Raw genomic sequence first — 143,099 nt, forward strand, 5'->3', positions numbered from 1 at the left:
ACTCACACCTGTTGTAGGGGATATACGTAAAAATAATTAACCCCAGTTCCATTTGAAAAAATATACTCCTTCTGTGGAAGATATTTCTTAAATCTTCCACAGGGGGATGGCAGATTTTAAATGAAATATCCCATTATCTGTATTTGGCATATACTCATTTTCTTCCATGACACCCGATCTTCATGACACCAACCACCAATAAAATCAATAATATAATATCATTTATAATCAAATAATTTGATTTATTATTACACTAACAAAACATACATGTTGATATATATATTACAAGCGAAACAAACAAAGATTCAATCAAAACTGGACTTACTGTTCCCATGATATGGCAATTTTAGTGTTGCTTAGAACAAGCAAATACAAAGGAAGTCAAATGCTTTAATAATCACATCACAGGCTAAGTGCAATGGGCTATTCCAGTTGAAATCCATACACCCATATGGAAGACATGACCTTAATCTTCCATACAGGGGGTGTAGATTTCAAACAGTCTTCCATTCAGAGAATCCATCTGAAATTCACACTCCCTGAGCGAAATTAAAGTATGATATATGTCATCCACAGGGGGTATGTGGATTTCAAATGGAATAGCCCATTAATCTGCCACATCTCCTGTATTGAATATGAGATACAGGTATTGGAAAAATGGCGCAAATGGTCTCAGTAACCAATAAACACCAATAAATCCAAACACCCAAACCAGCGATAATACTACCTTTGATTCTATTCATCTATACATCCAGTAAAAGTATCCAGTTTGAAGTTACATCTTAAATGCAACAAATAAAATATATGCATCAAGTTATATTGCGGTGTAAAAATATCAAGAAAAGCGTTTTTGAAAAATGCCTGTAATACAATTAATGAACAGAGTCAACCACAATGCAGCTGTTTTTACCAAAGTTTGAAACTTTATAAATGTTTTTGAAATTAATTATAATAAATTCAATTTTTTTTTTCATGCCTTGGTTTAATATGTACATGGAATATTTACACGCCAAATAATTTTTTTTTATGAACCAATTCATAAAAGCATGAAATTGCAAGTGACAAGCACCTATTCAGACATGCCAACTTTGAAATCCAGATTTCCGTATTCAGAAGAACAAAAATCCGTATTTTGCACCCTAAAACCGTATTTTTAAAAAATGTACCTTTTGCATACCTGCCTACCCCAGAAACCCCAAAAGTAGAACACATAATTGCGAGGGAGCACTTGTGCGACCAAGCATCGTAATGGCCGGGTCCAGGGGCCCACCTTACAATTTGCAATCAAATTTGGCAATACCAAAGAACCATTCCATCAAAGTAATAAATCAATACAGAAAGATGCTTCCTTTACGAGTTATCACTCATTGAAAGTGCTACTTTGCTATACTTTACATGGAAAGCGGCCATCTTAAAGTCGTCATATTTCCTTAATTACATGATTGATCAAGCTGATTGTCGGATATGTGATGCACAATTAAAAATTAATTATTAAAAGATTTGGTGACCTCAGTCAACCTTTGACCTTGTATGTGACCTTTGACCTCACGAAATTGGGTAAAGTATGTAAACCAAACAAATTGACATATTTCTTGAAACATTGGGTTTTGTTACTTCTAATATTGTTAGAAGTATGCTTTGTTAAATCTTTCAAGTTCAGAAAATCATTGATCATCATCTGAATCATCATCATAGTATCAGTTGGTAGGCCTAACATCTAGGCCTAACATCGGGTTTTGTTCATGTTTCAAAAAAAAATTAAACAGTTTAATGCCAATGTCAATTAGAAGACTGTACTGGGTATAGCAGTTATCTATGCATGGTTAAAGAAAAATATTAAAAATATTAAAAATATTAATGTGCCACTGGGTGCACCATTGAGAAAACAAAGTCGGAAAGCATCTTGCAGGCTTATTCTTTTGCAGACCTAAATAGTTAACTAAATACTTCCAGAAGACATAGCATGATGTGTAGCAGTTAGATGAAGATGCTTAATAAAAAATATTAATGTGCATGAAAAATCCGCAAGTCGGGAGAAAATTCTTTCGGAAACCATCTTGTACATATAGGCCTATAAATATTTCTTTAATGTGCATGCATTGTGCGTAAGTCGGAAGTAAAAGGAGGTCGGAAACCTTCTTGTAGGCTTATTCTTTTGCACCAATAGAGCTAAATAGTTAAATAAATACCTTCAGAAGACATAGCATTAGGTGGCTAATAAAAAATATTAATGTGCATGAAAAATCTGCAAGTCAGAAGAAAATTATTTCGTAAAACATCTTGTAGACCTATTAAATATTTCTTTAATGTGCATGCATGATGCGAAAGTCGGAAGTAAAAGGAGGTCGGAAACCTTCTTGTAGGCTTATTCTTTTGCACCAATAGAGCTAAATAGTTAACTAAATACCTTCAGAAGACATAGCATTAGGTGGCTAATAAAAATATTAATGTGCATGAAAAATCTGCAAGTCAGAAGAAAATTATTTCGGAAACCATCTTGTAGGCCTATTAAATATTTCTTTAATGTGCATGCATGGTGCGAAAGTCGGAAGTAAAAGGAGGTCGGAAACCTTCTTGTGGGCTTATTCATTTGCACCAATAGAGCTAAATAGTTAAATAAATACCTTCAGAAGACATAGCATTAGGTGGCTAATAAAAAATATTAATGTGCATGAAAAATCTGCAATTCAAAAGAAAATTATTTCGGAAACCATCTTGAGGCCTATTAAATATTTCTTTAATGTGCATGCATGGTGCGAAAGTCGGAAGTAAAATGAGGTCGGAAACCTTCTTGTAGGCTTATTCTTTTGCACCAAAAGAGCTAAATAGTTAACTAAATACCTTCAGAAGACATAGCATTAGGTGGTTAATAAAAAATATTAATGTGCATGAAAAAGCTGCAAGTCAGAAGAAAATTATTTCGGAAAGCATCTTCGTAGGCCAATTATATAATATTTTTTTAATGTGCATGCATGATCGAGAGTTGAGAGAAAAACGATGTAGTCAACCACTTTAACAGACCAAGAAAGTGGTCAAATGATACCAGTAATTCAGTCGGTAGTCTAATCTTGCAACTGTTTATCTTTTTAAGACACAACATTTTATTATTTTGGTCAAAATTCTGGAATTCCGTATTTTTTTGGAGGTGACCGTACTACCGTATTTTTCACGTTTTACCGTACAAAATACGGTGAAACCGTACTAGTTGGCATGTCTGCCTATTGTTTGGTCTTTGTTGTTTCCCTATACTTTGCAATTATGTAATGTGATCAAACAACATCAGTCGGAAATCCCCAGAGCGTACCAAGGCCACTGAGCCAAAGGGGTAGAATTTCCAAATAATCCTGTTGACCCGCTACCAAAATGATTTTACTGGGACAAATCGTCGGTCACATCACATACAGAGCTATAAGTTTAATACCATTTAAGCAAAATTGTTTCACATACAGAGCTATAACTTTAATACCATGTTGCACAATGTTACTAGAATTCACCAAAATTGAAACTCAGTATCTTCTTCATAAAAATACCCTCTGACAATTAATTTAGCAATAAGTTTGAGCTAAATTCAAACAGTATTGTATGTATAGCCCTGTATGTGAAACACTTTTATCCATTTTCGTATAGAACATTATGTGATGTGACCGATGAAATGCGCACAAAAGCCAGGAGGGACGACTTGCCACCTCTAGCTGCATGCCCCCACCAGGTTACAATTTACTTTCAGATGTAGACCAAACAGGCAAGTAGCCATTGTAGGGAAAACTAAAGCTGTTTGTATCTCACATCAAAACCCTTGATTCTAATCTGATTTTGTTTTCAGAAAAAAATTGAGTATTTACCAATTTTATATACATGACTCCTATTCATATTGCTTGATAACATACAAATGTATATTGATTTACAGCACAAATAGAGGGGACTCCACACGTGAATGGAGATCTGCATCAATGTGTACCTGCACTTCACACCAAACAGGTAATGCAATACTCTCATGCGTAGTAAATGCATAAAAGCTAAACTCTTACTACGTCTTGTAGTTCATTGCATAATGCGTGCTTCAGCTACGTGTAGCATAATGTGCATGTATACGATATGACTGCTTCTAAATATCGCAACAAACATACTGTTGCAGCGTGAAATGTATATCCAATGACTATGCATCAAATTTCAGAAGTCCACATTGATGCGAATCTAGCGTCTTGTGTGGAGTTGCCCACAATCAAAACTTCCAAAAGGAACAATATTGATAATTAGTATTAACAAAGAATTCATGGAAAAATATATTAGTAATGTTTATGATGATGGGTGATTGAGTTTCAAAGAGTTGATCAACTTATTCTGTCATGCTCCTTTCAAAACAGGCCTTAGTTGACAGAAAAGCCCAACAATGTTCTACACATGCCTGACCGACCCAGATTGTGAGTTATGGGGATTTATTTCTTATTATTTGCTACATGCATGTAGAATTGTCCTTAAGAGCAAAGCAACTGAAAATAAAACCCAAAAAACCCAACTTGAAAGGTCCGTCCGTCGTAGAGCAGGGCATTTTTCCCATCACTTTATCCCGAAGTGGTAAAATCATCGGCTTTTACAATACGGTATGCCACCGACAAGCTTTATCCTGTGAGTATGCACCATTCTCAACATAATCAGAGTGCGAATGACAGGAGTAGCTTATTAGATTCAGAGATGTCACTCATTTTCACTCAAAAAACCTGAAACTGGTGAGAAAAACCTGAATTCAGGCTAAAACCTGAAAAGTGGCATCTCTGGAGATGTAGATTCTAAAGTTGCACTGTCAAATCCATTTTTGACAAATCAAAACAATTTATGGTAACTTTTGTCGTCTTTTTCCTTGAAACTCTTTAAGATGTTTTTGCATGCACATGAAATGACTGAACTGACATTTATCATTCAATCAACAAGCTACCTCCATTGCCATGACAACACCTTCCATGACTGTTCTTGGTTGCTATGGTAATAACTCTAGTAGAAGTCCTCTTCGTCTGCAGTAGATTTTTGATTGGCTTTCTGGTTTTTGATTTGGTCTTGATTGTTGTACATATCAGCAACCTGTATGGAAGAAATGGGCAAAATGGGTTCAATTTAATGCTGTGTGCTAGCCATTGGATTCAACATACAAAGTCCCAAGTTTTGAGGTATTTTCTCAAAATATCAAGAGCTATCTTAAGAACCACTGAACCAATACTAGGCTTGTTTGTACTAATTTTTAATGCATTTTCATGCCGATTCCAAAAATTAGAATTTTAAAGAAAATTTGGAACTTGTTGTCCACAGTGGACACCTGTGTGAATAGAGTTACTACCAATTTCAGAAAAATACAGCACTATTTCTTTGGAATTAAAAAAAATATCATGTTTTGCAAAATGAAGGTTAGCTATATCCTAATCCTTTAATTAGTTCTAACTGCCAATGAAAGTCAAATTTTAATATTTTTGCAATTTGAGGGAAAATGGGCCCAAAACAATTTTGCATGTTTCCGTACAATTGTAGTCAAAAAAATCTAAGACTTGGCACAATAAGTCAAGAGTTTTTAAGAGTTTTTAAAAAATCTTGAGAACAGGCTAAGAGTTAAAAAGTTAAATAGTCAGGGTGGGGGTAACTCACAATATTTTGCAAGGACCTGTCACACTGCCAGATTAAATGCTGTTTACAGCGCAATGCAAGCATGACTGTTCTTTTCCCGCGATGATCAGCACAAGTGGTTGACCAGTATGAAAGGTCTTTGCAAAATATTGTAGACAGGGTTTGCCCTAAATTGCAGCCAATCAAAACTGGTACATTTACCTGCCAACATGCACATTTCTGGAAAAAAACTTTGCAACTAGTCTGTTGTTGATCGAAACTGCCTGAAAAAGACCAAAGAAACTGGCATTTTGCTTACCTGTGAACCAGATGTTGCTTCTTCTGGCTTTTTGTCATCACGGATACGAAGGAATCTTGGGAACCTAAGCGAGATGCCTTTCTCTCTATCAACCTGGAGACAGAAAAATATTTTGTAATTTGATTGTAAATATGTACTGTATTTACTAAATCAACATTCCATGTTACAATTACAACATGATTTGCTATTTTTAGTGTAATTTATCAACATGTCATACTAGCAATTACTAAGCACCTGTGAAACAGAGAAATCTGCAGCCTTCACATTCCACACCTGCTAAGCGTGAAAGCAATGATCAGGTTTAGGGGTAGGGTTATAATATAAATCAGGGATGTGACTGCACTTTCCTAAAAAACTGAAAATGCATGTGAAATTGGGGAAAAAATACCAAAAATTTAATAAAGTTGTGAAAATTTTGACAAAAAAACCCCCTAAATTCAGTTTTAAAACTGAAAATTCTCACACCTGATAAATCTACAAAGTGTTTATACTTACTAAGCCCATAGCTGCCTTATGCACAGGTGACACAGATAAATCCGCTGCCTTCACCTCCCAAACCTGCACAGCATCAAACCAATGATCAGGCTCATGGCTGGAATCATATCGGTAATACGCCCTTGGTTTCGCTATGATGTGTTCCTTGAAGAACTTTGTGTGCTGTTCTAACTCGTCATCTTTGAGACCTGTACCAATCTGATGATATAGAGACAATTATTTGTCAGTAATACTGAATTTGTCAAGTTGGTATACTTTCAATGTGTAAATATACCTTGAATATTGATTGTTAAAATACAGAGTACTTTAAAATCCCCTGTTGACCCAAAGAAGATACCTTACCCTTCCCAGAATCCTTTGCAACATGCTGCATCACCTCACAAGATCACATGGCACTTCTATTGTACAGGTTCCCTTTGTTTTCTTGTTGAGAATAGACTGGCTAAAGATGGGTCGATAGTCACATAAATTATTGCACATCTGAATTATGCTCTGTTCATTGAGGTACTTTTTGTCTCTATATCGACACATGTTACACTCCAAATTAAAGACATGACCTTTATTTTTAACACAGGATGTGAATTCCATACAGGATTACCTGTGGGTGACTCCATCTGGAAACCCTGTGTGGGAGATTAAGATTATGTTTTCCATTGGGGTGAATGGACTTCAACTGGAATAGCCCAGTTTGTGACTTTATTACCACACATAGTAACAAAAACCAAATAACTTTTGCTACTTATATGATTGAATAAATTATAATTTGGACTTCCTTGAAAATGCATGCAATCAGTGCTGCCAACCTAATGCAACACATCAATGACCTTTGACCTACCTTGCATATTGATTGGAATTCTTCACTCTTATCATCATAGCATGCCAATAGGAATCCTCCATATGTCCCTGCTCTCTTGCCCCTGCCATGGTAACCATCAATGACCTTTGACCTACCTTGCATATTGATTGGAAGTCTTCACTCTCTTCATCATAGCATGCCAATAGGAATCCTCCATATGTCCCTGCTCTCTTGCCCCTCCCATGGTAACCATCAATGACCTTTGACCTACCTTGCATATTGATTGGAAGTCTTCACTCTCTTCATCATAGCATGCCAATAGGAATCCTCCATATGTCCCTGCTCTCTTGCCCCTGCCATGGTAACCACCAATGACGACCAAATCTAATGTGTCACCTACGCCCTCTAAGTAGTCTTTCTTGAGCTGAAAGCAAACAAATTCAATTCAAAAGTCAGCAGCATGTAGTTTTAATACATTTACCAATTCTAGTGTAAAATATACTACTGTCAACAATAACCTGACTGGCTGTCATTGTGTTTTCCTGTCATTATTTGCGCCATGTACTGTCTCTTAGACTCACAGATATAATGACGGGTTTTGAATTACTTGATGTTGTGCTGACAAAGGAGTATAAAATGTTCCTTAAAAGTTATAGAATTTATTTAGGAGCGATACAAAACAAAACTGTCTTAAATTTGTGTTTACTAAATGGAAAAAAGCCAAAACATTGTGGGACAGTTTTTGTACATGTTGAACTCTGACCTATAGGGAAAATTGTTTTTTGTGCATAAAAAATATTGTATATAATGAGGTTTTAGAAAAAAAAAACCAACATGTTTATCTCACAAATTATTTAATATATTTAAATAATGATAACATTATAACAATAACAAATGAATGAATAATCATTAAAGAAATTCCCTGATAGGTCAGAGTTCAACTTGTCCCAAAGCAGTCCCACAATGCAATAGGAATTTGTAATGCCGATGTTGCTTATGCAAAGGAATATAGTTGATCTTACCTTGAGCCAATTATGAGACCTCCTGGCAATTTCATATGTGGCATCAACATCTAATGTCTTCACCATCAACCCTTCACAGTTACCTGCACACAAGAAAACAATATATCAAATATGAAATGCCTGTTCTGTGATGGTGGCAAATGACATACATGTGCATTATTAGTTATTTATTTATTTATTTTTATTTATTTATTTATTACACTTTATCACTGGCACAGAATTACAAGAAATATATAATATTGCACATAAGTTACATCAAAATTACACAATATTATGAAAGGAACATTTGTTTTAAAAGTCCAGTGAATGGCTGGAGCGAACAGGTGCCAGGCACCTCTAAGACCGCCCACCAAAACCAAAAAAGAAGGGAAGGGAAAAATAAATTAGAGGGGAAAATGCAGGTAAGTTACATTTGCCTGCAATTTGGACAATTACAAAAAGAGGTCCAAGTGCAAACAGAAGTTGCATCAAAGGTGCGAGCAAATTTGGACTGGTAAAACTCCAAAACTTGGTGCTTAAATGAAGCAACAGAATTTGTAGATCTGATAATACTAGGGAGCTGGTTCCAAATGGGCACCATACGCTGAAAAAAGCCCATCTTGTGGCACTCAGTTTTAGAAAGCTGATTTACCAGCAACAAAGGATCATATTAGGTGAGGTTGGGTGTGTTGTTCCGTATTTGCACATAGTGTGACTTTGCTACTTGGTTAGCCTGTTCAATTTTTTTTGAAAGGCAAAATATAGGTGGTGCTGTTCACTCAAGTAACTGGCAAGTACAAATTTTGAATAATTTTCTTCTAACAAATCAATGAACAAAGAATATATTTATGAAGTATACAAAACAAATTTGAGGGTCTGGTTAAAACTATGGATAAGTACTGATCAAAAGTGCTATGTACAATTGATCTCACCTCGCACCTATAGTTTTAACCAGAAACTCTTATGGCAGTACAATATATTATTCACTGACTTACCCTTGATTGATTCATCTAAGAATTCTGCAATATCTTCTGTGTTAGATGATGTCATAGATTTAGCAAATACAAATTCTCCTTCTATTTCTTTGAAGTTAGCATGAAGCAGTTCTCTCCTTTCCCTCAATGGTTTCCTCACTAATGACTGCAAGAGTAAAGAAAATATGATCCAGATTAATACTATCGTGCTGGCAAAAGGCTTCAACATAAAAAGTTTTGAGATATCTTCTCAAATTATCAAGAGTTATCTTAAGAACCACTGAACCAATACTATCTTGTGATTGGTTAGCATTGTATCCAAGGTCATGCTTTCGCGTTGTAGTTTGAAATACGATCGCGGTTGTATCGAGTACAGCCGTTGAAAGCTGCGTTCATTCAATTGGATTTCTTACTATAGACTCGTTTGTACTCATTTTAATCCATTTTTCATACTGACTCCAAATATGGTCATGAAAATTTACAATTGACCTTTTCGGTAAATCCCATAACCCTTTGCGAGTACACCTGAGAACTCGTCATTTGACGTCACGCCGACTTGCAATGCGCAGTAACGATGTTCGATAAACGATGTGCGCATCGGCGCGGAGCGGCGTGATGCAGAATGACGAGTTCTTAGGTGTACTCAAAAGGCTTATGGGATTTACCGAAAAATCAATTCTGATTTTTTTAATTACTTGAAATGTTTATGAAGTAATTTTGTAGTATGTGTTCCCTTTACCTGCAAATCCAAGATGGCCGCTATCATCCAACTCGCAATATTGCAACTTGCACTGGGAGTGTGATTTTTTTAATTCGCAATACTGCAAATTGTAGGATGATGTGTTAAACACAAATTCACAAATGTGAGAAAATTTGTGAATGTGTCCAACACCATGAACCAGGACATATGGAGGTTTTTTTTCTCCAGATCACATAATCCTGCTACAATAATTGCCAAGGTCATTTGTGTAATTTTGAGAACAAAGTACAAAATCATGTATTGAGCCAATTAGAGTAATGGTAGAGTCAGCAGCATTGAAAAACTTAAAATTGCTAAGAGATCTAAAGGCTCTATTTTGATTGGTTACTCAGATGATTATATCACATGATTAACCAATCAGGAGCATTGTAAGTAAGTCAGAAGTACCCAAGGAGTTAAATATCCTCACCTCACCATTCAAGTAGAGCAAATCAAATGCAAACACACAAACTTGGACCTTGATATCAGCCTCATTAGCGTCCTTCCTCTTCCTTGTACTCAACACCTGGAATGGTTGGATCTGTTTCTTCTCCAGATCATACGCTACGGACTCCGAGTCGATGACGCAGGATTTGACGTTGTCTCCCAGACTCTTGGGGATTCTTTTGATGATGTCAGGGTACTTTGTAGTGTTGTTCTCCTGATTACGACTGTAGATTCTGACGTCTCCTGAATCAAGTATATGGATCTGTTGGAAAGTAAGAACAGGAACATATTATTCATGTAAAGTATAAACAGTTAGAGGTCCCAATATTGAACCTTGAGGGACACCCAATTACAACTGTAGATTCTAAAATCTCCTGAATCAAGTATGAGGATCTGTTATGAAAATAAGAACAAGGAGCATGACAAGGCTTCTTTATTCAAGGTATTTACAATGCATTTTATGTTGTTGGCAAATCTAAAAAATAATATGTTCATGCAAACTCATTTTAAAGACTACAGGTCACGACTAAACCAAGGGTCAAGACCCTATTTCAAAGTACATGGGTACTGACCCAGTAGTACTTTTGGCTCAATCGCTTCAAGGATAAATCTCACTAACATATGCCTATCAATACTACAGTAAAGTAAGAGGTAAGCAGGGTTGTCAACAACCCAAGTTGTGTGCCAGCTAATTTACTTAAAACAAACCTACCTGTGCCCTCTCTCCATCATACTTGTATTCACTAGTGAAGGCAATATCTTGGAATCTATTGAGTACTTCACTGACTCCCTTGGTTGGTTTAGCTAACATGGGTTTCAATGGTATGCCTGGTGTCAGCTTACAATGGTTGGGTAAATCTTTGAAGCCATGTTTTAGTATTGCTGGGATGATCTTACCATAATCTGGCATTTCACTGTAGGAATAACAAAAGATATTTAACTAGAATTACATGGTTTGTAATTAAGGTGGCCCACACCTTTTTCACATATGCAAATAAGCTCATTAACATTCATAAATATGCAAATAACATGACACAAAACTATGCAGCACATCAGGCCACCATATCCTATCACCATACCAAGTTTTAAGTTGATTGGTTATTGCATTTAAGCTGCACAGCGGATTAATGGTTTTACTTCCACCCGGACAGCCAAACAACCAGGCATCCATCTGGGTGATAACATAAGCCCCACATATGTGTGGGGCCAAAAAGCAGAAGACAGGCTCCAAACAGTTCCATACATAATGGTACGGGAAATTCACTGTTCTGGATTATCATGGATACGGACATGACTTAACTCAAACAATATAATTGTCATCTTTGAAAGCAATAATGTGGTACAAAATATCAAAATTGACTCAACCCTAACGCACTGAAGATGGATTAGTCGGAGGCACCCTATTGAGTTGTGTGCCCATGCCTGTTGAAGGGAGGAGGGGGGGGGGGGTACCCAGTCCCAGCCTGTATTATTTTCTAGCATTCAGGGTGAGTTGAGCTATAATCTTGGAAATACTTCCATAAATAAATTCCAAGCAGAATTTGTTATGATCATGTCCAACTAAAGGGTTAGGAGTGGTAAAACAGGAGAATAATTTTTTAAATCCTAACTTACTCTGGAGTTAATTAACAAAAGTGCAGTTTACCCCAAACACACTTGGCACAGGGGTTGTGCACTGCTAGCTGTGTGTACCATAAATAAAGTACATATAGAACTTTTTGGTTCATTTACAAAACTATTTCATATTCCTTTGAAACTAAGATGCAGGATTATATGTGCAATTGAATGAACACAGCATGACGAAACATGCCATAACATAAACAAGGCAGTTCTCGAACCACATCTCTTGTGTTTTTTTTAAGTGAGTTCTTCAAATACCCACCAGTATGTGGTCTTCACAATCAGAGCCGCTTCATCCAATGTCTTCTTCCATGAGTCTGACAAGGCTTTACGCTTTGACACAATGTCTTCCTCCTCTGTGTACAACAAATAAACAAACAAAAATAATTGTGAGTTAATGCTCTGCATGCTAGTCATAGGCTTCAACATAAAAAGAGATATTTACTTGAGCTATCTTGAACCAGCCACAGAACCAATACTAGGCTTGTTTGTACTCATTTGTATGTGTTTGTCATGCTGTTTCCAAATATGGTCATGAAATATCATAATTCTTTAATTTTGATTTAAAAAAAAAAAATTGAAACTTGTCTGCAGTCAACACCTGTGTGGAGAGAGTTTAAAGGTGTTGTGAGTAACTAATCAATCCAAGTTAGGTCAACCGGCTACTCTAGCTGAAATCCAAACACCCCCTATGGAAGACATGATCTTAATCTGCAACACATTGGGTGGAGATTTCAAACAGAATCACCCATTCAGGTAACCCCATTTGAAATTCGCACTCCCTGTGTGGAAGATTAAGGCCATTTCTTCCATAGGGGTGTATGGATTTCAACTGCAATATCCCATTCTAACATTTACTAGGTGTTAACTACATACAGGACTGAAATTTTGTGACAACGCCTTTCAACAAGACACAAATTGTGCCTGTACTAAAAAGTTTTGTTACAAGATATCACATTCTACAACCCTCTGAAGCTATAATCTAAGTGATGTCACTGTCATTCAAATGCCCTACAACCCTTGACCTTTGACTCTCAACCATCACGGCAACTCGTAAAGTTCTCAATTTGATTGACAGGTGATATCAGACACAAACTAGTCTTTTTAATTCTACGGACTGCTCAGATAAACCAAATTATAGCAAACCTAACTCTGGTTAAGTGTTCTGAGTGGTATTTTATATCCAAGGTAACTCAGTGCTTACCTTGATTAGGTGTTGTGAGTGCCACTGCATGACCTAGTTATACTAACACAGACTGCTCAGCTAAACCAAGTTATAGCAAGCCTAACTCTGGTTAAGTGTTCTGAGTTGTAGTTTGATATCTATGTTAGCTCGGTGCTTACCTTGATTAGGTGTTGTGAGTGCCACTGCATGACCTAGTGATACTAACACAGACTGCTCAGCTAAACCAAGTTATAGCAAGCCTAACGCTGGTTAAGTGTTCTGAGTTGTAGTTTGATATCTAAGTTAGCTCGGTGCTTACCTTGATTAGGTGTTGTGAGTGCCACTGCATGACCTAGTGATACTAACACAGACTGCTCAGCTAAACCAAGTTATAGGAAGCCTAACTCTGGTTAAGTGGTCTTAGTGGTATTTTATATCTAAGTTAGCTTAATGCTTACCTTGATTAGGTGTTGTGAGTGCCACTGCATGACCTAGTGATACTAACACAGACTGCTCAGCTAAACCAAAATATAGCAAGCCTAACTCTGGCTAAGTGTTCTGAGTTGTAGTTTGATATCTAAGTTAGCTCGGTGCTTACCTTGATTAGGTGTTGTGAGTGCCACTGCATGACCTAGTGATACTAACACAGACTGCTCAGCTAAACCAAGTTATAGGAAGCCTAACTCTGGTTAAGTGGTCTTAGTGGTATTTTATATCTAAGTTAGCTTAATGCTTACCTTGATTAGGTGTTGTGAGTGCCACTGCATGACCTAGTGATACTAACACAGACTGCTCAGCTAAACCAAGTTATAGCAAGCCTAACTCTGGTTAAGTGTTCTGAGTTGTAGTTTGATATCTAAGTTAGCTTGGTGCTTACCTTGATTAGGTGTTGTGAGTGCCACTGCATGACCTAGTGATACTAACACAGACTGCTCAGCTAAACCAAGTTATAGCAAGCCTAACTCTGGTTAAGTGTTCTGAGTTGTAGTTTGATATCTAAGTTAGCTTGGTGCTTACCTTGATTAGGTGTTGTGAGTGCCACTGCATGACCTAGTGATACTAACACAGACTGCTCAGCTAAACCAAGTTATAGCAAGCCTAACTCTGGTTAAGTGTTCTGAGTTGTAGTTTGATATCTAAGTTAGCTCGGTGCTTACCTTGATTAGGTGTTGTGAGTGCCACTGCATGACCTAGTGATACTAACACAGACTGCTCAGCTAAACCAAGTTATAGCAAGCCTAACTCTGGTTAAGTGTTCTGAGTGGTATTTTGATATCCAAGTTAACTCAATGCTTACCTTGATTAGGTGTTGTGAGTGCCACTGCATGACCTAGTGATACTAACACAGACTGCTCAGCTAAACCAATGCGTAGCTTGCCACTTAGTGACCTGCAATTGACAATAAAGGCAAATCAGAACAACTTGAATAGTAATTGCCACCCCAACCTTAATCCAAACCAGGGGTTTAGCCAAGATCCAAAAACTGCCCGTCCTGACCACAGACCTAATGGCTTTTCCAGGAAAAAAAATAGAAAATAAAGACAAATTGGACTTTTCCATTTAATCTCCACACTCCCCCTGTGGAAGATTTTTTACATATCTTCCACAGGGGGAGTGTGAATTTGAAATTTATTTAGCACATTAAACAACTCTATTTGAAACTCACCCTCCCTCTGTGGAAAATTCAGGTTGAATCTGTCTCAGAGAGTGTATGACATTCAAATGGAGCTGCCTAATGTGTTTGTTCCATTTATAATTCATAGTCCCCCTGTGGAAGATATTTCCAAAATCTTCCACAGGGGTAGTCGGCAAAAGCTAAGAATTGTGAGTAAATTTTAAACTGGATTTGGCTAACATAATTCATTCCTGCATTCATTTTTAATTACACTATAAATGGCAGCCTGAGTATTTTGGGGCTTCCAAGTCTGCGATTATCTGTGCAAAAGACCGGTAGACTTGGGTTGAAAGGTTTCATCTTTCTATTCTTGTTTGTAAATCTTATGGAATAAGAGCATTACTTGGGTTCAAAAAGTGGTAAGAAGAGAGTTGTGGTCATCATCAATTGTGTCACAGCATTTTGGACCAAATTGTCATCTGCTATTAACAATGGGCTATTCCAGCTGAAATCCATACACCCTCTAAGTAAGACATGACCTTAATCTCCCTCAGAGTGAGTGTGAATTTCACATGGTGTTACCTGAATGGGTGACTCCTTTTGAAATCTATGCCCCCTTTGTGAAAGATTCATAACCTCATTAATATACGCAGCAAGTGCGATCCAATCAAAAGTGATTGATTGCCTGACCACACACTTATTGCAGGGTCATTAATAACGCACAATGATTCCTGGAACACTGTGTTCGTCACAGATACGCGCTACAATGACTTCTGCGTGCGCTTGCATGTATACGCTAAGCGTTACAGCAACACACATGCGATGCCGTTGCGCTTCTGTGATTGGTAGATCTTGTTGTCGGCGCTAATGTCAAGTTCAAGCTCACAGAGCCTGGTTTTCCAAAATTTTGCGATCTTGATTTGAAATGGTCTAGTGAATTTGAGTTAATCCTACACCTAACCCTAAAACCTACCTGACAATAAATTTGGGTTCACATCCTCTGCATGCAACCAACATGGCTTTCACTTTGTCTATTTTCTTAGATTGACACTGCAAAAACAAACAGGCAAAAACATTTACAGATAGTGCAAGCTTTCGTTGTTTTAGGTACTACATAAATGCCAGGGATGTAAGTAGGCCTGAAGAAATAATGCTGAAAATCTGAAAAAAAACAGCATGTGAAAAAAAGCATGTGAATTAAATGCAGAAATTTGGACAAAATAATCTGGAATTCCAGATTAATCCTGCAAACTGACATCCCTGTTGATTGATTGATATCACATTTACATTTGATGATTGATGTACATGTTTATGTGAAATCATTTGGCAATCAACAACAAAATTGGAACAAACAACAAAATTGAGGTCAGCTGTTGAGCTGCTGGGGAGCACTGAAAGGACACAAGAGCGCTGCCACCACATAGTGCAGTGTTCCCAACTTATCAGAACTCTACACACACAAAGCATAAAATAACAAAAACGTATCAACTTGAGACCAGGCCTGTAGCCAAGATTCATTTGGGGTAGGGTGCACCGAGCTAAAAAAAAAGGATATTTTGTGATTTTTTCCTTCAAAAAAGGGCTGATTTTCAATATTTTTTAACAGAGAAGAGTCAACTTTTTTTTATTGGCATTGGGCATTGCACGCCGCTAGCTGTGCAGTAAAAATTTACCCTCAGCTTTGGATGAGATTTACAAGGAAAAAGTGAGATAAGAGTCTCTGATATCCGATGAAAGTGCAGTCCATAATGCTGGGAACAAAGACAGTTTTAGGAGTGTCAGATTATTTGAAAGTTTAAGTTTCATGTCTAGTATGATCAAGTAAAAATTTTGCTGCCATCTTGGATTTCAAAATGGCTGTCATGTTCACTATAGAAACATGCAAATCAAATCTATGGGTTTTGTTTAGACTACTAGGGAATCCAGAAAGCTCCTTCCTGAGAAATATTGATATTTAGAGGGTAAATTTTTACTGCACAAAATAATACCAACCTTTTTTTTTTAATTGCTTGATCATCCCAACAAATTTGAACTTATGAAGTCCAAAGATAAAAACTCATTTACTCACTGAATGTCCAGTCAATGCCGCGATTTCCCTGAGGTTAGTAAACACCTTGGCAACGGTCAACTTGGGCGGTGCAAACATGGTGCGCTGGTTACAACGGCTTGTCTGAAAAAAAAACACAAAAAAAAAACCACATGTATGTAATTTGTAAATTATAAAGTTGCTACTTTGGGGCAATTTTCACTTTGAAACACTGACATATTAAATTATAATTATTTAAACAAAATTTGGATTTGGATTTGAAAAATTATACTAATGCTAATATTCCAATGCATAATTTTTTCCTGCTCCAATGAACACTTTTATAAAGGGCTTTGCTCTTCTCCAAAATTTGCTCATCAAAATGGCTGCCGTCAGTATGATTTAAGGCCGCTACAGACTTTTTAGTGGATATAGAATATTTGATGAACATATCTCCGTTATTTAATCTATTCCAATTCTATTTCCAGTAATGTTTAAGTTCTAATGAATGTTTGATGACGTAAACTTAAATTATATTTCCAGCAGACATTCTACATAACATATTATCGATTTTTACGTCATCAAACATTCGTTAGAACTTAAACATTAATGGAAAAAAGACATGTTACATCAAATTTTCTACTTCGAATACTAGATGTCTGTAGCGGTCCTTGCTCCAGGAGGCCAAATAGTAAATATATTTGTGATCAAGTGACACACTTTTAACCAATCAATAAATAAGACATACTAATGAAATAAACAAATACTGCAATTTTACTTTAGAAGGATGACATAAACTATGACACTTACTACAGCTACAGTCCCTATGTCTCCTTTCTCAGCAACGTCTGCCTTTATCTTCTCCATACTACGACCTAAATATGTTAAAATATAATTTAGTATTACAACAGGTACTCAAAACAAATGGAGTTAAATTTCAGATGTGTGTTCGTAGGCCATCGTACCCATCTCTCTTGCAACTAGACTATGCCTCAGTAAAATATGCTGTAGGGGTTTGCCATGCTATGAGGGTTTGCAATACTTCCAACACAACGGTCGGCTTACCTTGCCAGCTTAAAACCGATATCTATTGGCACACCTGGGTGGAGAGAGGCAACATAGGTAAAGGGCATTGCCTATGTGCATATTACAATGGAATTTCCATGATTCAACCACATCAAAAGCCCAAAGCACCAAGTCCACCATATCCTGGCAATGGGCTATTCTAGTTTAAATCCATACCCTCTATGGAGGACACAGCCTAATCTTCCACACAGAGAGTGTGATTTTAAATGAGGTTACCTGAATGGGTGACTCCATTTGAGATTCACACTCCCGGTATGGGAGATTAAGGTAATGTCTTCCATATGGGTGTATGTATTTCAACTGGAAAAAACCAATTGCATCATGCATCATTTTAGAATGATGATATGTGTGTTAGATTTTGTGTGGCGATCATTTTGATCTTGGTTCAGGACTTAAAACGTGATAGAGTTAACAGAGTGGCGAAAACTTTGACGGTGAATTGACCTTTCCCATAAGCCTTTCTGGGTAGACCTGCGATGTTGTCATGCCGATGCACATATTGTAACTGCACACTTCCTGATTTTGAAATGTTCAGTATTGATGTTCGCCAAACAATGTGAACATTGGCGTGACATCAAATGATGACATCTCAGGTCTACCCGGAAAGGCTTATGGGATTTATTGAAAAGGTCAATAGGATACTACACTTACCAGTAGCTTGTGATACAGCTTTCATTAAATGTGTCTCGCCCATCCCTAATTCCATTCCTTCATAGGCCGGGGCAAGTTTATTCAGACATAGGTACACACACCGCTGTAAGTCATCAGGACTTAATACTATGACTGATCGTAAGAAGTCTGTGAGAATTTCCATGATTTTAAGACGACTTGATATCTCCTCTATACATTCCAATGTGCGTGCTAATGCTAGGTAAGGCACTCTGGATAAAGAAGAAAAGGGAAACACTGGAACATTATTTTCCAAAAATAATGATAATTTAATGTGTAAATTTTTGTGTGAAGTGGAAAAATCCATCGCCTCTTCAAAAGACTCCTCAACAAAATGGGAGTTTGGACATCCGCATTGCAAGCCAATGTGTGGTCTTGAGGCACAGACTGCATGTGGTTATGATTTGTTAGGAATAACAAGTGTTATGACCGACAGACATCGGCTGTGAAGGAGACTAGTCAATTCCTACCAGGGAACTTTTATTATTATCGGGAATTGCCTGTCACACATGATCGCACACAAGGTCGTAGGCAATTGGTCGGACCTCATCTGCCCAGAACATATTGACCCAGGTCAGCATACCGCCATATCCTTCCCGACATGCTTAGTAGCCAAGTCCGTAGAAGATTATTATTCTTGTGATCCACACACTATGTACACATATACATTTGGCCACATTTTATTATACGATAAATACTGAATTTATTAAACATGGTAACAAATATTCTCTAGCAAATCGGTTATACGATCGAACTGGTAGGCATATTATAAATTCGGGATATTAAATATCTTCCTGACCAGCCAGATCAGCGCATGGTCAAAAACGATTCCTTACTAACCACAGACCGTCCGCTGGAATTAGTTGAACATGAACCATTCGTTATAACGGCTGTTGGTCGGACCTCATCTCTCCACATCGATTGTATAAAGGTAACCTTTAATCTCCGACATTGCTCTTATGAACTCACATCCACCTGTTCCTACCAACTCAAATGATTATGATAACTACTATTATCCTTTTGTGATGACAGCCACACAGATTTTAATTTGATCAAACAATCAGTAATCTTATTGTTGAAGGGGACAATAAGCTTGTATCTCTATTCCAGGTCCATCATGTTAGCTTGGTACCGGTCAGCCAACCAGCAACAATGAGAGAACATTCCTAAACAAAACCACATCACTTAGAGCAGGGTTTTCTTTAAGCATTTTGCTGAAGGGGTATAATCAATTTTTTTGACCCTTTCAATTGTGAATTTTTCCTCTAAAGGAGTCAAAAACATTGCCCAAGGGGTATTTTTATATTATTTTTGAAGACATACAATATGTGTGATTTTGGAGCCATAGGCGTATATCCGGAGGGGGTGGGGTGGGGGAAATCTCCCCCAATATTTTGCCAGGGGGATGGTCCATACAATCATCCCCAATGTTGACGCATGTATGTGGGTTTCTGATCAAATTAACCTCATATTTGGCCATTTTAGCTCCCAGAGTGCAAATTTTTGGGCACTTCGCGCAAATTTATTCCACTTTTGCACCATATTTCAACAGTTTAGCTTCAAAATGGGATTTTTTTTTGGTACCATAAAAAAGCCGAACATTTGTGAAATGAGCAGTCCATGGAGTCTTTCGTGGACGGCAAGTTGTCGAAAGCAGAAGTGAAAGTGGTCATTTGTTTATCAACTACGCAGGGTGATGTCCCCCCCCCCCTTAGAAATTGGAAAATTGTGCAAAATGAAGACCTAATTGAAGCGATTTGGTGGACCATTTTGGCACTATTACTGTGTAAAATTTAAGTTTGAACAGTTGAAAAGCCGAAAATTGTAAAATGACGGTTCATAAAGCATGTAAAGCCTTTCGTTGTCACGTTTTCCCCATTATACCTATAAATTGTGTTAAACATATGGCCTAAATTGGCAAATGTCGAAAGCAGAAGCGAAAATGGTCACTTGTTTATCCACTACGCATGGGGGTGTCTGAGGGGGATGTTCCCCCCTGAGAGGGAAAATTTTGCAAAATCAAAGTCCAATTGAAGACACATTTGGTGCATCATTTAAACAGAAAAAAGGACCCGAACCCAATTTGCAAGATTTCAAACTGACACTATACAATTTTAGAGACTCGCAATCACTAAAACATACATGGATCAATGCTGACAAAATGTGATAGGCCCTACATATCGGGAGTAGGTCCTAAATGCCAAAAGCCGAGAATAAATGCACAATATCGGGTGTTTCTCTATTCAAATCTTGCAATATCTGAACGCGTACGTTTTCAAGATTTTGTACGCATTGGACTTTGGGACTATGGATTTGAAGGAGTCAGAAAAGTGCCTGAACGCGTAAATACGTGTGTTTTGTGCGTTAAAGAAAACCCTGACTTAGAGATGTTTTGGAATGTCTGCCACTTGAGATTAAGCATTCCTAGCTGTATGTAAAAAGAGACACATGTAGCTAGATGGACTAGGGAAATTAGGCTAGCCGAAGTTTTCCATGGTGTAGGGTGGTGTAATAATCAGGGATGTAAGTACCTGTCGAAAAAAAACCCTGAAACGGTGTAAGCAAAGCGAGCAAGTCGAACGCTTGATCGGAGTACTTTTTTAGCGAACGTTAGGGATTGGGGAATATGCTATGACTAAGGGTATCACCCCCCTTAAAAATTGTTTTTGCTCTTTTTATTATGAAATATTATCATCCACTTCTGGAAATGTAAAACATTTTTAAATTTTTTTCCCTGCAATACCTACATCCCTAAATAATGACTTACTTCTCTCCTTTCTTCCAGCATGCATCGTTGATAGGATGATATGATGATGTCCCAGGTTGGTAAGAACTCTCTGTGGCTTTACCCATCTGAGCAAAACTAAACAGTAAAGAAATACACACACATTATAATACACTCTATGGGTGAGGACAGAGAAGATATCTGTTACACTTCCCAAGATGCATTATTTCAATTTTCTGTACTGATTTGCTCGATAGTACCTCAATGAACAGAGCACATCCAGATCTTGCAAAATGTGTATTTCTTGACTATTGACCCATATTATTTTAGCCAGTCTATTCTCAAAATGAAAACAAAGGGAACCTGTACAAAGTAATAGGAGTATCATACAAACCATCTTAGTAGTAGTAAACTTTCTTTTTCTGAATGCCTCATGTCAACAATGCCTGGAAAAGTTGCTGTTCACCTTGTAAAAATACTGAAATTTTCTGCCATTTCCTGTGATTCCTTTTCTCAAGATGGCACCAGATGAATCAATTGTCCTTTTATGCGCTATTAACTAATCAATGGTCACTGGGAGTTTGATTGACATGACAGGACAGTGATGTCAGTCAGACATAAACTAGTCTTTAATTCTGTCTCGGATTATATCCCATTCCCTTTTTCACACTTACCTGAATCCTGTCTTTTTAGGTTTACTTTCTGGCTCTTTCTTTTCCTCTTTTTTCTCTTCCTTGTCTTTCTCCTCTTTCTTTTCTTCCTTGACTTCCTTTTTCCATTTAGGTGATTCCGCTTTCTCTTTTGTTTCTTCATGAAATAAAATAAAAAAGCAAATTACAACTTATCTCTACATATGGGCACATAAGTATTTTGTCTGCCCTACTTGGCACTTTGAAAAGTTTCATTATGGTTAATATTTGCAGCCCACTTGTTAAACCATAATGTTAAACAAACCTAGGTTTTTGCTATATTTGCTATAAATAAAAATGAGCAACCAAAATTGCATAATTTGTGCCGAAAACCTACTAGAATTTGAAGACCCCTCCACCAAATCACATTACTATACACCTTACCAATTCCAAGATATTGCACTCACAACCTCCGGACGGACAAAATGTGGAACTTGTCGTCTGCAGTCGACACCCGTGTGAAGTTAAAGCATGTACCACTGTGCATTCCTACTATAGTGATGTTTACAAACAAACATCAACACCATGATAACATTAATGAGCTATAGCTGTTACCTTACGATCTATGTGGACAAACATTAAACGTGTTTACCTTTCTTCTTGTCCTTCCTCTCTTTCTTTGTGTCTGGCGTCTTCTCTTTCTTCTTGTCCTTCTCCGTGTCCGGTGTCTTCACCTTTCTCTTTGGACTCTCCTTCTTTTCCTTTGGAGCTTTCTTTCTTCTTTTCTTTTTCCTTCTTCTCTTTAGGACTTTTCTCTTCTTCCTTCACCTTAGTCTCTACTTCCTTTATTTTGGAACTTCCTTTCTTTGGAGTCTCATCTGTATCCATCTTGTCCTCTTTCTAAAGAGCAACATATAAATACATGAGTTTAATGCTCTGTGTGTTGGCCATAGCCTTCAACATACAAATTCCAAGCTATTTTAAGAGCATCTGAACCAAATACTAGGCTTGTTTGTATTCATTTTAATGCATCTTTCATGCCAATTCCAAAATGGTCATAGAAATGTACAATTCTGAAATTTGTGAATTAAAATAAAAAGTTGAACCTTCAAGTTGTTTGCAGTCGACACTTGTGTGGAGAGAGTTAAATATGTTGACAAGAGGCAGTCTTCACTCAGTGAACGGCTCTTTTCAGAGCCACCAAACCTTTTACATTAGCAGATAGGCGAGGTCTGCTTCTTCTATGCTGACCGTGGGCAGTCTTCAGTGACCGTCTCTTTTCAGAGCCACCAAACCATTAACATCAGCAACCTGTACAAAGATGGTCAATCAACCATATCTGCAATATAAGCTCATATTGTTGTGAAGCCGGTAATCATCATCCCTATGTTATTAATTAACCTCACCTCATCAGCACTCTTGTCTTCTGTTTTCATTTTCTTCGCATCATGTCCTGATTCTTTCTCAGACGTTGGAGACTGGATCTCATCTGGTTTTCTCTTCCTCATGTGTTTACGTGCTGCAATAAAACCAGACAAAGTACAAATGATTAGGCTTAACTTGACCCTCTCCACATGGGTGTCAGAATTGTACAAAGGCATGACCATATTTGGAATCAGCATGAAAAATGCATTAAAATGAGTACAAACAGGCCCAGTGTTGGTTCAGTGGTTCTGGAGATAGCTCTTGATATTTTGAGCAAATATCCCAAAACTTGTGACTTTTTATATAGGCTATATTATCCATTTATTATCCTTTTCTGGGGCATTGTGGGATAGAAAAGGGGCAAAATAATGATCGATTTGCCCACTTTTCTATCCCACAATGCACCAGAACAAGATAATCCATGGATCAGCAATTTAGCCTATTGAAGCCTATGGCTAGCACACAGAGCATTAATTTTCAGCATCATCACACACAAATTTTACCGAACAGGAATTTACCCAAACATCTAGGCAGAGGCTACACTCAAATATAATAGACATTTTCAAGACAGCATGCTAAAGTAAAGGGGCTGCCAGCCTGCCACCAGCATCCCTGAATTATTGAGTGTGAAAATCAATATGCATACATTACAAGTAATCTGAACTTCATTCTAGATTAAAATTGAAACAAATCATTACTAAAAGACAACATTGAGATTTATCTTAATGCATTGCATGCTAGCTATCGACTTCAACATTAAATTTTTTAAGATACCGGCTGAATATTTGAATCCAAATATGGTCATGACAATGTACAATTCTGAAATGATTCTATAAAATCTATATATCGGCAACGCAACGCATCGCAAAGCAATTGCGGCGTAGCATGAACCTTAATTTAGGGAAGCAAAATTTCCCTCTAAACAGCAAAATTTTTGTGGAATGAGCTTCTTTATCTCCATATTCTTGTCTTCAGGCTTGTTTGTGGGTGTTCGCCAATTCTCCGCATGACAAATGTTTTATAATTTTATTTACACAGAAAGGGAATTGACTATTCCAGTTGAAATATAATGTACTCATAATTATTTCATATTCAAATATGTATATTTTTCCTCATGTACATGTACTACTATAAATATTATTTAAGTTGTATTTTAATTTGTAAATGTACGGCTCTTGCAGGGCCCCCAGGAAGATCAGTGTTTTCATTGATGGGATTACCCTGCTTAAAGAAAGTATAAATAATAAATAAATCCATACACCCCCTGTGGAAGACATAACCTTAACTGTCCACACAGGGGGTGTTGATCTCAAATAGAGTCACCCATTCAGGTAACCCGATTTGAATTCACACTCCTTGTGTGGTAGATTAAGGTCATGGCTTCCATAGGGGGTGTGTGGATTTCCACTGGGATAGCCCATTTTGGAGCAGATGAAAATAAATGGGTGACTCCATTTGCAATCCTTACTGCCTGCATGGAAGATTACGGTCATGTCTTCCATAGGGGGTGTGAGAATTCAACTGGAATAGCCATACCTGTTGTTCTCTTAGGTATACCACTTGGAGAAGTTGTCTCTGGTGATGAGGTAGAAGGTTGACTGCCATCTGGTTTGGTAGGAGTCTTTCCTTTGTCTGATTTGTCTTCACTCTCATCAACCTGGGAACAAAGAGCAAGATATATCAACTTGATACTGATACGGGAAAATACATAAATTGTACAGGAGAAGGAGCAGGCAAGGAGTCCGCTATAAACAGAGATGAGGGAGTCTATAATCTCAGTGCTTGAGACTGCAACTAAGGCTAACATCAATACCAGAAGCATAAACTAAACAGATACAAACTATTCACCAACAGCCAAAGTCCCTGTGCTTTGTACGCTGTGAATTCTTAAACACTTGAGAACGTTCCTGCAATCTTATTGGTTCTTACCCGTGTGATATGACACGATATCACACGGGTCAGCGCGTGTTCATCAACGCGATACGCGTACACGATATTTGGACCAATCGGAGGCGCATAACAACAATGGGACTGATCGATTTTAAGCCTTAGGTAATTCCTTGCAAAATGTAGGATTTAATATAGATTAAAATTTGTAATACTTATGATATTTTTTTATTTGAATTGAAGTATTTAAGAATGAGAATAAAGGTATTGTTTTTAGCCACTGTCGTATCTATCGTCTCATATAACATAGGCGACATCATTATTTTTGGCGTAAAACAACTCGGCTTACCTCGTTGTTTTACTTAAAATAATGATGTTGCCCGTGTTATATGAGACGACAGATGCACTCCAGTGGCTAAAATCAATACCTTTATTCTCTAATTCTTGCATATTCATGAGGGCCAAATGCTCGATCATGCATGTCTAACAATCACACCGGCCTTTGCGTATACCAGGCATGAGACAGAGATTCAATCAAAAAAAGGAAAAGCACCAAAAATTAATGAATCTCCTATACTTTGGTAAGACCGAAAAAATATGGGGTATGTGCGTAGCAGTTTCATCTGTCACAGTTCATGAAATGATCAGCCCTTCATACATACTCACGATATAACGATGTTTCTGATTGGATTTGCGTCCTTTTTTGCTGGTCATAAATACCGTTTATGACCAGTACGCAGGGCATAAACAAGCTGCGTCACGCAGCGTTGGAACCTAATTAACACAATCCACGATTTGCTAGTGTTGCGTACACGCGCATGTCACCGCGCCCATCTCACGCGGAGCACAAAAGATGACGCGTATCACGCATTGACTCCCGGCTGTTGACCTCATGAGTCGAGCTGCTTCCTGCAAGTAGGCCTACTCAATTTTCTTCCAATTTATGAAGAAAAACGGTATGGAAATGTTATTTAAACTTGTAAACCCTTATTATTTTCATCTGTATTGAATTGCTAAGAATGCTGGGTATGTATGAACAGGGTTCATTCATAGGATTTCGGGCATGATTGCTGTTTATGCCCTCAATCCTATGAATGAACCCCTAATCATTGTTGGTGATGCTGAGACTTGGGCTGTTTATAGTTTCTGTATCTCTTTAATTTATGACCAGAAGTGACATATACCTTCCAACCAGTCAGCTGTTGGATCACAATATAACCAGATTTGAGATAGTGATTCACAGACAAAATTACCAGCCAAAATAGTAATTTTTTAGCTTGGGTTTGTCAAATAAAACTTCATAATATCCTTACTTCCATGTCTTCTTCTTTCTTCTTTTTGTCCTTCTTTTTCTCAGGTGTTTCCTTCTCTCCATTTTGTTGAGATGGCGACTGTTGGCTGGTGGCGTTTTCTTCCTCTTCATCATCACTGTCCAAAATTCTTCTGGATTTTTTGCGAGTTTGGTCTGATTTGGGGCTTTCTGTGCAATCATTCTTGGTCTTCAAAGGAGATCTCTCAAGACTGAAAAGAGAAGAGTTTTTTGATTTTTGAATGAAAATCTTTATGCAATTTTATTGGTTCCTGGTGTTAAATATTATCACAATACACATCGGCTCCAAAGCAGCATAGTGCTCCAGTAGCGCTATGTGTTGACAAAATCTAAATTTTGGAAGTATAATAACACTGTGTATATTTTTATTCTGACTACCTATCTGCATACAACTGAGAATACACACAAAAAAAAGCCTAACAAAAATACTATGGCCAAAAATATCTTTGCTATCAGTAAGCCTACATAGACCTTTGACTTCCAGACTGCACTTGTTTACTGGTCAACAAACAGGGATAAGGGATACTTATCTCTTACCCTTCCCAGAATCCATTGCAGCATGATGCACCACCTCATTATAGCCAATGGACACTTACATGTATTACTTTGCACAGGTTCCCTTTTGTTTTCATGTTGACAATAGACTGGTTAAACATTGGAAGAAAGTCATGAAATAAACATAATTTGCAAACTCTTGATGTGCTCTGTTCATTGAGGTACCTTTGGTCACTCACTATCGACCCATGTTTGATAGCAAATCAGTACAGACAATTGAAATGGAAGAAATGCATTGTGGGAAGTGTAATATATCTTCTTTGTGGGCATTACAAGTTACAATCTTTGTTTTCTAGTTTGCATTGTAGCTACTGGTAATAAGTGTTGTCTTGAATATTGAACTAAATTCCGATATAATTGGAAACCGAAGAATCATACCTGCTAACAGCAATAATATCACTTGACCAATATACATTGCATGCTTATTCCTAAAATCAAACATGTCTGGGTCTGGACCATTGTCAGGCAGAGTATGCATAGTGACGGGTGCTAGTCGCGGTATAGGAAAGGGCATTGCATTACAGCTTGGGGAAGCTGGGGCTACAGTCTACATAACTGGTAAGCAGTGTTCGAATTGAGGAAAAATAAATGGTTGTCCCACGGACAACCAGATTACAATTTCTGGTTGTCCGTCTAAGTTTTTGGTTGTCCGTAGGCCTACAAAGGTGACTTTTGGCTACAGATTTATGGTTGTCCAACGGACAACCAAATCAGTATTTTTGGTTGTCCGGCGACTTTTTCAGTTGTCCCGGGCGAACGGACAACCAAAATTTCGAACGCTGCTGGTAAGTACTTCTAGATGAGAGTTACTACATATTGGTGGCAGTTATGGAATAGCATGTATTAGGCCTGTATTATAGGTGGCAAACACTATTGTAAACATGCTCCATTCTTTTCTGAAAAGTAAATAAACATTCAAATGATTCAATTTCCTTAAATTCAGTCATTTTAAAGATGGTCTAAATATGATCAATACTTAAAATGATGTTTGAAGCAGCTTTCACATGTATTGTAAGAAACAAATATAAGACTTGTACTACATGGCTTTACAGACCTGTTAAAGGCTGTTAGACCCTCACTTTTCAGAAGACATGGAAGACTCAATGCAGAAATTGCTTCAAAAGTTCAATTGTGTCTTTGAAGCGACATTACAAAACAATCACTGTCAAACCACTAAGTTCCCTATACTGTCAGTTTTATTGTATGTGTTTAGTAAATACCCCCTGAAATTAATGTCAGAAACTACTTTCAAGAGAGACAAAGCAAGGAAATCAAATTCGGAAATCATGCACAACATAATTCTATCCCATAAATTTATTTTCTAGGTAGGACATTGAGGCCAAAGGGACAAGGAGTTGGTGGTAGTCTTCAAGAAACTGCAGAAGAGGTAATAAATTGGACTCTTTTAAGTCTTCCACAGGGGAAGTATGAATTCCAAATGGAATGAGCACATTAGGCAGCTTCATTTGAATTCATACACCCTCTGAGAATGATTCAACTTGAAATGTTGGCTGGCCAAGGTGCACTCTTGTGGCTCGCTATCTCCGGTCATGTTTTTGGAAGGGTCTGTGGTTCAAAACCGGACTAAAGAAAACTACTTTAAACTTCATCTTTTTTCTTCCTTGTAATTTATGGTTAAAGGCATTAGGCCAATGCCGAACTTGTGGTGAAATGAAGTACAGGGGGTTAAAGAATTATAGTATATTTTTATTTCAGTAAACATTTATTGACTGTAATTATATCCAATCTAATTTTGCTCCACATGATGACACATCTACAGGTCCAGGGTCGTGGAGGAAAATGCATCCCTGTTCAATGTGACCATGGAAACGATGAAGAAATCAAGCAGCTCTTTGAGAAAGTCAAAGATGAACAAAATGGCCGCCTCGACATACTGGTCAACAATGCCTACAGTGCTGTGCGGGTAAGTATAGAAAAAGTTGCATTTTCTACACAGCGGTGGTGAAACTGGGTTGTGGGCATGTACCCCTTAACTAGCTCAGATTCTGAGCCTTGATATGGGTCCTCAATTAAGTTGTCATGTTAGTGAAAACCATGACCTACCCTCTCTGAGCTGTTCTGAAAGTGCTTATGAACTGGCAACAGTCACTAAACATGCTTTAGAAATATTTCATGATCAGAGGGAAGGGTAGTCTCAGGACCATAGATTTTGTACATGGTGTGCCCTGGTTTCTAAACTCACAAGGGCTCTGCGATCACTAAACATGCTAAATATTTCATGATCAGAGGGAAGGGTAGTCTCAGGACCATAGATTTTGTGCATGGTGTGCCCTGGTTACTAAACTTACAAGGGCTCTGCAGTCACTAAACATTCTGCAATCAATTGAAGGGGCCGTCTCAGGACCTTGTTGATCAGGAGATTATGGTTTATGCCCTAGTCACTAGACTGGACTTGCGTTATCATATTAAGGGCGCTGATTGAGAGCTACCCTCAAACTTGCCCCCCCCCCATAAGCTGATAATTATCAACAAATATATCTGCTCATTTACGGTTCATGTCGAGGGGTCTGTGACACAAAGACAACTCCATTTTGGCCATTTTGAGAAAAATGAGTTTAAAGATAATGGTCCACATTGACTTATGTAGTTAAGTTTATGTTTCACTGGCCATTGATTTCAATGGGGTGCTAAATACAGAACATTTCTATCTTTCTAACAATTTTGATATCAAAATCTCGTTTTTGGAAAAAATGGAGTTACGTCTTTGTGTCACTGACCCCTCAAATTGTGTCTTTAATATTTTACAGGCCATATCAGACAGCATGAAAGACAATTTAAAGTTCTGGGAAGAAGACATAGGAATGTGGGATACTGTCAACAAAGTTGGTTTAAGGTAATTTGAATATTCTAATTAGTATGTAAATTAGCTAGCATATCTGACTTAATTTCCACAACCAACTCCACAAATTTGACAAAACTCAAAAGCCACAAAATTGACTCAAAAAATAAAGCTAATCTTATTATGAAATTAGTTTCTTTCAAACCTGATTTTGTATGTAAAAAACCTTTCCTGACATTTAGTACTAATAATTATTATTTCAGCATTTTGAGTAAAGATCGAGTAATTTGATGACAATCATACATTATGGCTTTCAGTTTAAAAACTATTTCAAGTCTTAATTTTTCTGAGAGATCCCCATCTTGTATTGACCAGTGCATGCATCTAGCTCGGGTCATGAATGGTACCAGCTAAACAAGGACAAGGGCAACGCAAACACGCGCGAAACACTGCGCGTACTACGTGGAGTGCACAATATACACAATCAATGCATGTTTCGTATTTTTCTAACCGCTTTTCTGTTGGCTGCTTATATAGGAGTGTATGAAATGCTGTTTTATATAAAGCTTCATTTTACAAGGCAGAGAAGACAGCTCACTGTTTGGAGTTTTAAGCACAGGGGTGAGGAAGACCCTATACACCCCAAATATCTCAACAGATTTACATCGATCTCAATGTCTATGTCTATTTTCTTATATATTTTATTGTTTTTTACTCCATATTTTTACTGTTATCTCAGTTTCAAATTTGCCGCCTTTAGCCCCCATGGACCAGATAGTGTCACTGCAACTTTTTAGAATGGCTACATATCCAGTGATGTACATGAACAAGCCAAAATGGAACAGCTGCCCCTCCCCACCCCCAAGAGGTCTTCCCCTCATGCTCTCTGTGGGATGCTGGCCGCCCTGATACTTAAGATTTACAGGCCTTTTTTGTACTTTATAGTCCATTTTTGTTAAGTTTAGCCCCTTGAAAGCTGCCTTGCCCCTTTGAAAAAGTCATGGCTACCCTACTGTGCATACACAACCCTTGTTAGATAATCTAGCATTTTCCCTTTCTATTCTCTTTTTGTGAAACTAGGGGTCACTATCTTGCTGCAGTGTATGCTGCCCGACTCATGGTACCAGCTAAACAAGGACTTATTGTCAACATCTCATCCCCAGGAGGCTTAGTTCACTTCGCTACAGTACCCTATTGTATAGGCAAATCTGGAGTAAGTTTGTGGACTGAAATTCAAACTCAACCCATAATTGTTATAGATAATTTAGCATTTTCCCTCTTTTTATGAACTAGGGGTCACTATCTTGCTTCAGTGTCCGTTTCTGGTACATGCTAAACAAGGACTCATTATCAATGTATCATATGCAGGGGGCTTTGCTACCCAAGCAAATCTGGAGCAAGTTTGTGGACCGAAATTCAAATTCAACCATTCATTAGTATACATGTGTTCACGCATCAAGACTAATAAATATCACAAAAACAGAGATGCCACTTGGTTGTTGATAAAAATCAGGAAGTTGCGAAGCGTAACCAATCATTCATTGCCAAAAAAATCCTGAATATTTGGCTAAAAATGGCAAAAATCAGGAATTCCTGATAAATCAGGAAAAGTGGAATCTCTGCATACATTCATTCATGATCCAATGCATCGCAAGCATCGATAATTGTTACAAAATGTACAATTTTGGGTGCACCATTTTAACCCTCTCCACACGGGTGTCGACTGCAGACGACAAGTTCCAAAATTACAAAATTTCAGAATAGTACATTTTCATGACCATATATGGAATTCTTTAAAATGAGTACAAACAAGCCTCTCCACACGTGTGTCGACTACAGACGACAAGTTCCAAATTTTCTTTAAAAATTACACAATTTCAGAATAGTACATTTTCATGACCATATATGGAATTCTTTAAAATGAGTACAAACAAGCCTAGTATTGGTTTAGTGGTTCTTGATGTGTTATGTACCCTGTTTACCACACAGTGCGACAGGATGGCTGCGGAATGTGCTATAGACCTTAAGAAACACAACATTGCCTGTATATCACTGTGGCCAGGTGCTGTCAAGACTGAGCATATCAATGAAATGATGCAAGAAGAGAACACTGGTTTAGTTAAGGTAGGTGATCCCTAACCTGGTTTACAGATTTTAACCTGGTTTAGTAAAAGAAACATAACATTGCCTAGTACATATCACTGTGGCCAGGTACTAAAAGTATATATACGTAATGTTTACACTAAAATTGCTATACAAGGTAAAATTTGTGTGGCAAGTTGTGGGGAACATTTTGATCTGCTACACCAGGTAAATTGAACACTGTGCCTGGGCCTTTTCTTTTAATATACCTATTATGGATACAGGTTTACATTTTTAATTAATTACAGATTACTTACATGAGAGCCAAGAAACAAATATAAAGCATTTCCACCCTGATATGGCAGTGACGTTGAGACAGCTGTTTCGTGCGCGCATAGACTATGTGGCGTTTTAAGCACGTGTGTGTGTATGCCAGCGCTTTGAGTGAACACTTGCGATTTGTAGCTGCACCCAATGAAATGCGCACTGACGTCACTGCCACATCAGGGTGGAAAATACTTTAGTTTTGTTTATTAAGTACATTGTTGATCTTTGGGTTTGTTCAATTGGCAAAGACAGAGCACTTAGTCCTCAGGGCAGTGTTTAGTGATTACATATATTGAATTTTAATTCAATATCAATTTAATATTCACTAAAGCATAACCCTAATCTTTAGGCCCCAGCATGCAGTTACTCTTGAAATCTTGCAGTTACTCTTGACTATACCTCTAGTCAGTAAGTCCTGATCCTGACGCTAATGCTAGTTTAGTATGATGTATGATACTTTCCTGCTGCTGGCCAATCTGACAACGGTTTTGTTTCACTGCGCAGTTGCACCAGAAATGCTAGCAGTGACCAGCGACAAGCCGATATATCGATCACTCCACCACTTTGCACAAAGTGGCAGATCACTAGGAGTTGAATTCAAGTCAACTCGGGAGTGGTGCTGCTCTGATGTATGAGAACATGATATGATATTTGGCCAATGAGCACAAAGCAATGCAGAGCGGTAACATTGGAGTCATGCTGCTCCTGCCCCGGTTCCTGCTTATAGTGGCATGAAGCTCTGCTTGCAGAAAAGTGCTAGCCGCATGATGAAGAGACACACTGCTGACACCAGCATAAATTTAAAAATCACTAAAGCATAACTTTAATCTTTAGGTCGCAGCATGCAGTTACTCTTGAAATCTTGCCCCTTGTTTTTTCTTACAGGCTCGTTCATTGTTTGAGCATGGGGAGACAACAGAGTTTGCTGGGAAAGCCATTACACACTTAGCTACAGGTATGTATGAGCCAATTCACTTCAATAACCCTCATTTAACAACCCTAGCTCCAAAGTTTTTGTACCCAAACATTCAAAGGTCATTGTATGAATGTACAAGCATATTTAAAAAAAAAATTTACCTCCCTCCCCAAAAAACATTCCTGGCCTGCCACTGACAATATGAAATGGGGATTTTGGGATGCCCTTTGTATGATCTTGAAATAAATGCAGGCTATCTTTCCTTTCCATACCTCTAATGCTCATTTCTTTATATTTTCAGATCCTAACATTATGCAAAAGACCGGCAAGATAATCCTCACATCTTCAGTAGCAGAGGAATTCGGTTTCTGTGACATTGACGGCACCTATCATTATCATATGTTTAGTTTGAAACAAGGGTTTGTCGTGTCTAACCACCCATGGTTGGCGGCCATGACACCTTCCTTTATTAGGGCACCAAAATGGATGGTTGCAGCAGCCTTCCATCATTTTTAACCCCTGCATAAGTATAACACTTACTGATTGGCTACAAGAAGACTAAACTATTATGATTTGGAATTTTGAGCCAATGAGCAGCATGGATAAAGAATGGTATAAAAACTATATTTTAATTGGTCACTCAGATGACAATATTGTATAATTAGCCAATCAAAAATGCTGTTAAGAAACCACCCATGGTTGGCGGCCATTATACCTGCCTTTATTATTTAGGGCACCAGAATGGACGGTTGCAGCCCGGGGGATCACTCATATATGCAGGGTGTCCCAGAAAAAATTACCAGGCGAATGAATTTGAAAGTAAGTCGAGAAATATATATGTCAAAATCCAAAAATCTAAACATCAGCGTGTAGCCCGTCTTATTCTGCATCTTATACGATAATTGTACTGGAATCGGTTTACTGATTGCGAAGAAAAAAAGCGATTACATAACGCATGTGTCAATTCACTTCATTCCAAGTTTGAAAGAAAGATCATTCAACATAGTGCGCACTATTGGTTAATAACTGTCAATGGGCTTCATATTTTGTTCAGTGAAATCCTTTTCGTTCTTTATTAAAACATTAATTAGGTTTTGTTCAAATTTAAAAACCTACAGGATATTGAAAATGAAAGCTTGCATGCAAGATTATGCTCGGTACTTGTAAATATCTTTTCGTTAATGTTGATATGAATGTTGCATAAAGAATTCCAGCTGGCTTAAAATATTTCTCACACATATTAATGTTTTTGGAATATTTCAAAGAAATTGCAATGCAAAGTTTAAATCTTTTAAAACTTCAACATTAATGTTGCATGGTATCAAATAACACGTAAAGCTGTAAGCACTTGAACATTGTCATTCTTGGCTCAAATGTTCTTTGGAAAGTTAAAATATAACATATTTGCACAACCTAAAGAATTAAAGTTGGAAAGCTTCCAATCAAAGTTTTTCGGACAAACTATTATTCATCTTCAGTGAAAGCATGAATAACATAACAACATCGGATTATAAAATAGATAATGTTGACTAAATTTAATGAGATACACAAACTTTAGGAAGAGGTGAGCGAGTATGAAAAAAGCGCCTGTTGAGTGTTGATCAAACTTGGAATGAACTGCATTGATGCACGCATTATGTAATCGTTGATTTCTTTGCAACCAGTCAACCGAATCAAATTAAATTTTCGTATGTGATTGCACGATAAAATAGGCTATGCGCTTTTTTGATTATGATGTCTATTTCTCGACTTACGTTCAATTTTATTCACTCGGTAATTTTTTCTGGGACACCCTGTATTCCAAAAATGTATAGTTTGTTATAATCAGACCTTTCAAGAGGCGCTATGATGAAAAAATGTTCATAGGTCAACGACCTTTTGAATTCTGACCATAGTTAACAACATCCGATTTTGGTGATTTTGGTGTCTAATTAAATATGTTTTCTTGCATGAGAAATACAACTACGCAGCTTAAAAAACTGTACAAGGAACCGATGACCTCCTTATTACAATATGGATGCTTTTGGCAGCCATGTTGCAAAAGAGGGTCATCGGTTCCTTGTATAGTTTTTTAATTTGCTTAGTTGTATTTCTCATGCAAGAAAACATTATTAGACACCAAAATTACCAAAATCAGACGTTGTTAACTTAACTATTGTCAGAATTCAAAAAGGTTGTTGACCTATGAACATTTTTCGTCATAGCGCCCTCTTGAAAGGAAGTTTCAGGAGGTGAGCCCAAGCTAAATTTATTCAGAATCAATCAAAGATCCCAAAATGACTCTCAAACTTTTGTTCTATGATTTGGTCACGGATTCTACAGGCTGGTCCTGTACTAATATGAAAGTTGTAAGCGTGAAAGAAAACACGGATTTAGGGTGGTTTTGAAAGGCAAAACGAGGATCTGCACGGATCCGCTATTAGGGTCTCAAAACACTCATTTTACTAAAAGAAGGGGTGTTTTTTAAGGATGATCCTCGCTTAGGGTAGTTGTTTAAATTACTCAATTAACGGACATTAGTGGTGACATAATTATTAAGTTATTCGGCACAAAAGAGTGGAATCTGGGCAATTTTACTAACATAAAATCGGAGCCGACTTCAACAGCGCCGAATTTTAAGCTTATCGTTATCATCACTGTCACTGAATGGCACTCTACTGACACACCCGGGCGACACACGCAATGAATAGGGGTAAATTTCAAACCAATTCCTCACTTATGGTATTCTTATATTGTCTATTGAGTAAAATCCTTGTTTAGGGTTAGTTTGACACATTTTCCACATCCTAGCTTAGGGTCATTTTTGAAAGTCAATTCACGCGGATGCTTACTACTTTTATACATGAGTGGCCCCCCGGGGGTTGCAGCAGCCTTGCCATCATTTTTTAATTGGAAGCTTTTACCAAAATTATACACTTTAGAAAAGAAAATTGTTCTTTCTTGAGTGGTCGTAATTTGTGGTAACCACACCCAAAGTGTATGTACTATCCTATAGGACATTGTTATACTGTTTTTGCTTCTCATATCAAAACCGATGGTGCAATACAACTCCAAATTTGGAAACATGTTGTTTTAATGGTAGGCCTCAATCTAACATTGAAAACAGAAAATGAAAAATCGGACCACATCTCTTTAATGTGATTGTGTGTGTTTATAGGATGTCAATCACGTAGTTAATCCATGTTCCTAACGTTCCCATCATGCTCTTGGTAGTTGAATGTTAAACACGCAGTAAACAAATTAAAGGATTGAACTACCGATGTAGGAGACTCTTGCAGTAATAAGTCTGCTATGCTAGTACATATCAGTGGCGTAGCGTGGGTCATCCAATTAGAGGGGCACCGATCATGATTGGGGGGCACCGGGTCTGATGGGGTGGGCAGAAGCCATTTTTTGGCAATTTTCCTATGGGGTTTTCTAAATTTTGCAATCGATGGGGGGGGAACACATGCCCCTTTGCCCCTATGATAGAAGATTATACGATTCTTCCGGAATTATACTGCACATCATTTAACTAAAAGTTATTAATTAATTATGTATAAATTATGTATATGAGCATTCTTTGTGTACTTGATCAATCAATCTTGGGTACCCTAGATTTCTACTAATCATGTAAAGTTTTTTGTTTTCTGATATTCTTATCTGAAACATTAATAAAATTAATGTTTAATTTGAAGCTACTTTGTCTCATCTTTAGTTTACAATGTTGTGAAATCATTGGACATTATTTATTTTAAGCTCCACAATGAGGTTTTCTTGGGTTATGGGCGACTTCAAAAAAAATGACTCCTTTCAGTTTCCACCCTATATTTGTAAATTGAAATGATTTTTAGAGCAGGTAATTATTCTTAAATATGAGTTATGATGCCCACCTTTCATTACCAGAAATTTTTTTCTATGGCTGCTTCAGAAAAAAAAAAATATGAGAATTTTTGATGCCAAAAATGGTCAGGAGGGTAACGTTTTTTGTGGACATTGAAATTCAACATGAAATTTCTGCAAGCAATAGCAAAAGTAAGACCTATTCAAATTGATTCCTGATATTTGTTCCAGTAACATGTACCCTTATATTATAATTTTACCAAATATCTGTGTAATTTATCTTTTGTAAGTACCAAAAAATGTGTCATCTACCAATGAAGTCAACATTTTCAAAAAAGGGGGTCAAATTCTAATTTAGCAACAAAATCACTCAGGAAAGAATATTAATCAACAGCTGAAAATTCCAGTTTCCATATTTTGAATAGGTGTTCTGTTACCTTTCATTCAATGCTAAATTGATGTTTGTAAATTACATTTTCTTATTATAAATTTGAGTTCAAACTGTGTACCCTAAGAATGTCAGGAGTGTAACATTGAATTTTATCCTGGATTTTGACAATGTAATTGCTGATGAAATTGAGCAATCATATTTTTCTGTTGTTGTATCTAGTGCAAATAAACTAATAATGATGGAAACAGACATGCTATGTTACATGTGTCTGCTTCATTGTGCATTAAGTTGGTTGTCAGGAGTGTAACACCATTTTAAAGTTACACTCCTGACAACAAAACAACATCAATGCACAATTGTAAAGTGAAATTTATGGCAATATTATCAATAATATATCATGTAATCATATAAACTAAAGTAAAATAACCAACAAAAATAAAAATCATGGCAATGTTAATGTGTTCTGTTCAAAAACAGGGCTTCACCTTGCCTAAGTACCATAACAGGCACTATGTTTAGCCACATATTTGTACTTTTTATAACTAATTTATGTATAAGTAATATATTTATGATTGTCAGCATTACTTTAACATCCCTAACAGTTATTTTTTTAAACAATGTCAAATGTTTGTGATCATCAAGAGTTGCTAGTATTTACCACTCTTGGTGTGTCAGGAGGGTAACACAAAGTGAACAAAGTACATTATGTGTCTTGGTGTTGAACTATCTTAGAAATGAATGAAGCATTAGCTCCACATTTTCAGAATGGTTAAAACAAGACTATGTTGACATTTTAAAGGCAAGTTTACATGGTGTTACTGATATTTGTTTTGAATTGTCATTAAAATATTAAAAACTTGAGATAAATTCTTGCAGAAGGGACAAAACATTTCAAAGACACCCAAAATAATTGTTGTAGAATGAGCTTCTCTATGTTTCATATATGTTGGAAAATCTAAATACTTGATTTCTAAACAAGACAAGGATTTTGAGATCCCCAGAATAGCAATTTCCTATCAAAGTTGGCACGTCAGGAGTGTAACACCAATGTACAAATATGGTATAAATACATTTTGGATCCTGCAGTGCCTTGTCATGCATTATGCTATGAACTTGAAACTTTTGGAATAGTTTCTGACAGGTATTGTTTATAATGTAGGTATGTTAAACAGTTTAACTACAGTTAATTTTTTTGAGAATGAAAACTTTTGCCCCTCAAGTGAGTAAAAATCAGTGTTTTTAATATGAAAAATGATATTTTTTCAGTTTTTGATGGTAAAGATATACTTTAAAGGGCTTGTTTGTCTTTAACCATGTCACAGATTACCTCTGAATGTTACAGTAGTGTTGATAACCATTATTTTAGATACCTAAAAACAAATAAAGTTTTATGTGACTTTTCTTACAAAGTGGGTATATTCTGTAGTACATGTGCCATAAAAAATAAATAGATGTTTTCAGACTGTCCCCTCAATTGTTGCACAAACTTTAACATACTAACTTCAAAATAACACACAAAAATCACTTGGATAGCGAATTTGAATTTTCGGACAAAATGTCCCACTTTGGAGTCATAAGTCGCCCTTATCCAGGTTGTTAAAAAAAGAAATATGAAGAGTTGAATTCATGCACTCATATAGATTATGGAGGACAGAATTTTATTTTTAAAAATGAGGATGACTCTCTCTTGAGTTACATCGTATTGAATACCCTCTATACCTCATGTTGGGTCGCAATCATTTTTCTATCATTGTTATAACTAGAGCCTCATTACATCATGGGACACAAACATAAATTGCTAATGTATTTTACTCCCAATCTAGTCTACTTCATAGCCCCTTTTGGAAATTCATAGTTCAATATCAAATCTAGTCTACTTCATAGACCCTTTTGGAAATTCATTCTTCAATATCAACTCATCACAAAATGATACAAGTTCAGAATAAGTGCTCCCATCTGAAAACCATGACACCAATTTCTCTGGGCAGAACAGTCACTGGGGATGTGTTGTCCTGTTTTTTGAAATGGCTTAGCTGGTGTGAAGAGCCTCTTTACCTCAAGTTGGGTCACAACTGGTTTTTTTCCTTCTAGTAAACCTCATTACATCATGTTGGGACACAAATCTATATTATTGTTTGCAGTTCATAAAGGTGAGCCAGTCAGCCTTTTGTTTAGTTTACTCACAGATCCTTGAAATCATTTATCTTAAATGTCAACCAACTGTAATGAGCTAAATTTTTCTGTGCACAATTTTCAACTTTATATTACCACATCTCAATCCCCCTGACTAATTTTGAAAAATCTGTGAAATAAATTTATAGCCTATATATCAGATTTTGCTCTTTTAAAAAAAAATTCATAACTAGAATTTGCATTTTGATTCTAAATAAGTGACCATAAAAGTGTTAAAATTAATGACCACAAAAATAGCAGCACAAACAGAAGTTGAAATTGTACTATTTCTTTTCAACACTTATATCAGTATTACTCAACAGAACCATATATAACCTGTCTTTGACCCAGCAGTGAAAAAAAGAAAAAAGGGAAAAAATGTAACATGATCGGGCATGATCTGTCAAGTTTCCCCTCACAAAGCAGTTGACACCTGTGTGTTCATTCACTAAAGAAAGGTTTGGAGAAAGGTCTGTTTACCCATAGATGCCCACTTGGGTAGCATATATATCACCTGTGTGAGCCTGTTCACCTGTACTGTGTAATACAGCTACTTGTATTTTATTATCTCCACTCTCATATGGATAGTAGCACCTTAAATTCTCCACATTTTGAGGAATTTAGTTGAGAACCACTGGCCTGGATACTTGGAATTGTTATACAGGTCGGACTGTGCAGTGGACATACACTACGACTATATTGAACTTGCTAAGTAAGTAAGCTATACAGATCTTTCTTGCCCGGGGGACTTACATTACCTGATGGACACCATGCTCATGTATGGACTCTCGAAACGCATCCTAAACGAGTATTACTCAGCGTGTGCAAAACATACCATAAACAAGTATTTTGCCATTTTTTAACACTAAGAAAGTAAAAATTCATGTTCAGGTTCTTGTTTAATATTTGGAAGTAGTTTGATGTTTCTTAATGTTTTACCCTACGATTTGTTCTGATATAAAGCCAAACATAGCCTATTTCACCATTTTTTATTTTGCCATTAAACTTTGGTACCCTAGGCTAAGGCAGCCAGTATTTTGCTTGGAAAAGTATACCCTTTTTCCTGATTTTTGGCGTTTTTGACACCCTAAACATGTACAGCGCTGAACTTGCCCAATGCTGAAAAACAACCCTATTTACTTGGTTTTTTTAAACGAGCATGGTGTCCACCTTGAAATACAAGTGCGAGTGCCCCCGGTCTTCTTGTTAGATAGAAATAAAATGTGAAAATAAACATTTTATTTAATATGAACACTGGGTTTGAATGACTTAGCCCTATTATCTTGGGGTGCTGAATTGTTTTGTAACTTTTTACATCTTTTTTTACAGGACTTGGCCATGTCCAGACCTTTAGAAGATCGAGTGTGCATAGTGACTGGTGCTAGTCGTGGTATAGGAAAGGGCATTGCATTACAGCTTGGGGAAGCTGGGGCTACTGTCTATATAACTGGCAAGTGCTACACTGTTTGTCATGGGGTTCAACCCCTACCCTTTTTATTTTTCCCCACACTTTAGCCAGACACCCTTTTGTGAACAAAGCTTACAACATTGTAGTTGCCAAATTTGGATGACTGAATATCGGTGCTATCGCAAATTTCATGGCCAAGTCCGGGTTCATTATTTACTATCGGCACCATAATTGTCCATTTCAGAGTCTGAATTTATGCAGAATGTATCCTCATAACGAAAAGTCATGATTTTCTTCATCATCTGAATCATTTGCGACATCGAAATCATGTGCATCGACACTACAATATTTGCCAGATGATCTAACTGACAGCCTCAACCCCCACTTTATCCCAATAACATTCAGATAATCAGGTGAAAGCTCATATTTTTCTCATAACCCCAATGAAATTTTAGCCCTGAAACTGAAATATGTTTAGTTTAGGTGGTATGAACAAAACATAACCGTAACCACTGGGGTATAAGCCCACCTTCCGCTATAAGCCCACCTTCGGCTATAAGCCCACCCCTATTTTTCAAAACATTCTGGGAGGAACAAGGGTGCACTCGGGTATAGGCCCAGTTGTAAAGTTCTTAAGGGGGTACTACACCCCTGTGGTAAATTTGTGACTATTTTTGCATTTTTCTCAAAAAATAATAACACACTGGTAATAAAAGTTATGTATATTATTGGGGCAAAGAATCCAATTACTACACTGAAATTTCAGTGACTCAAGGCAAGCGGTTCAGTATATATGATAGGAAACGAGGTACATCCTAGCGGTACCTTATTTCTTATCATAAATAACAAAAACCGCTTGTCTTGGGTCACTGAAATTCCAGTGTAGTAATTGTATTCCTTGCCCCTATAATATACATAACTTTTGTTTCCACTGTGTTATTAGTTTTTTAGAAAAATGCAAAAATAGACACAAATTTATTCAGGGGTGTAGTACCCCCTTAAATCAACACTTTTAAAAGCATGTATAAAAGATATCAGTTGATCATTAACATTCCATACTTATAATTAAAAAAAAATTGACACAGATGATAGAAAATATTGGTACATTAACACCAGGCATACGCAAATGGGGATGATTGTTCTTATTTTTAAATTCAAGTACTAGCCCCTCCCCGGTTATAAACCCACCCCCATTTTTGAAGTGAAATCGGCTATCTGGCGGGGGGGGCTATACCAGTGGTTATGGTAATAATTTGGAACTGCCTACACCACTCCAGAATATACTAGTATACTGTTCTATCGGCCAACGTGATGTACATAATATTACTTCTAGAATCCAAACTGCCCAAGCAACTCAAAATATGGAATCAATAAGAATGTTTGGGTGATGGGCCTCAATGTAAGGTAGTAAAGTTGCAATCAGACTGTCCATCTTTTAGTTCTAATCCATGCATGTACAGGCAAGGGTGGCGCAAATTCACGCCATGGGGTCATAGGTACGTGCAATCTTTTAAGCTTTTGGTGCTAAGGGGTCGTTTAGAACCCTTACTTCTATTGTTTTGGATCTGTTGTGAAATATTTGGCATTTTTTGACCCCTCGTTTGTACAGGTGTGTAAAGAAAATTCAGGAAACTGAGTGGAAATTGCTTGTTTCCAGACATGGTAAACAGACAGTCTCTGACATAAATTTGCAATTTGAACCACTCATCAGATATGATTCATAACTTGTCTGCTGGCATTTCAAATTGCCCTGGATATCATTATGTAACTTTTGTGAATCTTTAGAAATTACACATATTTTCAGTAACAAAAATGGGCAACTCCAGTTGAAATCCATACACCCCCTATCATGCCTTGAAGACAATTGAAGAGCAGCTGAATCTCCCAGACATGTCTTCTATAGACGGTGTGTGGATTTCAATTGGAACAGCCCAATATTGCTGGTATAAAGTAGGTGACCAAAGTGTGTGTACACACAATGTTGAACTGTAGAGGGTCAGGGGAATTTGGACGCCCAAAAGATTTCACATTATTACCAGAGTTTTTAGCATATAAATTCTTTTTACTTCCCATGTACAGGTAGAACTTTAAAACCTAATACTGACAATAATGGTGTTGGAGGCAGTCTTCTTGAAACAGCTGAAGAGGTATGATTTATTTTGTTTGTTTAACCAGTTGCTCCATGTGGAGACCCTTTTCGGTCGGGAGGGGACCAGGCTCAAACAAATGCTCAAACCTGGATATAACAAGTGTTTTGTTTCAGTGGTTCTTTGTGATGAGGGTCTTTGACAACAAAATGACACATAGATTCATCCATAAAATATAAAAATGTTGCAAGAAACATAGGCTGTAGAACTTCTCAGCTTTCTCTTTTCGTCAATAAATATTATGGAATGAAAAATCTTGTGAGTGCGATCACAGTGGGCTAAGCATGGTTCAAAAAAACTGACAAACTTGGTTTATTTGTCCTGATGAGACTTTTTGTAAACTGCTCACATTTTGTTGAAAATCAATTGTGTCACATAATTTTGGACCCAATTGCCATCTTGTGCATGCCAACATCATCTCCGATGGCAAAGTTCAGTGGCTGATATCAAAACAAGTGAAAACTAATATCTGATGACATACATAATTTTTAATGAATAGCATGGAATATCTTGGGGCACAAAACACTATCTTAAGACCCACTGAACAAATACTGGACTTGTTTGTACTCATTTTTAAAATGCATTTTTCATGCTGATTCTAAATATGGCTGTGAAAAGTTACATTTCTGAAATTGTGCAATTCTGAAATACAAAATTGAAACTTATAATAAATGCTTTTTTCCTTGAAATGCAAACAGATTGAGAGTCGAGGAGGCAAGTGCATCCCTGTACAGTGTGACCATAGCAACGATGATGAGGTGGAGAAATTGTTTAATAAAGTGAAAACAGAACAAAATGGCCGCCTGGACATCCTAGTCAACAATGCTTTCAGTGCTGGACCGGTATGTATCATATCTGACTAGAAAACATGATAAAATAAAGCAATATTAGATAGATATGATTGCATGATAATTATGATTGCATGATTCAAAGTTTAAAATAACTGCATTTTTAAAAGTATAATTTGAAGTTTTACAATATTTTACTTTTTTTGAAGGCACTTGCTACCAACATGCGAGCTGAACTAAGATGGTGGGAAGAGGATGTGGACATGTGGGATGTATGCAACAGGGTTAGCCTCAGGTAAGCAATGGGATGTGGACATGTGGGATGTATACAACAGGGTTAGTCTCAGGTAAGCAATGGGATGTGGACATGTGGGATGTATGCAACAGGGTTAGCCTTAGGTAAGCAATGGGATGTGGACATGTGGGATGTATGCAACAGGGTTAGTCTCAGGTAAGCAATGGGATGTGGACATGTGGGATGTATACAACAGGGTTAGTCTCAGGTAAGCAATGGGATGTGGACATGTGGGATGTATACAACAGGGTTAGCCTCAGGTAAGCAATGGGATGTGGACATGTGGGATGTATACAACAGGGTTAGCCTCAGGTAAGCAATGGGATGTGGACATGTGGGATGTATGCAACAGGGTTAGCCTCAGGTAAGCAATGGGATGTGGACATGTGGGATGTATGCAACAGAGTTAGTCTCAGGTAAGCAATGGGATGTGGACATGTGGGATGTATGCAACAGGGTTAAGCCTCAGGTAAGCAATGGGATGTGGACATGTGGGATGTATGCAACAGGGTTAGCCTCAGGTAAGCAATGGGATGTGGACATGTGGGATGTATGCAACAGAGTTAGTCTCAGGTAAGCAATGGGATGTGGACATGTGGGATGTATGCAACAGGGTTAGCCTCAGGTAAGCAATGGGATGTGGACATGTGGGATGTATGCAACAGGGTTAGCCTTAGGTAAGCAATGGGCTATTTCAGTTGGAAATCCATACACCTCCATATGGAAGACATGACCTTAATCTTCCCACAAAGGGAGTATATGAGTTGTAAATGGGGTTACCTAATTGGGCGACTCTATTTGAAATCTACACTCCCTGAAATCCAGGTTCAGGTGCAATACCCCTACTGACAGAACGTTTCTTTGAAACTTCACATAATGATAAAGAACTTTTTGTCATGGTTATGTATTTGTTATGACCAAGGGTATTAAATGATTTCTTGTAAAAATGTCAAAAACAGACGATCTGCCAAACTACCTCCAAAGATACCAACATTCCCTATAAAAGTCAGATTTTTTCCTAAGACAAGAGTTTCCTAGATTGCCCTTTTCCCAGACCTAACCTGACCTATCTTGAGCAAAAAATGCACAATTTTCCACCACCACCATTTCACATTCCACCCTTGCTTACTCTTAGATTTAACTTTGCTCCGCCCTCCCCCCCCCAAAAAAATTTCTGGTACTGTTACTGAAGTCTATTGCATTTGCAAGCAAAAAAACAACCAACAAACAAAGACAATGGTCATCCTGCCGTCAATATTTTTGGTGTATTCCTAATACATTTGGGTGATTTTCTGAGACTTTTGGTTGTATACCTAATACGGCCACGCGTTTTGAACTCGCCACCCAAAAATGGTGGTTTTGTTACGCTTTTCCAAATCGAGACTCGTTCAAATTGTTATATCTCTGCTTAAACAAAAGATATTGTAGTGTGTTTGGTGTCATTTTGTAGCTAAATGAGTGACCTAACAGACCTCCAAAGGAGAATATTGTTTATCAGCTAAGATAGTGGAGTTGTAATTTTTTGAGTTCAGAATGGCCGAGGTGGTTGTTGTGGCGGTATGTACAAAGTCTATGAGAAATATAGATTTTGTGTGTGCACGTTGAATCAACTGATCATATCTTTGCATCCATATGGGCTACAGGCATGGTTAAGAGCTCTTGTGAAAGGTTATTAATTATGCTAATTGTTTTTAATCATTTTGAACTCTTTATGATTGGTTTGGTCTATAAAATACTTTTACGTACAAAACTAACCGTTTTCATATTAAACACTGTAGTAAGCAATGCGGATGTCTTCAAAATCTAAAAGTTGCTGTAAATATTTAATTACTTATCCTATCATAGTCAACATATACATTTTCTGAGAGGAAATTTGATGAGGAATCTAAATATGGACTTACTTTTTCTGTATGGGTTAGGGGTAAAATATTTCAGTTCAAAATATGTTGAATTGTAAAAAAATTTGAACATATTTTGGGACACCCTGTATTCTGAGATTACCAAACAGCTGTGATTTTTTTCTTCCCCGTCAGTAGGATCCCCCTAACCTCTAACCAAATCAATGTTGTTTACTTTCAGTTTATAACTGCAAGTTAGTAATAAGCAATGCATTAAGTGACCCATTTTTTATTTGGAATTTTTTTATTCCACCCTGTATAACTTCAAGGTCACCCTGTACAATCAGTTGAAATGTGTATATTTGAATTGCTTATGCCTTCAGCGTTTCAAAAATGTATACTTTTGCTAGTTTAGGGTTATAGTTGTGTAGATATTCTCATTTGAAACTTGATTGGTGTAAAAATTCATAATATTTGTGATGTAACGCTAAGGGTGGCGAGTTCAAAACACACGGCCACACACTAATTTGAGTGTATTTATGAGACATTTGGGTGTATTCCTATTCCTAATACATTTGGGTGTATTTTTGAGACATTTGGTTGTATTCCTAATACATTTGGGTGTATTTTTGAGATATTTGGGTGTATTCCTAATACATTTGGGTGTATTTTTGAGACATTTGGGTGTATTCCTTATACATTTGGGTGTATTCCTAATACATTTGGGTGTATTTTTGAGACATTTGGGTGTATTCCTAATACATGATTGTATTCTTATATAGGGGTCAGTACCTAGCAGCAGTATATGCAGCAAGATTGATGGTGCCAGCTAAGCAAGGTCTTATAATCAATGTCTCCTCTGCCGGGGGTCTTATGCACTTCTTCTCTGTACCATATTCAATAGGAAAGTCAGGGGTAAGTATAGTATCTCCCATCCCTACTGACACTGCATCGATAACCACATCACTACAATATGGCCGGAGACAGAAACAGAATAAATGCATCCTGTAAAGTGTGCTGAGGCTTGTGGATCAACGTCAAAGCATTGTGCCTTTGCGTAGTGCACTATAAATCACTGCGCTTTTTTTTAAAATGAATGTCATCAGTGGTACCCTTGGAAACATCTGTATCTTTATAGTAACTAAGTAGTTAGTTTTTATTTGTTTCCTTGTGTACAGAGTGATCGTATGGCTTCAGAATGTTCCATAGACCTCAAGAAACATAATATAGCATACATTTCATTATGGCCAGGGCCTACTAGAACAGAGCATGTCCTTAAACTTCAAGCAGAAGATTCATTAGAATTTCCAGGAGATGAAACAAAAATGGTAGGTCATAATGGCAAATATTTTGTGTGCAATGTTTCACTTCACACTGGTTGCCCATTTTCAACTACGGTACTTTGCTTGTTTTAAAATTGAGTTGTATTCGTACATAGACCTATACTTTGATTAGCTCATAATAGCGGCATAGTTGGCAGTGGTGATACAAACACACCTTTTTTTTAATTTCAAACCCACCCTTTTTATTTTATACCCTTTATACCAAAACTCCGAAACCCACCCTTTCTAAGCAAGGTAACTGATCATAGATAAGTGGTTATGGTTGTCCAGGAGGTGCAGATTTGCATCAAAAGAGAATTTCATAAGTTTTAGATGACCAAACAGAATGGGATTTCAATATTTTGTTTTTGTTTCATTTAGTGTCATTCAATTGGAAATTAGTTAGGCTTTGAGATTGCAATTGTTGATTTCTAAACCCACCCTTTTCATCAGTGACCACGCTTTATATTTGGACACACATTTTGACCAGAAATTTTTCAAACCCACCCTTTTAAGCATTTTGTGGACCCTTCAAACCCACCCTTTCTAAAGCGTGGGTTACCAACAGTGGGCGGGAAATGTTAGGCTTTTACCTCTACGCCGAAAAGTAGACTATACCCATGTTAAGAGTGCTATTAGTTGATGTGTCTGGTCTATATTTTTTGTGTTAAAGAATGTAGACAAAGTATAGGACTTGAATTAATAATTTGCGATGCTTCTGGCAAGATGTCACGAGAAAATTCTGAAAATAAAATATTTTTATATTAATCCGCTATGTTATAAGGCCCACAGATTACGAGCTTATCAAAGTATATTGATGAAGGGATTTATATGTATGTTTTAACTTTCATAGTATGCTAGCTGGAAGCACAAGTTTGATTGAAAATACTTTTTATTCCCAACATCAGCCCAATTAACATGTACCTGGAAATTTTCAAAAATTATGTCGCTTCTTCTGAAACTGATAATCTTAATTTCTCTTTGTATTTCCCTTACACTATTATAACACCAGTTGTTTTTCATATTTTTTTTCAGCTTTCAAGAGTAATAGAGATTGGGGAAACAATAGAATTTTCAGGGAAAGCAGTAGTTTGCTTAGCATCAGGTGAGAAGATCTGTATAATAAAAATTAAATAATAATGCTCTGTGTGCTAGTAATAGGCTTCAACATAAAATGTCTGAAGTTTTTTTTTTTTAAATACCATAAGATCTAAAAAACACTGAACCAATACTGAGATTGTTTGTACTCATTTTAATGCATTTCTTATGCTGATTCCAAATATGGTTGATTGGACATGTACAATTCTGAAATTTTTGAATTTTTAGAGAAAATTATATGCACAAAGAATTCCCTTTCTCACTCATACCCTGGTAACACATCCATGGTATGCAAAACATTAAAAAAATCCAAATATTTTTTATTGCAACAGATCCTAACATTATGAAGAAGACCGGCAAGATACTCCACACCGCCTGGATCGCAGACGAATTCCGTTTTCACGACGTCAACGGGCGCCATCACCTGAATCCGTTCTGCCTTAAGCGTATGCTACTCATGACCGGACACACATGGCTAGCCTCTGTCATGCCAGAATTTGTTAGAATTCCTTCTTGGTTCATTGCTGCCATGTTTCATAAATTTTATTAAACCGTATTTGGGTGTATTCCTGTTAAATTTGGGTGTATTCCTAATACATTTGGGTGTATTCCTAATACATTTGGGTGTATTCCTAATACATTTGGGTGTATTCCTATTACATTTGGATGTATTTCTAATACATTTGGGTGTATTTCTGAAACTCTTGGGTGTATTCCTAATACATTTGGGTGTATTCCTAATACATTTGGGTGTATTCCTAATACATTTGGGTGTATTCCTAATATATTCGGGTGTATTTCTAGCCTCTGTCATGCCAGAATTTGTTAGAATTCCTTCTTGGTTCATTGCTGCCATGTTTCATAAATTTTATTAACCCTAATTTAGGTGTATTCCTGTTAAATTTGGGTGTATTCCTAATACATTTGGGTGTATTCCTAATACATTTGTGTGTATTCCTAATACATTTGGGTGTATTTCTAGCCTCAGTCATGCCAGAATTTGTTAGGATTCCTTCATGGTTCATTGCTGCCATGTTTCATAAATTTTATTAACCCTAATTTGGGTGTATTCCTATTAAATTTGGGTGTATTCCTAATACATTTGGGTGTATTCCTAATACATTTGGGTGTATTCCTAATACATTTTGGTGTTAATGGTGTATGTAGGCTGGTAAACCCGAACGAAATTCAAATTTGGCGATATTTTTGCTAAACGAATTAATCTGCAAAAAATGTTTTGTACATTAATATTATGTAGCCAGATGTTTCCAGTGGTATAAAAATCTCAACTTTTTTAGAGAAAAGTGTGGGGGGGGGGGATAAGGCTGTGGATCACAATTTGCCCCTTGAAGTGTGAAATATTATAAATCTATTCAAACCTGAGAGATCAACTTTGATCGATATTTTAGCTAGTTTTTTTTTTTTGGGGGGGAGCTACAAATGTAATTACACTTTTTGACCCCCTCCTTTCACAGAACATCTGGCTTTTGGTGTGTTCCTTTACATTTTGCTTATTATGTACAGGTTGTTTGGCAAAATAAATACTCATTAAAAAACAAAAACTGAAACCTATATGGCTGTTTTCTTTATCAAATAATTTTTTCCTGATTTTTACACAATTATAATGTACTTTGGCCCATTTCACGGTTAGGCGCCACTTTTTGATTTTCAACATATCTGGCCTGGTGTGTAAAAAATAATGGGGTTACAGAATTGGCTGTTGGTGATTTTTCATTGTCTCTGTATGGCCTACCTCCACTAGCTTAATCGGCCTTTCTGCTTTTATCTTTCAGGGCGCACAGGGGTCAGAAGTGGTCAAAAACCACATTTTACTAGCAACCTGGAAACAGACATTTATTTTCCAATGCTGACAATTTTAACCATGTTGAATCTACCAGCTGCTTTTGTTGTTTTTATGTAGTGAACAAGTTGCACTATACAGCCATACATGAACAAAATATTAGTTGTCAGTTAAACTAGCATGAGAACCATTTAAATTTCTGAATTCGGATGTGACATTTTCCGTTCACATCTATGTACCTTATTCACTGTGGAATAGATCGACTAATACTTTACATGAATGGCAAACTAGTGTGTTTTAGTAAAGTTCAGAGTCTTGTTACTATTTGTTGAACAAATTACACTTGTTGCTCTTAATACGTGAGATACAGCGATATTTTGAATTTTTGCCAACAAATTCCGTTCACAATTTTGTCACATCCGATTAATTTTCCAAATAGTATAATTTATTAACAAATAAGTGGCAGAATTTTTTCTCCTTGATTTTTAAAAATCTCCTGCTATAAGCTATCTAATGACACCATTTAATGAAAACTCCTTCATCAACTTAGCTTGCAGATGTCATTTCAAAGTTTCCGTTCACATGTGTCACATCCATGGTACCTGTCACATCCAAAATAGTTTCTTCAAAGAACTAAGACAGGAATGGGACTAGGATGCCAGTTTGAAGTTATTTCATTATAGGTTTGTGGGGGATCAAAAGGCACAACAAATCTTTAATTCAGTATGCCTTCTTTAATTGTGACAGGAGATTCAAAAAGCTTCAATTTCCGTTCACATGTCACATCCTCAAAATTAGTAGTGTTTAGGCCAAATTACTTAAACAACATGATATTTTACTTTCTAAAATAGGTTTATTATTTCGTACATGTCAAGTTATGATTATTTCATAGCTTTGTCATTGTCTTTAGGGACAGTTTTGTATACTATTTACAGAAGCGGATGTGACATTTTCAATTGTGAACGGAATATTTCAGTTATTATAAACATTTTGCTTATCAAAAATATAAAGGGTCAGGAAAAACATTTTAGCATTGCTCAATTCAATAGAATCTCACAAAATATATGTGTTAGAAGTGCTTAAAGCTTATATTTTGACAAGCAAACTGTTTGTAATAATGAAATATTCTGTTCACAATTGAAAATGTCACATCCGCTTCTATAAATTATAAACAATTGTTTAAAAATGAACACTAACACAGGTTGATATGTTTCAATATATCCCATTTAATTTACTGAGTGTGTGAAAACTCTTTTGAATCATTATTTTCTGAAACATACTCTGCTTTACAGTGTGTGGTTTCCGTTCACATTGACATCAGTCACATCCAAAATTACACAAACATCAGAATCTTGAATTTGACCTGTGTTTTCAAACTGGCTGATATTACTTGTGAACATTACCCATATTATGACCTTCAAAGCTGTGAAATATCAGAGTCATTCATTGATTAATAAAATTGTTGAGTAAACCTTTTCATGTCAATTTCCCTTTTTTACCCCAAAAATTACATTTAAGTGGCCATAAATTTGTCATTACACAACAAAATGCACCCAAATTTGGTCAGAAGAGAGCCTATGACATACTCATTTATTTTAAATATCTATTATATATATGTATTGGACAGTCAAAGTATAAATATTCACTACTCAATATTTATCAAATTTGTTAAAAAATTACATAACATGAGATAATAAATCATAATTTTCTTCAAGAAGTAGAGAGATTTAAGCTGGGAAATGATATTTTTATGAAAATCTGGTCTTATTTGGAAAAGAAAACCCCCATTAAATGAAATTTAATCCATTTTGAAAATTTTGAGTTTTTTTCACCAAAAGTGGCGCCTAACCGTGAAATGGGCCCTTTACTTTTACTAACATACCCTCAAAAATCAAGATTTAGTCTAGTGTATTTTGACAAAAGTGGAAATTCTTTTCATACAATCAAAATATTAAAACATACCTGCCAAAATGAAGGCTTTTATGCATTAGAAAAAGTTGGAGGACATCTCCCATTTACCCATGTGGTTATTAAATCCTTTTCTAGCGCATTTGTGTATACTAGTAAATGATATGTCATGAGGGCAATGGTGCTAGCTCCACTGAAAGAAAGAAAAATACAAGGAAAAAAAGAACTTCACCCGGTGTTGTCAGTCCTGCCTATGCAAAGGCGTAACGCATGATCATTCCCAAAGTAAAAAATACCCCCTATTTTGCATTGTTTCAAGAACATTTTCAGCATTTGTTACCCCTATTTCACACAAAAACGGGTACAAATTAGCCTTTGAAAATTACCCCTATTTTTTGCATTTCAAGTACACTTTTACAAAAGTACCCCTTTTTTAACATTTCAAGAACACACACCAAAGAACACAGCCGCCAAACTGAGATGAAGTCCCTGATGTAATAAATAAACCCCAGAAACAAACTGAGTGAGTTGCTGAATATTTAGGAAGGCACAAAAGTTTCACAAAACTTGACATCTGGGAGTAAATTGAGCAAGAAATGTTACGATTTCTTGGGATTTCAATTCTCAGATTCACATTGAAAAATATACCCTATTTTTGAATTTTGAGTACACCGTCGTCAAAAACAACCCTATCTTTAAATATCACGAACATTTTATGTTCGCGAACATAGTTTAAAAATAACCCATTTTTTCTCGAAATTGGAAACAATCATGCGTACACATAGTCAATGTTAATTAAGTGATAACACCAGGCCCTATAACAATCAATGAGGATCCTTTAGTATACACACTCTCCTTTTTAAGGGAATTTATTTATAATTATCTTCCATCTATTTTGATATGGGTGACTGATATAGGTCACCATGTGATCTTTGCTCAGTGTTTATTTGCTGGGCATTAAATCAATACCAAGTCCAGACACACTGTGCTTGATGCAGAGATTATACGTACAGGCCTATCATATTGAGCTATATTGTGTACATTATGTAGGCGATTCTATTCAGGTCTAAACCCCTCTGTATGTTCCCAATTACCTACACTGCCTGAGTACAGTGCCTACCTAGTGCCGAGCGAAGCTGCACGAAATTCAGGATTGCCTGCCTGCCTGCATCTAACATCACACACAAGGTACAGTATAATTTTCAGAATGACTACATTAAAGATCTTTAATATTATCATAAACCGTATTGTATAAGCCTATACTGAATTATTGTAGCTTAATGAGAAAATTATATGACCACAAGATCAATGTGGCATACTATGGGCTTTAATAGTAATATCACTACATTTTAGACTATAGGGAGCACACCACTAAATAAACATCCTATTGAAATACACATTACAAGAAAGTGAGTTCTACCCCATCATGTGACAAATATTTTGAAAGTTCGGACTGGATTTCCAAAAGTATGAAGTTTGAAACTTAATAAAGATTGGATTTTTCGAAACGCAACAAAATTGTGAGCTATGGGCATGCACCTGAACAGCGCCACCCTATTTTCAGCTTGCATGAATGCCTCCTTACCATGTCCGCATGCGGATAATTGGATAATTTTTGGCCACCCACCCAACTGTCTGACAAGATAGATGCACCATTTTGTGATTTTCTGAACATTGATCGATTGCATCTTTTTATTATAATAATACATGGCTATCATCTTGCTCCATCCCAAGTAACACCCACCTGTTTGCAGTCTGGACCTATGTTTTATTTGAGTTACACCAAATGCACAAGGATTTGATCGTGTGCTGCCTTCTAATTAAAATATTTCTGATTTTCATTTTTTCTATTTTTGGATTCAGTGACCAACATCTTTAAAAAAAAGGGGGTCAGTTCTTACACCCCAAGTTGCTCTGACAATTATTAAACAGCAGTCCAAACAAATTCAGGCCAAGTGAAAAAAAAAGGCTTTTTGCACTTTCGAATGATCAAGGGTGACACTAAATGCGGTAGGATTTGGTGGTGTGCTGCCTATTTTATGCCTGTAAATTCATTCTAAGATATTACAAAAAAATTAAAATATTGTTTTAACTCAAGAAAGATGATGTAATAGTTCGTTCTTCCCTTTACCCTCATTCTCTCTCCCTCTGTGGCTGTCTCCCTCTCACCTCTCCCTCTCACTTCCCCCTCTCCTCCTAGAAGTCATGTCTGGACCTTTAGCAGGCAAAGTGTGCATAGTGACGGGTGCTTCTCGTGGTATAGGAAAGGGCATTGCATTGCAGCTTGGGGAAGCTGGGGCTACTGTCTACATAACTGGTAAGTAGTAGTATGCCTAGTCATTGAGCTATAGAAAACTTAGACATATTATTATAGCTACCTAGGAGAAACTGGAGCTACTTGAAACTGGTGAGCCTGGGTGGGCCGGGGCTCAAATTGTACCTTAAACAGGATTGCATCTGAAAGGTACCCAAGCAGGATTTTATTTGTTTGTTTGTTTGTTTACCCAGGTTGGTCCGTGAGGAACACATGCTAATCCATGGAAAACCATGGACCGTTCCAAGCTCATACAAATGCACAAGCCTGGATAGCCAGTGTAGGCTAATATATGCATGCTGGCCTAGATAGCTTTGATAAACAAAGCAAGAAATGGAAGAAAATAGATAGGAAAAAGAGAAAAGAGAGAAGGCCACTCCCAAACACAATTGTACAATTTTACTCTTAGCCCTTACTTCGTGAGAAAGGAAACTGGAATTCCAATCTCAGGCCCCGATGCAAAGGATTTGAATGGTACCACCTTTAAATACAAGTTTGTAAGACCCTTGTTTTCTCATTTTGCTGGTAACGCATGTACACTATGAAACTTGAGTGCCCCCCACCTAGGCTGGCAAGTCCGAGACCTACAATAATCATGGTCACCCAGCAAACACATATCTTTTAAAATGTAAAAAACATACATGTTAAAGTTATGAAGTCTGTCACAGCTCCTTGAAAGCTAAAAAAATAAAAAAATAAAAATTACATTGTACATATTTTGCATCTAGTTTGTTTTGTATTATTTTTCAGGGCGTGGCTTATCACCAAGTGGTGATGTAAAAGTTGGGGGCACCCTTCAATCAACAGCTGAAGAGGTAAACATGTAAAGGCACATTTATAACCAAATTTGTTCAATCTTTGGAATGACAGTCAATGCTGCTTTGATGCTTGTTATTGGTCAATATTAATACCTGGACAAAGATTCATATATGTTATTTCAAAAATAACAATACATGTAGTCAATTGATTTTAATACGGATCGACCAAGCATTGATGGTTGATCCAAAAATCAAACTAATTTGCTTCTATTTGCTTAACTATGGTAACCAAAAAGATCATCTCAAAACTAGGCGTATAGACAGACCTGCATGTAGAGCTACATGTATTATAGATACGGAAACGTCCACAGGGACCCCAGAACTTGCAGAAAATTAAACAGTAGGGGTCCGTAGTAGAGTTTGGTGAGTTAAAAGTTGCACAAATGCAGCATAAATAGTATGTCTGCGGTAGTGCTAGATTGAAAAACTGGGGGTCTGCAGAAACCCCTAAACTTGCAGAAAATTTTAATATGGGGGTCCCAACTGTATTTTGGTGAGTCCGGGTCCCCAAATGCAGCCTAGCCCTATACCCCTGGTTTTAGGTTGGCCAGGTACTCAGCAGACGGTGTTGCTACATTTGTGTACCTGTAGAAGGTACAGTAATGACTTCCTTTCAACTGGAATAGCCCACTGTACACATACACAATGCATAAACCAATTCTAAAATAATCTGTGCATTTATGATTTTTAACTACAAGCATAGATCCAAAGAGGACCCATTCATAATGTAGGCCTACCTCCAGCATTTATCAGCAAACTCTACCGACCGCAGGATAGGGATATATGGCAGAGTTGCTCCTCTTTGGCTCTAATCTCTGTGATTATTTCCCACAGAATCAGATATACATTTTTCATCTACTTTTCCCACAACAGATTGAAAGTCGAGGAGGTAAATGCATCCCAGTACAATGTGACCATGGCAACGATGAGGATGTCAACAAATTATTTGAAAGAGTCAAAACAGAACAAAATGGCCGCCTTGATGTTTTGGTCAACAATGCCTACAGTGGTGTCACGGTATGTTTTGTGTTTGTTTGTGAAATAATTCCTGCATACAATCCAGAAATTGAAAGATCTCCTTCTCTTCACATCCAAGATGGCCACCATGCCAAATTGTCCCCCCCACAAAATGAACAAGTATATGGTCTGGTGCCAATTCGTGCCATGCTGTATTCCATTCAGCAACATACTATAATATTTTCCTGTATTTTGAGAACAATTAGGGGTAACTAAATTGTAATAGTATTCAGAGTGTTCTAAAGAGTGGGCAGTGCTAGCCATACATGTAGGTGTCAACATAAAAAGTCAAAGTTTTTAGATATTTCTCAAATTATCAAGAGCTATCTTAAGAACCACTAAACCAATACTAGGCTTGTTTGTACTCATTTTAATGCATTTTTCATGCTGATTCTAAATATGGCATGAAAATTTAGAATTCTGAAACTTTTGATTGAATTAAAAAAAATGAAACTTGTCTTCTGCAGTCGACACCCATGAATAGTCCTTCAAGAATGACTCAGCTGACAGAAGTTTAAAACTATTCAAGGCATGGTTTGGTGGAAGTCGAAGGACCTCGGCCTTCGGCCTCGTTGTTTGGCTTTGCCGATCATACTCGGCTTCGCCGAGCCCCCCTCCCACATAGCCGAGGTCATTCTTGAAGGACTACCCATGAACAGAGAGAGAGTTAATTTCTTGTCATCATGATGAGTTTTTGCTTGTTGCCCATTATTCTCATCAGGCTATAGCTGAAAGTGTCAAAGCAGGGAACACATTCTGGGAAGAGGAAGACGGTATGTGGGATACTATCAACAAAGTTGGTCTTAGGTAAGCTGGGAGGGGGAGGGGGAGGGGAGGGAACACATTCTGGGAAGAGGAAGATGGTATGTGGGATACTGTCAACAAAGTTGGTCTAATGTTAGCCATTCTGGGATGACAGCAAGGGGATGGGATGGAAATGAATATATGAATGAATGAATGGGACGGGCGAGGTGGAGGGAGAGGGTAGGGAAGATACTACCAATGAAAACAGGGAGAGGTGGAAGGAAAGTGAGGGGTTGAGGGGGAGAGGAGAGAGGAAGTGGAGAAGGGAAGTGGAGGAGAGGGGAGGGGAGGAGGTTGAGGCAGAAGATGAAAAATATAATAAATTTGTTTTTTACACGTCACACAAGACTACTTTCGTAGAATCTGTTTAAAATAGACTATTTCATTTGAAATCCATACAGTACCAAATGACCTTAATCTCAAATGGAGTCAACCATTCAGGTAAACCCATTTGAAATACAGGGTGTGGAAGATTAAGATCATGTCTTCATAGGGAGGTAAAAAGCCAATTGATAGCTATCATAACCAAACAAAAAAATGGGGATTACTGCTTACTTGACTCATTTGAGATTTCCTCCAAGTTGTTTTAAACCAAACATTTCTTGTTGCCTGATTTCAGAGGGCACTATATAGCGGCAGTGCATGCTGCTAGGCTGATGGTACCCGCTAAACAAGGACTCATCATCAACGTATCATCTCCAGGGGGTCTCATGCATTTTGCTACAATACCCTATTGTATTGGCAAGTCTGGGGTAAGTACATTCATTGGTATTTACCACAAATTCACTTTCATTATTTTCAAGTCAAGAAAATGGAATCAAGACTAGAACAGTACAATTCTGAATTGGAACTACATGTATACACCTCATGTGCAATAAGTGCCGTTTTTAATTCAAAATCATTTTTTCTCATGGGGTCTCCCTGTTTGGTTTGGTTTTGGCTGGGTTTTTTCTTGCTGTTCGGGGAGTAAGGCAGTTTGTATTAATTGCCCCAGCTCAAGCCATATCAGTAATGTCACCCTTGTGAGGTAGTAACTGCAGCGGGGCTCGTTTTCCCTCAGCATTCCTGATTGGTTGCCTTACGACCGCCAGGCTGCTCGGACAAATCGGATCTCTTGTTATCGAGTGTCTGGTATTTTCGCAGGGTTTTTCCCTTTCCTCTTTATTAACTTTTTCAGCTGAAGCGGTAAGGTTTGTTTGAAAATAAACCAACCATAACTGTATAACATGGCAGCTATATTGGAGGACAGAGGGACAGGTCTCTAGATCGATTCCACAATCATTCATTGATCACATGTTTTATTGTACCATATTATTTGTGCAATTATTCCACATATTTAATTTAGTCCAAAATTTAAAAAGTATTTTGAGGCCTGGTAAGTCCATGAGTCCCAAGATATATAGCGTAATGCTAACATTACTTACAACCAATTTACATGTATTTCATGTTTCCTTTTTTTCCTACCCAGTGTGATCGTATGGCTTCAGAGTGTGCCATAGACTTGAGGAAGCACAACATAGCCTATGTCTCCTTATGGCCAGGAGCAGTCAGAACAGAACATGTTCTCAGTTTCGGAAAAGGAAATGAAGATCAAAGTACTGATGACAAAGCATCCAAAATGGTACGCAATATTTCAACACAAGAGATTTTCTGTGCAAATGAAATTAGCCTGAATTGCTTCTCAGTTTGATCAGTGAAGTGCCTGCCCCACCCCTTTATCTGATAGACCATTGTTCTGTGGTAAAAGATATCCCCAGGAGCTATCCCTGGGCAGCATTAACTGCTCACACTGGTATAAAACCATGGTTTCCAAATTTGAATCATAGATTCATTAAAACACCAAAATTAGCTGAAGTTGTTGCCACTTCACCAAAATATCATATTCAATCTATGTACAGTCCTAAATTGATGAAGTTTTATAGTTTGACCATGATACACAGAAACAGCAAATTTTCATTCACATTTTTAATGTGATCATATGTATGTATTTCAGATGAAGAGAATGATAGAAACGGGAGAGACTCCCGAGTTTGCTGGCAAAGCTGTTGTACATCTAGCTGCAGGTTAGTATGATATGAAAACAGAACCTTGGGGCTAAATTGCTAAGTACTGTAATATTTAAGACTAAGAAACTAAGAAAGGTTTTAAAAGTTTTGTACTGAGCAATGAGCAAAACTAGCCCTGGACCCAGTGCCGTGACCAGTACCCGCTGGAAGTAGTCCTCTGGCGGCCTCATAGTCCGAGGAACTGAGCCAGTTCTAATCTAAGCAAAACAAAACATAAAAACTAGACATTTTATTGTACCAAAATCTAAATATGCACCCTGTCGCCAGTTCAAAAAAAAAAAGAAGAAAAAATAAATCATAATTTTCAATTTGACACCCAGGATATCATTTGAAATGTGAAAAGAAGAGCTGCTAAATTAGGGCTGCTAAGAATACACAATTGCGTTATTTGCGCTGCAATTTGTGTATTTTGGCTCCAAATGCGTTTTTTGATGATTTTTAAAAATTTGGAAAAAAGTTACCGGTACCAAAAAATTACAAGTTTGCATCCAAATGGGACCACTTGTGTTCACTTCAAAATCTATTTTATAGACTTGTGTACAAAAAAACCAATTTTTATATCTTCAATAGATTATGCAGCGAACACAAATTACAAATCGGTCCCATTTGGATACAAACTTGTAATTTTTTGGTAACTTTTTTCCAAATTTTTTACAATCAACCACAAATGATTGCAGTACTTCACTCTAGGTCAAGGGACTCTCCAAATCCGCAAAATTTTTTTTTTTAAACGCAATTTTTAATTTTTAACTTTTTTCCCCCTTTTTTTTTAATGATGGTAGCACTTGATGTTAGGTCCAGGGAAATCACAGATTTTGGCATTTTTTGGAAAATCGTGGTGCGTTTTTTGGCCTCCAAAATCGCGTATTCTTAGCAGCCCTATGTAAAATGCTCTTCTATCTGCTCTCTTCAACAAGAGCATAAGAGGAGCTATGCACCAATGGCCATTATTAAAGTGTTACAACAATATATTAAGCATCATTGAGTCAACAAGAGGAGCAATACAACATTAAAGGAAGTGTCCGGCAATTACAACATTATGTCTTATATGTTAGAAAAATAATTATCAAGCACGAATCACATGGTTTTATTTTTAAAAAACAAACTCATATTAACCATAAAAACGAATAAAAACGGCAATCTCTCAACACACGATATTCAAAATTCCTGCACCGAAATTTTCTAGAGCAGGGACGTCATGGTTATTTGTGCTCAAATGTCGTCAGACTTCATTGAATTATCAGGACGTCATCACTCTAGACAATTTCGGCGCGGGAATTTTGAATATTGCGTGTTGATAATTATTTTTTTAACATACATGACATAATGTTGTGATTGCCGGACACTTCCTTTAACCGACCAGGGCGCTTAACAAAGTCATTTTGGGTGGGGTTGGTGAGCACTTATTTTTTACATTAAATAAACTTTTTGCATGTTTACGTAAGAAATTTCCCAAAATATTCATCCATCATCAGTGTGCCATATGTTTCAGACCATGATCCAAATTTAAATGGGCAGTTAAAATATCAGTTTGCTTGTTGTGTAGTCACTGGGTATGTGCTTATAGGGGCATGGGTGGTTAATTCCGGGGGTGGGGGCACTTCAACTTTGGAGGTGACGCGTATGTATGTAGGGCTGTTAAGACCCCCTTTTTCAGCATCGCTGCCATCCAAAGACCCCATATTTTTTTACGAACACATGCTCTGTCACCCGAAGAACCTCTATTTTTCCATTTGATCTGTCACCCAAAGACCTTTACTTATTTTGAAAAAACAACTTTTGAAATTTGACGTCATTTAGAACTAGAAATTCGATTTTCGAGGTTTCTGTGGCGCTGTTTCGGTTCTCACCCAAAGATTCCATTTAAAGGTCATGTTCTCACCCAATGACCCCATATTTTTTACATTTTGCTCTCACCAATGCCAAAATCATGTTCTCACCCAATGACCCCATATTTTTTACATTTTGCTCTCACCGAATGCCAAAAATCATGTTCTCACCCATTGACCCCATATTTTGTACATTTTGCTCTCACCGAATGCCCCTTAGTGCGAAATTTAATTTAGAAATTTTTTTTCGCTATTTCATTGCAGATCCCAACATCATGAAGAAATCAGGCAAGATAGTCCACACTACCTGGGTCGCCAATGCGCATGGCTACTCGGACGTCGATGGTAGACATCATATCGACCCGTTTAGCATTAAATACATGCTGAATCTCTCAGGTCACACCTGGTTGGCTGGGGTCACGCCGGAATTCATACGTTTTCCTGGATGGATGGTAGCGGCTATGTACCACCATTTTTGATGGACTAAATTAGGGCTGTTACAAATACGCAAAAATTTTGTGTTATTTGTGGCGCAAATCACATATTTTGGCTGCACATGCAATTCATGCATTTTTGACATTTGAGGATTTTTTTTTTGTGATTTACAATTTTTTGTAATACAATCCAAGGGCCGGGGAGGCTCTTAATAGTAAAAAGGAAAGGTGGGCACAGGTGGGCACAGGTGTGCACTTTGCACATTTTGAAATCAAAGCACCAACGCACAGTGTATTTTACCCATACGAAAAATCATTCCGTACGGACCGTACCGTGCATGCACAGATCACTGACAGTAACGCAATCAACCAATCAGCAGTTGGAAAATCGTTAACCCAATGACGCTATCGCTGCATTTTCATTGATAAAATTCAAAATCGCTTCAAAAACACGAGTTTTTAATTGCAGATATTTAATTTTTGTAATCATGAATGTCAATGCCTTACTCAAATTAACATTGTGTATTATCGTGAGCGTTGAATGCGCTGAAGCTTGTGAGGCGGATTCTTCGCAAATTTAGGCGGATCTTTTGTTTTTTGTGACATTAAAAATCCATCTTTCGCATGGCCGCTGTGTGTGTGTGTGTGGGGAACGGGGTCAGCTATGCACGCATGGATTCTATTAATAGCGACCTGCATGCATAAACACTAGTACTGCTGACTGAGTGTACCAATCGTAGCAGGGTGTAAAATATAAAACAAAGTCAATGTTTAATATCAAATACGTTATGGGGTAAATATAAGCATTTGAATAATTTAACAATAATTTGAACCTGAAAAATAAATGAACATGAAAGTTCATGAGTGATTTTTCAACATATTTGACTGTTGGATAAATATGGGTGCTGCAGCTTTGGAGCTAAGGCAATATGGCGCATTACTTTGAAGTTGGTAATGGGTAAATTACACTGTGCAACGATGGGTTTTTCAAAAAAATAGCCCTTGAGATTAAACTGTAAAGCTTTTTGACAGTAAAACTTATTATTTTGGTATACTTTTTCATATGCTGTACATGTGTGCGTCAGGTTCGATTTAACTTGTGCCGTGGAGCAAAATGCTCCCCATTTTGGACAACCTGCTACACAAATATCAGCTTGTATAGCAATATTTTACAATGTAAACATATGCTAATATTATAAGAACATCACCTAAATAATATTTTCGCTAAAAATTGCTATGCAAGGTTTTCAAAGTAAATCAAACCCTGGTGTGCGTACACTTTTAGCATGAGGTAGAAGCTAAAAAGCCTAAAATATCAGCCAAAGCTTACAAAATCTGGCAAAAATTTGATGATTTTTTGCAAACATATTAAAAAAAATGACTGATTTCACAATTTCACATGTTTTAGCAAAATTTGAAATAAACTCCCAAAATGCAAAATCTGGGTCAGTCCATCAGTCGGAAATCTTTGAATAATTTTTGAAGACACATGAAGAGTTTTTAATATTTTAACATATTTTCCATCTAGAAGCCTGTAGTAAATTTTTGAAAAACACCATTTTGGAATTTATTTTGCTAATGATCTGAATATACAAACTTCTTTCCAACATTCCACTTGATCTAGAGCATACTGCGCATTTAAAATAAAAAATTCAATGAATATGTTGTCAGTAAATTTGTTGTGTGCTTAAAAAAGCAATTCAAGACATTTGCATGCTTCCATGGAAACAAAGTGTTTTTACTGTACATGTCTAATAAAAAGTACTTGTTATAAAAACTTTAAGAATTTTGTATTCAAATTTAAAATTAGTGTGATGCCAGATAGGAGTACACTTGTCACTTAAATTCCCCCTTCCCTCTCCCCATCTGTCCTTGCCCCCCTACAAAATGACCAAATCCTCAGGTTACCTGGTTCTCATTGTCCACCTTGATCTGGGGTAGACTGTTTAAAATAAAATGTGAAGATAAAAATGTGTGTTGGAAAACACGATTGCATGTGTCCATTTTTATTTTTAGGAAAATTTTTCAGAAACATGTGTTTATAGTTGTGACTGTAGCTATAATCCCCATTTATGGTCATTAAAAGACAAATTCTATAGATTGACCTCAATGTTTAAGTCAAGGGACTGGTATATCGATATGCTTGAGCAAACTGCACAGTTCAATAACATTGTGATGTGGCGGGATGTTTAAAAGCATGAGCCCTGAACAAAATGATGCGTGCACATACTGTCAGGCAAAAAACAATGAAAATTGTGATGATGCTTGCGCATACTGCCAGGCAATGACATCAGAAGTCAACTCATTTTTCTATTTTTACCAAATTGCACTGCATGCATTATGAACATGTAATATAATCAAATAGTGCCCTTGTGTTTTCATTGGCTAAAAAATAAAATTGCTTTAATCCATCCACACATCATTTCCTACGCTCAATCATAATCAACCACTAAAATGTGACCAGCCCAAACTAAATTAGCGTAAAGTCACAAGTTGGTAGTTTTCAGATGCCCTGGCTGCTGCGTTAATGTTTTTGTTTCAAGCAAATAGTATCGTCTGTATGTCCTTTGTGAATGGGCCATTCACCAAGGACATACTACTGGCTTGTACAGGTGCGTGGCAAACAAAAAGAACATTGATCAACTCAGCAGCCAGGGTGTCTAGAAACTCATCATTGATCAACTCAGCAGCCAGGGTGTCTAGAAACTCCTCATTGATCAACTCAGCAGCCAGGATGTCTAGAAACTCCTCATTGATCAACTCAGCAGCCAGGATGTCTAGAAACTCCTCATTGATCAACTCAGCAGCCAGGGTGTCTAGAAACTCCTCATTGATCAACTCAGCAGCCAGGGTGTCTAGAAACTCCTCATTTTGTTGTAGCATGTTAATGTTTAAAGGGACACAGAGGATACTAGTATTCCGCTTTTCCTGGTTCTCAATCTATTCCTGGTTCCACATGTTGGTCTCCAATTTCAAACTACGAACCCACTGGGAACCATAGAAGTTGATACAAATGACCAAATTCCATTATGGTTCCAAATATTGTGCCCAATCTATGTACATTGTATGTACCTGACACAAATCAAGGGAACCACAATACAAATTATGCCCATCCAATCAGCATCTTACTATGCTACCAAGGACAATTATCTGGTCTCTCCATTACTGCAGTTGAATTGTGGGGTCTATGCAGATGATGACGAAGAGCTCACAGCCAGTTCCGATCAGGGCAACACATGTTTAACATATCGTCACTGGGCGGGAAAAAGCTCATTATGTACTTTTGGCCCTTGAACATGGATAAAGCCTTGTACATGTAGGTGTAGACTTTATATTGAAGAGGTTGCTTCATTCATGTTTAAGGGCCAAAAGTACATGCAGAAAACACCTCATATTTACTTTTGGCCCTTGAACATGGATAAAGCCTTGTAGGCGTAGACTTTATATTGAATGATTTGCTTCATCCATGTTCAGGGGCAAAAAGTACATGAGGTTTTTCCCGCCCTGTGACAATATTGCACTATTCCAACTGAGAAGACATGACCTTAATCTTCCAAACAGGAAGTGTGAATCAAATGGAGTTACCTGAATGGGTGACTCCATTTGAAATCAATACACCCTGTGTGGAAGATTTTAAAGGCCATGTTTTCCCTAGGGGGTGTATGGATTTCAACTGGAATAGCCCATTAGGGTCATGTAACTTACCCATTCACAGTTTTCTTGTCCTTTTTTTTTTTTTTTTTTTCCGCTGGTTTCGGACTGAAAAATGTCCTGGAGTAAAAGAAGAATCAATGATAATTTTAGTGGTTTAAATCTTTAAAAAAAAATTAAAAAATGCGCACCTGGAATTTTCAGTCAACACTGTACTTTGACTTTCATCAGCAATCTCTATTGATAATACTAATAGATGCAGGGTGCATGCACCCACCTCTATTTCAAATTCAAGGACTTTTCAAGGACTTTCAAGTACACAAAAATTAATTTTCAAGTACCTTTGAGTGACCCAGAGATAGGTGTGTGTAAAAAAAGTAGAAGTAAAAAAAAGTGAAAAAAAAAGAAAAAAAAGTGATCACCCTAACTGTGGATTTTGTTCATTTTGAATGATTTCTGATGTTATTACTCACGTTTTAGTGACGTTTGACCTTTACACTGGTGTTTTCATCAGAATAGCAACTCTTTTTTTCAAACATCAGACTAAATAATTTTCAAGAATATTTTCAACCGTATGATGATTTCTTCTGGTTAACTTTTTATGAACGCCAATCAGAGCCCACTAGTTAAGCCACTGTAAGACTGTAAACTGCAGATAAAACATGTGCACTCCAATCACGCTGCCATGCACTTGTCTGTATACAAATGCTAGGGAACTGGAAACCCCCCATTGAATCTCACTTTATTACCTGTGCACACCATCATCATCTCTATATCTTCGTGTCAAAAATTGCTGTGATAGTACGGCGAATCCTCTCTTTTTTCAATAGCTACGCATGGCGATTTTGTTCGAGATAGGCCGAGCGACTCAGGCTAAGCATAGTACGACTATCATATGAGATACCATCAAGTTCTATTCTACACATTATTACGATTTGCGCATGCTCTAGTATCCCATATGCAGGGACAGGCGATTTACGCGGAACTTGCTATTTTTTTTCCTATGGGCAGGGATACATGATTTGCACTGAAAAAATAGTTCCGGGCAATTTGCTATTTTTTTCTGTGCAAATCGCCTGTCCCTGCCCATATGGTGTTACTATTACAAGGAAATTCGATTTGTTTTGAGGTAAAACCAAGGTTTTGTACACTAACTTGAAATTAAATACACTAATTAGCGGCCATCACTGTTTGCTCTGGATACATTTTTACTGCATTTTTTGGCGTAACGATTTTTAAATCGAAAGTTAAAATTGTGATATATTTAATTTTGAGAATTGCAATTATCTTATATAAAGGAACACAATTATGATCCAGGTGCGTGTATAATAGAAAATTCGATCACACGTGTATATCACAATGCATATATACCGGTATGTAAACTTTCTTTATCTGTGTCAACAGGGAGTGCTTGTAGATTTAAGTATGTTCCCCAGGGGTGAAAATAAGGAGTGATGGACCTTGTTGTGACTTGCCACATTTGCACTGCACACAGTATGACACCCGGCCCCCCAACTCAACACAAAAGTTGACAACCATGACGTCAGTATCAAGCTGCTTATTAAATATTAAATATTCATGAAAAGGTCACAATCGGTGGATCGGATTGGTTGAAATCAACGCCACGTTTTTGACCTTACAGGGGTCAGAGATATGCATATTCATGGGGAAATTCAGACACGGAGACTCCGCGGAGATTTCTACAAATTCGTCCAAAGGTAACCAAAAGGTTGGGGATCGCATTTTTGGCGATCTTTTCTTTTAGACCACCCGAGCTATATAGGGTTAAAACTACGAATTTATCAAATTAAACTTTTGCATCAAGGTTAAACATGTTTTTAGCTATACAAAGGTACCTTTTATTTCATCAAACAAGCTTTATTTTGTTCCAAAATCGCATGTTTTTATCGCCATTTCGGACGTAAAAGAGCTAGTTGCAAAACCGGTGATGCCATCTCCGAAACGTTCGCGTAACACTAAGCACTTGATGTACGCTCATTTTGGCGGTAATTTACGCTAGCGTACCATGCATTTTCAAGTGCGTTTAACAGTTTTTACTGCCTGACGCAATTCTGCATTTATTCAAGATGGCGAATTTCTCGAAAAACGTAACATATTTTGCTGGGAAAATTCTTCCATTTCACGAATTCTTTGCCACTTTTCACTCATTTGATCATCTTTTCATGTGACGGAAGTGATGCTGATTTTATGAAGGTATGTTTTTTGCTTTTTCGATTATTTTTAATCATTTTTTAGACAAAAACTTCCTAGCTGAATAGCTGTTTTCACTTGTTTTCAAAAAATTATTTTAACCTTGTTTTTTACCCCATAATTTCCCTCATTATTCGAAGCCCTGCCCTCCTTCCAATACATTGACTTCAAAGTGTTTGACAACTGTTTAACCTTGATGCAAAAGTAAACCTTGATGCAAAACTAATAATTTAGTCCCTATAAAGCGAGGGTGGTCTAAAGGAAAAGATCGCCGCATTTTTAACTATCACTAAATGTTTCGGAATTGAGGTCGGCTAAAAAGTAGACAGTTTCGGGGACTGTAATTGGTGTAGATGTCACATTTTGAACAGTGAGCGATAACTGACCAATTTGACGTTCAGCACAAGTGTTTTGCAGGGAGCACGGTGGCCGAGCGGAACGAGCTCCGACTCATAATCGAAAGGTTGCTGGTTCGAGCCCCCGCGACGCCATCGAGTTGTGCCCTTGAGTAAGGCACTTTATCTCGATTACTCCTCTCCACCCAGGTGTATAAATGGGTACCGGTATTCATAAATGCTGGGAAGGTAACAGACTCTAGGTATCCCAGGCAAACCTTAGTTAACATATTTGCTAGTCAGCGAAATTCGCCGAGACCGGGGCCCAAACACAATGCATATTTACATAGAAATTTGAATTTTTTTTCGAGAATAGGTCGATGAAGGAAACCTACATAAATATGTTTTCTATACTTCACTTGACCCAAATATATGATTTTTTATGGTGATAATCAAGTCGCACATGGAATTTTAGAGGATTTTGATAGCAGTTCCATTAAAAAAGCTGCTATCGCCATGAGACTAAGATCTAGAAACACCCCTAAATGCCGTTTTTGGGAATTTTGCTAGCAGAATCTTTTTGATGATTTCAGTCTTTGACAAGATGTAACTTTGTTACGGAAAGTGCTATGACAAAAATGTTTTCAGTTTTGGCTTTCTTTACTCAAGGGCTTTAATTTGATATGTAAAATGATGCAGTTTGATGGCAAATTTGAATTCACCTAGCATACCTGCAGACTCGCTGTGGTGTGGAGGAGGTGTAGCGATCCTAGTCACGATTATGCACTTTCAGTTTCCCACGCGTTTGAACAGGAATTGGATTGCGTGCTTTTTAAGCTGTCTAGTGAGCAAATTTTTCATTATTTTGAGAAAATGATGTCAAATTTTCTATTCTATATTGTTTGGTAATAATGTCTTTTGCCAATAGTATGTTTAAAGTTGTAATTTTGTGTTTTTGATCGCAAAGATCGGATATTTTCGTTCCCGATTCAATTCTGAACCCTTCGCAAGGGTGCCGATTTCGCAGAACTTTGACGATAATTTTGCCTTTTGGACACTTAAATGCTTTCGATCCTTAATTTTGTTTCAACCGAGTCTTAAATTATCAAGCACAATACAGTTGGTACCACATTATATACATTGATGAAATTTTAAAGATTTTTTTTCAAGTTTCTAACCGGCGCAAATCGTTAAGTGTGTATTTCCCATTGACATCCAAAATGGCGTAAGCCAGTCCTCAATATACATAGGTACGGCGTATATAGGACTGGCAAGCGAGTCTAAGCGATCCCCTAGGCCTATAGCAATATTACATACGAGGAGTCTGGCCCAATCCCCAATGAAAGAGAGATGGGCACTCCGATCACTGTTTAAACAGGATCGTCTCCTTTACCTTTACCTTTACAAGTGTTTATCTTTACTCAGGGTAGATCACGCCCGGAAGTAATAAAAAATTAACTTTTAATACATGAATAAGCTTACTCGCATGACATGATGACATGACTCGGCTCGGCCGGCCTACATTCAATGATTCACAATGCCCAAACAGCTAAATCTGAAATATAACTTACATAATAGATCGCTGCGCCATTGTGCTTGGTTTATACTATCCTAGTAACTGTAGAAATGTGGTAAATAAATGATCGTTGCAGCTTGATAACACGACACTTCCCGCCAGATCTTGTAAACAAGGTGACAGAATTTCCCGGGGTTTTCCCACAATGCCCTTCTTATCCGGTTAGACTAAGGTTTGAACTACTTTCAATGCAGTAAAATAACATTTACGGAAAACGATTAGGGCCACTATCGATGTGAACATGTATCGATGTTGTAGGGGGCGTAGTAGTGCTGGATGACCTCTGACCTGGAGTGTATTATGTCTTTACAACTTGACACGTCTGTGTACAAAGTCAGTGAAATTATGTGTAGGTCTTATGTCAAAAAGAAATTTGATTTCAGCTTCCAGATGTGCAAGGAATCCTCGTTTAGTTAGCAAGGTAGGTTTTCTACTGATCTAAAATTACCTTGATTGTTAAAACACATAAAATGACAGATTAATGTGGGACAGCAGGATGAATCGACGACGGGTAAGCTTAAAAATGCATGCATGTTGTTACACTACAGGGTGTACACATGTACAATAACACTGCTAGCAGCAGTAATTCTTGGCCAAACTGGAACACTGTGAACGCAGTGGCTCCGCGATAAACAGAGGCGAATATAGCGCGGTACAGAAGAAAGTATGCGCCTTACACTGCGACTCGACTGCGTACACGCTTAGCACTCTACATAACATGTAGGTATGCTAGGTGAATTCAAATTTGCCATCAAACTGCATCATTTCATATATCAAATTAAAGCCCTTGAGTAAACAAAGCCAAAACTGAAAACCATTTTTTCATAGCACTTTCCGTAGCAAAGTTTATATACATCTTGTCAAAGATTGACTTTCATCAAAAAGTTTCAGCTAGCAAAATTCCCCAAAACGGCATTTCGGGGGTGTTTCTAGATCTTAAGTCTCATTATGATAGCAGCTTTTTTTAATGGAACTGCTATCCAAATCCTCTAAAATTCCATGTCGGGTGACTTATCACCATAAAAAATCACATATTTGGGTCAAGTGAAGTATAGAAAACATATTTATGTAGGTTTCTTTCTTCGGGCACTTGTTTTAAATTTCTATGTAAAAATGCATTGACATTGTCGGTGAATTTGGCTGACTAGCAAATGTGTTAACTAAGGTTTGCCTGGGTTACCTATAACATGGATGCAACGCGCATGTTCCAGTTTGCCCAAGAATTACTTAATTTGATAAATAGCTCGAGATACTCTAGTTAAAATACAGGTTTACATTTACTATCTTAGAGCAACTGTTTTTTTGGAGAACAATAGGGGAGATTGGGGTTAGTTGGAACGTGAGGTAAGTTGAAACATTGTATTTTTTTCTGACACAAAAAATTAATTTGGTAAAATACTGGCACTACCCTGAGTAAAGATAGTCACTTGTGCTGAGCATCAAATTGGTCACTTATCGCTCACTGTTCAAAATGTGACATCTACACCAATTACAGTCCCCGAAACAGTCTACTTTTTAGCCGACCTCAATTCCGAAACATTTAGTGATAGTTAAAAATGCGATCCCCAACCCTTTGGTTACCTTTGGACGAATTTGTAGAAATCTCTGCGGAGTCTCCGTGTCTGAAATTCCCCGGTACAAACATCGAAAATGTCGCAATTCTCAGTTCCGGTGATGATACTATATCCGCGATCGCTGTTTTCATACATGAATATATATATATATATATGCATATCTCTGACCCCTGTAAGGTCAAAAACGTGGCGTTGATATCAACCAATCCGATCCACCGTTTATTAAGCAGCTTGATACTGACGTCATATCTGAGGTGACCAGGAGGCAGGAGCTACCATTTTGGTAAACTGAACTCGACTCGTATGCGTTCTTTTGGTTGACATAAATCGAACAAAATTTTCAATAACGGGTAATAGTATGATTTCAATTTTTTATTAATGAAGTTACTTGTAGTTTTGAGGAATGACAAAGTTGTTTTTGGAAACTTAGATGTTTGTTTCAACTGATGATGTAGGATCGCAAGGTGAGTGAATTCGTGAAGAGATTTGCTTGTTTGAGTGATAGTAGGATACGGGATGTAGGCTAGTCCTCTGTGTTTGACCGGCTCCGACGCCTCAATTCACGACGTCTCAATTGTACCTGCTTACAGACAGCAATACTGCGTATTGCTGTATGGAACCAGATATATACTGGCACCTAGTAATAGGTAGTAAGGGTCATCCACCAAATATCTGTTTTTTTACTTACTGACTAATTTTTATACCCCTCAGAAAAGATGCATTCTCCATGTTGTTTGAAGATTTAGGGGATTATTTTTTGAGTATCATAAGCACTAGTAGTAAGTCCCAGAATAATGTTAAATAAAAGTTTTATTGTATTTTGTGTAATGAACTTTGAAATGTAAAAATAGGCATCAGGGTTAGTTGAAACTTTTGAGGTGGGGTTAGTTGACACGTGAAAATCGCAATGAAAAATATGGTTAAAAATTTGACTTTTTAAAAATTTGTAACATGTTTACCATTTCTTCAATATTGCTTTAATATGGTTAAAAAGCAATAATACAAGCAAAAAGTGCACACAGAAAGTACATTTTATAATATTTTAGGCTTCTCATATTTTGGTCCATGGTGACACTCGTCACCTTGTGTCCAAAGTATTGACCCGCACTTGGAACCCCCACCAACAAGATCAGGTGAACAGGATTGAAGCTATTCAGAGGCAAGCGGCAAGATTCGTCAGTAACAACTATGAAAGAACAGCCAGCGTCACTGATATGCTAAAAATCTTGGAGTGGGAATCCCTCGCCTCATCTTGTCCATCTCAAGTCAAAAGTAGAGCATACCAGGCATTGGTACGACCAAAGTTGGAGTGCCTCGGCTGCGTGGAACCCGTCGTCAAACAGCAGGTGAACGCACTGGAGGCAGTGCAGCGTCAAGCAGCTAGATTTGTTTACAACAATTATGAAAGACAGGCTAGTGTTACTCAGATGCTGCAACGCCTTGAGTGGGACTCCCTAGCTACCAGACGCCTGCTCAACCAGAATACAATGTTCTTCAAGATACATCATGGGCTGGTTAATATCCCTTTCCCCTCGATGGTACTTCCATCTGTTCGTCAGGGTAGAGCATGCAACATCTATAGCTACCAGGCCATACAACCGAGGGTCAACACCTACCGCTACTCCTTCTTCGTTCGTACCAGTCAATGCATTTTAAGGCGCGCGAGTGCGATCGCGCGCATAGAGCTCACCTTAAATCACTTTACCGAAAAGTGCGATTTATAAGCGCACCTTGTCACCTGAAGGAGTTTCCAAAGTTGCAGCGGTTCCCGGAAGTGATTTGCATAAAATAAATCGATGTCATGGCCTTTACAAAAGTGACGACCCAAACAATATCTTTTCTACTCGCTGATTGGCCGTTTTGTCAATTTAATATGTAAATTACCTGACCTTTCTTGTGAGGTCACGCTACCGAAATATGATAACGTGCGGTTCATGTCACAACAAAGACGAGACATGCCATTGACCACCGTAGTAAATGTGGTAATGTTTATGCATTCAACTGAACTGTATAATTATTTAGAAGCTGAACAAGGCTGATTTAATATTTTGACATGACCGACACACGTGCGATCTGTCAGCGGTGAGTGTAGCGCTATGATAAAATTGTACCGAGGTTTGCCGATAGAAATATCAGTTTATACTACTCATCATGGCGGACATAAAAGAACAAATGGGTCCAGTATAAGACATGGAAAACCTACAAGCTTAATGATGTAATGGGGTTTGAAAAAACCGAGGCAGACGGGACGCTATTCGTGTCGAAAGTTTGGTGTTTGAGTCAGCCCATCCTACGAACGAACTACCCCCATTCAGTTCCGTTCGGAAAATATTGCCGTTTGAAAATTGACTTTTTTCTGGCGTCAAACGAGCAAAAATTTCGATGACGAAGATACTCAAATTTCATTTATCTGTAATTTTGGTTATAATTTTTTGTTGGACATGGTATATTTTTTCTGACTTTGCTGGAAGTTTATTTCAAGTGGTCATGGTGGATTTTACTGCGGAGGATCCAGTTTTTCAACGGAGACGGACAATATGCACGAGGTGTTTCTTACCAAATTTTACAAAAATGTCACCGATCCTACGCACACGATTCGTCAGTTCTGTGCACGTGATGTCATGCAGTGGGTGCGTGGGGCAGTGCTAGGAAATTTGCATAATTTTAAAGGGCCGTATTGACCACCCCAACTACACACACCAGGGAGGTGTTCATAATTGGATAATGACATTTTTTACGATCTAGTATAAGGAATTTGACAACTTGTATTTTCAGGTTTGAATCTTAGAAATAGAAAAGAGGTCAATAAGGTCAAATTTTATTGGTGACAGATATGGTGCTTGGCTGGCCTGGTCACCAATTACGGCTCTTTAACTTGGTAAGAAGTTTGATTGCCCACCTATAGTACATTGTAGTCCCACATTCAACACCAATGCTTCTTATCTGAATATCAAGTGCAATAATTCAAATAGCCCACCTAAACTTCTTACCGAGTGCAAATGATAGCACACCTAAAATCCTTACCGAGTGCAATTAACAGCACACCTGTAGCTCGCCTGACTATTTCCAGGAGTGCGATTTGTAGCACACCTGCTTTTTTCAAAATTCATTGACTGTCGTACAATACCAGTTTGGAACAGATTGCCATCTCCAGTCGTATCATCTTTGACAGTTAGCCATTTCCAGGCCCTGGCGTTACCACTTCTCCGGGATATGGCAAATACACCAACCCACCAGTCCTTGTAGTCTTCGGGGCTTCGCCCCTTTTTACTCGCACTTTTGTTGATGTTTTTTTGAGCACCGATTTTTGGCACGTATGCACAGCACAGCTCTCCTAGGAAAAGCCTCGCTTAACAGGAGTTCATCACTCAAGACTCAAGGCTGTTCAACCAGTGCTCGATGTTCTACAAGATCCATTTTAGCCTGGTGAACATACCATTCCCATCTTGTGTCATACCAGCTACCCGACAAGGAAGAGCAAACAACATCTTGAGCTACAATAACATCCAGTCTCGTGTGAACACCTACAAGTATTCGTTTTTTGTTCGAACCATACCCATCTGGAACGGGATCTACCATCCACAGTGGTTCAAGCATCTTCTATCAAGCAGTTTCAGACGCTGGCCCTTCCAGTGCTGAGGGAGATGCAACCCACCTCCACCCACCAGAAGCTGTAGGCAGCCATGGTTTTTTACTTGCACCAATGTAATTTTTGAGCACCCGAGACACTTCTGCACAGCACATCCTCCAAGGACAAGCGTCAGCTTATTTATGGAGTATTTATCTCAAGACTCAAGACTCCCACATATTTATTTATTCATTTTTTTCACACTGATTGTATGTTAAATGGTGCCTTCAAGGGAAGTATAACCCTAACAACACAATAATAATTATTTTGAAATTTTTACAAGCCGTGTTTCAACTAACCCCACCTATGTTTCAACTTACCCCAGGGGTGGGGTTAGTTGAAACACTTTTTTTCAAATTTTCAAATTTGATTAAATATGAATAATCATAAGCAGGTCCAATTAAGTTTAAGGCTGTATTTGTAGCATGTATGTATATGTTTATACTGATATGGTTAGTGTTTCTTGAAAGTAATCGGTTTGCGTTAAAAAGACGATTTTGGGAAAAAGAAGAAGAAGCCCGCCTTACTCATTATTTCATTGTACTTATTGTAATTTGCCATAACACATTACGTAATCGCACGTTCATTGCACCATAATGACTTTAATTCAGCATTTTCAAATTGAAATATGAACCTGTCCTGTTCCTAAGAACTTGTATGTACAGCAACGTAAAACTCCCCGCATCAGCAATCGCTACACTTCTATCCATGTAATTTGTTAACTTTTCTTTCAGCTCCATGTGCAGGTTTACTCGCAATTAATGTTTTGATATTAAACCAAGATGGCGATTAAAAATCGTTATCATGTGATGATCTAACCTGAGTCCCTGGGCCCCGATCACAAAACTATTAACCATGGCGGAACAAAAATGACCGCGCGGCATAACACAACAGTTGTAGGACTGGTGAATCAAACATACCTCATGATCGTTTCCGTCTCTTCAACCGCGAGCTTGATGCCACTCGCTATCAACACAAAGCTTTTGTGATGATGTACATGTAGTGAGTGGATAAGAAATTGACAGCGGAGGATACAAACGACACACAGATTTTTAGTTGTCAATCATGAATTGCCGTAACGTTTTAGTATATTACTGCATGGCATTCCGCAAGCACCATGACAAATATGCCGTATTTTTCCAAAGATTATTTCATATGAAGTAAGCTGAATGCGATCTGTACTTAAATTGTAACATTCCGATCGCTTTTGATCACCTATTATCGGCGAATTTGCTTGAAAGTTCATGTTGTATTAGCATGGACACAAATGAATTACAATGCAATACAATGCAATTTGAATGTGCAGCAGATCTATACAAAAAATAAGGCTGCCCGCTTTTAGGTATAGGATTGGCTCGTGTCTGATTCTGACTACATGGTGATCGGGATAATGATCCTGTGATGATGATGTAGTATCAATAATATACCCGTACTACTCGTTTGATTGTTCTGATCTGTCCCAATGCATAAATAGACAAAGTGAAACTTGACCAAGCTATAACCAGTCAATAAACATCTACTCTGGCTGCTATAGTTTCAGCAGAGAACTTCAGCGGTGTGCCAATTTGGCGCAGTTTATGGCATATACGGAAGCGTGGTTGTGATTTAGGGATTCAATCATGTTTCACCGTTGTTCATCACCGATTAACAACGATGTGTCCGCATCGTCTGAGTGGTTTACTTTGCGAGGACAGCTTTAGTTGCCCGAGCGAAGTAAACCATGTAGACGCACCGGACGCGAGTTGTTAATCGGTGATGAACAACGGCGAAACATGATTGAATCCCTTTCAACAACGAAACAAGCTAAAGATGTCTAATTCACATGATTCTTTCATTCGGAATGTCCAGGGCCGGATGTACCATAGGGCCAGATGGGCCGGGGTCCAGGGCCCCCAAATTTTTGGGGCCCCAAAAACTGCCCTGTTTTGTGCACTTCACGTGCACTGGCCTGTTATATATAGCAAAATTCAGCTTCAATTTGGGCTAAAATAGTCCAAATTTGATTTTGTTTTGTGCGCTTCCAGCGCAAATGTCCTAGAAATATCTTAAAACTTAGCCATGTGAGGGCACATGCCTTCCTCACAGTGCGTTGGGGGCCTCCAAATTTTGGGGTGGCCCAGGGCCCCCAAAAAGGCAAATCCGGCCCTGGGAATGTCCATTTGTCATTGCCACTTAAGGGGGTACTACACCCCTGCCAAATTTTGTGCCTATTTTTGCATTTTTCTCAAAAATTATAGCGCATTGGGGACAAGTAAGATATGTATATTATAGGGGCAAGGATTACAACTACTGCACTGGAAATGGTATTTCAGCACAGACAACAGTTGTGGAGTTACAGTCAAAAATGAGGGAAAACCAATATTTGAATAATAAATCAATAACTACTTGCTTTTGCTGAATTTTCACTGCAGTAGTTGTAGTCCTTGCCCCTATAATATACATATCTTACCTGTCACCAATGTGCTATAATTTTTGAGAAAAATGCAAAAATAGGCACAAAATTGGCCAGGGGTGTAGTACCTCTTAACTCAACCTTACAAGAAGATCTCTGTTGATATCGGCATAAAACTAAAGAATAAAGCGGTAATATTTAGCTGCTACCGCCAACATACATTTGTAAGAGAGTTCTTTTTACGCATACGCTCCAGGCATGACGAATTTTACGGCTCATGCGTAACGCATCTGCGTAACCTTGCGTTCACAGTATACACTACTGGACTATGAGCAACTACCAGCAAAGGGACAGTGTAACATCAATGATCAGCAAACTGAAATGGGACTCCCTTGAGAGAAGAAGACAAATCTCCAGCCTACTTCTGATGTACAGGATTCAAAACCAGCAGATTGCCATCAACGCACAGCACTTCCTGACCCCGATGCCACCTAGCAGCACAAGATCCTACCACCCAGGAAGATACCAGATTATTCCAGCTCGCATCCTTCTCTACAAGAACTCCTACTTTCCTAGGACAGTCATCTGGTGGAACGCCCTCCCAGTGGATGTGATAGCCTCGCCTACCTTTGAGGCTTTCAAGGGAGCTGTTACATCTGGCCCGTAATTGGTGGCCCATGTTTTTACTTGCACCCTGTAAATACGCACCATCACGTCTGGCACCGCACATACGCATCCGCATCCATTGGCATCACATCCAGACTCATGGACTCTGCCAATTACCGAAGTAGAAGTAGAAGTAGAAGTATGGATTCATCACGGATTAACAACGGTTGGCTCCTGTACAAAGGTATAGGAAGAGTTGTTGAATGGCTAATTGAATCACGTCATCACATCAGCACCTCATTTGCTGTTCAAGCTGTGTAGCAACTCGTGACCTAGTTCTTTTTACGCGATAATCAGACAGAGCAGACAAACACCTGCACTGAAGTAATTTGCTGAATGGTTAAAATAATAGGGATGATCACAACATTTTCAGACTTAATTTCACATGGAAATTATTTTGTTAAAAAAAGGTGATTATTTAACTTAAAAAATGATGGGTCAGCCATATGTCTGTAGGTCAAAAATTAGTGAAGTTTATATGGGCAATTGTCTGTTTCCAAATTCTGCATTTTTCTGTGGCTATTGACAATGCCTTGCAATCACTGTACAAAAAAGCAGGTTTACAATGGTTCATTTTTCACCACAGCGATCCATTTTACACAAAGGCGATTTTATTTGATGAAATCTAACTATCACTGCATGATTACTTCTATGATAAAGTACCATAACTTTTTTGCCTTCATCCTGAAGTTTCTGGTGTCCAAATTTCAAATTTTTGTATTTCCCTGCACAGGAAAGCCATTTACAGTGATGAGCTACTGTGGTCGCAACTTTTGAGATGAAGGGAGCCCTCTATAATTAGCAATGTGCACATGTTTAACTCTGCCTAGGCTCAGGCTCTGGGATAATCAACCACATGCATACATGCCTTCATATCGCTCAAGCGTAAATCATGCATAATGCTCCATTGAGCAATGTACACACACTCCCTTTACATGTTAAAGAGTGATTGGAACAATTCTGTCGAGCCAGAGAACACAAAATCTTGAGTACACAATTTTTATTTTCTCATGTTCAATTCAATGACAATTATGTCAGTCAATGTATGTTATTTCATATCGAAATATCTCAAATCTTGCCAAAGGCAATGGGGAAAAGTATCATCACTGGACGTTGCATTCTTTTTTTAAAAGCAAAAACATTCTGAAATTAATTTTTTATCGAATTATCATAATTATGCATAAATGGGGATAGTCATGTTTGGGTGTATTCAAATGAAGTCACTCATTCAGATAGCCCCATATGAAATTCACACTCCCTGTGTACAGTGTTGGAAATTTCCTACGCGATACCAGCTATTTCCAACACTGCCTGTGTAGGAGATTAGGCCATATCTTCCATAAGGGGTATGGATTACATCTGGAATATCCATCATAGCTAATAGTGTGCTATATATATATGCACAGGCATAAACTAGAGTCTGAAGTTTTCCGTTTTACGGAAAACGGGAAAAAAATCACGGAATCTGAAGTACAACACGGAAAATGACATTTTTGTATGATGTGACAAAATTTGTTAAAAGATCAGAGAAATAAACATTAAAATAAAAATAAAAACAATCATGAGTTGTGTGTGTCAATTTTCATGATAAAAATACTGTTTAATAATACCAAAATAAAGGTATATTACCAAGCCATGAACTCACTACATGTATATCCCTCCAAACATCGTAACAGTCGGCCAGTTATCGTGAGAATATGCCAATCAGCATTTTGATCGCAATATTGAACACTTTATTGTGACATTAATATCACTGTTTGTACATTATAAGTTTTATTCATGAAAGCGGATTTACAAATTTTACAACACGGAAAATGGATTTTAGAAAACAGTAAACTTCGGACTCTAGCATAAACCCCAAAGCATGAATTCGCTGACCACTCAACCTGTACCGCCACCCACTTGCGCCACAGAGTCTAGCACTTTACCAACTGAGCTAAAAATGTCCATTACAAAAATCTTACTCATATATTTGGGTGTATTCCTAATAAATTTGGGTGTATTTCCGAGACATTTTGGGTGTATTTCTGAGAATTTTGGGTGTATTCTTCAATACATTTTGGGTGTACATGTATTCCTAATACATTTGGATGTATTTCTCAGACATTTGGGTGTATCCCTCAAATACATTTGGGTGTATTCCTAATATATTTAGGTGTATTTCTGAGACATCTGGGTGTGTTCCTAATATATTTTTACTCATGAAGCCATATTTTTATCCTATAGGAAGAACTACTAAACCCACTTCATCCTGATGGTTGTTATGGCAACCATGCTGCAGTCATCAGTATGCCATACTAGGCTTCTTCATTGTCAGTTGGTCATCACTTGGTAACCTGTGAGAAGGATGTCTTTGCCATTGTTTTTCCAGAGAATTAGTAGAAAGTTTACCAATGTGACCCAAATCATGGCAAGAAATCCAGAGACCACCATTGTCTGTTTAGCCCTGCTGTTTCAACTGTTGATGACTAGGTTGTCAGTTACATGGAGGTAAGGCAGCCCCTGTAGATGATAGGTTTCATTTTTTTTTTTAATTTACAAATTTCAGAATTGTAAATTTTCATGACCATATTTGTAATGAGCATGGAAAATGCATTAAAATTAGTATGGTACAAACAAGCCTAGAATTGGCTCAGTGATTCTTATGATAGCTCTTGATATTTTGAGAAACTTGGAAAGTGGACTTTTTATGTTGAAGCCCATGGACTTCCCACAATGCATTGTTTCCATTTCAATTTTCTGTACTGATTTGCTATCTAATGCAACATAGGTCGATAGCAGGGTTCCCGTTTTAAAAATGTGCATCCGTAATGACGCAAGTTTGCTGACGAGGTTGCAAAAACTTGCGTCCAGACAGATTTTGTGCGCCCATCTGAAATTCACGATTATGACGATACACACGCACTCGGTCTACACCTCATCAAATGTTGATTGTTAAAAAAAAATAAAAGTGCATTTTCGCCGTGATATTCCATCTCCATTCGCTATGATAATTTTTCTCATTTCTGTGTCAGTTTTGGTCCCAAACGTGGTCAAAAACAGGTGCAAAAACATGAGCAAAGTCTGTCAATCTTGAGCAATTTTCGTTCAGTACTTTCACTTCCTGCTTTCTATTTTTAAATTAACGTGTTGTTGATGCTACAAAAACTAAAACACGCGCTGCGACAAATAATACGAAAAAGGGTTATCATTTGGATTTTGTCTTTAAAATTGCTTTTATTCATCATAACAATAATACTAATAAAGGAAACCTAGATTATTTATGAGAAAATAAACTTAAAATATTAAAAATTGAATATTGTCAGGTTGTGATAAATAATTAAATAAACACCGCGTTAGCGCACGTGCTTGCTTGTAAACAAATCAATCGGGACTTCCCCAGGCCATGTGATCAAACAGCTGTACAGCGATCGTTCGAAAGCATGCAAAAGTGCACGATTTCCTGACGTTGCATTTACAAATATTGCAGAATTTACTTCAATTCTCAGCAGGTGGGTCAAAATTTTGGGGCTTTTATTATCTTAAAAATATAAAAGAATAAAAATTTCTTATTTTTATCATCAAATAATGATAAAATTTGAAGTTTTGTCTCGTCCAAATGCATGTGACATGGACGCAAAATACTTGATTAGCCATGTGAATTTGCGTCCAAATTTGTAAAATACGCGTCTGGACGCAATGACGCACACTAACGGGAAGCCTGTACCTCAATGAACACTGAACAGTGCACATCTAGAGCTTCCAAATTATGTTTAGTTCATGAATGTCGACCCATGTTTCTAAGGCAGTTTATTCTGAACTTGAAAACACTTGGAACCTACATACAAAGTAATACATGTCGTCAGCCTGCTACACTAATTGCCTAAGTCATTTTTTGTAATTTTGAGAACTTAGTACAAAATATGGTTCAAGCATGCATATAACATATTTATTCAGCAATCTTTGCACAAGAATAAATGATAATGATACAAATGAAAGGGAATAATCCGAAATAATTAGGGTGAAATACGTAACTAATGCATGCTTGAATCACATTTTGTTCTTTACAAATTACAAAAAAATGACATAAGCAATTGGCGTAGCAGGCTTACGATGTAGAAGTGTCATTTAATGAAATGAGGTGCTGTGTCATGTTGCAAAGCTTTCTGGGATAGGGTAAGATACCTTCTCTGGAGGTGACTGTTTTGATGTCCATTGGAAGTGAGTTCCTAAGTAATCGCACAGAAAATGATCCACAACCATATGAAGCAAGCTTTCATTTTGGTGTGTGAAGCTGATTCTTGGTGGAAGCCAATTAAGGGAACAGGAAGAAGAATACAGCTTAGATTTTCTGGAGCAAGTGAGCACTTATGAGCAGCTCTAAGTTCAAATTCAATACTATGTGGTAACCAATGGAGCTGCTTTAAGTTTTTAGTGCAAGAGACAATTCTGGCTGCTAATAAAGCATCAGGCAGGCCATATAACAATGCGTTACCATAATGGTATGGTGATAAATTTAGGGTGAGATTAAATTGATCTTAATTTTTGATTCTATTTTTGCATACTTCCAGTGGCGCAGCCAGTGATGACACCCCTACCCCGCAGCCAAATAGAATCTTCCCGACAGACTCATTTGTCTACGACTACCCTGATGGCAATCTGAACTTGGCGCAACAACGGATTCAAGAAATGGATGCTGATGTGTCATTGGCTATGTACTATGCACATTGGGATAGTACTTCACTGTTATTAGCTCATGACTTGGATGACATGGCTAAAGGCTTGGTTGGTAAGGTAAGTGCCAGCATTGGCTATGTACTATGCACATTGGGATAGTACTTCACTGTTATTAGCTCATGACTTGGATGACATGGCTAAAGGCTTGGTAGGAAAGGTAAGTGTCAGCATTGGCTAAAATAAAAATAAATAAATGTTGTTTGATTTAACGTGCGCTTCAGCTAGGCATGACCTAACTATCAGCACACTTCAACAATTATTCCGCTGCCATTAGGATATACATCAGAATCATTTCCATTTCACCAAAGTCCGCAACTGATGCGCAGGTACTCTCAGCGACTAAAATTGTGATTACCACCAGTAGCTCCCCATTTTACACCTGGGTGGAATGAAGCAATAGGGAATTAAGTTGTCTTGCTCAAGGACGCAACACACTGGCCGTGGTGGGGCTTGGAACCCGCAACCTTTCGATTATGAAGCTCGCGCCCTAACCATTGGGCCACCGTGCTCGCGCCCTAACCATTGGGCCACCGCGCCTTAACCATCGGGCTATGTACTATGCACATTGGGATGGTACTTCACTGTTATTAGCTCATGACTTGGATGACATGGCTAAAGGCTTGGTTGGTAAGGTAAGTGCCAGCATTGGCTATGTACTATGCACATTGGGATAGTACTTCACCGTTATTAGCTCATGACTTGGATGACATGGCTAAAGGCTTGGTAGGAAAAGTAAGTGAAAATATATGGGGGTTTCCTTGTAGAAAAGATATCACACAAAAGCATCGTTTATAGGAAAAATTTCATTTGAATGAACACAGCTACCAATATATGTACGTGATCTGACTGACTCTTGAGCATTCATCACATAGTCGATGTGGACAATTGTCATGCTGTTGGCAGCTGTGCTCATTCGGATGAAATTTGAATGGTGTTCATGCATTTGGGTGTAGCACCTATGCTAAGTGTGCTGTACATAATTTGTGACTGGTGCACGTTGCTTTTATGAGTCTATGCAAGCTTAAGTAAGGGCTTTGTTGACGTGCACAGTAACAAAACCAGGGAAGTGAGAGCACTACTGTCACTCTCGTGGTTGAACAAAGTAAAGCAGAATGTTAATTTTCATCTTGGCTCTAAATTTATTACAGGTGACCTTTGTTGCTGTAAACTGCTGGTGGCCATATGGCGCATGTCGTCAGAAAATACAAGCTCCGTTCTACCCTGTCCTCATAGCACACCATGGACAACAGGAAGGTCTTCAATACAAAGGCATACTGACTGCACCAGAGATTCACAGATTCCTACATAAAGTGACTGCACCATTCTTGTATGTGACAGATAAAGACATGCTGGATAGGTTACAGGCACAGGAAGATGTGAGTATTCAACCAGGGGGATTGGTGGGGTATAGGGGAGCTCTGACTGCACCAGAGATTCACAGATTCATACATAGAGTGACTGCACCATTCCTCTATGTGACAAATAAAGACATGCTGGATAGGTTACATGCACAGGAAGATTCAACTAGTAGGTGGGGGTGGGGAAGGGGGTTGTGGGGGAGGGGTGTGGGTGATTCAAAACTAAGGTATATATACTGACTGCACCAAAGATTCTCAGTTTCCCACATAAAGCGACTACACCATAGGCACTAGTAGTATTCAACCATGGTAAAGTGAGAGTTGGGGTGGGGGACTTGGTGCTTCAAAATAAAGGCATACTGACTGCATCAGCATTTTAAATGTGTCTAAACCATTCCTTAAATATGTTAAAATAATCATAATGAAGAAAGCAGGTGGCCTATACATGTATACTTCATTCTGGTAGGGCGTAAGACTGTGTGACACAATTAATATGTGCGAGTATCTGAAATAAATGATGCAAGCCCTCAACCAGGGGGGTTGGTGGGGTATAGGGGAGCTCTGACTGCACCAGAGATTCACAGATTCCTACATAGAGTGACTGCACCATTCTTGTATGTGACAAATAAAGACATGCTGGATAGGTTACATGCACAGGAAGATTCAACTAGTAGGTGGGGGTGGGGAAGGGGGTTGTGGGGGAGGGGGGTGGGTGATTCAAAACTAAGGTATATATACTGACTGCACCAAAGATTCTCAGTTTCCCACATAAAGCGACTACACCATTTCTCTATGGGTCAGATAAAGACATGCTGGACATGCTATAGGCACTGAGTATTCAACCACTTGGGGGACATGGACCTTTAAAATAAAGGCATCAGCATTTTAAATGTTTCAATAAACCATCCCCTATATGTTAAAATAAACATAATGAAGAAAGAAGGTAGCCTATATGCTTCATTCTGGTAAGGCGAAAGACAGTGCGTGCCACAATTAATATATGCGAGGATCGGAAATAAATGATATAAGCCCAAGAAATTGATAAAAGTACCGTATTCATTCCTATCAGCCGCCCATGCCCCTATATTAGCGCCCACCCAGCAACTTTACAGCAAGCAAAATATGAAATTATTATCCAATGTTGTCAAAATACTTACATTGAGCTTACCTGTTGAGCATGTTGAGTGACTACACATGCATGCATACGTGGGAAATTGAGCATCAAAAGTATCCAAAATATGCACCAAAATTAAATTACGATGCTATTTTATAGTGGACAGATGTATAGATATTAAAAATACTTCACAATAACCATTTGTAAATGCCTTTAAAAGGCCAAATTTGAGGTGATTCTGACTTCAACATCGAATTTTATTTGCCTGCGGTCGCCATAAATTGGCAAAATATGGACATCATTGTTTTTGAGGGTGCACTAACTGTGAGTAACTAAATACTATCAGATGGTGATTGATGACTAAAACAATGTAAAAATAAGCGCCCACCTAAAATTACTTTGTTAAGCACCCTGGGAGCAGGGTTTTCTTTAAGCATTTTGCTGAAGGGGTATTTTCAAATTTTTTGGACCCTTTCAATTGTGAGTTTTTCCTCTGAAGGGGTCAAAAACATTGGCCAAGGGGTATTTTTTGAAGAAAATAATAAAATGTAAAAAATGCCCCCTGACAAGTAAGAAAATTTGCAAAATGAAGACCTAATTGAAGAGATTTGGTGAACCATTATTGCACTATTACTGTGTAAAATGTAAGTTTGAACAGTTGAAAAAGCCAAAAGTTGGTGAAATGCCGACCCATGAAGCCTTTCGTGGGCATGTTTTCCATATTATTGTAGGCCTATAAATTGGGTTAAACATAGGGCCGAAATTGGCAAATGTCGAAAGCAGAAGCGAAAATGGCCACTTGTTTATCCACTACGCATGGAGGTGTCTGAGGGGGATGTTCCCCCTGAGAGGGAAAATTTTGCAAAATGCCAAGGTCCAATTGAAGCCATTTGGTGTAAAACAGAAAAAAGGACCCGAACTCAAATTGCAAAATTTCAAATGTTACACACTCCACTGACACTAAAGTCTTGAGACTCGCAATCACTAAAACATGCATGGATCGATGCTGACAAAATGTGATGGGCTCTGCATATCGGGAGTAGGTCCTAAACGCCAAAAGCCGAGAATAAATGCTCAATATCGGGTGTTTCTCTATTCAAATCTTGCAATATTTTAACGTGTACGTTTTCAAGATTTTGTACGCGTTGGCATTTGGGACTTTGGATTTGGAGGGGTCCACAAAGTGCCTGCACGCGTAAATATGCGTGTTTTGTGCGTTAAAGTAAACCCTGCCTGGGAGGTCATTGGAATGAATACGGTATGTCTAATTTGAAAAAAGAAACCTCATGCATTATTAATTTGTAATTATCTTCCTTTTTCACAGACATTGGTGATAGCTCATTTCAACTTTACCAATTACCAAGAGGAGGAACCCCCTGGCTTTGACTCATTCCACCGTGCTGCTCTGCTTGCTTTAGAGAAAGACCCTATACAACATGTACAGTTTGGAATCATCACTAACCCAACATTGGCTGAATCAATCAACTTGGACAAACCAAGAATTATAGTTTTATTAAGGACATTAAAAGAACCACTGGTGAGTCTATATCTCTTGTCCCTCTCCACATGGATAAAAATAAAATACAAAGTAAGTTAAGCACTATTATTAGCTGTATCTCAAAATCAATATTAGTGACAAACAACTCATTTGGCTTAATCACATCACAATTATTCTCTCAAGTTGCATTTTTATTTTTACAGTTGAGTAAATGAAATATGTATTGCGCCAAGCATTTTAACAGCTAGGACCAAATATTCATGTATACTTATCATTTATCATTTTGCTTTGTTTTTGCAGTATTACCCTGCCAAGAGGAAATTTAAAGCCAAGTTTATTATGCATTGGGTGTTTGATAACAGGGAGCAGGTAAGAATAATAGATGGAATTATTACAATTCCACTATGAACCAATGGCGGCAAATGGGGGATGGGGTGAACCCCCCCCCCCCCTTGCCGAACATGGGCTTCCCTGGTTGACTCTCTTGTCAGAACCAAAAATAATCACAGAAGATCCCACTGTTTTGAGCAAATTTCACTTTCCCCATAGACTGATGCCTTCAGACGTCAATTTTTTTGGGTGATGACTGAGAAACTTCCAGGCAAATTTTGTGTCGGACTTGCAACCAGAATTTGGTCTAAAACTGTGCAGTTGCGTCGATATGAATCTTTTTACTGCATTTGTTTTGGATCACATATTTTTAGCATGATCCTGTCATTATGGCACGTTAGGACATGCATGGGCGCACAGCCAAAGTCATGTGGTAATATTTTTGTGAGTTTGACATGATATGAAGAAGTTTAATGCAAGTAACATGCGCAGTTGGTAGACTATTTCAAGCTAACAGTACCTTACATTAAACTGTAAGCCACGCCACACAACCAGGCCCATACAGGGTTTGACGACATCCCACCAAAAAAGTCCCTCTGGAAAAAATCTACCTTTCATGGTCCAAATTAAGGGACCACTTTTGAATGTTAAAGTGTTCAAAATAGTCCCCAAAGTCAACTTTTTTTTGGGGGGGGGTGGTAAGTCTACCTTTTGCATGCAAGCAATTTTTAGGAGGAATGGGTCCACAGTTTGGAAATTCAGCGCCCACACACACACCCACAAATCTGGGTACGGACCTGCCCACCATCATTAAAGTTAACACGGTATCATAATTGTTCCGAGTTGACATAACAATACATGCCTGTAATAATATTTGACTGACCTTAACCACATACAGCAGGATTTCTAGCACTCACAACACACATTTGCGATTACTGCTTGTATAGGACTATACAAAGTGCATGATTAGGTATTTTCAAGAAATTCAGCCTATTAATTCGATCTTGTTTGTTTCAGCTTGTTCAGTGGATTGTTCCTGTTGGTGTTAAGAGTCTTATCATGTCCAAGCAGTTACAAACCAAGCCTGCTGTTATCCTATTCACACCTCATATGCACAGCAATAGTTTTCTTAATGATATACACCTAGTAAGTATATGTTTTAATTTGAGTATAAAGATATTGTTCTTAGCCCCTTTCATGCCTGTATTGTCTCATAACATGTTATTTAACAGTTTTATTCAAATTTGATCAAGCATTTAAATAACGCAATAAATAAAAGGAAATTGTGTTTTTGCAGTGGAATTACCTCAACTTTGAATTGATCATTTCTGTTGTCATAATGAGGTAGTAGGCACGTTCAGACCTGAATTATTACTCGAGTTACATTTTTTACAACCCGTGATAAGATATCACAAATATTTTCGTTAACTCGACTGATTGTCCATACGTAGCTTACCCCGACCTTTAGCACGACTCGCTGACGTGAATTTACCACGACCATTTTGTACCCATCAGGGATAATTTCCGGAAGTTGCGTGCAGGTTCTAAAAGTAAATATGCAGTCCGATTGTAACCCAATTTCATTTGAGTAAAAATCGCAACGGAAAATGGATGTAAAATTGAAGCTCTTTTGAAAACGTGAGGCAAAACATTCTAAAAGAATTTTATTTAACAGTTGACAAAATATTTTGTCAAAATTGTTTGCCCAAATATAACGCATTCATGATCTTTTTGCTATTAAAAGGTTTTGTATAAACGTTTTAAGAACATTTTTGTGTTTGCTGGGTTTACTGTCCTACACTCATATCAGCGGGGGAAAAAAACCGCATTTTAGGCCTTGCTTCATCTAGTAGTTTTAGAGCAAGAACTGGTTGAACGCCGATGGTTAATTTGTAATAAGGTCAAATCTGGCAAAAAGGTCCTGTTTACCTCGACTCTTACCTCTAGTGCAATCCACACGTGCATCTACCTCGACTGCTCCGGTCTGGTTAAGGATTTACCTCTGACTTTTTTCGGAGGTAAATCAGTCGGGTTAAGGTTGGGATAAGCTGCCCCGACTACTGTCCAGACGGGCACAAACTCGACCTTTATCACGAGCTTACCCCGACTGGACACTTTACTCGAGGCAAATACCCCTTTACTCGAGTTAAATACCCTACGTCTGAACACGGCTAATGTGAAAGATTTCAAAGGAAGGGGAGGGGGTAATAGGGGAATGTGTGTGTGAGAGAGAGTGACACAATCAGAGAGAGGAGAGAGTGCAAATAAGAAAGGGAAAGGGGACAAAATGGGATGGAGGAGGAGGAGAAAAGTAGCTGGAGTGATAAATGGCAAACAGATAGAAACAGGTAGTACTCTGTGTTTAAAAGAAGTCATTTACAATTTAAATTCCTAAAATCAAGATTGTTCTCTATTATTTATTTATTTTCTTTAATCACAGCTTCGAATCTTAGCCATGGATTACTATAATTGCAACAGTTCTACCAATATATACCACAAAATAAGAAGAATTGAGCTGGAAAGACAACAAATAGCAGACGACATCTCAAGAACTGAAAATGGTGAACAATGCTGTCAAACAGTTGCTTTGACAACCAAAGTACCCCACATAGCTGACATGCCTGTTGGCAGACAGAATGTGTGTGAGGTGTGTGAACAATTTACGCAAGCACCGAGGGCGCCTTTCGATGCATGTTCACTGAACTCACAAAACTGCCATTCCACTATGTTGAATACAGTGGTGCATAATTTGGCAACCTCGCCTGATAGCTGTTTGTATGTAGACAATTATTACAGTCCATACAGTCATTTTGAATTGTGCTGTAAGAGCAGACATTTATACAATACTCATAAATATCCATGTAATACAGAGAATTTATTACATCAAAAACAGTTACAAAATAGTGATGACTCTCTTATCATGGGCTCAAGCAATATTTGCAAACATTGTTATAATGAACCCAAATCTTCTAGTAATCAGCAGTGTAAACATTTTGGGGAGGAAATACTTCATAAATATAAAAATTGCACGGAAGATGAGACATTCAGTGGTCTTGGATGCAGGACTAATAAAAGTGTTAATTTCTTTGCAATAAGAATGGATTTATATGAAGACTTCGCTGAGAGACTAGGTTTGCGTAGTCCTGTGATGGATAGTGAGCTGAAGTCTGCTTTAGCTTTAATTGATATAAAGGTAAGCTTATCATTATTAGTATTATTTTAAAAAGCTAACATAAAATGGCAATTAAGAATGATTGTTTACTTATATTATGATCAGATCAAGTCATGATAGGTGGAACTTATAACATTGTGGATTGAGCAAAAAAGTTTGAACAGTCATTCAATTGAACAAAAATAATTGAGTCTCAACGTCAATATTTCGATGTAAAGACATACCGTAAAACCACGTCTACAAGCATATATAGTGTTTTTTATAAAAGCTTAATTAATTCGAAGCAAGCGTTAATATACCAATACAATTGATCGGTCTTAAAATAATACTTGTTTGTATATGCTTGGATCCGTAATTTATTTGCTGAAACTCCATAATGGCGACTGGATTAATATAACTTTCATCAGAAGCACACTATATGCTTGTAGACGGGGTTTTACGGTATGTTTTCATCAGGAGAACTCCAGAGATGTTATGAAGCAGTTGATTTCACGATGACCTGAGATGACCTTAGGTTGTATCAGTGAAATGTAATGTGTCGGAATCTCAAAGCCATGGTCTCGGTTGAGTTGCATCGAGTGTCTGCTGATTTGTATGGCTTCCCTCACTAGGCATGGGTACTCTATTGTAGATCCATTTTCTATCTATTGACTACACAGAATCCTTTGTGGAGCTGTTTTCAACGCTAATATTATCTCACTCGCATGAAAATCCAATGGTGACTAGAACAGATATGTCAACCCTGGAGGTCAAAAATTGGACTGGCAAGAACAACCACTAGTGGCGCATCATATTGTGAATCGCAAGAATTATAGCCTCTTTTCATATTCTTATTTTCAGAATGAAATTCAGCATATGTTACCGATAGCGGATGGTCTAATAACAGCACACTTACAAGAGTTACTAGTCAACTTCACCAGGGCAAATTTATCTCGTCATCTGAGATCAGCAGAGACGACAAAATTGTCTACATCATTGGAAGAAAATGATGTAACTGAAAATAATGACACTGGTTTAACAGTGCAGGAAGTTGTATCTGCCACTTTTGAGGCAGTTGTACTTCATAGTAAACAGGTGAGTTTGTATAATGGAGGGAGGGAGTTTGATAATTATAATGGCACTGGTTTAACAGTGCAGGAAGTTGTATCTGCCACTTTTGAGGCAGTTGTACTTCATAGTAAGCAGGTGAGTTTGTATAATGGAGGGAGGGAGTTTGATAATTATAATGGCACTGGTTTAACAGTGCAGGAAGTTGTATCTGCCACTTTTGAGGCAGTTGTACTTCATAGTAAACAGGTGAGTTTGTATAATGGAGGGAGTGAGTTTGATAATTATAATGGCACTGGTTTAACAGTGCAGGAAGTTGTATCTGCCACTTTTGAGGCAGTTGTACTTCATAGTAAGCAGGTGAGTTTGTATAATGGAGGGAGGGAGTTTGATAATTATAATGGCACTGGTTTAACAGTGCAGGAAGTTGTATCTGCCACTTTTGAGGCAGTTGTACTTCATAGTAAACAGGTGAGTTTGTATAATGGAGGGAGTGAGTTTGATAATTATAATGGCACTGGTTTAACAGTGCAGGAAGTTGTATCTGCCACTTTTGAGGCAGTTGTACTTCATAGTAAACAGGTGAGTTTGTATAATGGAGGGAGTGAGTTTGATAATTATAATGGCACTGGTTTAACAGTGCAGGAAGTTGTATCTGCCACTTTTGAGGCAGTTGTACTTCATAGTAAGCAGGTGAGTTTGTATAATGGAGGGAGGGAGTTTGATAATTATAATGGCACTGGTTTAACAGTGCAGGAAGTTGTATCTGCCACTTTTGAGGCAGTTGTACTTCATAGTAAGCAGGTGAGTTTGTATAATGGAGGGAGGGAGTTTGATAATTATAATGGCACTGGTTTAACAGTGCAGGAAGTTGTATCTGCCACTTTTGAGGCAGTTGTACTTCATAGTAAACAGGTGAGTTTGTATAATGGAGGGAGTGAGTTTGATAATTATAATGGCACTGGTTTAACAGTGCAGGAAGTTGTATCTGCCACTTTTGAGGCAGTTGTACTTCATAGTAAGCAGGTGAGTTTGTATAATGGAGGGAGTGAGTTTGATAATTATAATGGCACTGGTTTAACAGTGCAGGAAGTTGTATCTGCCACTTTTGAGGCAGTTGTACTTCATAGTAAGCAGGTGAGTTTGTATAATGGAGGGAGTGAGTTTGATAATTATAATGACACTGGTTTTACAGTGCAGGAAGTTGTATCTGCCACTTTTGAGGCAGTTGTACTTCATAGTAAACAGGTGAGTTTGTATAATGGAGGGAGTGAGTTTGATAATTATAATGGCACTGGTTTAACAGTGCAGGAAGTTGTATCTGCCACTTTTGAGGCAGTTGTACTTCATAGTAAACAGGTGAGTTTGTATAATGGAGGGAGTGAGTTTGATAATTATAATGGCACTGGTTTAACAGTGCAGGAAGTTGTATCTGCCACTTTTGAGGCAGTTGTACTTCATAGTAAGCAGGTGAGTTTGTATAATGGAGGGAGTGAGTTTGATAATTATAATGGCACTGGTTTAACAGTGCAGGAAGTTGTATCTGCCACTTTTGAGGCAGTTGTACTTCATAGTAAACAGGTGAGTTTGTATAATGGAGGGAGTGAGTTTGATAATTATAATGGCACTGGTTTAACAGTGCAGGAAGTTGTATCTGCCACTTTTGAGGCAGTTGTACTTCATAGTAAGCAGGTGAGTTTGTATAATGGAGGGAGTGAGTTTGATAATTATAATGGCACTGGTTTAACAGTGCAGGAAGTTGTATCTGCCACTTTTGAGGCAGTTGTACTTCATAGTAAACAGGTGAGTGTGTATAATGGAGGGAGGGAGGGAGCTTGATAATTATAATGGCACTGGTTTAACAGTGCAGGAAGTTGTATCTGCCACTTTTGAGGCAGTTGTACTTCATAGTAAACAGGTAAGTTTTCATAATTTCATGCAATGATGTCTACATTCTGTCCACATAGAAGTACAAAGTAAATAGACTGTAGAAACTAGAGGTATGAGAATAATTATTTCAGTGCAATGCGTGTGTAAATGCTTCTTTGGCATGCCAACTGCTGCGCGATTTGTACTTGTCGAGCGCACCATGCTCTTTACACAGCGCTTTTTTTTAACACGCAGTGCGTGTGACGCAAAGCATCGACCCGCGATGCCACAGATTTGGTTTGTACTTCTATGTGGACAGACTGTAGCGCACAGTTAATCAGGAGCATGAAATCAAGGTGTCTATACATCACAAATGTTTTTTTAAATGAAGGTCACATGGCTGAATATGACAGGGATCTGTATGGTGTGGAGCTTGGACTGTATACTGGTTCTGAGAACCACTTTAAACAAAGTTGTACTATACTGTGCACAAAAAGTATCCAAACACTTAAAGCTATGTCTTGCAGACACTGGACCTAATTTGCCAAATGTGACTCATCACATCGAAACACGGCAGTTGTCAGATGGCCACATTTAAAGATAAATAAAAATATAAAGAAAATTATAAGGAATTTGAACTCTATTTGTCACATAAAATCACCATTCTACATGCGACATCAATGGATGAGGTGTCATTTTAAAGCATAAAAGCAGTCCTCTAACTTGGTGATGTAATATAGAAGTCCATTTTGACGACAACTGTTGTGTTTCAATGTGATGGGTCACAAATGAATAATCAACAGATGGGAATTTTGCTCTGCATATTTTGATACCTCATTCGACTTCGTGCCATTTCCTAACTTATACCAATTTGAATAAAAAAGAGAGCATTTCAAAAGTGACAACATTTACAGACTTTTCTCTTGAAAAACATTAATTATGAGCACGGCAAGTGAGTGTTGCTCTCTCACTTATATTGAACCCATTAGAGTAGCCAGTAGGAATCACCCTGAAGGAGGAACTAGCTCAAATTTGTTACTTTTGAAAAGCTCTCTTTTTCCATTCATTTCGGTATAACTTGGGGAAATAAAGTTGGATTGTGCCAAATGAGGTATCAAAATATGCATAATAAAATTATCCATCTAATGATTACTTTGCATGGTACTTTAGGTTTTAGTGTCTTCAAGATATTGCTTTTGTTTTAAGTGTACAGATTCTTTATGTGCACAGTATTCTTTGTGATATTGTACTACTACTACTGAGTTCTCATCAATGACCATTGAGATGAAACTAGGAAGAGTTACATTTTTGTTCACAACATAAGAAGAGTTCAAATGTAAAACGTGATAAACACCTTGATCCGGATTAGCGTTTAACTGCTTGCTGTAGAAAATTGAAGGCACTGAATGTGTGCAAATGTATCTCTTTGTATTTGTTTTGTTAGAGTGCATGATATATCCCATGCACAATGGATACAGAGTATCAGTTTCAATGCAGAACACAGTTAACACTGATTGAATTTCCCAACTAGCTTTTATTGCATGTTACATCTTCTACTTAGTTTGTTAGAAAAACTTGTTCAAAAAGTAATGCAGCTGTTATAAAGGTGCCTGTAGTTTAAGACTATTAATCATTTTTCACAAAACTGTTAATCGTTTTCACATTATTTCAACATATAATGAAAGATGTTTTATGTATGCACATTTTAATACCGTGTACGTCCAGTGTCATTCAATATTATCCCTAAATCTATAAAATCTTAAAAAATCTAACAAACCAAAACCACTGTTCATCCATATATCCCACGTGATGCCATGATGCAATCACCCCAAGTCGTATATTCAATGCTTTTGTTGGCCGGGCCAGTGAAACACCTGTGGCTACAGACTGGTGATCTTGTGCTTGGCACCCGAGGGGCGTAAGGTTTTAAACCTTGTGGTGCTCTTTGTTCATCGTCTCTTCATTTTGGTTCCTTCTTTCCTCTCCGCATTGTTAGCATCAGGGTTAACAACACAGTAGTGTTTTTAAAGAAAAAAATGTAAAACAGCGATCAATGTGTATTACGCAAGCATTGTTGCATTATTTGCACGTTGAATTCAAATCAGTACAAATAACTGCAACTTTTGAATTTGGATATTTTCTTTTGAAAACATTACTGTTGTTGATATTGATATAATATTGGATGGCTGAGCATGATACCATAACATATCGGATGAGTCATAAAAATATCGGACGAGCCAACGGCGAGTTCGATATTTGTATGACGAATCCGATATGTTATGGTATCATGCGAAATAAGCCATCCAATATTATCATTATTAGGTTTTCTTAACTCCTAATAACCCTGAAAACATAATAATGAACAACATTGGATGAATAGGGTATCAAAATGCTTATAAATAAACCACCATCCTTTCTATGTTAAAGTATTGTGAATATGATTAATAATTTCAAAGCTATTCACTTCTTGCATGGTCATCAAGTTTGAAGGTAGAGCCTCGATCAGGCAGCATGCATGAATGGGAATTGAACAAGTCATATAACATTGTGTAAAGTGACGTAATTCTTTCTTTCATGTCTATTACCAGTTTGAGGCTCTACCCAGTACGGCTGAACCATGTAAGTGGTGAATAGGTGTATTTATAATGGCATTGTTACTTTTTGCGAAGTCTATAGATTCTTAACTTTAGGCTTTTTGTAATCCAATTGATATAATTTGTATGTTTATGCGGGTATATATTTAACTTTGTGTGTGTGTGTGTGTTTTTTTTTATTTCAGAATGTGTTATTATTTTACTATGCACCGTGGTGTGGGTTTTGTGCACAATTACATCATATATACCATCTACTAGGAAGACTACTTAAAGACACACCTAATTTATATATTGCAAGGTAAGTCTACACCTCTCCATTTTGTGCACAATTATATCTTACGACAAGTTTCAAATGTTTTTTAAAAATAAAAAATAAAATAAAAAATCAGAATTATAAATTTTCATGACCATATTTGGAATCAGCATGTAAAATGCATTTAAATGAGTACAAACAAGCTTAGTATTGGTTTGGTGGTTCTTAAGATAGCACTTGATATTTTGAGAAAATATCTCAAAACTTGGACTTCTTATATTGAAGCTTATGGCTAGCATGGAAAGCATATGGATGAGCACAAAGATTATTCAATCACCTTTATTCAAACAATTTAAACATACAAATTTAACAGTAAATTTCAAATGAAGTTATCACTCCATTTGAAATTCACACTTCCTGTGTGGAAGATTAAGGTCATGACTTCCATAGGGGGTGTATGGATTTCAACTGGAACAGCAACATGCCAATTTATGGGCTCTTCCTTTTAAAATTCACACTACTGTGGAAGATTTTGAAAATATCTTCCACAAGGGGAGTATGAATTTCAAATGGAATGATTTATAACATTTGGCACAAAGCCAGGCAGAACCAATATTGGGAGGGTGAGTTTCATTTAAATGGACCTACCTAATGGTCATTCCATTTGAAATTCATACTCCCTCTGTTGAAGATATTTCCAAAATCTTCCACAGGGGTAGTATGGATTTTGAAAGGAATAGCCCAATGTTTTGCAGCCTTGTTTATCACCTATAAAGAATGGAGTCAATTCAATCAGAATCCCTCTCCCTTGTTAACACAATTACACACGCCAGTGGTGACGCTCTCCGATAACGAGTCTTGATACATTTAACAAACATTATCTTGTTTTCTTATTTCACCCACAGAATTAATGGCGACTTAAATGATCTTCCATGGGAATTCTCTGTGCCGGAGTATCCTACATTACTCCTGTTCCCTGCCAGGAGAAAAGACAACAGTATCCGGTATCCAGAAGATTGGCCTTTCAGCCTTCCTTATTTACTACGGTTTGTACTGGAGAACATGCAGTAAAATGGATCTTATTTTTGATAAAATTTTCATGTATACTTAAGCTTAATTGATAAAATTAAAGAGTGCCAAAATGAACAGGCTGAAACTAATATTTCCATAAAGCGGACCTAGCGTACATAAAGCCATATTGTAACATTTCCATAAAATAGAATTAGTATTTCTTTTCCACAAAATATTAGTTATTAATGTCAGATACGTCCCCTTTTAATTTCAGATACGTCCCCTTTTAATTTTGAGCCGAACAACTAGTAAAGAAAATCGCAATTTAATTCCGGCGTATATGTTGCCAATGCATGTCACTCCAGTGGTTGTGAGTGAGGTTAGTCTTTTTGATGTGTTATGACCATCAACTAACATTTCAATCATATGAATAAAACAACGGGACACATTGTTTTATTAACAAGATCGGATTTTGTCACAAATATGGCACCTAAACATGTGTAAAGCCTTGATTTTTCCCAGGTAGGCCTATGTCCATTTATTAAAGTACATTACAATCATGTAAGAATCAGACATTTGACAAAACTTGAGGGCAGCTTCCTTAGCAAATGTTACAATATGGCTTTTAGTTTATCCATTGTAAGCTCAACATGTGGAGTCACAAGACTAATTACAAACTGTACAAAATGTGTTGGGACACTTGACAATTTTTTTAAGGTTGCAAAGTGGGAAATTATACCAGGGTTGTCAACTTTTTGGAATTGCCTGGCGTGACACACTGTCGAACAGTACCGGGACGGAATTATTGTGTGCCGACAATGGCGAAATTGTTAATTTTGACCCATGATTATTTGAGCCAGGGTGCTTGAGAATCTAAAAAGTGTGTGGGGTAGGGACAACAATTTATTTTGACAATGCATGAGAATTTGTGTGATTTTACAACCTTGGTGTGACATTTTACTACCTTAGCTTGAGAAAGTGCCCAAATGTGTGACTGTCACGCTCAATAGGTGAGAGTTGACAACCCTGATAACATTATGTTTTCATAGTGGAAAATGTTGAGCTTCGATTCCTCCCTCCCTCTGCAAGTAATTTTGGGTTATATATATATAGCAGTCATCTGCATTTAGCACTCAACATTGTTGCAGAGGGGGAGGATAAAGAGAGACATATATATGACCATTGAGATTATATTCAAAGATTAGCAACTCAAAATTGCATCATATGTAGGGCTATGTTAAATCCACCATCTTGGTTTGTCGCTCATGGAGGGCAGAAAATACCTCTGGCATTTTTAGGTTTGTGCCTGAAATCAAATGATAATTTGCATCTTAAAGTTGGAGCATTATAAAAGTTTGTGCATGCAGCACTTAGCATACGTTTTTGTCACAACACATTACATGCAGAACGCAAACACCCCCTCTTGTAAATGCCGCCAAGTGTGGAGGTGTGTGTATATTCCAACTGGGGAGATTCACACACCCACATTCAAACTGGGGAGATTTTTTTACACAAATCTCACAGCAACCGCCATACTGTGGAGGTTGCTCTAATCAGAAAATGACAGGTGGTATACCCCCCTCTATGGCCCAAAAACCCCATTTTTGAGCTTATCTTCAACTGTGGAGCTCCACGGTTGTTAGCAGACTCCACAGTGTGAATGTGACAAGACACACACACCTCCACAGTTGGAGGCATTTACAAACGCACCCACACACTTTAAATCAAAGTTTGCAGGTTGCACAGTGGAATAATCTGGAGGTACACTATTTTGCCTATGAGCAGCACGCCAACATGGCAGACTTTGTACTCTTTGAATATAATCTCTTTGGTATGGACTGACATTCAAGAAGTGAGGTCAGGAGACACACACAAATTGCAAACCTCTGCTATTAGATGGAACACTTTACTGTATCATAGACTATCAAAACAGTTCCATGGTTGCACTTGACTAGGTGTTTTAAAACATTGATCAATTTTTAAGTAAAAAAATATATGATGCACCTCATCACCTTGTACATGCTTTAAAGATCAACAGATTGGATCAGGAATGCACATCAATTGGCCTATTCCAGTTGAAATCCATACACCCTCCACGGAAGACATGATCTTAATCTTCCACACAGGGAGTGTGAATTTTGAATGGGTGACTCCATTTAAAATCTACACTCCCTGTGTGGGAAATTACAGCATGACTTCCATAGTATGAATTTCAACTGGAATAGCCCATTGTATGTATGATCTGCAAGCTCAATATTAGTTGCATATATCCTACCTCTCTCTGTCTAAGGCTGGTTTCATACTTACCTGCCATTTGCAGCTTTGCTGCTCTGACGGTGATTTTGCTTCACTGCGCAGTCACCCCAGAAACACTAGTGATGACTAACGGCAAGCCGATATATCGACCACTCCATCACTTTGCCCAAAGCGGCAGATCGCTAGGAGTTAAATTTATGTCAACTCGGGAGCGCCGCCGCTCTGATGTATGAGAACAGGAAACAATTTTTGGGGCGTTGAGCGGCAACATTGGCTTTCATAGACATACCGCTGTCGCTCAGCGGCACCGCTACGCTTCCCAAAAATAAAATAGGCAGAAAGTGTGAAACCAGCATAAGGCCAGCTTTGAGGGTTTCCCCCTTTTCTTGAAAGCATGCTGTTACCATGGCAAGCTGGTTGGTATCTTCTTACATGTAGATATTACACTCCAGCAATTAATGACCCAGTGATCTTTTGTTTTTGTGTTAATATTATATTTTCCGCCTGTAAAATCCTTCACCAACAAAATATTAAAAATAAATTTGTTTTAAGTGATAAATGTACCAACATATGGCACAAGGGTGGGTGCAAAAATGTACAAAACAGCTATTTATGAGGGAAAACAGTAAAATATGTATTTTGAAATAAGTTTCTTGAGTTTATCATAATGTATATGGAGGTTATGGTTTTATGTTATCAGTATTAGGCCACATAAAATTGAAAATGTGTTTCATGTCCACAAGTGCTTGGAAAAGTGAGGGAGGGAGGGTTTTTTTTAAAGCAAAATTAACATTAATACACCAGTTTTCATGTTAAATTAAAACATTACAAGCAGTTTTCAGCATCTTTGAGGAAAATGATGAGATTAGAGTACCTTAGAGTACCTTGGAGTACCACGAAAACAAAAAAGTAGGATGTGATCCAAGATAGTACGGAGGGAGGCAGACGTGAAACACATGCTTTTTTTTTTATGTGGCCTTATATATCGTTATGAATTCGGCAGACGGCCGAATCCGGATTCGGCTTTTGGTAAATTCATTTTACGCATGCATTACATTTGAATTAGAGAATAAGGGATCAATGCTGTACATAATAGAGGGCAGCAAATCAATTTTTTAACGGAGATCAGATGATAACAGCATAATAAGTAATCAAGAGGGCGACATACAGGGTTAGCTAACGGTGCTTCGCAGTGCGGTCAACGACGATAACCGTTAAAAAATTGATATGCTACCCTCTATAGGTAAAGCATAGATCCCTTGTCATGTTCTCTAATTCAAAAATAATGCATGCGTAAAATGAATTTACCAAAAGCCGAATCTGGATTCGGCCGTCTGTCAAATTCATAACGATATAATTGGTGCAGTGTATATTATGATGCAGTATTTTTGTTTTGTTCTGCAATTGAGTAAAAAAAATGTATTTAATTCACAAAAAAGGGTCACATTGACAGGTGTATTATACAGGTGTATTATTCCATTATTCCACTCACCATTCCGGCTTGTGGAATGGAACAATCCATCTTTCAACTCAAGATTATATGTTGACCATCACACTCATATTTGTATAATATAATTCCACCATAGGGGATGAAGCTAGTACTTTTATTTTGTTCCATACCATCCATCTGAAGGAAACACGTCTCAGGCCTAAAATTTTTTCAGGGTAAGGTGAAAAATACGAGCTTTCTACGGATGCCAAAATCTTGATATCGATGGGGGTAAACTGTCAAACGGGTCATCCAGCTTGAGACAAATATATCTAATGATATAGGAAGCAAACCCATTGCTAATTCTTAACATCTCAACCTAGGTCTGCCTCTTATTTGTTCTGTGGCAGTGCACCAAGCGTATTTGACTATTCCAAGGATCAAACAAAAGGTTCATGAAGCCTTGAATATTATGAATGTAATTAGCTTTGTTACAAAGCTAACTCCCCCCTCCATTAATAAAACTGGAAATGGGTAAAAATAATAACAGTATATTTAATAGTATAATGTGAAAAGTATGTAACAAGTCAACATTTTTCTCACAAAACCAGATTTGTTTTTGGGGCTTTACATCTTCTGGATGTGGTCCAGGAGGAAGAGTATTACATGATTGGTTTGAGGAATACTAATAACTCTATAATAAAAAACAGCACAAGGTTTAAAAAGATATTGTTTGATTGTCGTAACAATGAGGCAAAACAAAATTGGGATGGTGTTTCTTCACTATTGTGAGGGACAAAATTAGGGTTTTGCAACTGAAATATTTTCTTGCAAAGACAGAATTAAAATTAGCATCTGATGTCATCTGTCAATCAAACTTGGGTACGGTTTGTTTATAAGTGTCAGGATGATTTGAGTTTCTGAACACAGTGGTAAAACAGTGATGATTAATTTGCACCTTGAAATATACAAACCAGCTGAAACGTTGGGTCTTATGTAATTGGAAACTTCCTTTCCTAGAGGCACCATGTCAACAATGCCTTGAAAAGTTGCTTTTTGCCTAGTAAAACTACTGTAATTTTTGCCATTTTTTACCTTCCTTTTATGCGCTACTAACCAATTAAGGGTCGTGGGGAGTTTGATTGACAGTAACATCAAACGCAAACTAGTCTTTTTAATCTGTCTTTGAATAAGTCATCAACTCATAACTACTACTACTTAGTTGTGCAACTCTAAAAAAACACAACTAATGTTTTAATTTTATATGCATATTCCTATGTTTTTAAAGCACCCATTACAGAAAATTTAGGTGTTTTTCCCCTACCCTGAATTGCTATTTCCCCCATAAATTAGGGTCGGTCAGGTTACACCAATCAAACAATTTCTTTTTATGCCCAAGGCTGCGATCACATAGAAGTATACTATATACGGTATTTGCTATACGCTATTCGATCAGGCATAATATAGGCCAGTTTGCCCATTTAAAAACTGAACCTTAGTCTAATCAAATGCTTGTAACTTTACTTTTAGAGCTCACATTGCATTCAATGAGGTGTCATAATGTGCAGAATTAGATTCTAATAAAAAGAAATTGACCCACATATGGTTTAGTTTTTAAAATTAAGACGGTATACGCTGCACTAAAATTCGAACGCGCACAATTCCCACTATACTATATTATATACTTCATTAATATATTCTTGTTCATTGATTGGTTAAAAGTGGATCACATGACCAAAAATAGTTCTACCATCAGTACTCCTATCCGTAAATAGTACCTCTAAGCCGTAAATAGTATTTGCAATGTCCCGGATGAGCCGTAAATAGTACCTCCAAGCCGTAAATAGTACTTTTGACCATGCCTTCGGCGTGCGCGCATTTGATGCGACGGAATAACAGTTCACGCACGCTGAAACTGCCATAGCGTCATTTCGCTGCTGTAATTGGTTAGCCCGATTTTAGGCTATTCGATTTTTTTTTGAAGGGCAAAATATAGGTTGTGCTTAAATTGGTCGTGCTGTTCACTCAGGATAGAAGCTGGAGAGTCAAAACGTCAAATAATTTTCTTTTAACCAATCAATGAACAAAGAACATATTAATGAAGTATATAAAACAAATATATACTGCCTTATTCGAAGTTCTGGTTAAAACTATGGTCCCTCGTTGAGATCAATTAATACTATTTTCCTTCGGGGCTGCGCCTCAGGAAAATAGTACTATTGATCTCACCTCGGGCCCATAGTTTTAACCAGAACCTCTCATGGCAGTATATATTTGTATACTATACACAGGTATACAGCCTTTTCGAATAGTGCCCTCCTATGTGACCCGGTACTATGAAATTACCTTGCTCGATTTAAGCTAGACGCGTGCACCTGCAAAACATGCACCGTATACCCGAATAGTATACTTCTATGTGAACGCAGCCTTATGAGTAAATAAAGTAAATCACAGTAATCCAGTGATAATGGGCTAATCCAGTTGAAATCCATACACCCCTATGGAAGACATGACCTTAATCTTCCACACATGTAGGGAGTGTGAATTTCAAATGGGGTTACATGAATGAGTGACTGATTCCATTTGAAATCTACACCCCCTGTGTGGGAGATTAAGGTCTTGTCTTCCATAGGGTGTATAGATTTGGAATTGCCCAATTTTTGTTCCAATTATGATATGCATGCGTAAATCTATTTTTCTGATGTGTTTGAGATAATTGTATATTTTAAATACTATTTATTTAAATGTATGGATAACAATGAAAATAAATTCCATTTGGATTGAAAACATTCATAAATGTTTTTTGTTTCTGTATGATTATGATTCAGAAGTCCCTAATAGGGAGACCCATTTTAATGCACATGGCAATCTTTTCGGAATTTAAAATGAAAATCTTATTTTAGTTTTTCAAAATTTCATACTTTGATGCCATTGATAAATTTGTGGCTGTCAGTACATTTGGCATTGAAAAGCTACAATCAAGGAATATAATGCTGTCACACTATTAATGTGCTAATGTCAATTGCTTCTCCCTCCTCTCCCAATTCAATGTTGGAACATTATAATGTTTTGATGAATCCAAGTGTGTGAAAATATTGGACCCAAAACATAATAATGATACAATTGGTATTGTTTACCCCCAATATTTATTGGTCTACGCCAACGCACTGAAGGGTCTATTGTTCTATTGTGTCCGATTTGAGTGCTGACATATTGGAAAATGTTGCCAATCAATATTAATGAAGTCGTGCGATCGACACCTACAACTGTTCAATTGGGTGACTTTATTGTTAGGTGCTTTTATTCATACATTGGGCGTATCGAGCTGTATCGGTTGGTCCGCAATTATATTTAATATAGTATTATAGGCCTACAAGTATGATTTGCTTTGCTTTATTGATTAATTCAGAAATAGTATGCATGCTATGCTTCTCGAGTTATCAGCAAATATATCACATTTGAGGTCCAGGGTAGACTCCTACATGTGTGTTTTGTATATACGCGATGCTCATGTAAAATACTATGGTAGGCCTATACATAATAAAACATGATGTGGACCGCGGCTAATGTCCTTAAAAATACTACAGTAGGAATGATATCATAATTACTTCAAATCCTTATATGTAGACCTATTGGCAAACAATGTAGACAACTTACTTGTGTAGATTCTTATATCCGCCACACAGAGCGCACACTTTGCCTATGCTGCTGAACTGTCCGTAGCATAATGGTAGAGCAAAGCGTGTTCACTGAGTATAATCAAATGAGCGCCCAAACCAATTTGGGCGCTGCAATAGGTTTGTATTGTAGGTGAACCTCTGTTTTGTTAGCTCACGCACACCCTTGGGATGGACTAGTACAAAAGGTACCTCTCGTTCGTATAGGCGCTTTTACGTGACTTTCGTTTCATCACATATTGACAGTAGCCTGCCTATTATAGCGTTAATACGCTGGTCAGGTCAGTTACCGATTTAATGGCGGAAGCCCTTTGTCTCGAACAAAAGGTACCTCTCGATGAATAGCGTGTCGGGAACTCCAATTGGCACAAAGGAACAATAAGGGTTACATAATCTATTTCCTCTCCTTCCTTGGTCTACGCCTTGTCCAAACTCAACCAAACAAAAATATGGGCTCAATTGATCCAATTTGATATCAATGCCATGTCGTCTCTGCTTCACATACTGCCGTATCTTAAAAGGTTGCCTTGAGTGAATGTTTTATTATTGTCATCTAATTGTGACAATTGCACAGTAAAATTAACTTATAATATAATAATTTTGAGGTCTTATCACAATATTACAAGCTCATGTCATTCATGGAAGAAAGAAGCATACTGAAATATAATATAACAAAATGAAATACATCAATGATACTAAAAATCACACAAGGCGGCCTTTTGAGATACGACAGTGATGCAGACGATGCTGTTGACAGCAGACTGAGGAAAAGAGCACATAGCAGTGCAGAGGGCCCTAAAGTGAACCCAAGTGCCTTTTGGATTAAATGTTTTGGTGTCAAAATATGTGACACGTTCAAGCAAAATCATCGGAACTCGGAAATATTAAATTTTCAGTTTCTTATAGGATAGTAAAAAGTATTTACAAAGCTGGATTTTGCAGAAAACCCTGTTGAAATTGAACAACCAATTCCAAAGATATGTGCAATTAAAGAATTTCCAAAACAATAGGAAACTTAAGGAAATATTTCCTTTGTTTGGCTTTCTCAAAATCAATATTTCCGAGTTCTGATTGATTTTGCTTGATCGCATCACATATGCTTTGTAGGCATTTCAAAACGGCTTCGTTTTGATGTCAGTATACCCTCTATCCATAACACACAAGTAATAAGAGATACATGTGCTACTTGGTTTTCATATAATATAATTTATTACAGCTATAAACATCACATCTTTTGGCAGCTGTTGCGATTAATATGGGGTGAATTTATAATAAGATATTTCCTATTTAGGACTAAAAATTCACATTTTGTACTGATCAAGGGGTTAGTGCAAGAAAGCCTTATAGCTGCCTGGTGTCACATTTGTAGATGTCGAGGACCAGAAAACCTTTAACTCACATTGGTGATTTTAGTACCAAAATAATATCACTCACTGAATCTATAGTACTAATTCCACATATACAGGGTGTATCAAAATGATTGGTACCGGGCTATGTGACTTTTTCAAAAATATATCAAAAATATAAAATTGCTAATTAATATAGTTTTTGTACTATAAATAGAAAGGGGTATATGTTAACTTATTGATCTAATAATCTGAAGATGATAGGTTGATGCATCTGGGAGCTATTGTCATTTGAACGAAGATCGGCGTAATCATGGTTTTACTTACACAACACAAGATGAATAGGTTCACTGCTTGAAGTATTTATTGCATACATGCTCTTCATTATTTCACCTCAGTCTTTATAACATAAAATTTCTTTACAAATGCTTTTATATAGAAAGATAGTTCCTGAAGTCCCTGCCTTACGGCTCTGGCAGTGTGAGGTGAAGCCCTATCTTGAATGAACATAACACCTGGCATGGATCCATTCTGAAACTGCCCATATCAAATTTTGAAACATTGCAAGTTATAGCATGTTTCCATGGGATACTTCTTGCTCTTGGAAACTGCCTTCTAAATCTTCTCCGCACCTCTCCATAGCTTCGTGTCAACCAGTAATTCTTTACTATGTATGCAGGCGCTGAAGTGTGGAGTACTTTGGAGCCATTCCAATAACTTTTACCAGGTCTAACCTAACCTACACTCTCTACAGTCTATAGCAATTCTTCCACACCATCTACTTAGTAATCTCAATACTACAATTTAAATTACTGCCCTGGAAGGTGTTGATACACAAACTTCTTTCACCGCACCTAAATTATTCAAGTCAATAATATTACTCTCAATTAATAAATATTGATTAGAATATTTATATAATATATTATGCAGAAATAGGCAAGGAAAATATTAAACTGTACCATGGTTTTCAACATATCATTCTCACTAGGTATTTGTAGTGAAATAGAGCTTTGAAAATGGTGCGCTACTGATCCAGCGTTACGATGAAAAGTGTAAAAACACCCACTTTCCTTTAGAATCATGTAACTTCTGAACAGAATGTGTTATCTTTATGATCTAAAATTCTTAGAGAAGATAAAACTACTATAATTACAAATATTTAAACAATTAACCCCAAACTAGTACAAAAAATAGTTTAAAAAATCGGCCAAAATTAGAAGTCGTCGGTACCAATCATTTTGATACACCCTGTATGGCCACATCTCTAGAGGCAGTTTTCAGTTTGAGCCAGAAAGCCTTATTTCACAAGTTACAGCTGGTACTCAACTGACAGCGTAAACTACGATGTCCCAAACACCACCTTATGTGTCTTCCTTTTTAATTTAATTGAAATTATACATCTCCTGTTAGTGACTGTTAATTGCCAGTAGGCGTTAACTCATTTAGGTCTTTCTGGTTCTCAACCCTCAAATATTTTTAAAAAGTACTTAAAATGCCATAAATGTGTTGTGAACTTGTGTCTTTCTGGCTCTCAACCCTGGCTAATTTGTAGGGCCTACAATATAGAGTACAGAAAATGTTAAAATTTTAAATATTTTTCAGGGACGGAATGGCAAAGAGTAAATGACTAAAAATGGGACAAATTGACAAATGGGGAAGAAATTTGGCTCTGCCCCTTCACACTAATAATATCCTGGCTATGCTGATTGTGCAGAATATTGCAAATTATATGACGGTCAAAATTATATTTTCAATTGCCAATTTCAACAATTCAACTTTGTACGTAAAGAAATGGAAGTCGTCCTCCTTTCATTAATAAAACACATCTAACTTTCTGTTTTTATACACATTTTATAATAGTAAACAAGCTAAGAAACATCAGCAAAATGAAAAACATTTTACTGCATACTGGTGTATCACCTTACGTCACTATGGAATGAAGCCAACGTAAAGTAATGCTATAGGGATCACATGGCAGCCGAGGTGGCATAAGGTTATAGAGACATATGTTTTGCATGTTTTCCATACTGACGTACGTATTGCTTTCAATTTGCCAGTAATAATGTCTTTATTTCTTTTGAAAATTATATAAGGGTAAAATATATTCATTTTACTATAGAAATTTCACATCAAGTACAAAATATAATGAATTTACACAACTTGATTTTATATTGGCATTTCTTTAAAACCGATTTTCTCAAAAAGTTGTTTCTTCACTGTGCCCCAACTTACGCCACAATGGAATGAAGCCAACGAATTATACAATGTTGTATAGAAAATTTACTTGATCTCTCCAAGCCTTTTTTTTGCGCTGAAGATCTGCCAAACAAACAAACACATCAATTACACACACAAATATTAACATATTACAACTTGTGATAACTACAACACTGCTCAGTGCAGTCTGATATCAATTCAATTCAATTTTATTAAAAATAACATCGTGGGCCACCGGCCAAAATGCTGCCATATTTTACAATATTAAAATATTAAAACATCAGAAATAACCCAAAGAGCAAAGACATCTAAAGGATGACACTCACCCCCACACACTTGTGATGACTACACAACACTGCTCAGTGCAGTCTGATACCCTCAGGAATAACCCAAAGAGCAAAGACATCTAAAGGATGACACTCACCCCCACACAATTGTGATGACTACACAACACTGCTCAGTGCAGTCTGATACCCTAAGAAATAACCCAATATAGCAGCTGAAACATGTAAATGATGACACTCGCTGCCACACTGACTACGCGACAGCTAGTGGCTCACACTCGATATTCAAGGGGCATTGCGGTCTGGAAACTGAGCCATTTTGAATAATTTTGTTGACATCTAAATGCAGGCTTGAAGTTCCAAAGTATTAATATTCTAGCCAGAATTATTCTTTGGATGTTCCTTTGAAACTTGAAAGCATCATTTATATAATAGCTAGGTGCAAACTTGTAAGGTTCCAAGTTGTACTTAGTAGATAGAAAGTTTTTATTTGCCACACAGGAAATGTTTGAGGTAACCCTGGTTGTGATTCCGTTATATGTCTTGGCAGTTGCTGCAACAGCATATTCTTTTTTCATCTTTATCTTTAGAACTACTAAGAGTCTTTCTCAATTATTTTGGCACACACAACCTACACATAATTGAGATATCATCACATATAGAGCTGAGACCAATTACAAACCTAACACTAAGGTCTGGAGCACTAATCCTAATCCTATTGCTTCAGGAGTTCTCTGTGCTGACAATATCTTGATTTTGCAACCTATATCATGGAATGGTTGACAAAACAATCATCTATTACTTTGTACTATGTCACATGCCACATAACAATTTGTCAGCCGTATCACATACTGACATATTTGCAAAATATGCATTGCAAGAAAATCAAATTTGAAAATTTAGCGATTTTCATTTACTGCATACTCTTGATTAAAACATTATTGTCGATCAAAACCTGATTAAATGTAATGCAAATATACCATACTTTCAATGTAATTCACTTATCACTATCAGTGCATAAATTGTTCTGCAAAAAATCGAAATAAAATAAAATATGTCACTATGTGAAAAGGACTATTCACCGTTCAAATGACAAATACGTTGTGCAAATGTCAATATGTGAAACAGTTGCGCAAATACGTCACTACATATGTATGTGAAAAGGACAAAACAGCAGTTTTACTGTCCAATGACAAAGTCGCGCAAATATGTCACTATGTGAAACAGAAAACTCTTCCAATTACAGATACGGCATACTGGGTTAAATTTGCTCAGTATAGATGATTGGCAAATACGTCATTATGTGATACAGACATTTCATGGATTTGCAAATACGACATAATTAAATTAATTGATATCTTACTTATTAAGCCATTTTGAGGCATGATTTTTGGTGAATATAGAGTAGAACATAACAAACTAATGTTCAAATTTTCTCAAAAATGTTAAAAATGTCGAATACGTCAGTATGTGACGGCCAATGAATTAAACTTATACAAAAATGGAAAATTAATTTAAACTTACCTCATCTGGTGTACAATGACAGAACTGTTCAATATATGTAATTATTGCCTTTTCATCTGTTTGAGGGTTAAGAATGTTCTCAGCAGTCACGAGCTTAGAAAATAAGACAAAGTGGTTTGTGAATCAATAGATCCTCTAGCTGCCCGTCATATGTCACTAAGGAGGGTTGTGATGGCAACAGAAGGCGGTTCCTTAACCACTAGGCCTCCTGCCATAACAGTTGCAATATTTAAGTATTTTTTAGTCTAGCACTTTTACCCTATTTGACCTATGACCCAACTCCAAACAATGCTGTACAGATGGACCCATTTGACATTTGACCCATGACACATGACCCACCTCCAAACTCAACCACAGCCTACTTGAGATACATCTATGCTGCTAAGATGGATACCCATATTTCACTAATAGATTGAAAGATATTGCATTGACAAGGTAACAGACAAACAGACGGACAAACTGATGCCTAGCATTTCTATTATAATCCCCCTTGTCAATTCTTGGCAGGGGACGAAAAAGAGGAAACATCCTTTTCAATGTTAGCCGTATATATTACAATAAAACTTGAAAAACAAGTATATATGACGAGCAAATTTTACTGAGTATTGATTTCCACAGATTTTAATATAAAAAGTAAAAATGTAGTAAAACGTGTCTCTGCCGCCTACGAGATAACTGAAAAGGCAAGTTTGTGAGGAAGAAACCTTATTTATAATAGGACCCCTAAATGGCCTTTGACCTCACATCCATTGACATCACACACACCATTGTACCAAATGGTTGTTGAGTTCTTTTGAGCCCTAAATCAACAATGACCTCACTTGACCACCAAATAACCTTTGACCCCGATTCCATACCATCCTAAATTGCCCCTGGATCATTTTATGCAAGTGTCATAAAAATCCATCAACTTCTGTACAAGTCAAAGCATTCTGAACATATTTGTAAAATGACTTCAAATGACTTCACATTTTTGATATCGCACATTTTGAATTGACCAGCAGCCAATTATGTAAATTAACCACCAGGAAAAAATATGTCAATATCCATAGATTTACACAATGCCAGTGGTGGCACCAGGAATTTTTTGGTGGGGGGGCAAAGTGAAATTGTGCACAAAATTGCCGCAAAGAGTGGAAAATTACATAATTTGGGGGGTTTTACCTCAAAAGTGGGGGGGGGGGCAAAACTGGGTGGGGGCAAGAAAAATATTGGGGGAAATGCCTCCTTGCACCCCCTCCCCGAGCACCGCCACTGATAACAACTCTGCATGAAAGAAACACTCAAGTGTGTGGTTTGTCTTATGTAAGAGATTGTTGTTTTAAGGCAGATTTGTTAACTTTGTCACCAAAAACTTGCAGTGCACTCTGCAGAGGTTTCATATTGTGAGGTGTCAGTTCAATATCATGGGAAAATGTTTCACCACAGGTTCAAAATGGTGTTTATAAAGTTGTTATATCGAAATCGTATTGACCCCAAGATGACATTGGGTAAAAAAAATTTTTGCTCGTAAGGAGTAGAAATTCGATCATGACATTTCACGGGATGCCATTTTGTTTTTCTCCCATTGTTGTTCAAAAGTGAACTTCGACACGCAGGTCATAGATTTGGTGCTGCCAGTCGTTACCTTCCACTTGACTGATACAAATGACATGGGAATCTTGTTGAATTCCATGTGGCACTATTCAGATATTATATTCCAAACAATGACATGGCATCACATGCTAGAATAAGACTACTTACTTTATACACGTTGAGCCAATTGGCAGCAAAATCCATGGCTTGCACTATATTTCCACTGGCATCTTCTTTTTTCCAGACTTTCCAGTCTGGAAATGCACCTGTTATGTCAGATGAAAAAAGTAAACTGAATAATTATCAAAGCTGCATCTCTGTTCTTTACAGTCATGTTAGTCACTTACTACTAATGCAAAAAACAGCCCTACTAGCCCTGGTAGTTATTTTAGCTGATACAGGTAGTTCCAGTCCCCTCCCCATGGTGTATAGCAACCACATGTCAAGTGACCAAGCGCGGTGCCTCATGAAAAGAGCAGCACCATTTTCGTGTTGACGTGGCCATCGTTGAGAAGATGCTGAGAAGATGGAATATTCTAGCATCAGGTGGGATTGGTTTAACCATGGACGAAAGAGCTAGTAACAGACCGCGTTCAAACAGTCAAAGTCCCCGTGCACTGTAATATGCTGTGAGTTCTCGCATATTCATGAGGGCCGATTGTTCGATCGTGCCGTGTCTAACAATCACGCCAGCGTGTATACGCGATAGAGCTTTGCGATAGACCGTAAGAATATGCGGTAAGTGCATAGTAGTTTTGCCCGTCGCATTTCATGGAACAATATTCGGCCCTCATTATCGGGTGATGCTGAGACTTTGACTGGTTGAAAGCGGTCTGTAGTAGTCTGTACTGTAGGTTAACCCATCCACCCTTCCTAGTTTATATCGCAGTGGCATATGATATATCAACTAGTTTATTTGAAGTGTCAACTGGAAATATTTTAGTGATCATGAAGAGCTAACATGTTAAGGGAGGACTTTGCGAGGAAGTGTGTGTATGACTGAGCGCATAGAAGATGGGGTCTTAGGACCCCAGGTGGGGTCCAGGGGTGAAGCTACAGCTGGTGTCCAGAGGAAGTGGCCCCTTAAGCTCCTGGAGTTTAAGGTTTTTTAGAGGCTCAGATTGAGTATTTTTCACCTTTTTTTTTATCAAGATTGATGTGTAAAATTACTGTGTGGCACACGCCGCCAGTTGAGATGGCCCCTTCCCTGTTTCCTTCTCTGGTTACACCACAGACTACTTTACTTGGGGCTAAAACGTCAATAACTATCCAGACATTGCAGGCAGGGCCGCCGCTAGGGGGGGGGGGGTATGGGGGTGTGACACCCCCCATACACAATTTTTGTCGGCAAAATTGACTGTTGTCATCAAAACCATTTGATTGTCGGCAAATGTAGTGAAAGCTATGTGATTGTCAGCAAATTGCAAGAGTCATTAACCCTAACAAGGAACATGCTTTTTTTGCTATCGGAAGGCAGAGAAGGAACGAAAAAGGAGAGAAGATGAAGAAAGATTTCACTTGGGACCCCCCCGGGAATTGACCCTGGGACCCCTCGGGTGCCACGCACATGATCACCGACCTCATGCCACGGGGGAGTCACTTGCCCGGCCAGCGATTTGGTGCCCATAAATGACTTGGGGTGATTGCGCAATGCCATCACATGGAATGCATGCATGCGCAGTGGTTTTCCTGTAAGATTTTGTAAGATTTATACGTGTTAGGGTTATTATCAGCCTTATAATGGAAAATTCATCTTAAAATAATTTTATTATTTAACTTTGTTTACAAGCTGAAAGTATGTCATGAGAAATATGAGACAAGGGGAAACACCTTGGAAGTAATCATGCAAGAGTTTGTGTGTTATGGCATGTTTTAGGAGGATTCCTTTTCATTCATCAAGTGATCAAAACAAATCATATCTAATTTTAGATTGCTTGGGGGAAACCCCTGTTCATTTCTAGAAGATTCTCTTTATTGATAATCTTGGGAAAATTCCTTGGATTGTAAAATGGATAAGATTTGGGAATCACCCACAGGAAGTGTTGTAATATGACAGAATGGGCTATTAATAGATGTGGGTTTTGGTTGCTATAAAAGCAAATGTCAACAGGTTTATTACTCAGACATTTGATTATTATGAAGCAGTGAGCTGTGCATGTGGTGCAGCAAAATACTCACAAAGTTGAATTTTGAATCAGCATTGGAATTATAGCGAAGGTGCTATATTTAAGTATTTAGCCGCTGAACGGAGAAGATAGTGTGGAGACATCCCAAAAAGGAGTGATTTATTGTGATCTTCATTGTCATGCTGATAACTGATTCAAAGCTTCGAAAGTCTGTCAAGTAGGAGAACTGCGCAAGGAGTAAAGAGATTTGGGGGACTGCGCAAGGAGTTTAGTATTGGAGAACGGCACAAGGAGTTTAGTATTTGGAGAACTGCACAAGGAGTTATAAACGTGTTTGGAGAACGACGCAAGGAGTTGAGTATTTGGGAGAAAGCAGCATCGAAATCGTGTGAGGATTTTATACGCAAGGATTTATAAATGCAAGTGTACAATGGACTTTGCTGATTTTCGCAGGACAAGTAAATAAGGATATATACATCAGCTGTCCAGAACATTGCAAGAACTCTGTGATCACCAACAAGAAGACTGCTGGTTAAGTACTGAGTAGTTAAAGTAATTATTGTGATTGTGTGATTATTTTTGTATATGCATTTGTTGTCATATATTGTACCAATCATTCTTTACTTTCAATTAAATACTTAGATTTTGTTAGCTTAATCAAACAGTGTATTTGTGTTGTGCATTCGTGTGAATTTGGGTAAAAGGTGATTTTGGCCTTGAGTCAGTACGACTCGTAACACTATTGTTAATGTTATAGTAGTTAATATAATTTTTAAAAATTTGTCAAATTTTTTTTTGACCCCCCCCCCCCCACTTTTTAGGTTCTTGAGCGCCGTCCTGGATAAAAAAATTGGGTCTACAATTCACAAAATATTTCCGTCGGCAAAACATGCTGTACACCCCCCGAATCATATTGGCCTAGCGATGCCCCTGATTGCAGGGGACAGTCTTCCCGTCCTGTGCCCCTATGATTACACGACTGACTACTTTACTTGGGGCTAAAACATCAATAATTATCAAGATTTACATGGGGAAGTCTGCACCACCCCTTCCTCCCTCTGGTTTTGCCACTGTCTACTTTACCTGGGGCTAGAATATCAATAAATATCCAGACATTGCTGGGGAAGTCTGCCCCTCCTGCCCTTTCTTCTCTCTGGTTACACCAATGACTACTCTTCCTGGGATTAGAACATCCAGCCATCGCAGGGGGCAATCTGCCCCTCGTTTCCCCTCCTCCCTCTGGCTACACCACTGACTACTTTACCTGTGGCTAGAACATTATTATAACTATCAACCATCGCAGGGGGCAGTCTGCCGCACCTACCCATCACACTCTGGTTACACCGCTGGCTACTTTAGCTGAGTCTAGAACATTAATAATCATCCAGAAATCACAGGGAATAGCCTGCCCCACCCTTCCTCCTACTGTACCACTGTCTACTTTACCTGGGACTAGAACATCAATAAGTGCCCCCAATGCCCTTCCGTCTCTCCAGTCTTCTTTAAAATTGCTGATATTCAGTGACGGGAGTTTTTCCCTTAACCATTCCAGTAATTTTTTCTTCAGATTTTTTATTTCTCCTCCTTGTCCAAGTTTGGAATAATGTCGAATGAGTAGCCATACCAGACCTAAGACGTATCTTCGGTCACCATCTACAAAGCTTTCCGCCCCTATATATTTAATAACACAGAAAATGAATGATATTAGAGAATGTTAGTTTTCAAAATGGTCTCAATCTAAACACTGTTCAAGAACAGTTTTGCTCTAACAATGAAAATAAATAGTTAACACTTAGTGGACAAGAGTTATAGGACCCAACATTAAATTTTTAAATGTTTGCATGTTAAGGCGCATAATTTTTTGTTGTTGAAATTGACCGACTCTCCAGGACGGTTATTTGAACACTATCGTCGTCCGTTTCACATAGTGTATGTGATATTTTTGACATGTTTGAGAATTTTGGCAGAGTAATTAAGTAGGTAGACAACACTCTACAACATTAGCCAATCCTGGCTGTGGATGTTGTTTAATTAGTGAGATAATTAATTTATTGATATCCACATATGTGCTTTATTTCAAATTTTCAGTTTCACATAACGATGGTGCTAAAAGCAATTCATTTACATTTACATAATTCATTTGTCATAGTGTCATATCTTGCCGAGTGTAAAAATCACCATGTCACATACAACCTATATCTGCCGTCGTAAGTGTGTTTTTTGTGAGAATCACAGTTTCACATAATGACCTCCCAGCTAGCCAAAATACGTTTTTAAAACGTTAAAAAATCGTTTCACTTTGGTTTAAGAAACGTTTCGATATTGCGCTTTAAAAACGTAAATGTGTGGAGTTTTGAATACGTTTCAATAACGCTTGCATGAAACGCTTTTGATTACGCTTTTTTCACGTTAATATTACGCTTTCACTTTTGTTTAAAAACCGTTTCAATATTGCGCTTTTAAACGTAGTTCTAAATACGCTTCAATAACGCTTGCATGACACGCTTTGAAAACGTTATCAGACCGCTTTTCCAAATGCTAATAAACCGCATCACTTTGGGAGTCCAAGTTATCATGGTTATGACGTTAACACTTCGATCTCTTGTGTAGTATATAAGACATGAAACCATGAAGAAATACATTAACCATGAAAGTAAAAGATGTACACCATGAGATAATGTATAACTCCATGTCCCCAATGTCTTCGACATCAAGACATGTTCAGCGTCCCAGTCCAGTCCTGTTGCATCGATTATTCTTGCCGGCAGCTGGCAGCATGATTCGGATAACCAAAATATGAAAGCCAACCTTAGCTAGGATATTAAATGTGATATTAAAATACATTAATGTAAATGTATTCTGCGCTAAAATTATAAAAGTATCCTTACAATAAGAAAAAATCAATTCTACAACTCACTGAACTGAACGGAACATGTGAATTAAAACTAAACCATATTTGGGTAAATTTATTTATTTAATAGATGCGCTATCTATTTTTCTTCCAAGTGTAAGGATACTTTTTGGCGCAGTATATAAACCAACAAGAGACTTGCAATGGGCAACTAGCGTGAATATTATATATGATTATAATCAGAAACAAATGGCACATTTATACCATGTCATGCTATTAAAATTTACAGAATTAAGAAATAAAAGGGCCTCAATTAAAACTGAAAATGAAAACTTACCTAAATGAGTAGACCTAATGCTGTTATACTTTACTCTTGGAGCTGGAACACTTATCATTAAATACAACAAAAATACATGTAGAATTGTATCGCTTTCTCCACACCAGAATCAAATTTGAACAGCTAATATTATAGTAGTTGAGCAGTAACCACGTATAGGCTAGTCAAGTATAAGGTCACTGAGATCAAGGATACTAGTACTATAGTACTGTGTAGTAGTCACCATTGCTCGCCATCAGTGCAGACTAAAATCATATGTCAGTAATTCCATTAAAACGCAAATGTTTCGCCCAAAACATAGCTGCAACTTGTCTACAAAATCAAAGGCCTATACACGCTTTCTTTTGATCTATAAACATGATTAAAGGTTAGCTAGGCCTATTAAATTCCACCGTAAACAGTCAGCAATTGAGATTCACAGATATATCCGTTGATGCATGGTCAAAACGGTTACAATTTGTTACTAGTATTTCAAACACACAAACCGCACTAACCGGTGGGTAGTCTTAGTCCCAGCCGGCGTGTGCTCCTTGAGTAACGAGGAGCACAAGCCGTCTGGGACCGAGACTAACCGCCGGTTCATTTCTGAAATCGAGACCGTGCGTTACCATGGTTACATCTTTTGAAAGTTGATTTATAAAATAAAGCAATGTAAATTTACCGGTACCTTTTACTTTAATTTGCTTACGTTTTTTATTCATATCTGTCATCATTCATGCAAATAATGTACAGTAGGCCTAAATAAATTACAGAAAAATAAAATGCAAGTCTCTTGTTGATTCGATAGCCTACTTATTATAATAAATATTAAATAATTATTTAATATCCAGCTAATTGGTTATATAGTGGAACCCCAGTCGAATGGAACGATCTATGAACATTGTGATTTTATTTGCTTTTTTCGTGAGTATTTTGTCTGCAATGGGTCTCACGTTATTAGAACGCTTTTATAACGCTTTTGGTCGAACTATTCTGCCATCAGATAACTCGATGTTTATCAAAACGCTTTGGAAACGTGTATTTAACGCTTTAAAAACCAAAACCAAATAAAACCAATTCAAAACGTTTTGGAAACGTTTTGTGTTTGCTGGGCTATCATCTAGCATTCATTCATTTCATATATATTTATTTCACAATCGTGGCCATGGGCCAAATTACAGAGAAATATTACAATTATAATTAAATACTTAGAATAACACACAAATTTAAAACATTTATAAATACACAAGTATTGCACATGGTAGTATAAATAAACATGACACATGGAAAATATATTATTACAAGGACATAAAGATATGAAATTTGCACAAATAAAATAGGCCAATTACAATGTAAAATATCACCAAAAGAATTGATTAAAAGCACTAAAATCAAAATTTAACCTGCCAGCAGGATAAAATCTTTATGAAAAAAATGTGTACATCCATAACAAAATGATGCACACGTCGGACGCCACACGCGGCTCACCCCGCACAACAGCCAGGAACAAACACCAGACCCATCCCAAGCGGAGGCCACTCCAAATCATCCGCAAGTCACATGGCCAAGGAATGTTCTCTGTACTCCCAAACCATGTGACCCAGGGATGACCCAAAGCGACATCCACCCGAGACAAGTCCGGCATCTACTCCCAGCAACCATGCGAAATGAGACACATGTAGCAGCCGACAAGCGCATCCCTCTGACATGGATGCACACAAATTGAATTTTAGATAAAAGCAAGTGGGGCATTTAATGCATGTTTAAAAGTGTGACATAAAAGGATGGGGCTCTGTTTGAAGCGCTTCGTGTTGGCCCTGAGTTGTGTATGATCTTGAGCATTGCGCAAACTTCTGCCATGGACCGAGATTCTGGTGGGGGGTAATAAATGACTGGTTCTTAGACTGTCTCTCAGTCCATTGGCAAAAGTTTGCAATGCTCAACCCTTCTGTCTTCTAGCTTTTTAATATTGCACTGTTGTATTGACTTTGAATATGAGATGTATTTATAACCAAGTATGGTTCTAATCGCCCTTCTTTGTATGCGCCAAGATCACTAGCTTGTTTACATGTGAGCCCCGAATGCCAAACCACATCAGCATACTCGAGCACTGGTCTGACATAGCTTTTGTAAACGACCGTAAGTTCATCCTGGTCAAAGCCAAATCTTTTCAGGGATCTAAGCATGAAAAGACGAGGGTTTGCTTTCTTGATCATAATATCAACCTGAGATTGCCATTTCAGGTCACTTTGAATACAGATACCCAGGATTTTGGCTTTGTCAACATAATCAAGCTTGTCAGAGCCAATGCTCAAGTCTGCATGATGTGGTTTGGTTTTACTGAAATTAACCTCAAGTGCCTGGCATTTCTTGGCATTAAGATTTAGGCCATTAGTTGCTGCCCAGTCTTATTCAGATCTTCCTGGATATGACTATTGCTATCACTAGTAGAGTTTTCAGCAAATGTGAGATCATCAACATACTTCCAGACTTCTCCATGTGCATCATCGGCAGCATCATTGATGAGGATTTGAAAACCAATTGGGCCAAGCTTGGTGCCCTGCGGTACACCAGCTGTGAGTTGCACAAAGTCTGAAAGCATGTTGTTGTATCGCATACACATTGCTGTCGATGCTGAAGAAAGTCACAAAGCCAAGGTACTATGTTCCTACGCACACCCATTTGAATAATTTTTGTGATGAGAATGGTGTGGTTGACCAAATCAAAGGCTTTAGAAAAATCTGTTAGGACAATCGTTCCGGTATTGTGACTCACTTCAGCACCAGTATGAAGGTAATGCATCATATTGACTAGATAGTGATTAGTTGACACACCTGCTACATTTCCAAATTGCCTGATGTCTAACTTGTGACTAATATCATCAATTACCCATCTCGATACAAAACCCTCAGCTACTTTGGCTAAGATTGAGGTCAAAGAAATTGGCCGTAACTTATCAAGAGTAGGGGTCTTTGTTTTGGTATAGGCACAACGATACCTTGTTTCCATTGACTTGGTACAATACCGTCAGTAAATGAGGAATTAAGAATATTTGTCAAGGGGATGCTCATCTCATAGGCAAATTCCTTAATGATTTTACCAGGGATACGATCAGGTCCCCCAGATTTGTTGGGGTTAATTTTCTGTAACTCAGAATAAACCTCCCAAGGGTGCAGTTTGGGAGCAGGGTCTTTGGCTGGTAAATACGCAGGTAGCTTAGATGTATCCAATGGGGTACATGCGCAGATACTTTAGCAAACATGTCATTGACCGCATCAGCCTTACCCTTCTCATCATCATCACAAACACCTGGGATGTCCAATCTGAGCTCAGATCGGCCAGAGTTAGTAACCTTTTTGATTTGTTGGTACCATTTTCTTGACTCCGGTTTTTGAAGCCCTCTGATTCTGTTTGCATGGTAATCTCTTTTTGCCTTCTCAATTTTACGCTTGACCTCGCTTTCAGTTTACGCCACTCTTGATCAGAGCCGGAAATGAAAGCCTTTTGACGCTTCGCAATCAGGTCCTTAACTGAGGGGTAATCCAAGGTTTGTCATTCGTGTGAACCATCTTCTTTTTTTCGGGAAGCATGAGCTCATACCTTGATCAAGAATAGCGTAAAAACGTCAGCTTTATGCTGAGTACCATTTGTTTTAAAACCATATGCCAATCAAGGCTTTGAATCCATGTTCCAAATGTTCGGATTCCTGACTCGAGCAATGGGCGGGTGATCTGTGTTTTCCTTTTATGATGAACAACTCTATGCCTTTTAGGTTTCCAGTGTTTTCATGGTGTTTTTTGGATCACATCTCACAATATGCAATTATTGCCGTTTCACATAACGAGGTATACGGTTCTTCATTACTAGGAGACAAAAATCTGTGATCGTTTGAAAAATTTGTGAAAAATATGTAAACCAACACAGATTTTTCACGGATATTTCAACCGTTCACATATTTTTCACAGAAATATGTCTCAGTGAATACTGGAACAAAGTGAAGAGTTTTTGACTAAAATATCATTTATATCAATTTTATGAATGTCCTGTTTAGACTGATGGATTTACTTTCAAGTAGATAGTATGATTTAATAAGGGTACAGAAACAATACATTTCGGCCAAATTAAATATGTAGTTTTTTCTAAATATACATATTTTGTGAGATACGCTGTTATGTGAAATGAGCGATGATATATATATATTTCATATTAATTCATGTAAGTCAGTTTAGTAGTACACCATGATACATGTAGTATTTCAATTTATAAACAAAGTGGCATAACACACCACAAAATGTGTTCATTGCTTTGAAGTTTATGTCTTGAGGTAGCTCAACTGACTCGACTAAACCTGTTAATTCAAATGACTCAACCTGCTTATTAAATGATTCGACTTAAACACTTAATGACACACCCCAACTCATGACTCGACCTCTCAATGACTTAACTTGACTTGTGACTCAACTTTCATGACTTAATTGCAAGTCTGTGAATGACTCTCAAAACTCTTCTGATTATGAATGCAGGAGTCATTTCAGAACCTATAAATCCATGTTCTCATATACTGTATGTGCACAATTAAAAAGAAATGATAGAGTGCGATAAAGTGATGCACCAGTGCGATATATCCAAAAATACACTAAATTGAATGCTATCACAATTTGTAAGTTGCTAACTTGCACTCTGAGTCTACTGAGTCGTAATCTTTGAAGAGAAACTTCACTCTCATAATACGATGGTGAAACACTGATCAAATACTCATGATCCACTCTTTCTATTTTACTTAATCATGAGTTATAAGTTTGCGGATATTCGTTTACAATACAAATACGCACCTACGCCTGTGAAAATGACATGTTCTGTCTGCTGGAGAAATGACAAAGCCATTGACACCAAATGAAGCCGCTGAATCCTAAATTTTGGTGGTCTCCGTGGGATGTCAGGTACTTTCTTCTTGGACAATGCTTCCACTAAAGCAATCAGCTTTAAGCCATTTGAGAAATCTGTTTCCAAGTTGTCAATGTGTTCATCAACGGTTTCTAGGTGTTTGTTGCACCAGTTACAAAAAGCTTGCAGCTGAGTCTCTATAGTGTAACTACCTGCTGCAGAGGACCTGAAATAAACCAAAAATAAAATAGTGTTAAACCTATTGCGCACAAACTCCCCATTTTTATTTCCCTTAATTAGGTTACCTTGAAATAAATACCAAATTTAGCATTAACTGTCAGTTTCCATTCTGAAATCATTCTCTCTTTTTGAATTGATATGCAAACATAAAGTTATGCAAAGGTTTGGTTACACCAAGAGATATAATTTGCCTTATATTATAGTACTTCTTTATTAAAATGAGACAAAATCAGAATGATTCACGGGAATTGAGTGCTGATTCCTGAGCTATTTTGTAAATTGCTGTAAAATTTAATGAGACCGCACTTTACCACGTATGTTATGTATTCACTGTGTTAAATGAATGTGTCTCTGATTAGCTGCCGAAACAGTCTCAGCTGTTGTGGAGTACTGAACCATCTTCATCTTGTCAACATTCAGAAGTACACTATCATCACTGGTCAAAAGTTTACAGCAATTTACTTCAAGTGATTAGAGTTTACTATTTGTGGTTTAATATGCCTTTGTTCCAGTCTTTATGTGATTTCAATTGCTCATAGACAGATAATGGGACAAAGAGACACAAACTTTGATACAAGGCATTCACCTGCCACACCGAAAGTGCTTTATTGCCATTATACATTACTCACTTCCAATATCAGGGCCGGATTTACCTTTTTGGGGGCCCTGGGCCAGGGCAACTTTTGGAGGCCCCAAAACTCACTGTGAAGAAGGCATGTCCACTCAAGTAGCCACGTTTTGGTTTACAAAATAGGGGGCCTACTCGACAGTGGCGGCAAAAGCATTACAATATTTAGGGGTTCTGCAATAATTATGAGCCCGGGGGTAAAATTTCCAAATTGCATGCTAAAAATTGCCTGCCTCCCTCTCAGCCTGCCAAAAATCAACACCCCCCTTCTCGGCCTGCCAAGAAATCTTTGCCCTCCCCCCATTTGCACATGAAAAAATTTGGGATCCCAATTTGCAAACCTTAAATAGTCTAAATATATGTTGCAAGCACAGCGAGCAGGAAACTTTGCATATTTAAGTGTTTCCATACGGTACTGTTTCTTAAGCCTTTTTAGGCGTTTTATTTAAAAGCACGAATGTGTGCCAAAAATCGCTTTCCCCCACATATCAGCTTGCCCAAAATTGCTTGCCCCCTTTCAGCTCGCCAAAAATTTCTTGCCCCCTTCCCCCCCCCCATTTTACCCTGCCACCAGGGCTCATCACAGCCCCTTAGAGGTAGACGAGCATATTTTCTTCCAATTTCATTAGGGCATTTGCGAAATTTTCAATTTCAAACCATTTTAGCCCAATGAAGGTTATCTTTGTTATGTAAAAAGGCCAGTGCGCGCAAAATTGAGCAATTTTATCATATTTTGGTCCAAAACATGGTGTTTTCGGGCTAAAAAGGAACACATGCATAGGGCAGTTTTGGGGGCCCCCAGATTTTGGGGGCCCTGGGCCCGGGCCCATCTGGCCCAATGGTAAATCCGCCCTATCCAATATATAATAATCTTAGCTCAAGAATGTATATATATAACTAAGCATCAACAAGTATCAGATTTAAATTCTTACTATCACAGGAAGTTATTCAGCATTTATACTTTTTATAACCAAACAAAGCTATTGAGCATTACTAACAAAGCTATTAAATTAGACTTGTTATCAATTCCAATTTCAATTTTTGTTTAATAATTCAATCAAATGGCAGAAAAATTATCAAAATAATAAAATCATCCTTCCAAGATCTTTATTATTTCTTGCTGTCACTAATGTTTTCGTTAATAATATTTACAACACAATGTACCAATCTTACTACTACCTCATAACAATTATCTCATTAATCATCATTATCAATATCAGTATCTTCCTTTTCTACTAGACTCCACAATTTCGAATAAACGATTTGCTATAACAAAAAGGTTATGCAAACAAATTTTACATCACGGGTAGAAAAGGGGACCTCAATTCTACCAAAGAGCTCCCTCAGGATATAAAGGAACTCTGTTTTTAAACTAAATATATACACCACGGGTAGAAAAGGGGACCTCAATTCTACTTAAGAGCTCCCTCAGGATATAATGGAACTCTGCTTATAAACTAAATATACACCATGGGTAGAAAAGGGGACCTCAATTCTACTAAAGAGCTCCCTCAGGATATAAAGGAACTCTGATTTTAAACTAAATATATACACCACGGGTAGAAAAGGGGATCTCAATTCTACTAAAGAGCTCCCTCAGGATATAAAGGAACTCTGCTTATAAACAAAATATACACCACGGGTAGAAAAGGGGACCTCAATTCTACTAAAGAGCTCCCTCAGGATATAAAGGAACTCTGCTTAAAATAAACTAAATATACACCACGGGTAGAAAAGGGGACCTCAATTCTACCAAAGAGCTCCCTCGGGATATAAAGGAACTCTGCTTTTAATACACCACGGGTAGAAAAGGGACCTCAATTCTACTGAAGAGCTCCCTCAGGATATAAAGGAACTCTGCTTATAAACAAAATATACACCACGGGTAGAAAAGGGGACCTCAATTCTACTAAAGAGCTCCCTCAGGATATAAAGGAACTCTGCTTAAAAATAAACTAAATATACACCACGGGTAGAAAAGGGAACCTCAATTCTACCAAAGAGCTCCCTCGGGATATAAAGGAACTCTGCTTTTAATACACCACGGGTAGAAAAGGGGACCTCAATTCTACTAAAGAGCTCCCTCAGGATATAAAGGAACTCTGCTTAAAAATAAACTAAATATACACCACAGGTAGAAAAGGGGACCTCAATTCTGCCAAAGAGCTCCCGCGGGATATAAAGGAACTCTGCTTTTAATACACCACGGGTAGAAAAGGGGACCTCAAACTGAATAGCTCCCTCAGGATATAAAGGAACTCAGCACTTTACTAACCCATTTTGCTTCACTTGCAGCATAGACCCATCAAAACATGCTTGCAGCAACCAAATTGTTCAGACTCCAAAAGGAAGATTATTTCATGATACAACTGAGTATACAATTTACAAATAATTTCAAACAAATTACCAATAAAATTGAAATCAACACAATATTATTTTGTTCACCTGACAACATAATTATATTCTCCCATTACTTCACCCCCATATTTGGGTGGGTGGGTGTTACAAAAAACCATCCTTCCAGTGTGACAGACAAAAACCAAATGATACCATGCAAATACTAAGCAAAGAGAGCATAGCCAATGAAGATGCTGGAAAGCTAATAAAAAAGCTGTTTCTAAGCAACCAGCACACAAGAAGCATTATGAATGACAAGGAACTTAATTTGCTAGGAAGATTTGGCTGCTCTTAAGGACCCTTATTTATTTATTTATTTTTATTTTTTTATTTATTTATTCGAACATACGCTTTTACATCAGCGGCACACGCCTACCCGACGGTGCGTTCATACGAAACAAAGAATAAGCAAACCCTTACTTTAACCCTATTACGCCCATCATGCTCACATTACCCGCTTAAAGAAGCATTATGAATGACAAGGAATGACCCTTAAAGATGCATGCATGGCCAACCAAACCCTTGACCAAACAAGTCCCATTATCTACTTAAGCAATTGAAGTTTTTAAAAGATTCATATATTCACTTTTTCAAACCTTATTATGCTCGCCTGTATTAGTAGAGAGGCCAGATTGGTCTATCTGCTCTATTTAAGATTTTTGTGCAACATTTTTGGACAAAGCTTCTTATGGTGTTAAAATATATCTACATACTGTGATCTTTCCATTTTATCTGGCTGTCATTTCTGAAAAGTGATGTGAGCTGAACATAAAGTCATAATTAGTCCCTGATAGAACCAAGTGAAAAAAATCCCACTGGTTATTTTGGCCATTTAACATGCAACAGCTTAAAATTGACAGAAACCCTACCCAGCAGTTATTACTAATATTATTTCAGCATTTTGGGTCAAGAATAACAAAATTCAAATTTGAAAGAAATCTTACATTTATGGCTTTAATTCACTTATAGTTTGTGAAAGTTCATAAAAGTCAGTTCAGTCATGAGTCAAATAGTTTTCACTAATTTTGACTTTGTGCAAAGTATATACATGTGAAGCACATATTATTGTTGGTAGTCCTGTAAATTATGCTGGTGGTTTCACCATCCTGCTAAATCTGGTTGTTCTGATGCTGCCGGGTGGTGCTGTCTCGTTGACATGTAGCTGGTTGAAGTGGTTGGTTCCCCGGTGCTGGTGCTGCTGGTTGACTTGGTGGTTCATCATCATGCTCAGCTGGTTCAACCTGCTGGTAGGTCTTTTTCTAATAGTTTTTGTTTCTTTTCAAATTTTTATCATCTGCTTTTGACTTCCCATTGCTCTGGGGATATCCAGGAGATGACATTGTATGCTGAAACTTCCATTTCCTTGCAAATTTTTGGAATTGCTCACTGGTAAATTGTGTGCCATTGTCAGATACTACTGTATCATGTATCCCTTGTCTTGAGAAGTGCATCTTCACTTTGGAAATTACTGTCTCTGATCTCATGTCAGGTAGATAATCTATCATGTGGATGTAATGTTTCCTTCTGTTGCTGATCCGAGTATCTTCTGCACACACCGCATTTTTCAACATAGTCCTTGATCTGCAATGTCATCCCTGGCCAATACATGCTTTCATCTGCTCTTGACAGGCATGGTTGTTTCTTCTGTATGATCTCGAGAGGTTTGTGGTCACTCTGGATCAGTTGGTAGAGGCATCGCTGTTCAATTGCTCTGATCTTCTCAGGATCAGGTTTCAATCCATCTTTGAATATTATATGGCCAATGAATTGTACTTCTTCGATTCCAAGCTTGGCTTTGTCTTTGTTGATCTTCAAGCCAACTTCTTGGCATCTCTTCCTGAGTTTCCTGAGATTCTCATTGTGATTTTGTACTGCTTCTGTTGTCTCTCCAACTCCAAATATCAACATATCATAATGGACTCTACTCCTTTCAGTCTTAATAGTGCTTGCTGTTTGCATCTTGTGTATTCTTCTGGTGCGCTTATGACTCAGACCAAATAGCATTAGCAGCCAGCAGTACCAGCCATATGGGGGTATTGAAACATGTTAACTGTGAACCGACTTCATCAAGTTCAACATGCCAAAACCCATTCTTGTGTAAAATACGCTAAATACACTTGCTTAGTGGAGTTCAGGAAGAATTTCTTCTATTGTAGTCATATGATTATTTCTTCTCTTTATGGCACGATTCAAGTCTTTGTTAATGAGTTATGTACATTTTACAATTTGTGTTGTTGTTTCAGCCCTCTTTACAACATAACTCAAGAACCACAGGACCTACAAAAGTATATCTGTGATATTTGAATTCTTCTACACACTCGCTATGAAATGATCAATGCATTTTTTGCCAAAGCTCACTTCCATTCGCAAGATTCTGTGAACTACCAAATTGCAACAGTTTGAAATAGTTGCTAACCTTAATTGACTTTGGTGAGCCTGTTTCACAGTCTCCAAATAATGTTGGTTCCAATCATGGAACTGACAGAGGCAACAGCCTTAGCAACACATTTGGGGAAGCCTAGGTTCTTCAACCCACTTTGGAAATGGTGATGAACATGGCCGAGTGACCCAATCACGAAGACAAGGATTTTGCAATCAAATTCGCACAATGTGAACAAGTTACAAAGAGGAGTATACTTTTGGAACTTTGTGTTGTCCAAATTAAATGAAACACTTCATGTTTTCGTGATCAATGAGAAATAAATCTTGCTTGAATGTCCTGCAAATTCAACTTCATCATTGTCATTCCCGATCGCTTTTGTGCGATTTTGGCCCGATAATATGGCACAGGATATGGTCCACCATATGGTACAGGAGCATGTTTGACTTATAAATATTTTCAATTTTAGTAGTAGCTCACCAGCGGGAGGTGGTGTTTCTTTCACTGCCGGCCCCCACCTCGAGGGAGTCTTGATTATAAGAGGGCCGAAACTCCCCAAGACAGGTGGCAATCAACTGATGATCCCGCTGGTGAAAGCACAAGACATTTTCCATCTGTGGTCTTTGTGTATATTTAACTCCTCCAGGAGCATGTTTGTCAAACATGCTCATGGAGCATTCTAAGTCAAACATGCTCCTGGAGCATGTACTTGAATTGAAAATATTTATAAGTAGTCAAACATGCTCCTGGAGCATGTACTTAAATTGAAAATATTTATAAGTAGTCAAACATGCTCCTGGAGCATGTACTTAAATTGAAAATATTTATAAGTCAAACATGGTCCTGTACCATATGGTCCTGGAGCATATGGTCCAGGACCATATGGTCCTGGACCATATTATCGGGCCAAAATCACACAAAAGCTTCCGGATCAGGGCACCCGGGATGATCTTTTCACAGTAGATATCGCACCTGTTGTGTTTCTTAATTTTCTTTTCAAGAATATTGGTGATCCGGTTCTGTCTTAAAATGAAATTGTATCGAAATTGCATGCAGCCGTTTGCTACATGTGAAATTGTATCATATGGATTTCTGCAAAGAGGGAACGACTTGCTAACCTCAGGAAACATTACATGGAGCAATGAATTTGACTCAGCGATTTGGAGTCTAGCTTTGGTGATAAACTAAATACAGACGGAAAAGTGATCACGTAGTCTCAATACCTATGGCGCCGGCGAGACAAAATTGACCAAAATCACCGTAAGCCACTATGTGTTGTGACCGACGTTATAATACTTACATGTTGATGTTGATTTATACAAGGTTGGTTGAAGTGTGTAACTATTAAGGCTTCAGGTTTGAATTCCTGGGTATGTTGTTAATCCCATCTAGCCTGTGAACTGCAGAAGAAAATCATAGTTATGTACGAACAATGCACAGAATTGGAAAAAAAGGAAAAGAAGAAGAAAAAAGAAAAGAGAGAAAGAAAGAACACTAGCGGGCCTTATTTTTGCACACAAATACAGCTATACCCACATGTTTACTTTTGAGTGCTGAAGTGCTATCACTGTACCAACTCTGAGCCCTGAAGCTGCACAATTTGCTGAATGTGGGGCCCTGTATGGGGCCCATATTACTTGACATATGGGTCTCATGTACACACGTTCAGATATTATGCTCAAGTGCTATCAGTATACCAACTCAGCAAGGTGCTGTAGCTGCTGCTTTATTTACTGAGAAACAGCCGACTCTTTGTTTTAGTGTTTGGGCCCTGGGACCCATAATATTTGATATGTGGGGCTCATGTACACGTAAAAATATATTGCTCAAATGCTATCAGTACCAATTCTACCAATTTTTGATGAGAAATGGCTGGCCCGCTTTTAAACATTTGGGACCCTGGGCCCATTTTATTGGACCTATGGGCTCATGTACATGTAGACATGCTAAGGTACAGTGATTAAGGGCCATTAGTGTACCAACTCAGAGCGCTGAAGCTGCTTTATTTAGTGAACCAGGACCGGGCCATTGTTTTAACATTTGGCCCTCTGGGGCCCCTAGCCTTGAACATCTGGGGCGAAAATGGGTAAAAGGCACACCTACAGGCTAGAGCTCATACGTGTGCAACATATGAGCCCTGGTGCCCCTTATTTTAACATTTGGGGCCCTGAAGCCTATAATAGATGACATATGTGGTTCAAATATACTTGTAAATGTAGAGTGCTCCTATCAGTGTACCAGCTCAGGGCCTAAGATGCTTATTTGATGAGAAACGGCATGCTTTGTATTTTTACATTTGGACCCCTGGGGCCCATGACCTTTGGGGCCAAGATGGGTAAAAGGCCCATCTATGGGACAGGGGCCATAAAGTGTGCCAAATATGGACCAAGGGGCCCCTGGTAGTTTTTCCGCTAGCGTTATAAATGTGTGGGGTTTGAGGGAAAATAATAAAATATCAGCAATCCACATATTCCAAACAATAATCATGCAGGGCTCCTGAGCCACAGCTGCTCTAGTTAACAAATTGTTGGTTGAAGCAGCAAAAAAAAAATCTAAATCAATATATTATTGAAAAATAACACTTTGATGTTTTGCAAAAGTTCATTCTACAAATCATATACTTTGAAAACTTGCTTGATTTAATGAGTTATGTACGTTTTACACAAGTGTTGTTGTTTCAGCCCTCTTTACAACATAATTCAAGAGCAACAGGACCTACAAAAGTATATCTATGATTTTTTAATTCTTCTACACACTCACTATGAATTGATCATGCAATTTTTGCCAAAGCTCGCTATCATTCGCAAGATGCTGTGAACTATCAAATCGCAACAGTTTATAATACATGTATAGTGTCTAACCTTAAAAAAAAAATGATGTGAGGCAAACTGTTGCGTTTATAACTGTCATGGTGTATTAGGCAGGAGTTTGGCCAGTTCTATTACGTCCACTCCGTTCTTTACATTTGAGGTTAAAGAACTGAGTACTGACACATATGAACATGTTTGAGATACTAGTTCTGTTCAGTTGTATGATATTTAGTAATAGTATCAATTAGAATTAGAATTATTTGACACTCCCTGTATAAACTCTGTAATGGATATGCCAATTAAGTTCCATGGACACTACACTCACAAATACATACAAAGTCCTGTAAGATCCCATGCAAGATTAAACTCCTTCAAGATAATACAAAAGTTTTCCATTCCAGAAGATATAGTTCCTTTGATACAAAGTGCAGAAAGGTGTCCAGTAACAGATAATGAATTAAAAAAAACCCTTCCACTACAAAATTCCAGTAAAACATACACATTTCCTAAAAATCACATGTGTTCTATAAATTGCACAAACTATACGATGAAGTGGCTGGCCCAATATGGTCCACAGTGTTAATGCTAGAGTATAGATACATGTACATGTATATCCTGTGATCAGGTATAGCAATTTCAGATTGAAAACAGGAAGAAGTTTATTTCAGTCATTTCCTTCTAGACTGCTCGCAATTCCAGATACTAAAATTACATAACTATTGACATTTTTTTGTGGCTTTGGTGGTTGTTCCTACAAAATATTATACCTGTGACAATCTATGGCAATTATAGACCCCGGATAACACCAAAATAACCTTCACATTCGATATCTCACTCAGGTGGTCATATCACCAAATATCACAAAACTGTGACAACCTACGGCAATTTGACCCTGAATGAACCCGAATGACCCCAAAATGACACTGACATTTGTGGTCATTCCCAACCAAATATCATGAATCTGTGAGCTTTTGATGACCCTGGATGAACCCAAAACGACCTTGTCTTGATTTAGTGGTTGTTCCCACCAAATTACATGAACCTGCAACAATCTATGGCAATTTGATCCTGGTTGACCATGAATGACCCCAAAATGACCTTGACATTCTTTGTCTCAGTTAGGTGGTCATTCCCACCAAATATAGAACCTGTGACAGTCTGTGGCAATTTGACCACGGATGACCCCAAAATGACCTTGACATTATTTGTCTCATTTAGGTGGTCATTCCCGGTCATGAAGAGAGCGCACCACCATTAAACACGTCGATGAAATACACAGGCAATGACGCAATTGTGTTTTGGCAATTAAAAATGTATTTCAGCTATGTTAAGTATTAAATTAAGGCTGATCATGTATAGAATATTACTCTTTCAATGGTATATATTGCTAACCACCAACTGTTTTTACAGCTTCAATTACCATGTGCCAGATATACAATACATGTACCTTTCTACATACAGTGTGATTAAGAGAGAACTATCATGTGCTAGATGCAGTAATTAAGAGAGAATTACCATGTGCCAGATATGTTAATGAGATTCAGAGACGTACGCAAAAATTATAGCGATTTGACCCCAAATGACCTTGACTATTTTTGTCTTGCTCTTGCGGTTGTTCCCACCAAATTTCATAAACCTGCAACAGTGATTTGACCCCAGATGACCCCAAAATGACCATTATGTGCTGGGGAAGAATTTGTTGGTATATGAAAGTAATTTTGGTACAAGGGTGCGTATAAACAACCGGGGGCACTCAACTTTAGAAGTGACCGGTATGTAGGGGCCTATCGTCTATTATGTTTAAAGGAGGAGGGGTAATTGGGCATAAAAATATAAAAAAAGGGGTTCATTGGGTATAAAATTTAGAAAAAGGGGTCAGTATAAAGGTATAACCTTTTGAAAAAATAGGTCAAAGGTTGAAGATTTCCAAAAAAAAAAAAAGTTTCTGCATTACTTTATGACATTTTAATCCCACAATTCTAGAAATAAAGAGGGTTATTGTGTAGCTGAGCCTAGTTAAAAAGGGAGGTTATTGAGTAGGACAAAAAAAGGGGTCATCATCAGATATATTCGACTTCAGAAAAGGGGGCATATAGACAGGCACATACCTGTCACTTCAAAAGTTGAGAGCCCCCAGCTTTGGCATGTTGTTCAAAAATTTGACCTTTTCATGGGGCACTTAATTATTAAAAGCCCTCTTAAAAATTTGGTTATTGCAACTTTCCTGGTTACTGTAATGTTATCTTCATAGTTCATAGTTATTTTATTTCCATCATTACAAAACATACAAAATAAAGTCTGCACAAAAAGTAACTCAGCTGTTATAAATACGTCTATAGATTCAGAACTAATTATTGTTTTCACAATATTTCAACATAGAGAGAAGGATGATTTATTTACACACATTTTGATACTCTATTCGTCAAATGTCGTTCAATATTAACAATTAACACAGTAGTGCTTTTACAGAAAAATACCCGAATTTAAAAGTTGCAGTTTACAGCGATCAATGGTTATAATGCCAGCACTGTAAACACGTAAAGCCCGCCATTATCTTCGCGCTTACTTCAAATCAATACAAATAACTGCAACTTTTAAATTAGGGTATTTTTCTTTCAAAACACTGCTGTATTGTCAATATTGAACATTATTATGTTTTTATGGATCCAAGTGTGTGAAAATATTGGATCCAAAACATAATAATGATAAAATTGGATGCTTTACGCCCAATATTTATTGGTCTCGCTATGCGTTTTAAAATATTGTACTCGACTACGTCTCGTCCAATATTTTAAAACTCATAGCTCGACCAATAAATATGGGCTCAATCGATCCAATTTTATATCAAAATTGGACAAATGGGGTATCAAAATGCGCGTAAATAAATCATCCTTCTTTTTATGTTGAAATATTTTGAAAACAATGATTAGTTCTGAATATATAGGCGTATTTATAACAGCTGAGTTACTTTTTGTGCAGACTTTAGAAAATAACAAAATACAATAAGATGGAGGAGGTACAACAAAAGGCATTAATAAGCCTGCAAAATGTTGACACAAAAAATAAGCATTACACTGTCTGAAGATAAAGGACCAGATTTCTTTTAAATTGACCTATTGTTCTAGCAGATTTTAAATACAAGGGTAATTCATTCCAAAACTTGGGACCAACACTTAGTATGGTTGTGACTTTATGTATCGGTAATTGATAATTGCGCTTATTTCTAGTATTATATTTATGATTTGCTTGATGCATGTGAAAAATACCATCAAAAGACTGTGGAAGCATATCTTGTTTGTACTTATACATAAAAATTCCCATTTGTTTAAGGTTTTAGATTTATCAAACAGAGGCTTGGAATGGGATAAGTATGGGACTATTTGATAATACCCGTAAGGCCTGTTTTTGAATTTTGAATACTTTATTAATAGATTCTTTGGCATTACCCCAAAGGAGCAAACCATAATTTAGATACGATTGTACTAATGAACAGTAATAATTGATACATCAAATGCTCTGGTAGAAAATGTTTAACTTTGTTGAGAACACCAATGTTTCTAGCACACAATTTACATTAACTCATTAACTTGATTCTTCCATGCAAAATTTTCATCAATCATCATACCTAAAAAATTGGCTTCTTTATTGCGAGTAAGTTTGCAACCATCAAGGAAAACAGCATATCTATCATCTATATTTTTAGTTTGAATACTAGTATGTATAGTATTACTTTAGTCCATTATTTATCATAGTACATAGTGTAGCAATATCTTTATGAGAACAGAAAACAGTTGTATCATCACCAAATAATATAGTTTTGAATATCTTAGACGTGTTACAGATATCATTCATATATAAAATAAATAGAAGTGGCCCAAGGATTGATCCTTGGGGTACACCACACTTGATATTTTCTGTTTGTGATGATACCCTGTTATACGAAACATATCCGTAATGATACAATTTACTTAACAATATATTATGATCAATGGTATGAAAGGCTTTGGATAAGTCCATAAAACTTCCTATGGTGTACATTCCATTATCAATACCCCTGCTGATATCATATACAAAATCTAATACAGACATGTATGTGGAATGGTTAGTGCGAAAACCATAGTTTTTTATACAAAATATTATGTTTGGATAAAAAATCACAAGTACGATTATATAAAAAAAAAAAAAAAAAAGCGCAGTGATTTATAGTGCGCTACGCACAGGCACAACGCCTAGACGTTGATCCACAAGCCTCAGCACACTTTACAGATACTAAACGCTCAAGAATTTTTGATAAAAAATAAGGAAGAACAGACACGGGTCTATAATTACCAAATATTTGAGGGTTTTCTTTTTTGTAGATGGGATCTACTGTACCTTGTTTAAGATCATCTCCACTTGACAAAGACATGTTAAATATAATTGATAATGGATATGAAATCTCATTTGCAACACTTTTAATCAAATCAGATTGTTCAGTTCAGTTCAGTTCAGTTTTATTGTACATTATCATGTCCAGCACTTTTTTTACTTCCCATTTTTTTATATTATTTTTAGGATTTCATCTTCACTTGTTGGTCTATAAAGAAACATGTTGATGTATTACTATTTTTAAGGTATGACGAAAAGTATTTACCAGAATGTTGTGTGGTAGAAGCCAAGGATGGGCCTATATTTGCAAAATAATTGTTGAAAATCGTCAGCAATTTGATTTGATCATGGAAGTCTGCAATAAAATTGCTACCGATCTCGATAACAAAAATCACGCCCTTGGTATCTTCCTGGACCTCTCGAAGGCATTCAACACGGTGAACCATGATATTCTATTCTCGAAACTCGCTCATTACGGTATTCGTGGGAATGCCTTCGATTGGTTCAGGAGTTACCTTACTGATAGGTCCCAGTTTGTTAACTTTAATCATCGTAAATCAATTCATTTGAATACAAGTTGTAGAGTTCCACAGGGCTCGATCTTAGGACCCTTATTATTCATTTTATATTTAAATGACATTGTGTTTTCAAGTAAATTCTTCTCATTTGTCATCTATGCTGATGACACCAATTTATTGGCTTCACATAAAAATCTCCATCACCTCATACATTCAGCTAATATCAAACTTATAAAAATTTCCACATGGCTCAAAGTAAACAAACTTTCCCTTAATATTAAAAACACCACGTATATGTTATTCAAAAACAAACACAACACACGCTTAACGTACCCCGACACTTATTTTAATCAATATTGAAAACAAACCTCAAGGGTCTCTCACAAAAAATTTCTCTAACATGGAATCAACATAACACTTATATACAAATATTGTTTCGAAGTATACAGGTATCCTTTATCGTCTTAAACACATACTTTCTGGCTCAACGTTATATTCTCTTTATTCTAGTTTGGTTTTACCACACAATCAATATTGTATTATTATTTGGGCCGACAATAATAATTGTAACTTACAATCTATTCATCTCAAACAAAAACAAATTGTCCGTTTATGTACCAACTCACATTACCTTACACACACAACCTTTGTTTAAGAGATTACATACACTTTCAGTTCATGATTTTTACAAATATCAAATTTCCCTCTTTATGTATAAGTTCAAAAATGGTTTACTCCCAAATATTTTCACTGATTATTTTAAGAAGAGTAATACCTTCCATTCTTATGGAACCAGGTCAGCTGAACTGTATAGACCTCACAATAAAGCTGGAATGTTATTGATATCAATATCAGGGATGCAAATTGTGTGGGAGCGGGGAGCACCGCTCCTAGGAAATGACAGTTAAAATTGAGGAAATGATGCCTTGAGAAGAAAAAAGAAAGAGAGGAAAAAAGAGAGAGGGAGAAGAAAAAGAAAAGAGGAGAGGAAGAGGGAAAAAGGAAAAAGAGGAAAGAAAAAGAAGATTGGTGGAGTGAGGTAAGATGACGTAGGAGGACACAGATCTCAGCAAAAGACAACAAGTTAATAGTTGGGGTTGTGAGGCAGTGAAGCTACTGAATGGAAGAGAGGAAATCTCAAGACAATGGTTATCCAAAATTTTGAGGAATTCACATGATTGTTCAAGAAATAAGAGCCTTAAAAGAGGAATGTGTTGGTGTCATAATATGGAAATGGGTAAAATGCATATTTGAGGAAATTTACAATTTATCACCAGAGGAGGTGTAATTTTAACAAGAAAAAAAGAAGTGGGGAAGGCATGTGGAAACATGACACATATCTGAGGAAATTTATCCAGAGGCGGCAATGAGGATTTTATAGGGGAAAGTCATACATGAATTCAGTGTATTGATTCAATACTAATGCCAGTGAGGAAAGCCTGCATGACGACCTAGAATATCTTGATGAAATTTAAAAAGAACCATAAGCACTGAACAAATAAGGATATTTTGAGGAAATGGACCAACATTTTAACCATAACAAAGGCAGTAACCAACCATGGTAACAGAAATTGAGATACAACACACTTAGAAATAAAGGTTCTAAAAAGGTTCTAAAGTTGTTCTCTCAGGAGAACCCTTAGAGTTCCTCTAATTAAAGAACCAAAAAAAGGTTCCAAAACCGAAAAATAGCCTCAAAAATGTGATACAGAACCGTTTTAATTCTTTAGAGAACCTTTAAGGGTTCTCCAAAATTAAAGAACCTTTTTAGAGGTTCAAGAGGGAGGGTTCTCCTGAGGACAAAAAAGGTTCTACCTAGAACCTTTATTTCTTAACGTGAAAAAAAAGACATATAAAAGTGCTCTGTCTGACAAAAAACGAAGGGGATGGGGCAAAGGAAAGGGGAAAGGAGCCTGTGTCCCAACAAAATTCACCCCAAACTAGTGTAAAATACCAGATTTTTGCGGGCTATGCGCGCACATTGTTTCAAAAGTGCCTTTTTGAGAGCTCAAAGACGTTACATGTAGAGTCTCTCTAAAAATACATGCTATGTTACCATTCTCATCTTTCGAAGTGCATAATTAAAGCTACTAGCGGTCACCCGTCTTTCGCGGTCAGGGTCTTTCGCGGTTGGTAAATTTTGTACATTTTGTGTACATGTAAATGTTTTATTTAATGTGATTAATGGTATGAGAGGAGATGATCATTTAGAACTTAGAAGTATGAATATTTAGTATCTTTTCCATATAAATCAATGGCTTGAAATTGCAATTAGATCATGTCTTGCCCCAGTGGGATGCTGGTCGCTCTGATATTTAAGATTTTTATGCAATTGTTTCTAGTACTTTTTAGCCCATTTTGGACAAATTTGTTGTACCTTTTAGCTCATTTTACCCCTAGAAACATTTAAGCAATCAAGAATTTTGACTGTTTTCACCCCTAAATATTTTTTTCACACGCGTGTCCGCCAAATGTAAGTCAAAGCTTGAATGCTGTGTACAGTACTTTTTAGCCCATTTTGGACAAATTTATTGTACCTTTTAGCTCATTTTTTATCATTTTCATCCAAGTTTGTCCCCCACCTTGAAATGTACCTTGCTGTCCCCGCCTCCTGCAAAAGTCCTGGCTACATCACTGAGCAGATGAACACAATTTTATTCACATCCCTCTTGGCCCCCTGTGGCCTGCTGGCTGATCTGATATTTTAGATTTCTATGCATTTGTTGTATACTTTTTATTTGTTAGCCCATTTTGGATAAATTTGTCGTACTCTTTAGCCCATTTGTGACAATCCCCCCCTCCCCTCTCTCTCTCTCTGAAAAAGTCCTGGCTACACCACTGTGCAGCTGAAACAATTTTATTCACATTTCCTTACACTCTATTTCATATAAAGTTATGATCATACCTGATCATACATTATGCTGATAACATTAAACATAGTACTACCACAAAGCATAGTAGGTCTATATAATTCATGGTGTGGTTTGGCAACCCTAATTAATTTGTCCTTCAAAAGTTTCACTTTATAGGTTCTCCATAAAAACACAGAATACATGCTAATGTTGATCAATTAGTTGAATAAACAATAGATGTTAATGGAGTTTCTACTGTGTCATGTAATAGTTGCTTCTACTGTGTCATGTAATAGTTGAGACTACAGGCATAATATCCTCACACCGATGACAGGATAGAAGGCCTAATTCAGGCTATGTCAACATACCGGTAGTGTATTGTGTTGGCATGAACAATTTTAGCATGCAGGTGCGCTGCCACTGCCTTTGCCCTGCCTTTGAAACTAATTAACATAATTTGACACCCTTAACGTAAACAAAAACAAAATTGGACGTTTTATTGGGGTGCGGACAACTTTACTCTACGCAACGCAAAAATCTGTTTTCCGAAATAATGTAAAACGTAGAAGTTTTTAGCCTTACCAATTCACCAAACTCAGTAATTTATTATAGATTTTATGTCTGGTATGATTGAGGAAATCTTGAGCCTAAAACCCTTGCTCCTGAGGAAGAAATCACAATTTGCACCCCTGATCAATATTCATAACAGTATTCCGTTAAATGTTTTAGTAGGATTATCTTGTATCACAATATGAGCTGTAATTAGATTGCTTGGGTTTTATTTATCGATCATGTTGATTTCCAATCAATATTTTCTTGAATTGAGTTTCGTAAAACCATCTTTTTATTTTATCGCCATAGCCAACATACTTGTCTGTCGGCAAATGATCTGATATATCAATTATAATTATACCAGATATTTGTAAAAATATTGTCAATTAACCTGGTCGGTTTTGTTATGCTAGGATAAAATTACTGTGATGACATAACATTAATAAGTCATTTGTAGGTACATGAACATCCTCATTCAGTAAATTTATATTAAAATCTCCCATGAGATATACACATTTCTCATTATGTGTGACTTTAGTAAGCATTACATGTATATCTACATACTCATTAAATTCCTTCACGTCCTGATCAGGTGGTCTATAAATTAATCCAACTAGGCCTATATTTTTTGATCCATCTCGTTCAATTTCTATAAATAAGCTTTCAACATAGTCCGGATGTTTCATTTGTGCTAAATCTTCACATATGTGATACTTGATTTTATCATTGTTATGCCTACACACCACCTTTCTTATCTTTCCTGTTTGTGAATTCAAAATTATAACCATTTAAAAGGTAATAATCTTGGGGTTTTTCTCTTAACCACGTTTCCACCAATCCAATAATTTCAAAATTCATTTTAGTAGGCCTATAACTGAGAAAATCTAACATAGATTCAGAGTTCTTTTGTAGATTCCTTATGTTGACGTTTAACATAGTGACATTATTTTTGCAATTTTCATACAAACCATTTAGCTGGTTTTCCGAGAAGTATTCAGTAAAGCTATTACAGTCCTTTACATCCAAGTCCGTTTGAAAAATGGTTGGAGCTAAACCTTTCTGGTTTATAAATTCATCATTTATATAATCATATTTGGATGTATTTGGATTTCCAAACACGTTGAAAGCTCCAACTTAAATTTACTATTGTTAAAGGTCTGTAACCCGATCGACAACATCATCCCCCCGATTTTTGTCATTGTTAATGAGTTTTTGGTATCACAAAATAAATCGTATTTTTCTTATTCCTATTCTGAAATTTGACGCTCCAAGTCGATGTATTTCCAGAGAAATCAGAGAATTCATGCCAATATACCTCCCTTGGTGGCTACCAATTTCTGGAATTCTGGACAGGCTTATCATAGATATAGTCTCCTCAACAGCTAGTTTGGTTTCGCGTCATTCACATTGTATGAAAAGAGCGAACCGCAATAACTGCTGAAAAGACTTCAGTCACTATAAAGCTTTAAAAATTCCTTCCGAAATTAGAAGCTGCCCGCGTGGCGCAGTTGGTTAGAGCGTCGTAGTTTTGTACCAGAGATCCCCGGTTCAAATCCCGGTGCTGCTAGGTTTTTTTTTCTTCTCCATTTTTAAACCCAAAATTATTTACATTCATTTGAAATGTACATATTGCAAGGGGAAATATATATATTTTTTTTCTGAATCGGTACGAAAAAGAGTTTTTAAAAATCTAAATTTTCTGTTCAATACGGGCATTCAGCATTGTCGTCGGGGCATTTCTGTTTTGCTTTGTTATTGAGCTCTATTGCCATTATGCCATAATATATATACAAAAATCATCATGAACGATATACAGACGAACACGAAAAGACTGGTTGTGGGGAAATGTCACCGTAGTATTGGAATGTGTACCTACATGTAGTACATCAGTGGAGCATGGTAATAATGTCAGTGCAACCACGCACACATGGCACATGACGAACGGGAATTACGGCACATGTTATTGCTTGTCTTCCCAGAATGCAATTCATGCATACCAAGTATTGGGTTGCAAATTTTGCGATTTATTCACATTTACGCAGAAAATGCTCTCGTTTTTTTCAAAGCTGCATAAATGGGACAATATTTGATATTATATGTAATTTTAAAGACAATCTATATCCAAAACCAATAGGGTTACCCCCCTTTAACTATAATGATTAAAAGGTAGACTGATTCTATCACTGCAAGACGTACAGTGCCAAAACTTGCTCAAATCTTTTGATCTGAACTGTGTGCTTGTTAGGTCACTACAACACTTGTGCACATAATTTTTACACAGAATACATGAGAGATTTCTTTGATTTTTCTTTATACGCTTGCTACATACACCACAAATACAATACATGAAACACAAAAACTTAGTTTACCAAAACAAAATCAATTAAATAAAAATTAACAGCTATAAAAAAGCTCGATTTTATAAACCAGATCTGAAAATTTCTTATGCAGATAAGGCAAACAAGAAATAAATAATAAAACAATAACAATACTCTTATAATTATATCACAATTAAATTTATTTCCTCTGAAATAATCAATGATTAATTCAAATGCTATAGTAAATAAATGATTGACAGCTGTGACAATGAAAATTATGTTTTAAAGGCACATAACGGTAACCGCCCCAGATCTGGCAAAACAACACAACTCAAAATTTGCTATTTTGAGAAAAACACATTCTAAGTTTTACCTTTAGACTTTCCTAACAAATTTGATGTTAGTTGTCTTGAAGAATTTAGAAATGTGCAATTTGTTTAATTTTAATTCTCATTCAATTTTTGGGTGAAATAAAAAAAATTTACAAAAAGTACAATATATTTTATAAAGTTACGTTTTTAATCTACAAAAATGTTACTGTGCTTCAAAGGCAAATTAATATGGTAAAACAACATATCTCTTACATTTGTATTGTTTCTGAGATACATTCTTTAGCCAAACAAATGTAACTTGAGGTATGTTGTTTTGCCGTATAAATTGGTAAGAAGTTGCAAAATAAGGCTGACATACGTCAAGCTATCTTTGAAACAGTACACTTTACCAATGAAAATAGCGCCCCCGATTTACCCCAAAATGACCGTAACTGAAAAAGTCAAAATTTGTGGAGTTATGCTGTTTTGCCACATTAGGGCCATAATGACAATTGATCAATACAAATAAATCTACAGAAATACATCGGAATATTGTGTTAGCTATATGACATAGGAAGAATTGATTGATAACCCTACAATAATAAGGAATCGATAGGACTCAAAATAATAATAAATATATGTAAATTATTATTTTATTTACATTATTTTAATTGTACGTTTGAATTGTTTTATGAGTTCAATTTTATATTATTTAATGGAAATAAACTATTTCCATAATGAATATATAAAATAAATGACATTAAAATTGATATATGCACATTTGACAGTGTTGCAGTTTACAGCTGGTCTCAGTTTGGAGTTCACTGCAAGTTATAACAATGGGCTATTCCAGTTGAAATCCATCCACCCCCTATGGAAGATATGACCTTAATTTTCTCAACAGGGAGTGTGAATTTCAAATGGGGATACCTGAATGTGTGACTCCCCTTGAAATTGACACCCCCTATGTGGGAGATTAAGGTCATCTCTTCCATACTATGGACCATAGGGGGTGTATGGATTTCAATTGGAATGGCCGGATGGAACAATCTACATGATTTTACATGTTCAGAGGCATATCAGGGTCAGTTGTCTGAGTGGGTAAAGACAATCATTTTGGTTCCGACGTTCCATGTTATAATACTGTGAGAGAGCGTGAAGCGTGAAACATTTTTTAATTGTCACTATTTTAGCCCAAAGTTATTATTTTTTTTTGCTATTGGTGGGTATTTGTTTAGGGGGTTCAAATATTCTTTTGGAGGTTGAGTTAGTAAACCAACTCTCAAATCAGAAGCATTGTAAAACCTATGTTTTCAACATACGTTTATAATGATTCAAAACAAAATGAACAAAATGGTTTCTTTTTGTTTTTTCATTCATTCTTTTATTCAGATTCATCATTCATTTGTCAATATGAAAATTATATTAACAAAATACAAAAGGCAATTGCTTGAATGAGTTTAATATTAATATACTTCCCCTACTCCCCACTTTACATAATTATTATTAGTTGTTGGCAGCAGTGATTCACTTTTATGTGGTTCCAATCTCATACCACTGTTGAATAAAAATTATGTTCCGTACGGTATGGGGGACACCTGATTGCTGAGAAGGCCTCCCTCCACTCCCATCCCACCCTCCTGCCACCACTAGTTACTAAAAAACAGGGCTGCCCGATCCGCAACGGTAGTTAATCAGTGCGCCAATAGCATTTTATGCAACAAAATCAGGGTTTGTCCGCAACAAAATATCCCTTTAAACGTTGATTAAAGCCATATTGTAACATTTGCCGAGGAGGAGGCCCTCAATATTTTTTAAAATTCTGTTCAGTTTTTTACACGATTGTAATGTACTTCAGCAAACTAAGACATCCTGCAAAAATCAAGACTTTAGGTGCTGTAGTTCTGTAGAAGTTATCTGTCAAATTTCAGGAATTTTACAGTTTTTATTGTCAAAATTCCAAACATTTTACAATTCCTACTAAAAAAAGATCAAATGAATAGATAAAATAAATAAATAAATAAATCCCTTTCTTTCTTTTTAATTCCGCTGCTTTGTATAAATAAATACATATTATAAAGTACTTTACTCACTTATTTATTTAGGTATTCTATATAATTATTTTATAAATTATTTCTTTATTTATTTGAGTGTTTTCAATTTTAAAATTCCTAATTATTTGACAGTGAGTATATTGTCAGAATTCTGGAATTTTGATAGAACTAGATAAAGAAGAAGCACAAAATGTGTGAATAAAGGAAAGAATAATTAATAATAATAATAATAATAATAATAATAATAATAATAATAAAGAAAGAGTAATTAATAATTAGTAACTAATAAAACTGAAGAAAGAAAGAAAGAAAGTATAGGTCCATATTCTTTTTAGTCACTTATTTTAATAGTAGGCCTACTTAGCAATTGTTCCCAAGTTTTGACAAATTTTCAAAATTCCGGAACATATCTGTGTTTGCAAGATTTTATTTGTGTACCTTTTTATAATTTATCAACTTATCCTACCTCATTTTTATATATTGACAAGCACGGTCTTGGTCTGACAGCATTGACCAATCAGCCTCCTTCTTCACAAACCACACAGACGTCATTTCGTTCCTGTTTCATGTCAAATAACATGAATTGTCATTATTCCAAAATTTTGACAGCGCCTTCTGTCGTAATTCCAGAATTATGACAGTTCCAGGGTTTTGATGCAGCCTGTCAAAAAATTGGAACTGTCAAAATTCTGACAATTCCAA

At 37.3% G+C, this 143,099-nt stretch overlaps 6 protein-coding genes across 7 annotated transcripts; 4 read left to right on the top strand and 2 right to left on the bottom strand.

Annotated features, from left to right (window-relative positions):
* Nucleotides 1–221: 221 nt before the first annotated feature.
* LOC140143591 (DNA ligase 1-like) lies at nucleotides 222–69,277 on the bottom strand. The gene is given in 24 exon segments (XM_072165404.1): nucleotides 222–1,069; nucleotides 3,219–5,076; nucleotides 5,909–6,001; nucleotides 6,404–6,601; nucleotides 7,471–7,623; nucleotides 8,222–8,304; nucleotides 9,196–9,340; nucleotides 10,344–10,622; nucleotides 11,073–11,274; nucleotides 12,243–12,336; nucleotides 14,443–14,534; nucleotides 15,734–15,810; nucleotides 16,829–16,930; nucleotides 17,597–17,661; nucleotides 18,524–18,753; nucleotides 21,309–21,404; nucleotides 21,941–22,073; nucleotides 22,548–22,650; nucleotides 22,652–22,795; nucleotides 23,302–23,414; nucleotides 24,857–24,977; nucleotides 26,521–26,728; nucleotides 65,195–65,260; nucleotides 69,258–69,277. Coding segments are annotated over 23 exon segments (2,904 nt in total). The 3' UTR covers nucleotides 222–1,069; nucleotides 3,219–4,989.
* On the top strand, nucleotides 27,533–49,914 carry LOC140143617 (dehydrogenase/reductase SDR family member 1-like). The gene is made up of 8 exons (XM_072165432.1): nucleotides 27,533–27,650; nucleotides 43,090–43,157; nucleotides 43,856–43,999; nucleotides 44,155–44,240; nucleotides 46,861–46,993; nucleotides 47,257–47,406; nucleotides 48,436–48,505; nucleotides 48,831–49,914. The coding sequence occupies exons 1-8, from the start codon at nucleotides 27,533–27,535 to the stop codon at nucleotides 49,046–49,048; spliced, it is 987 nt and encodes a 328-aa protein (XP_072021533.1). The 3' UTR covers nucleotides 49,049–49,914.
* LOC140143587 (dehydrogenase/reductase SDR family member 1-like) lies at nucleotides 28,074–33,774 on the top strand. The gene is made up of 8 exons (XM_072165398.1): nucleotides 28,074–28,158; nucleotides 28,418–28,479; nucleotides 28,873–29,016; nucleotides 29,861–29,946; nucleotides 30,973–31,105; nucleotides 31,882–32,016; nucleotides 33,187–33,256; nucleotides 33,519–33,774. The coding sequence occupies exons 1-8, from the start codon at nucleotides 28,074–28,076 to the stop codon at nucleotides 33,731–33,733; spliced, it is 930 nt and encodes a 309-aa protein (XP_072021499.1). The 3' UTR covers nucleotides 33,734–33,774.
* Nucleotides 53,266–61,889, top strand: LOC140143609 (dehydrogenase/reductase SDR family member 1-like). Of its 2 annotated transcripts, XM_072165422.1 has the most exons (9): nucleotides 53,266–53,395; nucleotides 54,408–54,524; nucleotides 55,272–55,336; nucleotides 56,213–56,356; nucleotides 57,078–57,163; nucleotides 57,780–57,912; nucleotides 58,629–58,781; nucleotides 59,154–59,223; nucleotides 61,320–61,889. In XM_072165422.1, exons 2-9 carry the CDS (start codon nucleotides 54,413–54,415, stop codon nucleotides 61,532–61,534), a joined length of 978 nt encoding a protein of 325 aa, XP_072021523.1. In that variant the 5' UTR covers nucleotides 53,266–53,395; nucleotides 54,408–54,412; the 3' UTR covers nucleotides 61,535–61,889. The 2 variants fall into 2 exon arrangements, with proteins under 2 accessions (XP_072021523.1, XP_072021524.1); XM_072165423.1 differs by lacking the exon at nucleotides 53,266–53,395 and having other exon boundaries at nucleotides 54,380–54,524.
* A 293-nt stretch (nucleotides 69,278–69,570) lies between the features above and the next one.
* LOC140143592 (uncharacterized) lies at nucleotides 69,571–96,999 on the top strand. The gene is made up of 12 exons (XM_072165405.1): nucleotides 69,571–69,683; nucleotides 79,749–80,012; nucleotides 82,073–82,295; nucleotides 83,387–83,614; nucleotides 86,035–86,247; nucleotides 86,509–86,577; nucleotides 87,556–87,684; nucleotides 88,979–89,731; nucleotides 90,551–92,449; nucleotides 92,580–92,675; nucleotides 95,406–95,518; nucleotides 96,379–96,999. Exons 2-12 carry the CDS (start codon nucleotides 79,870–79,872, stop codon nucleotides 96,542–96,544), a joined length of 4,032 nt encoding a protein of 1,343 aa, XP_072021506.1. The 5' UTR covers nucleotides 69,571–69,683; nucleotides 79,749–79,869; the 3' UTR covers nucleotides 96,545–96,999.
* Nucleotides 97,000–106,177: 9,178 nt separating this feature from the next.
* LOC140143593 (filamin-A-like) lies at nucleotides 106,178–125,392 on the bottom strand. Its single transcript, XM_072165406.1, has 6 exons — nucleotides 125,337–125,392; nucleotides 120,918–121,195; nucleotides 114,365–114,589; nucleotides 110,961–111,058; nucleotides 109,218–109,310; nucleotides 106,178–107,511 (listed from the first exon to the last, which is right to left on the bottom strand). The coding sequence occupies exons 1-6, from the start codon at nucleotides 125,390–125,392 to the stop codon at nucleotides 107,473–107,475; spliced, it is 789 nt and encodes a 262-aa protein (XP_072021507.1). The 3' UTR covers nucleotides 106,178–107,472.
* Nucleotides 125,393–143,099: the final 17,707 nt, after the last annotated feature.

This window comes from Amphiura filiformis, unplaced genomic scaffold, assembly GCF_039555335.1.
Source record: "Amphiura filiformis unplaced genomic scaffold, Afil_fr2py scaffold_24, whole genome shotgun sequence".
Classification (NCBI taxonomy): Eukaryota; Metazoa; Echinodermata; class Ophiuroidea; order Amphilepidida; family Amphiuridae; genus Amphiura; species Amphiura filiformis.

Coding starts and splice junctions, on each gene's coding strand:
- LOC140143617 (XM_072165432.1), top strand. CDS start 27,533: ATGTCTGGGTCTGGACCATTGTCAGGCAGAGTATGCATAGTGACGGGT. Junction 44,241..46,860: donor TGCAACAGGGTTAGCCTCAG/GTAAGCAATGGG, acceptor ATTCTTATATAG/GGGTCAGTACCTAGCAGCAG. Junction 47,407..48,435: donor CAGGAGATGAAACAAAAATG/GTAGGTCATAAT, acceptor ATTTTTTTTCAG/CTTTCAAGAGTAATAGAGAT.
- LOC140143587 (XM_072165398.1), top strand. CDS start 28,074: ATGATGTTTGAAGCAGCTTTCACATGTATTGTAAGAAACAAATATAAG. Junction 32,017..33,186: donor AGAACACTGGTTTAGTTAAG/GTAGGTGATCCC, acceptor TTTTTCTTACAG/GCTCGTTCATTGTTTGAGCA. Junction 33,257..33,518: donor CATTACACACTTAGCTACAG/GTATGTATGAGC, acceptor TTATATTTTCAG/ATCCTAACATTATGCAAAAG.
- LOC140143609 (XM_072165422.1), top strand. CDS start 54,413: ATGTCTGGACCTTTAGCAGGCAAAGTGTGCATAGTGACGGGTGCTTCT. Junction 57,164..57,779: donor ATCAACAAAGTTGGTCTTAG/GTAAGCTGGGAG, acceptor GCCTGATTTCAG/AGGGCACTATATAGCGGCAG. Junction 59,224..61,319: donor TGTTGTACATCTAGCTGCAG/GTTAGTATGATA, acceptor ATTTCATTGCAG/ATCCCAACATCATGAAGAAA.
- LOC140143592 (XM_072165405.1), top strand. CDS start 79,870: ATGTCTTTGCCATTGTTTTTCCAGAGAATTAGTAGAAAGTTTACCAAT. Junction 89,732..90,550: donor TAGCTTTAATTGATATAAAG/GTAAGCTTATCA, acceptor TCTTATTTTCAG/AATGAAATTCAGCATATGTT. Junction 92,450..92,579: donor TTGTACTTCATAGTAAGCAG/GTGAGTTTGTAT, acceptor TGTATAATGGAG/GGAGGGAGGGAGCTTGATAA.
- LOC140143593 (XM_072165406.1), bottom strand. CDS start 125,392: ATGTCAACGAGACAGCACCACCCGGCAGCATCAGAACAACCAGATTTA. Junction 114,590..120,917: donor TGTCATTTTCACAGGCGTAG/GTGCGTATTTGT, acceptor TTAAATATATAG/GGGCGGAAAGCTTTGTAGAT. Junction 109,311..110,960: donor ATTGGCTCAACGTGTATAAA/GTAAGTAGTCTT, acceptor TTATTTTCTAAG/CTCGTGACTGCTGAGAACAT.